Genomic DNA, 113,258 nt, shown 5'->3' with positions numbered 1-113,258 from the left:
CAAAGTCTTTTGGAGCAGAAAGACACTGCTAGCGCTGCAGATTACGAGCTACCGGTTACTCTCACCCTGCAGCAGTGGGCATTGATGGAAAGCGTTACTCTCTCCTTTTGAACAAATAACTAGAGATTAGCAAAGAGGATGCATCTGCTGCTGATATTTTCCCCCTTCTCGAGACTCTAAAAAGGTTGCTCAGCAAAGAAGCTGAGTTAAAACGATGTAAAAAGCTAGATTCAGTGCAAAAACACTTCAAAAACACCACTTCAAACCACATGTGCAGTATCGCAACCATCCTTGACCCACGATATAAGGACAAGTTTTTTGAAACTGACATGAAATGGCAGATGCATGAATTAAGTAGTTGAGGAGATTAAGAAACTTGGACATCCTAGAGACAGTGACGTGGGTGCAGAATCTAGAAGGTAAGTTCAATATAAAAATAATAATAGGCTATAAAATAAGCTTTTTAATCATTCTTGTTTTTAACACACGTCTGATTATTATTTTTTAGATATCATACAACAAAAGAGGGCTCGCATGGAAGCAAAAGAATCTTCAACAGAATCTATCTCTGCCATATTCAACGAAATTGTTCATGAAAATGGGACTGTGGTGGAGAATGTGAGTGTGTCAACGCAAGTTTCCATTTACCTAGCAGAGCCGCTGGTTCCCAGGCATGAGAGCGCGCTAATGTACTGGTCTGCTAATCAGGCCCGTCTGCCAGAAGTTGCACAAGTCGTGTACAAGCGTCGATAGTGAAAGAACCTTTAGCTCAGCATCTAATATCCTAAACGAGAAAAGCAGAAATGCTTTTATTTGTGAAGAACTTAACCAATTTCCTTATTTAAGGGTAAGGAATGAGACGCTGTGAGCAGATGTTCAGAATTGTTAATGTTGATGTCACTTAAGAAGAAAGTAAAAAAATGTAATAAGTTTGCTGTTCTATGATGCAGAGACATTAACTTATTTGAGGGAAATTCTAAATGATTGTGAGAAATGCTTTATGATCCAGTTATTCTTTAGTGAATATCATCAAAAAGGTTCAGATTAAAATGTTTGATAGTTATAAAACTTGCTTGATTGTATAGAACGTTTTATATTTCACATGGATTTGATGGAAATGCTTTGTAAAAACAGCATGCTTTTCATATCTAACTAATATTAATCAGTTAATATCATCAAAACTGTTTATATTTAATATCACCAGCTTGATGTTCAGATTATAAAGCAAATATGTTTTTGACTGTGAGTGAATTTGAGAATAAGTTTTAGAATAAAAATGGCATTGGTTATAATTAGTTATGTTAATATGAATTAAGATAGAAAAAAATTGATAGTCTTTAATTTGACACATTTTTAAATGTGTTAATGCTAATTTGAGCAACGTGTTCTCCGTTTATGAGACCATTCTCTGAAACAACTGTTCAATTAGAGAAAATAAAGTTTTATATGCATTGTGTTCAGAATGATTGAATTATTGCACTTATTATGAGTGATTAATTTAGTTTAAAATGCAGAACCATTAAACTATCGGTATCGGCAGATAGCATTCTAAACAATCGGCTATCGGTTTCGGCTGAGAAATTTACTATCGGTGCATCTTGTTTATTTATTTATTTTTTGCTTAATATTTGTAACTGGTGGTGAGAGCTAGCTGTGGTATATTTTCTTTAAAAGGTATTTTGACAGATATTCTGTCTGGCGCCCAAGATTAATAATTTAAAAACAAGTAACAAAAATATTTTTGTAATGTTTGTTTATTTATTTATTACATTTTTTGGGGATCACCATTCCCACACCACTGTTACATTTCCCTGTTGGGAAGAGATTTGGGATTTTTACTATTGATCATCAGTTACAGTGCAAAAATGTTTCTGTCTTTTATATGGAGTATAGTGTGTGCGTGTGTGTGAGAGAGAGAGAGAGAGAAGGTGGTTTTATACTTTCGCCTGGCGCCACACACCTCCACTTCCTACACTGTTTCTTATCCTTATATTGCAAAAGCAGACACGTTTGTTGTCATTGTTAGTGTACACAGTAAAAACTAGACACTTAACAGATTTGATTAATGTAGTGATCTTATTTGTACGATCAAAACTGAACGTGTAAATTAAGTTCTTTATGTCGTTATAAGAAGAAGACGCATCAAAACGGTATACACGGCATTTATGCTCGCACACTATAATCTGCTGTTTTACTCCACTAAACTATAATATAAAAGACAGAAACTTTTTTGAACAGGCCTGTCTAAAGGGTTAATGCTGCCAACTGATGATCAACAGTAAAAATGACACATTTGACCTCTTCCCAACAGGGAAAACACCAACAATCTAGAATGCGTGATTATTTGGTGTCATGGCTTTGCGGTTAAAAATGTGGTTATAATGGAAGTCACTGGGTAAAAAAAACAGCCAAGAACATAATGAAAGGGTATAGAGCTGCACGATTGACCATATTATTATCACGATAAGGATATTTGTGGCCCACGATCAATAATTAAATATCGTCACGATTTTACAGTATAAACACCAAGCCGTTATTTTAATGAGTGGAGTTTACAGACAAGCATGAGTTGACTGCGTCTAGATTGCAAGTGTTTTTTGAGGAATGTAATGTTGATCAGGTAGCCTTTGTTCCTGTTCAGTTCAAACTTCCCAAGGTAACACAACAAGCCTCATTAACCACCTTAAAAGCCACCACAAGGTGGCTGTCATCAGTGGATTAAGGAGCTCAGGAGAATTCTGCTTTGCAGTTTTCTATGCATTACTAAACCAGACAACATTTGTTTTTATTCAAAAGAGATTCAGCAGTTTTTTTTTCTGACACGTTTGCCAGTCATGTAGACAGAGGACACTATTCAATTGTTTCAATATAAAAAAAGTCATTGTGGCCCTGTTCATGCCGATATTCAGGTTAGTTTTCATCAATCTGATGCAACTTTTATCATTTACAAGAAAAAAAAAATTAAATGAAAAGTTTCAGATCAATTAAACTCAATTTATAAAAAGACTAGCCTATTTTATGCATGAAATAATGAAATAGATAACTAATTACCTTTATTTCCGATTAGACCATGCACTTTATTCTGTTTTACAGTTTTTATAGGTGTATATGCTTATTTTAAATAACATTCATTTAACAAATATTTCAACACATTAAAAGTAATTAAATTATCTTGTCTTTTGATTAAAAAATGTATGCAAAGGATCAGGAATTGATTGCGCGTGCAAAAAAACGCAATCATCCAACACGTGAATCACTCTCATGCCACGTTTTAAAGGATAAATTCGCGTCTGAGTGCTGCTTTGAATAGAATAAAATGATTAAAAAGCACATTAAAGACTAAACACATAAAACAAAACATTCATAAAGGTGTATCTAATGGAAAAACACCAATTGACAGGCGCTGCTTTCGGTTTTTAAAAGAATCAAGCAGATTTATAAAAAAAATCTAATTTGCAGAAGAGAAATTATAAAAATTTAGCAAAAGGAAAAGAGTAAACATATCGGGAATGTTAAAAGAACATTCTACTTTATAAATTCTTTCGACAATACAACAGCTAAGATTATGAATGAGTGTAAAGCAGTCTCTCCTGCGTGCTTCAGCAGCGCATCTCACTGTTTATGAATGACGAGGCGGAGAGAATGCACAGTTTAGTTTCACCTCAAGATATTGAAATAAAAACTAAGACCGAACTGCTCATCACGTTTAAAAAGTAAACTAAAATGCACAACTGTTGTTAGTTACACCCGCGGGAAGCACAATGAACCGAACACGCCATTCTTTTAATTCAATATTCATGAAGTATGTGAACCAATCGCAGATGCTTTGTCATGTTGGTCGTGACACTCTGCTTTATTACTTATTAGTTTATTACAATAATTACACTTAGCTTTGCCATTGTTCTTCACCACATGTAGCCACTCTTTTGAGCACATCTTGCGATCAACCTCTAACTAAATGTTTAGATTATTAATGAAGGTGCTCTCAAGCTGCAAAGTTCCTGGCAGAGTAGCAGGTGAAAAAATGTGCATGCAAAAATGCGTGAGAACTAGTAACAACTACTAGAAACAAGTTTTAATCCATAAAGAAGTTCATGAAAAAAAGGAAATTGTGATCAACGTGACATATGCAAGTGGAAAGTACTAAGCCAGGGGTGTCCAAAATCTGTCCTGGAGGGCCGGTGTCCTGCAAAGTTTAGTTACAACCCCAATCAGACACACCTGGGCTAGCTAAGCAAGCTCTTACTAGTAGTGGTGGGCAAAGCGAGGCTTCATGAACGTTGCGAAACCCCACTCTGCAGTGACACCTAGTGGTCATTTTTATATATTGCACTGAAATAGCTTCAGCAAAGAGTTGAGCAAATTGAGGTATTAAACCCCACTTTGTAAGCTAGGATCTGCAAGCGATTTAGTGGAGCGGTTAGAGTTCCTGACTACTGTGTGGGGATACTGGGTTCGAACCCAGACTGATGAAGCTATTTTGAAATGCTTTAATATCTGTATGAAATGCTCTGTTCTTGTATCGTTTTGTTTCAACATTGGTCTGACATCCGAATAAACACTTTGTGAATAAATATGTCTTGTTTTGGTCATGAAACAGGGTTGTTGCTTGATCAGACATGGTTGTGGCCAGAAGTTAACAAGAATTATTTATATTATTCAATAAATTTCCCATTGTATTTTATTAACATCTACCCAAAACCTAAACCCAACCATCACAGTACTGTTTATTCATTATTGTTTTACAGTTACAAAAATGATGCTAAATTGATGGCGTATCAGCAGCTGTATCCTGTCTAGACTACACTATAAAACAGTAACATTATTAAAATACATATAATCATGAATTCGGAGTATTTGTACAAGTCGGGATTCAAACCCAAAAGTCATTTGAAGCTCAGTAACAACACGCACACGCATGTTCCGCTATGCTATATGAGACAGAAGAAATTTCGGACCCTGCTTGTCAAACGCCGATTTGCCAGGTCTGGAAGCGCTTCTGAACTGATCGATGCTTTAAATTGCTTTAGTCACGTGACCAGGTTTTTCTAAACACTTTAGTCACGTGACCTGAGTGTTTCGGATCATGCTTCGGTGCAGTGTTTCGAAACACTTGCCCTTCGGGATCTCGATACTATGTCGAAACATCAGTTTCACGTCAGCCATCCCTGCTTACTAGGCTTTCTAGAAACATTCATGCAGGTGTGTTGAGGCAAGTTGGAGCTAAAAGCTGCAGGACACCGGCCTTCCAGGACGAAGTTTGGACACCCCTGTACTAATCCAACACGATCACTGTAATAGCAGATATCTTCTACGAGAATACTGTATATCGTCAGCTCAGTTAAACTTGTTTTAATTTATTGTTATTCATTTATTTTATATAGCGCCAGTGCTTAAGGACGCTTTACAAACAGTAGGAGAACAAGAAAAGTAATAAACTTAAGAAGGTAGAGAAAATGGGAGACTAATAATACATAAAACGAAATACAAAAGACATGAGAACAAGTAACAAAAGAAACTGATTCCTGTCTTTCAATGAGTGCTTATGTGCATTTAGGAGAACTAGGCAGCACACTCAGGGCTGCAAGATGGATTTAATTTAGTATTCTTATTATTAAAATATATCTGAATGAGGATCAAATGACTGAGTTGGTCTTGAATGAAAATCAACCTGTTTGTTCCTGCAGATCTTCATGTTTGACTGTGAATGTTTCTTCAATCTTCACATCTTCACTCTCCTCTTTAATAAACGCCATCTTTATAACAGTGTGGAGATCAGTCGCTTCAGCAGGAGTTTTTCTCTGTGTTTGGACACTTTATCCTGTTTAAAATAAATAAAACAATGAACAGAAACAAAATAACTTCTCTTCAACAGTTTCTTTTAATGAGAGTAATTAACAAAAAGATAAAAGAAACAAGAAATCAAAACGAAATCAATGAGTTTATATTCACACATTTGTTCAGTGATAACTTGTGACATGGTCGCTGTATTGTTTACCATGGTACTTTGAGTCTGAACAAATGGTAATTTGACTGTGAACAACGTTGTATTTTGATAAGATGATTTCCCTATTTAAAATTAGCAAATAATTATAAAAAAAATGTTATATTAAGTTAGTTTAGGAGAAAGTCTGAATGTGCGAATATAAAACCAACTTTACCTCTATATAAAGAAATCAGGTAAATCCGAGCAAGAAACAATTGCCACAAGCGAGCTGATTAAAACCAGTACTCCATTTTTGTAAATATAGTGATGTATACATAGAATGAACTGACATTATGCTATCTAATGAATTAAACCTTCGTTAAAACACTTATTACACACATTTCTGTTACTTTATTCAAACAGTAGCCCTCGATTACTGTGAGCAAAATAGTACTACGTTGTATAAAGAGTAAATAATATTGTCAACAACAGGTACATATTTTGAACCGGAGGGAAAACCTGAAACTTTAATCAATCGCTTTATATCTGTAAAAGCTTTAAAACAAACCTTTCTCCACTTGAATCACATCGCGGGAGCAGCGCAGCCTTATGACGTCACACGCCACGCCAAAATAAAAGTCCTTTTTGTTTAGCTTTTTTGCCACTGGCAGTTATGACTTATTGATACATTTCTCCCTCGTTTTCCACTTTACACAACAGATCTACTATCTCTCACACAGACACAGATATTCAGTATTTAAAGTTGATCAAAACCTTTAATCTAAACATTTTTAAGACAATTTTGAAAAACGTTTTTAGAGTCATTATCACTATAAAGTGCCTTTGAGACACCAAAATAAAAAATAAAAATAAAAGGTTTGAGATTTTTGATTTAACCACATAGTTGTTATATTTATTAGACCTTAGGCTGTAAGAAATGAATGTTGGTCAAGCTCCTGCACTTTTTACAAATAATCTGCAAGCAGAAAAACGGGAAACAAACCTCAAATTGTGTCAATCCTGTCATGAACAAATTCAAAGTAGTATAAGTATATTTTCATTGCAGTGTGATTATAAAATGTATATTTTCAGAAAGGTCATGTGTCCCTTTACCAACCCAACTTCATGGAAAAATTCTATTTATAATAATGAAATAATGGACAAAACATTTATTTATTTATTTTTGAAATATGCAATCAGTGCACATACTTTTCTAAATAAAACCCAAGATCTAAAATATTTTGTCAAGATTTCAGACAATATTAACTGGCCCTTATTGGTTGATTAAGAAATCACACAAGATGTTTTGCTAAATAATTTGTTTATATTCATAAAATTTGAACATGACAGTGGAAAACAAGATGACAGGGTGGACATTAGCATGACAGGGTGGACAAAGGCTTTATTTAGTGAACTAAATACGGAAGAACATTTGAAAAACAACAGGAACAACAAGAAACATTAAAGGGTTCATATAAAAGGGTTATAAAGTGTTCAAGAATTCAAACTTCTGTTTTCACTAACACTGCAAACCACTGAGCCACCATGCCGCCCGCCTCTTCTGTTATCATTTAGGTTTTATCAATATGCAAATTAATAGTAAAATAAACAATTATTGTCCTTCAAATTAAACTAAATTGCTAATGAATGTAAATCTTTATATTGTACACTGTATTGGAGGAGTAAATGGAATGTTGGAGACAACTCAAGTTAAACACCTTTTAATGTTTTTTTCTTCTTCAGAATAAGGTAAATAATTAATTACAGATGTTCACATAATTGTACAAATACCTAGGGCTGTAGTTTTATTTCAAACAGTCAGTGAGATCCATTATATGGACGTTAAAATGATGTCCTCAATATAGACTGAGACAGATATTGCCCAAAGGTTTGTATTGTCCATGATTCATATTGCATCTGCTGGTGCAGTATGTGTGTGTATAAGTGTTGTGACATAAAAAAAAAACATTAACTAATTAACAATAAAATATTAAAGAAAATAAAGTGTCAATAACAATGCATATATGTCCACCTTGTCAAGGAAGGATTTGTGACAGGATGGACAATGACAAGGAGGACATTTTTGGCTAAAGACAGCATTTATTCAACACAGGTTATACCTGCAGCTGGTAAAGTGTTTCCCTATTTAAGCTCTTTGTGCACAGTTTAAAAGCTTTATTTTTAATTCTAAATTTATATTAATTAATGTTTCACTCTGACAGGGACATGTTAAGTTTGACAACATTCATTTTCAAACACAATATGAGGAAAAATAGGAAACATAAGTGTAGATATTTACTGTGTGCACAGCAGATGTTTTAACCTCTAAAGCAAAGCAAAATGGGCACGGTGATGCCAATGAGTACATCACAGGGTTTCTTAAAGGAGCATTTACCACATCATGACAGGGTGGACAGCAATTTCAAGGACACGTGCAAACTGATGAATGATATTATTAAAACAGAATAAAAGTTATTAAAATGACTTCTCTTTAAAATAACTTGTTAAAGACAATAGGAATATTTAAAAATCTTTTTTTTAATTTGATATAATTTACCTACTTTTTAGACTCACTGAAGTTGTCTGAGCAGTGTGTGGGACATGGCAAAATCACATCTATTCAATGAAAGAATATAGCAAAAACATATTTCAAAACACTTATAAATCTACCTGCATGTGTGTAAAGGTTTAACCAACTATATCAAAACATCAGAGTTTCATTATTGCGCATTATATTCAAATAGGACTGATTCAATCTTGTGGGACATCAAAGGCACTTTATAGTGATAATGACCCAGCTAGTGAAACTAAAACATGTAGTAGTAATGGGTACTTTTTACTTAAAGGGCACCAATTTTACCCCTTTTCAAGATTTGAGATTCTCCAGAATGTGTCTGTAAAGTTTCAACTCAAAACACCCATCAGATTATTTATTATACATCTTAGAATGTTGAGATTATCTGCTTTAAACACTTAGTCTTAGTGGATTAAAAAGTTTTTTTATTGTCTTAAAAATGTTTAGAGTAAAGGTTTTGATCAACTCCAAATGCTGTATATATAAGCCATGACCAGGAATTTCGCAGATTTTTAGCCCATCATTAATTCTATTTATTTACTTGAGTAAATGTGTGTAAATCTAAATTTATTCATTAATTTTAGTCCCTTGAATTAACCGTCAACTTATCCAGCATGTTTTTACAGTCTATGGTTTTTACGCAACGGATGCCCTTCCAGCCACAACCTATCTCTGGGAAAAATCTAAATTTATTCAGTTTTTAAATTACAGTAATATTGACTAATATGAAAATGTTCATCTGATTTATGTACAATGCAGTTTGTAATGCAATATTTTCTTGTCTTTTAGTAGATATATTGTATGAGAGACTTGCTTTGTTTACCAAATAAAGTGAATCCAATTGGATTTGCATTTTAAACATTAAATACAAGTTAAAAAGATATAATTTTTTTATTTCACATATTAAGGTTTTAGTTATGATACTCCCAAAATAATTTAACAGAAATCCGCAGATTTTTACCAAAATTCTCTGCAGAAATAGCAAAAAACGTCCGCAGATTCCATCTGGCCCTAGCCATGACCTCAACAGTAAGTGGTAAAAAAAAGCTAAACAAAAAAGACTTTTAGTTTGGCGTGGTGTGACGTCATCAGGCGGCGCCGCTTCAGCGCTGTGATTCAACTGGAGAAAGGTTTGTTTTAAAACGTTTACAGATGTAAACCGATTTAATTAAAGGTTCAGGTTTTTTACAACGTAGTATTATTTTACTCCTACGTAAATATTGGCTATTGTTTGAATAAGTTACAGAAATCTGTGTAATAAGTGTTTTAATGGTACCTTTTGCCTGATTTCTTTTTGTTATTTACTCTCATATAAAGAAACTGTTGAAGCAAGTGTTGAAGAGAAGTTATTTTGTTTCTGTTCATTGTTTTATTTATTTTAAACAGGACATTTTTATTGTTTTGTTCATTTTAAACAGGATAAAGTGTCCAAACACAGAGAAAAACTCCTGCTAAAGCGACTGATCTCCACACTGTTATAAAGATGGCGTTTATTAAAGAGGAGAGTGAAGATGTGAAGATTGAAGAAACATTCACAGTCAAACATGAAGATCTGCAGGAACAAACAGGTTGATTTTCATTCTTAAAGACCAACTCAGTCATCTGATCCTCATTCAGATATATTTTAATAAGAATACTAAATTAAATCCATCTTGCAGCCCTGAGTGTGCTGCCTAGTTCTCCTAAATGAACATAAGCACTCATTGAAAGACAGGAATGAGTTTCTTTCGTTACTTGTTCTCATGTCTTTTGTCATTCTTTTATGTATTATTAGTCTCCCATTTCCCATCTCCTTAAGTTTATTGCTTTTCTTGTTTTCCTATAGTTTGTAAAGTGTCCTTGAGCACTGGTGCTATAAAAATAAATAAAAACAATAAATTAAAACAAGTTTAACTGAGCTGACGATATTTGACCTAAAGTATTCTCATAGAAGATATCTGCTATTACAGTGATAGTGTTGGCTTAGTGCTCTCCATTTGCATATGTCATATTGATCACAATCCCCTTTTTTTCATCAACTTCTTCATGTATTTAAACTATTAAAAGTAGTTGTTACTAGTTCTCACAGATAGTATCTGAATTAGAATTACATCATTATTATAATAAATAATTACCAGGGCTCTTGTGTTTAAAGAGGGTTTCCGTGAGTCATAAAATGTCGTAAAAATTTAGGCCTTAAAAATCGTCACTTCCTGATTAACTGGTGCCACATATCAACAGTAAAAACAGAATTTACTGCGGTAGAAGAAGCTGCGTCAATTTTTTCTTTATTTAATAAATGTACTAGCGCCTCAGAAGACAATGTTGACACAATGAACACGTGGGGGCGTTTGAAGCCATGAGACGTGGAGAACAGACTCTCTTAACACTCTGGAGGTCATTAATAATATACATTAAAACTAAAACAGTTAAAGCGATTTAGAATGACCAAAACAACATTTCCGATGTTCTGCAGTGCGCTCAGCCTGCTGGATTGTCTATTCACATTTTCATCCTCGTATGATCTCTTTTAACAAAACTTTTTTAATGCACATACTGTAATTTGTTCAGTAAAAGTGTTCCCAGTTTAGGCGCATCGATTCTATCGAATAAAAGTTTATCCTGCTCAGTTTTGCGCATTTTTTATGTGGATTTTTAAAAAGTTACAGTATGCATCATGATGTTTCCATCAATCGTTTTGAGCATTAAAATAGGTGGGTGGAAAGGTAAGGCTAAGGGGAGAAATACCGCTTTGTCTTTAAAAAAAAGGGAAGGAGACCGACAGAAACTCAGAGTTAAAGAATAAAACCTGCCCCTGACCAGGTTAGGTTCACAGTGTAAGTTACCACGGTAACTGACACTGAGTTAAAGTTACTTTCAGAAACAGGCTTGACTTACCCTGCTTTCTCCAGTTTGACAAACCTGCCATTTTGAAATGGAAAACCCAGAGTTTCTCTCATTTCAGGGTTAAAATACTCTGAGTTTTCACTTAACCTCCTTTCTGAAATGGACCCTGGTCACTGCTATGACATGATTGACAATTGTGGCTGTTTGTCATTGTACTCTGGTTATCCTGAGAGCTGATGCTGAGTATTCTTAGGACTTTTCACACTTCAAATTGTTAACCCTGGGTCATTCTAACCCTGTATATACAGAATCCTGGGTTATCTGTAATCATGTTTCACACTGCTCATGCTTTACCTGGGGTTAAAAAATAATCCTGGGTGTTCATTAACAGACGTTTCACATTTGCAAACCCCTGGTAAACATTATTATTTCTATATTAACGTTGTCACTGTCCCTGATTGGACAAACAGCAGGTCACCTTTTTAAATGGCATTTCTGCATCTTGTCGGGTATATAAAATGTCACCAAGTAGGTCTTCAGCTAAGCCTCAGGACATGCTCAAAGGCAAGAAAACAAATACAAAAGTACAAATGAATGAAAACGAGTAGCAAAGTATGTCATCTCGCCATCTCCTCATCACTCCAGTTTACAGCAAACGTGGCATTAAGCATTTGCACAAGTTTATTCATTCATTTTCTTTCAGCTTAGTCCCTTTATTAATCAGGGGTTACCACAGCGGAATAAACCACCAACTTATCCAGCATATGTTTTAAACGGCGGATGCCCTTCCAGCTGCAACCCAGTACTGGGAAACATTTGCATAAGTTATATACAATAATGCAAACTCACTAATATAAGGTAAATTATGCGCACTTGCTATGAACATGCAGGATTTGTCTCAATCGGGTCTTCCAAGCAAGTAAAATTGTTTAAATTTAGTGGAAGATACACATGAGGGAACACAACACGAGTAATCTAGAGCGAGTGCATTTGATCATTTGCATTTAAAGCCACAGGCACAAAAAGAGCTTGGTTTTCCTCTGACCCTCAAAATTAAATATTCTGCAAGGTATATGATCTGATTTGGAGCCAAAACCTCTTACATCTTGTAAAAAGGTTCATAATAGGAACCCTTTAAAGGGATAGTTGATGCAGAAATGAAAATAGCCTCACCATTTACTCTCCCGCGTGTGGTTTTAAACCTTTATGAGTTTCTTGATCAAAACTGCATAACACAGAGTAAATGGTACGGTCATTTTCATTTGTGGGTGAAACATCCATTTCATGCTTGTTCCTTTGGGCCTTCATACTAAAGTTCACTTATTTTTAAGACGTGGTGGTACTGAAAGAAGAGACTTATCAAATGGAGGAGAAACAGCAGTTTGAGAAACCCCAAGAAATAATGACTGGTGAAAAACCCACACTGACTAAAAAGACTTCATTAAGCAGAAGACCTCGGAAATCCAGTTCTGGGTGTTATTTTAGCTGTCAACAGTGTGGAAAGAGTTTCAGCCAAAAGCCAAAGCTTGATATTCACATGAGAGTTCACACTAAAGAGAAACCTTACACCTGCAAACAGTGTGGAAAGAGTTTTGGTTATACACAAAGCTTTAAAACCCACATGAGAATTCACACTGGAGAGAGGCCGTACACATGCCAACAGTGTGGACAAAGCTTCTATCATGCAGGAAACTTTGCAGCACACATGAGAATTCACACTGGGGAGAAGCCTTACTCTTGCCCTCAGTGTGGAAAGAGTTTTAAGCGAAACATCACCCTTAAAATCCACATGAGAACTCACAATGAAAAGAGAATTTTTATTTGCACAGTGTGGGAAAAGTTTTTCGCAAAAACAAGACCTTGAGATCTATATAAGGATCCACACTGGAGAGAAACCGTACAGTGTGGTAAAAGTTTCATTTGTAAAAATGCACTCTATTACCACATAAGTCACGCCGGAGAGAAGCCGTTTGCATGTGCTTAGTGTGGAAAGAGCTTCACAACCAAAGCTAGCTTCATAAATCACATGAGTGGTCACAATGGAACCCTAGTGTTCACATGTGATCTGTGTGGAAAGACTCTCACATGATCAGACTCCATTAAGCAACACATGAAGACTCACTCAGGAGAAGATCGTTTTAGATGCAGTGAGTGTGGAAAGGACTTTAAACATAAAAGAAGCCTCAGCGCTCACCTGAAGCTTCACAATGGAGAGCAGAGTGCTCAAAATTGAAGCTTTGTCTACACAAACATGGGTATATTCAACACGGCAGCTTTTTCATGTAGTTAGGCTGTTCATTGACATGAGGTTTATTTATAAACTACTTTCGAGAGGATCACATGCTTATGATTGTCCATGGCTGGTCCTGCATTAGTTAACACATGATTCACCAATCAGATGATTCCTAACTCACTATAAATAACCAGAGTTTCTTACCTCAGTTACCTTTGTCTTGAGAAATTCCCCTTCCACCCCTACTCCCCCTCCTTTCTAGATTGGGCAACATGGTGGCCCAGTCGTTAGCAATGTTGCCTCAAAGCAAGAATGTCACAGGTTAAAGTTTGCTGAACCGGTTGACATTTTGTGTGGAGTTTTCTCGTTCACTCCGTGCTTGTGTAGGTTTCCCCCAGGTTTCTCCCACAGTCAAAAAACATGTGACCTAAGTAAACTAAAGACAAGTTAACATCACTGCTGAGGAACTGCACTATTCGTTGTCTTCAATAGTCTTTTCCCCGTAAGTACTTTGGTCAGCTTATTTATTTTATGTATCTACACATTGGGGAGCCACCCTTGAATTGTTTAGCCAAATACAGCAAAATTTAACAATGTGTTTCAACTTGAACCGATAACTATATTTGTGCACATTGCACACTTGCTCAGCACTGAAAAGAAAATTAGAAGAATAGGGAGGAGAAAACGTTTGGGGAGATGCAGGGAACACTGTCCTACACCCCTAGATTGTGTTTCTGATCATTTACATTGTTTAATTGTCACTCCCATGAACAAACAGCCATTTGCCTCCAATTTGGGGCTTTTGTCTGCAATTTCACAAAACTTGCTGGCGAATGAAAGTCCAGCTAAACTCGTGCGGTGTGATTTGTGTCAGATTATGAGATTTTGACTTGATCAAATCTTGAAGTGTTGTGGGTAACAAATGAAGACTTTAGTTCCAAAACACTGCACATTTATTGTGATTGGCTAATTTGAGAAAAGAAACAAGTTTTCTTCATGAAGACGAAACTTTCTGTAGACAACTGGTTGCCTTTAAAGATACGCTCATGTGAAAACTCCCACATTACTACAAATAAATCAGTGTATGGGAAACGCAGTGTCACTATTGTGAATGAGAACATGAGTGATTTGTTAGCTTACATGCTAATTCCAGTACTCAACAGACTACTGAAGCACTTCCGCTATCAGTTCATTCAAATGATTATTTAAATGCAATGCATATTGTACTGATCTTGTGCACTGATATATTATATTGTGTGCTGTCTGTAAGTAGTGTGTGTAGGTTATAGTTTTAGGTTTTGAAAGAATGGGTTTTAAACCACAGCGGTTCGAACTGGAGTTCTGCCGAATGACTAAAGAGTTATCAGTATGTTGGTAAAAAACTGTACATTTCTAGTCAAACCATCCTTCTGCAATCTCATACCAAAAACGGAAATAAGGGCAGTATTAATAGCTATAAATGTAGGAGAGCATTGATATTATGTGGTTGTATTGTATTGCAATATTAAGTGTTGATGTTAAATCAAAAGATGAATAATGAAATGATTTAATGACAATAATTCTCTATGGTTACAACTGAATTAAGTACAAAATAACTGTATAAAATGTTAAAATATGAAATGATAAAACATATGATATAAATTGTACCCAGCTTAAATGTTAAGTTAAAGTTACCAGAGGCAGAAGGAGAGACACAGGGGGAGGGAGAGAGAGACAAAGAGCGCAGGCCCAGAAGTTAGTGTGATTGCAGTAGAGTCAGAGAAGATAGACTCCAGAGGAGGAGAGGAGCAGAGTAGGAAATCAGACCAGGAAAAGACAGGCCAGGAAAAAAGGGAAGAGCCCTAGTTTACCACCTATTTTGTATCTTTAGAAAACGCACATAGTATGAAGCATAAATGATACATTTTAGAAATAGTTTTCATCTACATGAAATAGAAAGACTTTAAACAACAAAATACAAAACTGAATTGCAAATCTTTAAATTACATGAACAATATGATGCACAACTGGACAATTCTTAGAATAATTTGCAGAACTATATGACATTTTAAACAACAAAAATACTAAATGTATTTGCAAATGTTGTATGATTCATAACTGGTAAATTATTAAAATAATCGGCATTTGCAGATAAATAAATATTTTTAACAAAATCAATTTATGAATGTTTCAAGTGATAAATATTTATATAAGTATGATCCATCACTAGTAAATTACATTTAAAAATATGCATTTGCAGAACAACATATTTATAAATATAATAACAAATGTTTCAAATATAGTGAATCACACTAATAATATATCCCATGACTGGTAAATTATTCAAATAATTTTTATTTGCAGAAAAAAAATACATATAAATAAGACATTTTAAACAACAAAATTGATTAGCAAATATTTTAAATGTAATTAATTATATAAATTTTAATGTAATAAAAGAGTTCTTCTAAAAGTAAAAAAAAACAATTGTGGAAAACATGTCGCCACTTGATGTCAGGAAATGTTTAATCTAATGTTGGACGTTTATCTGCATTGTTTACTATGTTTATAATTGTGTGGGGCTCACTTTCAAACCCACTAAAAATAGCTTCCTCAGTCACCTGTTCCAAGTAGTTAGAAAACTTTTGGTTTGGGTTTAATGTATGACAGTTATTATTAGGCAATAATAAAAAACAAAATGGTTGGTAATAGTGAGAGAACATGTCTATTAGGATGTTACAAAGCTCAGTGTTACAAAACATTACACAAACCTGTCCAGTAGAGGTCGCTAACTGACTGCTAATCACATTTGCCTTTCAAAGATGTGCACGTGGGAGAACAATGCAGTCTGAGTGAAGCAACGGGCAGTGAAGTTTGTTTGGTGGATTTGTGCGTGTTATAAACAAATCACATTTCTATTCACCGGTGTGGAATAAAAGCAACTGAAGTTAACTAAACCAGACTCATGCATTTTAACCGATGCATCACTGTGATCATCACCCTGAAACTGGCAACTTGGTTGAATACTTCAACACTCAGATTTCTTGTTAGTTTTTTTTCCATTTTCAATTTTGGGGAACTGCCGTGCATATAGTCCATCGAGCCGAGACCACCTCATTCAGGCGATCTCGGACCGATTGATTTGGCGCGGATCCCACACGATTGCGGGATTCACATATGCCAGACAAACCACGCTCACTGGGCAAACACGACGCAATTGACAAACAGTCGAAGCCAAATTAAACTTAAGTGACAAGGCACCACTGGCCCGATTGGGTCAGTAACCATTCTCTATACTGTCCCGAGCGTCTCGCACGCTGGCCCTGGGTCATCGGGCAGTCCTTATTGTCGAGCCCTGCATGTTAATGGACAGATCAAAATATGATCTGATTCATTTTACATTTAATGTGCATCAAAATTACAGTGTGTGTAGCCAATGTTTCCAGTGTCTTTTCACTTTTCAGCTTTTGAATGAGAGTTTTAAGACTTAATGAAAACTAATGTTGTTTATTATTTTATTTCAGACCTAATTGAAGAGTATGAGGGGAGTAAAGAGGAGGAACATCATGTCAAAATTGAGGAAAAAACTCTTTTACAGACTGATGGTATTTTGAAAAGGAGAGACAAGAATCGTTTCACCTGCACTCAGTGTGGAAAGAGTTTTGGAAAACAAAACAGTCTTCAAATTCACATAAGGATCCACACTGGAGAAAACCCATTCACATGCACTCAATGTGGGAAGAGTTTCAGCCAATCTTCAAACTTTAATAAACACATGAGGATCCACACTGCAGAGAAACCATTCACATGCACTCAATGTGGGAAGAGTTTCAACCAATCATCAAACCTTAATCAACACACGAGGATCCACACTGGAGAGAAACCCTTCACTTGCACTCAGTGTGGGAAGAATTTTAACTGCTCCTCACACCATAATAAACACATGAGGATCCACACTGGAGAGAAACCATTCACTTGCACTCAGTGTGGGAAGATTTTTAACTCCTCCTCACACCTTAATAAACACATGAGGATCCACACTGGAGAGAAACCATTCACTTGCACTCAGTGTGGGAAGAGTTTCAGCCGATCATCATCTCTTAATAAACACATGAGGATCCACAGTGGAGAAAAACCATTCACTTGCACTTAAGCCGCGGTCACACTGGACTTTTCTCCCCATAGACTTCCATTCATACGCGCGCAAATGAATCAGACCGGAAATGCTAGTTTGTGCGTCAAGTTTCGGAGTTGCCTTACAACATTCAAGCTTGGTGAACTGACCTGCGAAATCGCATCACTTGACTGTGTGAGACCAATCGAAGATCAAAACATGACCTCTCAGGACAGAAATTTAAAATATGGACCAATCGCTCACTTTTAATGTCTAATCATCTTGTTTAATCCCGCCCCTTTTCACAGTGCCGTACAATAGAATTTTGCAAAGAAGAGGACTCACGCTGGAGATAATCCGTACAGATCCGTACGAGCGTCGCTCGTTTTAGAGTTTAAGAAACACATGGACAAAAAGTTGCACACGTGACATGAATGCAGCAAAACATTTTCTCATGTGCACAGGATGTTTCATGTTTGAAAAGACTGAGTGATGGTATACTGTTTTCCAACACTCCTACACTGCAGTAGGTGGGGTTGTAAATGTGTTGCGCTCCTCGCGTTTACCGTAAACAATGATAGCGGCTGAGAGAAAAACAGCTTCATAAACATCTGGCAAACAGCACCTCTGCAGCTTAAAATCTCTTTGCAAGTAATTGTACAGGTGTGCATACATCTGTACTCCACTCTCCAGTGTATTCATGTAGCTAGTGTTGTTTGGATGATGTTCTCTGTTACATCCTACACAAGTCTAGGGCAAATACAATGAACGCAACAATATTAGTTTAAAGAGCACTAAACTGGGACCAGTCACAACACATCAACGAGTAAAGTTCCAAAAATGTATTTACAAAAAAAAAAAAATCAAAGGCACACACAATGTAGTGTTAAGGAAGCTCTAGCTTCAGGAGGGGAATAAAGCCAAAATAACAAACAAAAACAGGGTTCTGTCTGGGAGTAAAACCTCTAAATAAGCTACAAGAAAATAATGATGAAAATTAACAGCAAAACTACACTGACTCCCTGACTGACCTCAAAACAGGAGAAAGATTTCAACAAAAAAGGCCGACCACCTCCTTACTGCTTCCTGGGGGGGAAAAGCAAAAGAAAGAAATCAAAGTTTAAATCGTGATACTGCTCTAAGTCACAACAGAGAATAAGTACCAATTGTCAACAAGTAAGATTTTAAATCACCACAATTCAACTTTCCAACAGTTCACAACAGCTTTAATTTAACTGAAACCCAGCTAGTGCTCTGGAGAAAGGTTCCTCTCTAGCTCCTTTCTCATCATCCAAGTGTTTGGCCTGTGTTTTTATCCCCTCTCACTCCTCTATGTTAAGTAAACACAGCTGTGGGAAGCCATCAGCAACCTGCTTGAAACTCAGGAGGGGAGGAGTCAAGGCAAAAAAAAGAACAGGGGGAAAGACATTTGACACAATATAAACACACAATAACTTTAAACAATACATCTCTAAACATAACATCTCTGTCTTACTCCCTGAATGAGAAACAAATCACTGGGAAGACGCCGCACATCAAAGAAGGTGGAGCTCCAGGAAGGTTAGTTTGCAGTATACCAGGGCCTCAAGTTTAGAAAGCCCATTCAATTGTCCTGTGTTGCATCTTTTATTAGTAAAGTTTCTTTACTTTTAAGTTCAAGATTCTTTCTAGTTTACTACATTTACTTTTTTGAGTAGAATATAAACTTGATGAATATTTTATGATTTAGGCAGAGCGACAGGTATTAAGTTTTACAATATTAATACACTGTGATGATCCCAAGACTCCAGATTGGAGTGTGTGGTAAATCCTGATTGGATGCCTGCATTACTCATCATTGGGTATATAAAAGTTGTTGTGGTAGCTACTCCAGTACGCTGTGGCTACTCAGGAGTCCTCATGTCAAGACCTGCCATCTCATTGACTCTTTAACCTTATGGTTTTGTTTTGTATTACTTGTATCATGTAGTTTAAGTGTTGTTGTGATTATATCCTAAGTTCTTTATCTTCATTTTTATCCCTAGACATTTGTTGGTTGCTTTGATTGATTGTTCTATGAGTTACATTTTATAATAAAAAACTTGCATTCAGGCTATTTTGTTAGCTCATCTCTCTTTTATGGTGCGACTCAAACAAGCGGGTCATAACACTTTGCAAAATGTGTCCGGTTGTATCCGAGATCTTGTCCTTTCAGTCATGACCATAGGTGTGAGTAGAAACCTAGATTGAGCGTTTAAATGAGAACATTGCATTTCGTCACAGCTCCTTCACCACAACAATCACATCAACTGCATTACTGCTGCCGCTGCACTGATCCATCTTTAAATCTCACATTCCATTTCTCATGAAAAAAAACCGCAGATTCTTGAACTCCATTTGGGAGATGGCCACCTTTTTCCAGTCAAGCACCTTGGTTTCTGATTTAGAGGTGCTGTTTCTTTCCCTGCCATGTCACACATTTAGCAGCAGACCGTCCATGCTGAAGGTCAACGTTATCTGCAAATGGCAGAGACAGTCCTAGCCTGCACCTAAAATTCTGTCAGTAAAATTGTTATATTTTTGAGATCAGCCTCAAAAATAACACATTTACAAAATAAAATGAATAAATGGATGGATGGATAGACAATGTAGTGGTGGAAGAGGAAGTAGGATGGCTTGTTCAACTATAAACCAAGATGGAGTTCTTTCAGGAGGGATGGAACAGTGCGCGAGATGTCTCAGACTGAAGGCGTAAAAATGAAATAAATGCCCCAACCCTTTTTTTATCAACTGGCTGTTGCAATGTACTCCTATGCAACCTAGGGTGTTGTAGTTAATAACATGGCAGATTTGTAGTTCTATAAGTGTGAATGTTTACCTCTGGTGGTTAGAGATCGCTGGTGATCAGACAAAAGGAGGTGATGCCTAAATTAATTAAAACAAACCAAGCATATGCAATAAAAGGGAGAGACATAGCAGATGTAACAATGAGCATTAAAAGTACTTTAGAATATTTACAAGAAAAGAAGATGCATGGTTATTAAATTACTATTTTTAGTATGAGTGAGCAGGAGGCAACCAGACTAATTGGGTATTAGTTAACCCTGCATCCTCTGACTATCTTCAGAGTGTCCAGATAGTGTCCGTGAGAAGAAACACAATCCCGGGGTGTGGACCTGTAAGTGGCCTTTGGTCCCTAATGAACGTATAACTGAAGAGTATGGGATCCGATACGAATCAAAAACTCTAAATTGAGTCAAAAAAGATGAATGTGATCCATTCTTGTTATTAGAAATACAATCTAAATTTCTTAAAATTTCACTTAAAATTGGAGTCAGATTAAATTCAGAGCTGGAAAACAAAATTCTTTACAGAAGCACTAGAAAAGGCTTACACACATTTAACCTTCACCCATGCTGTTAGTTTCATCATTGGGTTAATGGATGGACTTTTACACTTCTGTCGCAAAGAAAAATATCTTAACTTCACAACCCTGTAGCTACTGTGGCATCTAAAATATGGTTTACAACATCAGTAAAGTGATCACAACTTATAATTACAGACAGTAGAATGTTAAGCGGAATCAGAATTTAAATTCCTCATTCATTCATTTTGTACATTTCATTAAACAGAGACCATCTAAGAGACTAATAGTGTGCTGAACTTTATAATGTGCTGTGTAAAATAATCAGCATCTGACTTGAAGCAGTGTGTGTTGGTTAGAAACTCTAAATAAAATGTGACTGTGATGTAGTACTTTAAAATAATGCAAAAGGAGGCAATATGATATGTTCTCTAACTAGCCTCCATCTATAAAGAGACAGGAAATGATGCATCTCAGGGCTGACTTCAGGGCTGTTCAATCTGCCTCAAGTTTACAAGTCAGATATCCAACTTCAAGTGGCGTCGAGACATTATTTTCAAGTGGGAAATAATCTCATGTTTTCTGTAAATCTGTGTGTGTCAACATTTCCCCAGAGCGGATGCTCTGATGACGCCTTTCATGATTGCTCAGACTCACACACCACAATAATAACCTGTGTTTCTGTGCATATAGGCTTACAGTAAAGTTTATTATCAACTAAAACTTTATTTAAAAAAGTACTTTCAACACCACATGTGAAACTAAAGTACTGAACAGAAAAAAGAAAACAATATAAAAGAAAACAGAAATAACAAGAGGCAAGTTTACAATACATTTGTAAAAGCAACATAAAACAAATGAGTTTTTAGTAATCATGCTTCTTCTGGCTAATCCTGCAGAGCAGAGGATTATGAGGAGATCTCTCTTCAGTCTCTCAGTCTTTAGCACAGTTTTACTGATGATCCATAATGAACCCTAAACCCAGGCCAGAGCGGCTCAGTGAATGTGGTCTGGACTGAGTGGATAAGACTCGTTTTATCTCTATAGATGTTGTAGAAGATCAGAGTTCCTGCATTGTGATCCACAAACACTCCTATTCTACTGCTGATCGGCTCTACAGAGAGACCAGTCTGTGTGTTATCGTGTATGAATGAGAAACTGGAGGAAGAGCAGATCAAACTCCAGGACTGAGCATTACATCCAAACCAACTCTCATAACCTCGTCCCTTCCTTCTAATACTCTTATATGACACTGATATTTCCACACCATCTCCACTCCAGTCAATCTCCCAGTAACAGCGTCCACACACACTCTCTCTGCACAACACCTGAGACACATCGTCAAATCTGTCTGGATGATCAGGATACCACTGTTTCTCCCTCACTCGTGTCACCTTTCTGTTCTCCTCAGACAGAATGAGACGAGTGTTTGTTGTGTTTGGATCCAGTGTGAGAAAACAGGCATCATCTGAACACAAGAGACACATTTATAACACAACAAACACCAAAGCTGTGTGTATATGTGTGTGAGAGTGTCTTTGTGTGTAGAAGTACATTTGCATGTTCCTGTTGTAATCCTCTTCTCTCTTCCATGATCCAGACTGTAAACACACACAGATTCACATTGTCAGTAAACAAACATCAGCTTATAACATGCACGCACACACACACTCACACGCACAGATCTGTAATAAAACAGCAGCACAACACGTGTATTCTCTTGAGTCACTGTTAATAGCAATGTTGATATCTGTGCTCTATAAATTATGTACTTGTGAATGTAGTCGTGTAACAGAAACACAATAAAGCTGTTGTCTCTGAAAGGGTTGTGTTCAAAATAATAGAAATGTGGAGATGTCCTCAAGCCCGGGGCTCCCTCCCGTTTAAAGGGCGAGATGGGAGTTTGAGCTCAGGTAGGTCTCAAGAACTCCCCTGCTTGTGAACGTGTTAGGAATAGCTAAGATATAGCTGGCTAAGAGTTTGTCTTACGATGCTACTTTGGAGTAGTCAATTTACTTATGATGTATGGCTTTGCACGGTAGGAGGAAACCGAGGAACCCACGCGAGCATGGGGAGAACATCCAAACTACGGAAAAGAAACGCCGACTGGCCTGGTGAAGAGTCGAGCCAGTGGTGATCTTGCTATAAGGCAACAGGGCTAACCACTAGGCCGCCGTGCCGCCCTATCAGGAGAAGGGGAGGAGTATAGGTGGTAGGGGGGATTCCTCAAAACAAAGATGACTGAAGTGGAAAACTCTAGTTATTTATAGTGAGTCAGTATTCATTTAATTGGTGCAATATGTGGAGCTGATGCAGGACCAGCGGTGATCAATCATAATCATGTGATCCTCTCAAAAAGAATTTATAAATAAACCACACTTCAAGAGTTCACATTGAGCTGATGATTGATAATAAAGAGTGTTTGGAATGCTGTCCCAGGAGAGAGCCCTGAGGTCAGAATATCCTCAAACCTGGGGCTCCCTCCCGTTTGAATAGTGAGAGGGGAGTTTGAACTCAGGGCCATGACTCCTGTGGGAGTCGAAGCTCTGAAAGACTCTGTGGGAGTCAAAGCTTGGGGAGTGATGGCTTATGTGGAAGGAAGAAAGTGTAGCGGAGGAACTCGATGCTAGGAAAAAGGGAAAGTAGCAGAGAAATTCAACGATGAAAAAAGAAAAGTAGCAGAGGAACTCAATGCTGGAAGGTGTGGGGAGTTAAAGGTGGATGGAGGAGAGGAGCTGGAAGAAGGAGGGGGTGGAGGAAAGAGCAGAAGCATTCAACACTTGAAGGAAGGGAAGAAGATGTGGAGGAACTAGGAGAGTGCTAGGAGAGGGAGAACAGGAGAAGCAGAGGAACTCAATGCTAGGAAAAAGTAAAAAGAGATATTCTTTGGGAGGGGCAGGGGAGTCAAAGCTCAGGGTAACAACTCTGTGGCAGTTAGAGCTGTAGGGTGGGACTCCTACGGCAGAAGGAGAAGTAGAGGAGCAACTCGACGTTGAAAAAAGATATGTAGCGGAGCAACTCGATGCTGAAAGGGTTGGGGAGTTAGAGGTAGGAGGAGGAGAGGAGCTGGAAAAGGGAGGGGGTGGAGGAAAGAGTAGAAACATTCGACACTGAATGGAAGTGAAGGAGATGCGGAGAAACTCGATACTAGAAAAGAGAGGAAAGGAGATGCGGAGGAACTCAAAAGAGTATTTTTGTAACTCATTAGTGCCCTGGGAGGGATGGAGATTGACTCAGAGGCTTCAAGGGAATTGAGTCAAGGCTTGGGGAGCACTCTCGGGCAGTAGAGCCATGAGAAAGGGAGGGGGTAGTGAAGACTCTTGCTGGAAACGTGAAGGGTGTGGCCAGGGTATGGGCTTGGCATGACTACTGTGGGAGTCAGAGATCGGGTAAACTCCATCGGAGTTAGAGATGAAGTGTGTGAGTGAGAGTCGTGGGGGGGGGGGGGTGGGGAGCTTGCGAGAGAGGGCTTATAGCTTTAATAAAAAGAGGGGGAGGGAAGGTAGCGGAGAAACTCAACGCTAGAAGCAACAAAAGTTAGCGGAGGAACTCATCGCTACAATGGAGGGAAAGTAGCGGAGGAACTCAAAGCTAGAAATGAGAGAAAAGTAGCAAAGGAACTCAATGCTAGAAGGATGGAGGGGATAGGGAAATGGACTCTGGATGGAGGGTGTCCTCTGGTGAAAGACAGCTGGGCTTCCTTGAGGTGGTATTGGCTGAGGCGGATGTAGAATTTGAAGGCATCCAAGGACCAGTGGCCTGGATTTGGTGGCCAGAGAGTCTGGATTTGGTTTTGGGAGAGCCCATTGTATGCTGCTGTAGTGGCAGCTCCAATTCTAAAGGAATGGCTGGAGAATGATTCGGAGGGAAAGCTGGATAGGCATTAAACTTCTTTTAGATGATACATTTGGCGATAGGCTTTACTTATACCATATTTAAATAACATTACACTTGGAATCTTAACATTATTAAATTCACAAGAATATCTGGCCAAAGTCATTCACAAAGTCATTTGCAACTGGGTCGATTCATAAATTGTCAAGAGAGAGGGTGGGACTGTCTCATCCTGTGAGCTGCTCGGATGGAGACACTTCTCTTTTCAGCTATTGATTCGATGAAATGTCAATCGAAGGGTCAAAAGGCAGGAGGCCATTTTGATGATGAAATGTTTACATTGACGCTGCTTTACTGAATGAGCTGCAGTGGCTAGTTTTGATGATCTCGTAGATGTCTATTGACGTATAAATGTGTTGTGGACTGATGTTTTGCAGAGTTGGATTGCCTGGACCCTTTGCAGTCAAATTACTCTATGCTGTTGGAATGTAATGGATCTGTGGACAGACGAGAGGCTTGTGAGCTGAGTTTCTTAGTTTTTTATTGTCTTCTTAGGTTGTTAGCAGTTCAATAGAGGACACTAATGTCCGCTTTGTTCGTGTTTTAAAATGGTTGAAATCGCTCTAGGCACACGAGTCTCAGCTTTTGAAAGATATATAAAATGTTTAGTCTATGTTGGACAGTCATTATTTTTGTGAGGTTTCCCCTAAAGCCTGCTATGTACTATGGTTGGAACAGTAAGGTGTGAGAAATCTGTTTTATAGTGATGGCTTAAGGTGTGGATCCCGTCATCTGCATATTCAGGCAGATTTTGTGAACTGTGATATTGCTGGAGATTTTGGTTGAAAACACAGCGGATGTGTAGGGTGAGGCATTTGAAGTGGACAGAGAAGGAGATTATATTGCAGCATTGTGGTTAAATTGTGGAAGAGACAGCAGTGCCTAATGGGTGGCACTGAGCCATGGCTGAAGTCTCGGGGAGAGCGGGGACTTTTGCTGAAGTTGTTGTTGTTTGTTGGTTCTTATACATGTCGATAGGTTGAATGGTGCAATGCTGTAAAAGCTTTTGGAGCTGAAGCGTTTTGTAGCGGGAAGCATTCTTCAAGACAAAGATGACGGCAGTGGAAAACTCTGGCTATTTATAGTGAGTCAGTATTAATCTGATGTGTAATATGCAGAGCTGATGCGGGACCAACCATGATCAATCATAAGCATGTGATCCTCTTAAAATTAGTTTATAAATAAACCTCACTTATTGATGAGGAAGGTCAGCAATGTGTCACACACTGTTATTATAGTAACGTTCGTTGTTGTGGGAAGAAGAAGACAGGGTCGGCGATTCAGGTAAGCACAAATCTTTTATTTTGTTTTGTTTTTACCATACGTGTAGCTGTACGTGTGTGTGAGAGCTCTCTTCTCCGCAGTCTGCTCCTCCCGTTGTCTTTAGGAAGGGAGTATCTCCAGCCCAATCACTAGAAAGACAGGTGTTATTTATAATTTCTGATTGACCTGCTGATTAGCCGCCTGGCTCAGAGCATGCTCTCCCCCCTTATTGGGTGTTCGATCACGCTCACCTCTCCACAGTTATCAAATATATTTCTCTCGGAATTGTGATGTAAAATGGGTCGCCCAGAAGAAGAACAGAAATACAGAATAAATGCTGCTCAATATTTAAACCCCTCAGTGTGGTTTGTGCTGCAATTTCATACTCATACAATCTCAAACTCCATTATCCAAAACCATTGAAGTAAACAGTCATCTTTATGTTACATATTATAAATAACTTTTAAAACACAAATAAAACAATACATTTAGAACTTGAATGAAGTAAATAAACAAGGTAACTGTTTGAAAAACAGCCAATTTGCCAATCCAACAAAATTGCTGGAGAAAAAAAGGACTCCGATATGTGGCGAGTACAGAAAGGGTCTCCTTAAGAAAACATTTTGAGAGGATTTTGGATATGTAATATGGATTTAAGCTATTTGTCAGGTCACACCCATTCTCTCTTGACTGATCAATGGCTTGAGAGGAAAGTTTGCGTGGGAGCTCTAAATTTATAAAAAAAATTTAATATGTCCTAAATCATGGGCTGTTACCATAACATGATCTGTTTAAATGTACATAAAACAAAATTCATGCATTCATATTCAATATACCAATAGTATCTGGATGCAGCCTTTATGATTCAAGCTGAGATTGCATCACTCAACGATGCAATGTCTGACACAATGCACTCAAATGGTGCGAGTGACGTCACTGTGAGGGGTAGGGTTAGGGGTGGGGTTAGTGAGCCCATTCAAAAGCATTGGATGCAGCTCAGATTGCACTGCACCAGGTTTGCATCCAGACCCTTCTCCAATATACAGATTATAAACACATTACATGCACTTTGGAGTGAATTTTGTTTCTAAAAGTCCATTTCAATATTGAAAGTGTTTGTGTTTGTGTGTGTGTGTGTGTGTGTGTGTGTTTGCAAAGAAAGAAGTGATTTCTCCCCCTTTTCATCTGCAATGTTATTTGAAGACCAAGAAGGGATGGGGCAAAAGGAGCCTGTTAAGCATCTTGGTGGATAAGATGTCACAGAGTGATCTTACTTTCAGACTTTTGGAACCGAGACTCATAAAAGTCATTTTAGCAGTGAAACATATCTACTCCAGGGAGTAATTAAACCTTTCACCTACAACCTGTGGGTTACAATATTCCACATTTGAAGAAAAGACCCCAGTTCAGTATGTTACGTAACTGCCCCCTGCTGGTCATGTCTTTTTTTGTGTCAGAGCATTCTGTGCTTGTGTAAAATACACTGGTGTCACGCATGGTCACGTTTCTTCACACATGTATTTTCAGTAGCCACATCTGTACCTCATTAAACCTGAAGGCTCATTTTCTGAAACTGACAAAACCAAATGTCTATGACAAATGCAATATAAACTTTTTATGAGATCAGTGATTCATACGGTGGCCGAGAGAGCTTAACGTGCTGTAATTTAAAGGGCACCTATGGTGAAAAATCTACTTTTCAAGCTGTTTGGACAGACATGTGTGTAGATATAGTGTATAGACCGTAATATTAAGGTGAAATAAACACACCCAGTCCTTTTTTTTCCCAAATTTAACAACATAAAAACGGTGAACTAATTGGAGCGGTTTTCAGATCGACCGCAACTTGACGTAGGAGTGTGGTCCCCCCGTCCACCAATATTGATTGACAACTGTGCATATTAACATGTCCCGGTAGTCACATGTATAATCATATCAATAAGACCAGACGTGCGCAAAGCAACCGGGAATAAAAGGTGTGTTCAGTTTGCTAGGATCATCAATCATCATTAAATGTGATCAAGAGTGAGTTTTACAAGTTTAAAATGTTTTAAAACAGAGCATGTGTGTAATGAATTACAGCGATTTAGCTTAGCTTTACTTCATCAGCACAGCCGGTCAGAACAATTATAAAGGAAGATGCTTCAATCCCGGTTTGTGGACGTTAAATCAGGTTTATTTTGTACATTAAAATAAAAAATATCCATACAGCAGTGGAGATTAACCTGTATCCTGTCACATATGTGTGCAAACAAAGTGCGAAGCTAAACGCGCGCTCTCTCTGTCTCTGTGTGTGCACGTGTCCTCACTGTGTGTGCGCGTAAACTTTGTAATGACATTGTGTGTGACTCATCGTTGCAACTCACAAAAACTGCATCAAATACTGATTGGTAAAGTTCTTACTGTAGTATTTCTCACAAACGCGACGTGAGATCTGCTTCCTGAGGCAGCCGAGGGCGGCGACTGAGGCATGTTGCTGACAAGCACGTGGGAACGGTGGGCGGGGAGGACTAGCCTTAAAGGCCCAGTACAAAAAATCAGCAACCAAGTTTTACCGCCTATAATACAGACACTTCAGACAGCTATCACAAATACTCTGATGGTTGTTTTGAGCTGAAACTTTACAGACACATTCTGGGGACACAAAAGACTTATATTAAATCTGAAAAAAGGGCTAACCTAGGTGCCCTTTAAGAAAGCACATGCAATAAAAAAAAAACACCAGCAAATAAAGAAACGATCTTCATCAATTTGACAGCACATGTGTTGCAAATTGGTCACAAAAAAAACAAAAAACAAAAAACAGAATAAACGTGCAGCAAATTGGTCATATATTTTACAGGGCTACCTGCATCCTGGAGACAAATCCTGATCTCCAGAAGTGTGTTTGTCCTTCATAATAGATGTGACATGTTTGAGAAAGATATCACCAGCAGTAGAAGACTCTAGAAGAAACCACAAATCATATTATTTTTACCTTAAAATAACGCACCAGAGCACTTCAGGGAAACTAAAGAAACTGGTCTCATTGGTGAAACTCTTGAGAAGTTTTTAGCTCATGTATAATTATGTCAAACACAGACTGTGTGTGAATCCACTGTACTGTAAATCACTATTGTGATATAAAGATACTCAGCTTTTCTTCTCCACAAATTTACTAATAAAATCTAAATGCAATCATTGATACTTTTATTGCAGTTTGAGTTTTCTACATTTAGGAGCTTCTGTAAGTCTTTGGTTTTCAAAATTTAAGTGAGCTGAAGAAAATGACAGTTTCTGTCCAAAGTAGAAAAGCTGCTCATTTTACTGAGTGAATGTAGACTGTAGAATGTAGTATTATATCAGAATGAAGCTGTCGAGTGAGTTTCTGTCTCAGCAATACGATTCACAACAATATGATACGACATAGAGTCTTAGTATCACAGACTCATTAATAAACACACAGATCACTAATACATCTAAGATAAATCAGTATCAGAATGAGCAGGTTTCTATAATTCTCTTCCACAGGGTATATTCAGGAATCCTAAAGGTAATTTCAATACTTTAAGCCATTTTAAAGACCTTTTCAGAATATTTTAAGACCTTATCGCCACTTCAAGTTCTAACCAGTATCAAATCTTTAACTTAATAAACAGTTGTTAATAAACGGTTGTTAATAAACAGTTGTAATTAAATAAATCAATGGAGCACGACCATGCAACAGAACTCAGATATGCTCGGAAGAAACAAAGCTTGAAAGAATAAATTATGTGATTGCTTTCAGTGACAGGTTTCAGCCACTGTTTAAACTCGTCTCTATCCAACCAGAAGTACGCAAACTAACATTTTCCCATTTTGCTGTCTGTTTCGCTACATGTGGAGAGCATCACATCACCTTCCCGCGTTTGTCGCAAATTACGTGACATCATCCGGATGGATAAGCTTGGCCAGATGCACCCCAGTCTGAAACAATCGTGTGGATCGAGCACGCTGTTGTTAATATTAGGAGGAAAATAAATATATTTATGCTTTTTTTGGAGTCAAACATTTTGAACAAATGCTTAGACAAAATGTAAGGCCTTGTATAAATGCGATTAATACTTTTTAATACCTTTTAAGGGCCTCAATTTTCTCATAATTGATTTATCAACTTTTTAAGACCTCGCGGACACCCTGTTCCAGAGACACACTTGATCATCTGTTAGATCAAGATTTAAAGAGGTATACATTAAAATGACTTCAGCTCAGCAGTAAAGTCTCAGAAACAAAGAGGTGATTGACAGATTATTAGATGACACTCATAATATAAATATATGTACATATATATATATATATATAATATTAAAAAACTCTCACCTCAAATAAAGACTGTAGATATTTCTATTTGTCCTCTGAACTGTTGAACAACAAGTTGAACAACAAGTCTACAAGTCAAAATATTTTCACTTCTGAAAAACACATCAAACTGGTTTGTGACATGATAATAATAAAAAAAAGAAACTGCATGTGAAAAACACAGACCTGTGTCTGGGCTTTTACTCCACTTTAACCCTAACCCATTTCTTAGATAAGAATTAAAATGCTTAAAACAACCTGTTCAATCTGTTTTTTTTGTTTGTTTGTTTTGTCAATTCAATTCATGTTTATCAAAATAATTAGACAAATTCAATATAATTATTGTTTCAAAGCAGCTTTACAAAAGCCGCACATCATTGCAGGGGTGCTACTTCACATTTATCAGCAACAATGCAGGGGGCTCACCTGCTTCAATGCATTACAATCAAAACCAGAAAGAGTACTGCATAGGGTGGACATTATACATCTTCAATTAAGTGTATTTGTGTATTAGGTGTATGTGTATACACTGCAATATTAACAGGTCAGAGAATGTGAAATCAGACAGGATTGATTAAGTTTGAATAATAGTGCAGCAAACCCTCGCTGATGATCCTGATATCATTCACAGCAGCTCATATTAAGCTGGACTCAATAAAAGACTTTCTCCAGCTGATTTCACTGAATATACTCTATATATACTGTGGTGTTTGTGTCCACCAGTGATGTGTCACTCCTTCAGGAACAAGTATTCAGTGGAAGAAGGAAGCAGCCCTCAAAAAACCTGTTTTGTAAGTGGTGTGCCTTCTTTAAGACATAAACAGGTTTCTTGATGTGTCTCAGCACTTCCTTTAGCAGAACCCTTACAAAAAACCCACATGAATCCTGCAGGAATATTATGCAGATTTCCTACAGGGATTTAGCTCATTTTCCTGTAGGAATACCAGGAGGAAATTTATGCAGGGATTATTCCTGCAGGAATTACAATCCTACAGGTCTAATGAAATATACAGTTCTAGCAGGATTATTGTGCAGGATAGATATGAAGTAAGATAAATTTCACAATAAAACAATGCACTTTCACAAATTATTTATTAAAATAGTCCAAATCAGAATCCAATTCACAGCAGGCTGCGTTTACTCCATTTTCCAAAAAAAGTAAAGAAAGTTTCCTGTAAGTGGTAGAGTTGGTGTAGGGCAGAATACAGTCTGTACAGTATAAAAACCATTACAGCTATGAAGAATCCCCAAAAACAACCAATGGACTATTACACAAGACTGTTATGATGTGTTTAACGGTCATCAGCATCCTAAATACCTTAAAGTTTTTAATATTTCGATTTTTTTAAACTCATGTACATTTATATGTATTTTTGTATAATACAATCTTTGCGTCAAATGACAAAAAACAAATGATCGCTTATGCGAGGAGTATTTAATGAAGTGTCTATGGGGACAGGACAGTGGATCTGACATTATTCCCTCTTCTGGCTGCTGTTATCAGTCTCACACTATTTTACTTTCTTTTTTCTGTAAGTCTTGATAACACCATCCTGGAGTTTTTCTTTTATTATTTCAGCAAATAGAATTGTAAAAAAAAAATTTGTTGTACTCTCCAATTCACAAATGTGATAATACAAGTGTGTGTGTGTGTACAAATTATTACCTTACTTGTAACTTGTGCTCATCATTTAATTTTTCCGAGTGCTGCCCTGATAACTTTTATTGGTACACCTGGAAATTTCTTCTGTGCTGTGTCTGTAAATTCCCCTCTCCTGAACATCCTCCTCCTGAGAGTTTCTTTGTTGTCTAAAGAGAAATAAATACTTTAAAAATACTTAAAGTTGAAAATACATATCTTCAATCATGACTAGGCATGGGCCGGTATAAGTTTCTGGTGGTATGATAACTTTGGATAAAAATATCACGATATTGTGATTACTGCTCTAAAATAAGTTATTTTAAAACATCCGAGTAAAAAAAACAACAACTTAAACACAATATATTTTATTTTAGGAAAGATTTAAAATATTTTGTAACAGTAAACATGTCAGGCGAAATCTTTGACTTCTGCTGTCTTCATTAGTTTCAAAAATACAGATTTCTTTACAACACATAAAAACCTTTACAAATACCTTAGAAACGGTCTAAAATTGTAGCTGGTGAACTTTCAGCCTCATCGGCAACATCCACAACATCTCCAGGTTCAAAGTTATTTTTCAGTAGGTTCTTTTTAGGAACAATGTTATAGGTCGGTGGCTCCTCCCTTCATTCCACTAGGACCCATGTTTTGCCCATTTTCTAAGATAAATAGGTATATAGACAGACAGACGAACCCACACACACACAAACATATATACACACAAATATATATCATTCATTTATCTGGTGGCTTCAGCTGACTGTATCCATGACAACAGTTTTACCTTATGTCAACCTGCCAACAGGTAGTTTGCTGTCCGACCGGCGATCAAAATGATTTCTGAGGTAATAAAAAACGACATTAGCATCAATTATTAGCAGTAAATGATAAAAATATAATTAATATAGCCATTTTTTAAATTAAGTTTTGATAAAGGCGTCGACGGTAGTAGGCCTGGGTATATTACGTTAGCAATATACTAGTATTGTTAACGTGATCTCGGCTTTAAAAGGAAAAAAGCATTTGTTTTGGTGTTACAAAGCAATTTACTGATTTACGTTAAAATAGATCAGTAATTTTAGCATTTTAAGGATAAAATAACTTAAGAAAAGTACTTTACCTTCAGAAGACGGTTGGTGACAGTTGACTGACGTGCATTCGAATCGGCGACGTGAAGCGAGTCATCTCAATGAATCGAATCTTTTCTCTGAATTATTCATTTTACCGGAGTTTATAATGTAAACTACATTGTTACGCCAGTAGGTGGCGAAAACAAGCGTCTTTTTAAGTGTGAAAGACTATCTGTATGAACCTGTAAAGCAGATTTATTAAAAACACTCGTATTCCACAAAGAATTTATTTTCTTAAAGAAAAAATATGTTTATAAATAATGTTTGTTTTAATTTGTTTAACCAAGTCCATTTACCAAATAATACACACACATATTAGTAGTAGTCATTATTAACTTAAAATATTGTAAATATTATACGTTTATAATATAGACCTATACATTATTGGCAGCAATGTATTATCTAATTTCAATTTTGCATTTATATCTTATTTTATTTAAAATGTTTATAATAATTTACTAATTAAATTTACTCTAACACTGCAGAAAATAACAGCAACAAACATTTTAAAAGAAAGAGGGATAGACTCTGTTGATCTCATAAAATGCACAGACATACATTCAACCTGTGTCTAACTCAAGGACCGGTCTTGCAGTTTTTTTTTTTTTGCATCCAACCAAACAGATGGCAGTTAAATTAAAATGGATTGACATTTTAATAAATGAAATAAAAATGAAAAAGTGTAGAGCTTGTTTGTTTGCATAAATGTATAATTCGAATGGTTTAGAGTAATGGTTGATTTTTATAATTGCCTATAATCTATTCGTATACATTTATTTATTTATTTATTCATTTTTTGTTTGTTTGTTGTATTGTTTGTCTGTTAGAACTCATATTAAATTGCTACCAACAGCAAGTGACAGAATTTCTTTCTTTCATTCCAATTACAACAAATAACTCCTGCAAGTCCTGCTGGAATTATAAAATCCTGCAGGATTTGTCACTTGCTTGGATCCACTGTAAAACCTGTAAGAAATTCCTGCACATATCGTCAATGTGTCCTACAGGATTTTATAATTCCTGCAGGACAGCAGCTATCCTGCAGTGGAAAAATTTAAATCCTTCAGGATTCCTGTAAAAAGTACTGCATGATTCTAAAACCTGTAGGATTTCATAATTCCTACAGGATACCAGCAGGTTCCTGCAGAAAAAATGAAAACCCTACAGGATTCCTGTAGGCTATTTTTGTAAGGGAATTTATGATTTCTTAATAACAAGATGAATAGATTAAAACATAAAACAAAAAGGCATTATAAAGTGTATTACGATTTTGTTTTTTTTCTACCCTATTTATTTAATCTATTTTTTACGTTGATGGACTTGAAATCTTAATTTACATTATTTGTTACAATATTTGTAGGAATCTTTTGCTTTATTAACAAATCGACTTATGCTACCTGAAAAGTATTTGCATCATTACATGAAGCAGCAGGGAAAATACTGAAGGAGTTAACAACAGTAACGTCGTAATTTGTTTGGCATAATTTAAATGTAATGGCACTAAACCGCTATCTATATATTTTGCATTCTACATTGGACTGGAAAGAAAGCAATAGATGTAAAACATTTTGTGAGGAACTTTTTGTGAGGTAATTATTTATGTTCAAATCGGATACTGCGCTATATGGACCAAATCCAAAAGGGGAAAACAAAGACCACGTCGATATTTGGTCTATGTTTGGAAATACAGACCAATTTTTGACGTCAATATTTGGGCTGAATGAAGTCTTCGTCGAAATGACGTCTCGTGCTGGGTGGGTTGTACTTTTTATGTGAACTCCCCCTTTAATGCTTCAAGTAAATGTGAAGTTAAATATTATTACAGAAGATATTGCTAAAGAATGGCAGGAAACGAATGCAGATAATAAGAGACGACAATATGAAAAAAGAACCCTAGTGTGTGTGTTTGTGTGTGAGAGAGAAAGCTTTGTGCTTTGTTTTATTTGTTTGCTGGTTACTACACCCGTAGACAGAGGTGAAGTCCAGCATCTTCATGTTGTAACACTGTCTTGACTAGTGCAGTTGAATGACATTTGTCCTGGGAGCACTATACAAATGTGGCGGCGCTATTGACGCATGCTCAGGGTCCGTATGATACCTACTGTATAAATCTATGGAATCACAGCGCAGGAGCGGCGCAGCCTTATGACGTCACACGCCACGCCAGAGTAAAAGTCTTTTGTTTAGCTTTTTTGCCACTTACTGTTGCAGTCATGACTTATTGATACATTTCTCCCTCGTTTTCCACTTTACACTATATATGAAGAGATTGAAAAAGAAGAAAAAGTCATCTTCTGTCCACAAATGTTTCCTTCTGTTGTCTAGAGACTGATTGGGAAACAGACAGCCAATCAGCTTTCGCCGAGCGCCAACAGACAGCAAATCAGCTTTCGCTGAGCCACATACAGGCAGCCAATCAGCTTTCGCTGATCAGCGTGCAGGCAAATGTCCCGCCCATGGCGCTCAGTCTGAGGCGGAGAGTGGAGTGTACAGAGCTTTGTTGTTTGCTCTCTAATTCCTCCTATGTTACGGTTGTTGTGCGTCTATTCAAAGTAAGTGTATTATATCTGACCTTTGTAGCGTTAGCAGATTTGCTGCAATTATCTTGCGTGTTAAACTGCTTTAACACATGTGCTCAATGTTAATATATTTTCTTGTTTTTAGCTCGATGCTACACTGTAAATACTTCTGTAATGCTACTCGCGTTATCTACAGGGTTTCTGCAGGGTCTTAAAAATCTTAAAATCTAAATTTAAGGCTTAAAAAGTCTTAAATTTACTGAAATATTGTGTTGTAGGTATTAAATCTATTTTTAAACGGGTCTTAAATTTCCTTTTTTTGTATTACTACCAAGTCTGGCCAAAACCAGATAAATGTAAGCAATCAGAGACATGATCACGCTGCACACACAAGATGTAAAATCAGGTAGAGGTAAAGTTGGTTTTATATTCGCACATTCTTTCATTTAGAAGTCTCTATATTGTTTACCATGTTACTTTGAACATTCGATCGGAATTAGCATCACTTGAAAACAACATTAACACTGTTTATTTGACTGTGAACAATGTTGTACTTTGATATTCATTGACTGCTGATATGATTTCGCTATTAAGAGTTTGCAAATAATACTTTTATGAAATTATATTAGTAAGGGGAAAGTCTGAATGTGCGAATATAAAACCAACTTTACCTCTATTAAAATCAGCCACTCAAGATTTGCACACATTTATTGAACAGGGAAGAAAAACCTGTGTGTAACTTGTGTGAGAATATTTTGATGGTAAAACATATTTTAATAGAATGTATATTTTTAAATGAGATTAGAGAATGGTTTTATTCAGGAAATATTTTGAATATTTTAAAAATGTGTTTTCTGGAGGAATTCTTATCATTGATCAGACTGAAAGAGCTTATAAGACTTTATCAGTGTTGTTGTTGTTATTTGTGTGTTTTAAAAGAAACAATTAATGATGTTTCACAATCAGTTATGATTGTCAATTATATATTGAATATTTAATAAAAGTGTTGCCATGAATATAGCCAGTGCTGCTGATATGGCATTCAAATATAAATATTTGCAAACAGCATGTAATTTGAATAATTGTCTCCTCTTCTAGTGAAACTCCTCCTCCAGTGAAGCTCCTCCTCCTCCAGTGAAGCTCCTCCTCCTCCAGTTCAACTATAAACACTGGAATATTCCCATCAGGCTCAAGTAAAGAATTTATTGAAGGACAGCGAAAAAATGAGTGATCCGGAACCCTGCAAAATTAAAAATGAAGACTCTGAACAACAAATAGGTCGGTGTTTATGGTGACGGCTATAACTCGCACACCTCTTACCCTAAAAAGATCTAAACTGTTTCCTACAAAAATACAAAGTAGGTTATGTTTCACAGCTGTGCTTTTCTTTTTTTTAGGGATGCACCGATACCAGTATCGGGCCGATACTTGGTTAAAATACTCGTACTCGTATCGGACATGAAAGGCCGATAGAACTCAACAGTAATTCACTAAATGGCGTAATTTGTTGTCTTACCTGACTTCAATGTCTTAATGTATTAATTAGCCTAATGTATTATATATTAATAGTTTAGCCCTTATAAACAATCCATTTATAACATATATTATTAATGAATCTTTAGGCTACTGAAGAATAAACCGAATATGAAATATGATCCTTGCATATGATCACAGCTAAACAAGCTAGCACTCATTTTATATATAAACTATAAATAAAAAAATGAAAGAAATTTTAAGTAATGGAACATTGTGTAAAAAATCTAAAGACTACAGGCTAAATAAAAGCTTCTCGTCAGAGCTGAACATCACTGCCATCACCGTGCGCGTGTCAGTTTACAGATTCTATAAAGATCAGACAGCCTACAGATCACACAATCTCAACAAACACCATGTAAATGTATAAATTTCGATAAGTACAGATAATGGAATATTTATAACGATATGATCTTGCTTTTAGTGCGCGCGCTTTCTCTCTCGCTCACCTGCGGCAGTTGACACGCGCTGATACACACTACGCAGCATAGGTACACTGGCAAGATATAAGTGCTGAAGTCCACGGGACCAGTTTTACTTGTTGCCAATTTGTTCCTTTTTTAAAATGCCTTTTTATTTGTAAAATCTCTCAAGTTGATCTAGGCTATTGGGTAACATAATCACCCTCAGAGATATTGGAGTTCAGTAATGTAGTGCGCAGTATGATATTGACCCGTACATCCCTGTAAGTTTACACACTGCATACACAGGCCTACAGCTCTGGTGTGTTATGAATTGCATGTTTTAAATGACAGCGATGCTACATTTAGTTTTTATTGTAAAACATACATTATAACCCAGTACACAGTAAAACAATAATTTCTGAATGGCTTGCCTATTGACGGCGTATATAACCGTTAAGCTTAAATAGGCTGAGCATATTTTTATTAATATTAAAACACATTAATACAAACTAGCTAGATTTTTTTTTTCAAACTAGATTTTTTTTTTTCTTTTAGTTTCTGTATATTTTCATCAAACGAAAAATACAGTGAATTGTTTATTTTGGTTTCATTTTATTAGAATTAATATAATTATTAGGCAACACAACTTCTACATAACATTGGCTCTCATTGCGTTTTTACAGATATACTACAGATAGACTTTTTGGCTCAAATACTTTATGCCTGTTAATTTCAGTGCTGTATTTTGACAGATTTTTGACAGCAAAGGTTTCCAATAATATCCAGCTGCAGGCCCGCAGAACCACACACGTTCTAGGCACACACAATCTGGCACACACAATCAAGGCATACCATATATGGTTACGACGGATGTTAATGTTAACGTCTTCTGGGACATCGTCATCGATATATTTTGATATATGTGGTTAATAAATATTGTACACAATAAACAATGGTGTTTACTTTATTTCACAAATATTGCGATCGAGACGGGCAAATGGTGAGCGTTGTTTCCGATCGCCATTCAATATAATAGACTGAACAGTTTTCTGTCAGTCATCACGGATGATCAGTCACTATTATCTGACAGAGTAAATATCGCAGATACTTTGCTGGCCTTGCTGAAAGATCTAAATTGGACAGGTTTAATTTATGTAATGCATTCATTCATAATGAAGGAAATAATTGCAAGTTAATATAGGCAATAATACATTTTACATGTAATAAATGTATAACACTATATTAATATTTTACTCAAGCGATTTAATAGAATTTATTTGCTTAATTTTCTAATAACTTTTTAATGAATGATTTCCCACATTAAATACTGTAGTAGGCTTAATTTATAGTAAGCAACATATTGTTTTTAAACCAAAATGTAGCAATAGAAACAAATTAACTATTAATAATTAATCAAAAAAAAAAAAGTAAATATATATATAAGAGCTGTGACAGTTGTAAAATATATTAGTTTATAATCAGATAATCAGTTAAGATAATCAGTTTATAACTATATTATAGTGTCTTCAACCAATTATTTTTATTTACATAATTTGAGTTCAGAAACTGCAGAGATGTTAAAATGATTGTTATGATATAATATTAATGACTGAAATGGGAAACCATTTTTGTGAAATTCAATAGGTGGCGATAATGCTAAGGAGTTAGTTAGTTACCATATATGGTTTGCCTAAATCGTGTGTGCTAGATTGTGTGTGCCTGAAACGTGTGTGGTTCTGCGGTTCTGCAGCTGGATATATCTCAAGGTTTCAGCTATTTTACCTGTCAGCTGGTACCAGCCTCCGTTTTGCGACTTGACTTGTGTGGCGTCTGTATCAATGTCTGGATGATAGCGAGAGAGAGAGATGAGATCAGATCTCAGATTCGATGTGTGGCCGCAAGTCACAGTTACTTTACTGCAATTTTTTAATATTGGCTCATTTACATTAACTTTTCATTCGATTAAAAGCCGAAAGATTGGCAGACAGACGAAGCAACTTTCGGTTTTGGAAGAGAGCGGCTTCAGTGATAAAGGACGCACACGCATACAGGATAGCCTATACTCTTGTCTGCCTATTCATTATTGATTTTTTTACATTAAACGTATAATGATCAAGTGCAAAAAAAGAACAACTGAACTTCGGAAAAAGTGATCACTGCGGTTGCCGCGATGGTTGCTTTGTTTTCTCTGCAGTTGGCTTATTAATGGCGTGGCATCGCTAAATCATCGTTTTAATACAAAATAAAATTATTTATTAATAAACATTGTGAAATGATAGTCGCGTGATTTTTAAAATGAGAGTATGCGTTTGGTAGGCTATTTATGGCTATTGATCTTATCTACCCGCAACCCACCCATAGTTAAACATCAAGTAGCCGACTTTTTGATTACCTGACCTGTGGATCAAAGGCAGGACTCGTGAACGAAAGAATCGCACATAACGGGGTTTTATGTGTCTCCAATGAGAGTGCAATGAGAGTGACTCCATAAGGTAACGCACACTGCACAAACTTTGTGTAATGTGTGAAGTCGTGGACGCATGCAAGCGCTAGGATAACTCATCCTTTAAATGTTCATGCTTAATCATTAATAGATAAGGTCTATGGATTTGCAGGGTTATTAACAATGTGTGTATATTTTTGGCTTGGAACAGCTCTCTTTTAAAGATTTTTGTGTTAATCTTTGCTACAGACAAAAAACATAATGAACAAATAAACTTTATTGAAACCAATCCTATGAAGTATCGGTACTCGGTATTGGCGAGTACACAAATTAAAATACTCGTACTCCTATTGGTTTGTAAAGAAGTGGTATCGGTGCATCCCTATACTTTTGTTCACTCGATAATATGAGCACTGCTCCATTTAAGCCCTTTCCATAGTAGTCACACTAATAGCAGTCATATTTCCATCTGTTTCAAGCTACGAATATTTGAAATGACATATCAACAGAACAAAACAGCGATATGATCTCAATCTGAGCACTTTCGTTCAATATACTTCATCTGCAGCTGTTTTTCAGTAATTTATAAGCCTCGATGTCCATGTCAGAGCTACAATTCACCAATGTTTTCGGCAGTCTTTTGGAGATTTAGTTATTGGTAACAATGTTGTAGCGGGTTAGTGTCTGCTTTCATGTTTGGTGTTGGATTAATATTTGCTGGTGTGGAAAATCTATTTGTTCACTTCTGCTATTTATACTTTAATTTGCATTTCAATTTATTTATTTATTCCACTTAACTGCAAATTAGAATAGAAACGGTATAAAGAGCACACAAACATACGTACAGACAGTGATAGGTGTACATTGTTATGGGTCAATTATGCTAATGTTTGGTACAAATCCCATCAGTTTCTTCTTTCTGGCTGTTCTTTCCATAAAATAATTATGTAGAAGCACTGTTCATGCGTGTTTCCCCGTTGGTTAGTAACGCTATATTTCATTGCACAAAAATAGTCTATCAGGCTTTTTGGCTAAAATAGAGAAATCACAGATTAATTTGTTACTATTAGATTATTTTTAAATTTAACTTCTCCTGCTGTGCATGAACTAAGCTGTTGAATGGTCAGCATATGGGGCGGCTAGGAAAACCTAGCTTCAATTTTGATTCAGTTCTTTTCTAATCGTTTCCTATTATGTGGTGAATATACCCCTGTAATGCATACGGCAGTCCTTTTTTGTCTGGGTTTCTCGGATATCTCACCTGTGTGCCAAAAATAACTAATTGTATTCCTGGCAATGTCGAACACCAGGCCATACACATTTTAATAGACGTTGCAGGCACGAAAGCTTGACAGGCGTAGCAACAGTAACTAAGGAGGACGGGGCTTAGCGAAGGGTCAATTGTACTTCATGTTTGTTACCGGCTTTTGTATTAAAGTAATCTTTTTTGTATTAAAGTAAGCTTGTTGGAAATTTTGAGGACAACGTTGGGTTGCTATTGTAACTACACATGCAAGAGAATCAGGCAGTCTTGTCTTGCTTCATTTAAAATTTACTTCAGATTTTGACTGGCAGTTCCGTATGATCTGACGAGATGCTACACGCACAGGCTGTTTTGATTGATTCATTCAGGTGTATTTATGTGAAAGTGAAGTCTGACAACAATGAATATTCTCATCAGGAATAAAACCACCTGTTTTTATACCCGTGCTGACTCTGCCAAGCTTTAGCTATAAAGTTAGGACTGCTACTGTTATTTTATACTGGGTAGGCTACTTCATTTATTTTATTCTAACAATAATTTGCCAAAAATGATGTCTTAAATGAGCAGGATTTTAAGGGTAATTTAATCCAAATAATTGATTTTGGTTAATAATTGTTTCTTCCATGCAAATTATTAATGCACAGAACATTTGTTCTCAAAAAGGCTCAATTAATCCTTGTGTATTCTTCAAATTGACTACCCTTTCAGGGCTGCACAATAACAGAAAAAATACTAATCATGATTATTTTGATTAGGGATGCACCGATACAGATTTTTTGGCCAATAAAACCGATATATATCATAAACCGATAACTCTTGGGAGGCCGATATGTATAGGGCAATACTTATCATTCAAAATGTTATATTTTTATACAGCAAACTTCAAAAAATCAAACATGTCAATCAGACAACACTTTTGTGTTCGTTCTTGCTATCAATTGCGGGAATAATGTTCGATGAAAGGTTTATGATAAACCACTGAGAGTTTCACTCAGCTGCATGCGCAGATTTGCCCTCGGAGTCAGATTTTGATACAACATCTGAGCATTAGCACAGATGACTTTATGACAAACAGAGCAGAATATAAAGGCAGAAAATTGCATCCCTAATTTTGATCAAAATGTTAATCACGATTAGTGTTGATGATTATTCCTTTTTATGTGTGTGTGTGTGTATATATATATATATATATATATATATATATATATATATATATATATACACACACACACAAACAGAGAGTTTCCTCTAGGATTCTTTGCAGCTGCAGTGGCAGGCCTTTATTACGCGGATCTGCCAACTACCTTTGGCGTTATTTCAATGATAAATAGAGAATTGTCGTGAGCGCAGTATTACAAGTCGAGTTGTTCATGTAATACGAGCATGCAAATCTTTTTGCTTGCGCGGCAATTTCCTCTGTTCATGTACAAAACTTCTTGCATGCCCTCAAACATGCGCTGCTCAAGTGCAGATTTTCTTGTGCGCTTAAATAAACGCTGCTGAAATGTGATTTAGGGTGTTTTTGTAACAAGTATGTCTGCAACATTTATTAGATTGGCTAGGAATATTTATGAATGTCTCCAATAGACCTACAGAGTGGCATTAATGCGTCCTGAAGTAAAAGTGAAAGGGCAATAAACTCCAGCAAGATAAAGTCATTATATGCAGAGCCCTAGACATCATAGTTCATCATATCTGAAAGCTACAGTACGTCGTGTTTGCTGGCCTCACGCACCTGTCAGTCAGTCAGCACGTAACGTTAAAGGGTTAAACAAAGAGCGCACAGTACTACTATGGTTACAGAAAAGTTTGCGCTGTTATAAATCACTTACCTTTTAATACGTTATGGTATGATTATAACCCGCTATTAAAAAAACACGACTGAATATTATGAATGAGAAGCTGTAATGTAGCCGTGGCAGAATGAGAGAATGAGATATATATATATGCATCCTAGCCAAGACATACTTGTTACAAAAACACCCTAAATCACATTTCAGCATATATATATATGCATGCCCTTAAACATTCAACTTTATTAATAATCATAAGACAGGAGAATTTACATGTGTTCCTGTAGTGGACATCTATCAGAAAACCCACACCATCAACTTGCTATGTTTACTGTGTTCTGAGAGCTGAGATGATTATTTTTTAGCGTCCAAATTTTTTTTAAGTGTCCAAAGGTTTCTCTCTCTCTCGTGCGCATGTGTGGACGAATGTAGAGCGAGTGTGACAGACGGAGAGTGGCTGTGGAATCTTTTGTATTTCCTCACCTTAAGGTTTGGTAAATTTTTCACCTTTTCACTTTAATCGTTTTGCTGTGTCACTGTTTCTACCTGGCATATGGTCACAAAGCACTAAAAAGGGAAAAGGGATCTGATCGGAGTCGCCAGTTTGTAACTGGTGGCTTTGGCGGAGAACGCCAATCTTGAACAAGGTTGTTTTGGCGATAGCTGAAATTGTTGGTCATGATGGTATTAGATCGGCGTCTAGGATGAATGGCACGGTTGTGGTGCTCCTAGATAAAGTTAAAAAAGATAACGAAATGGTAGAAAGTAGTTTGGTACTTAACGATAGTTTTGTTAAAATCTTTCCGCTCGTTAATCCAGCGAGGAAAGTTCTGCTCTCTAATTTACCTCCGTTTATCAGTGATGAAGCATTGCAACGCGAGCTGTCAAGATATGGACCGTTCGCGTCTGCAATAAAGAAAATTCCACTAGGTTGCAAGTCTCCATTGGTAAAGCATGTAGTTTCTTTTCGTTGGCAAGTTAACATGATTTTGAGGTCAGACATAGAAGAAATAAACGGTACTTTCAAATTCAGAGTAGACGGGTTTGAATATATGATCTTACCAACGACTGAAAATATGAAGTGTTATGGCCGTGGAAGAGAGGGGCATTTAGTGCGCGTTTGTCCTGAATGAGTAAATGAAGCAAGCATAACAAATGCAAATGTTTCTCTAAATCAAGATGAAAATCAGGACATTACTACAGAAAAACAGAAAGTGATTAACGAAAATCCAGAAAGTGTTGAAAAAGAGGATAAAGGAGAAAATGGAGAAACAGCAGACCCAACAAATAATGAAGTGACGGAAGTTGAGATTGATGAGGTGGAGAATGTTTAGAGAAGAGGAAAATCTTTTTAAAGTGCCAGCAGTGAAAAGAAAATCTAATTCCTGTGAAAAAACAAAGAAGTCAAAGAAAAAGACAAAAAATAAAGAAAATATACAGAGCTCTGAGATGTCCGATTTAGAAAGTGAGCAGGAATTGGTTGGAGCGATGCAAGACGAATGTGGTTATAACCTTGAACGAATGAAAAAATTCTTAAACACAAAATGGATGAGAAATGTTGAGGTGATTTGTTCCTGATATATCTCTGTTTATTGATTTAGCAAAATTTCTAATCAAGCAAATATGGTGAAGAATGCTTGTCAAATCCAGAGGTATATAGGTTAAAAAAATTGTGCAAAAGGTACGTTCGCAAAAATGCACGGAATGACTCACAAGAGTAATTTGTTAATATGCTGCATATTTTTTTGGCTGTTTTTTTTTTCTCCCCATCAGGAGCAGCAGTAAAATTGCATCACTCAATGTTAATGGGATGAGAAACGTAAAAAAGAGGATGCAGATATCTGATTTATTTAAATGAAAACAAATAGACATGTTTTTACAAGCAACTCTCAGTACAAAAGAGGATGAAGTTGATTGGCAAAAGGATTGGGAGGGAAATATTTACTTTAGTCAAAAGACTGCTGTTAGTGCTGGGATAGCTGTTTTCTAAAAGTTTCTTACCAATATCTTGTGGCTCTTGAAATAATAGAAGGTAGCATGCTTAAACTGGTTGTAAAATTTGAAAACATTACTATGGAAGTAATGAATGTTTATGCTCCTGTTAAAACAATAGAAAGGTTGTTGTTTTTAGAGACACTGTCTAACAATCTTAAGCAATGTGAAGTAGGAAATATTGTATTACTTGCGGGAGATTTTAATTGCACAAGTTATGACATTGATAGAAATCACATTGAACCTCATGCAGCGTCAAGACACAAATTGTTACATATAATGAAATCACATCAACTTTGTGATATTTGGAGGAATTTTCATTTGAATGAAAAACAATACACATGGTCTCATATTAAGGAAAATGATGTTTCATTGGCCAGGTTGGATAAATTTTATTGCTTTAAGCATTAACTGCAGTGTTTTAAATCTAGTGATATTTATCCTGTTTGTTGCTCTGATCACTCTATGGTTGAAGTTTGTATGTATATTAAATCTGTAAAGTATAAGAGTGCATATTGGCATTTTAATAGCACATTGACTGAAGATGCTTTTCTTAGAAAATGTTTATTTTTTTTTGGTTAGGGTGGAGAACTCAAATGCATTTACACTTCTATACAGCAATGGTGAGATATTGGAAAATTAAAGATACAAGAACTATGTAAGCAGTATACTTCTAATGTCACTAGGGACATCATACAAAAATTTTTGAAAAAGATATTGCAGAACTTCAGTTTTTGAGTGAAGTTCTTAGAGGTCAAGATCATATGCAGATACTTAAGAATAAAAAAATGCACTAGCTAATCTGTTGGACAATAGAGCTCAAGGAGCCTTGGTTAGGTCGAGATTTCAGAATATGTCTAAAATGGATTCCCCGTCCAAATTCTGATGGCCAAAGAAAAAATATTCAGTGCTTGCGGTCTGTAGATGGAATGGATTTGACTATGGAAAAAGGGCTGTGGGTCTTTATAAAAAACTATATGCCAGTAAATATGTGGAGGACCAGTCAATTAATCAGTTCCTTGTAGATCTCCCACAAAGAAAAAATAGTTTTTGCCAGTTGGAATGAGTTGGTCAAAGAATACATTAAAATATCTGGGCATTTACTTGGGGGATGAAGCAACTAATCAAAAACATTGGGACAATATATGTGATATTGTTGATGTAAGACTAGAAAAATGGAAATGGTTATTGTCAAAAATGTCCTTCAGGGGGAGAGCCTTAATTATAAATAATTTAGTTGCATCCTCTTTATGGCATAAATTATCTGTTTTAGAGCCACCTGCTGGAATTTTAGAAAAAATACAAGCCAAATTGATAGATTTTTTTTTTTTAACTACATTGGATACCTAGGGCTGTGCTATACCTTCCAAAAGAAGAAGGTTGACAAGGTGTTATAGATTTGATGAGTAGAAAAGCAGCTTTTAGGTTACAATTTGTACAAAAATTTCTATATAAACAAGATGTGTGTTGGACTAGCATAGCGAGTTGTCTTTTAGGTAAAGTTGGTGGATGGGGTTTTGGAAAGAACCTTTTTTTTTTTTGTTGGACTGTTCTAAATTTGATTTAAAGTGTATATCTACTTTCTATGAGAGTGTCTAAGAGCCTGGTGTTTAGTGAAGAATAAAAGTATGTTGTCTCATAAATCTTTATATTGGTTTTTGGAAGAACCACTAATAAATGGCCCACGCTTGGACCTTTGTGATGTTAAAACACCTGGTTTAAACCAGTTGCTTTCTAATGCAAAAATGACAGAAATGAAGAACTTAATAGAAGTGGCGGGGGATAATCTGGACTAGGCCGATGCGGTCGCTCAAAGACTAAATATAAGATCAACAAGAAAAGTTCAACTATTGCTCAAAAAACTAAGAGAGACACTGAGTCAAGAAGACTGGAACTTTTTATCATTACAAACCGTGCCAAATATGATGGATTCTTTTCCAAGTTTGGTTATACAACAAAATCCTTCAGGAATGGAGAATTTTTCACAGACTTTAAAGATTTCAAGAAACATTGTTTTTGATTCAATGGGAGGCAAGATTTTGTATAAGATTTGTGTAAAAGTGATAAGCAAAAAAATTGCAATGTGTGGATACCCCATGGAGAGAACATTTAAGTGTTGATAGTGATGTTATGCCTGTTAGGAGTTCAGTTTACAAGCCACCATTGACTATATATGTTGGAGATCTTCTGTGGCGGGTGTTGAAGGGTATTATAGCAGTCAATGCTTTTATTTCAATACTCAATTTAACTATGCATGATAAATGTCCTGTTTGTGATGAAAGAGAGACAATTTTTCATTGTTTTATGCATTGTGAAAGACTGGGGTTTTTATTCAATTTATTGGAGACTATTTTTCTTTCCGTCGATGAGAAGTTTACAAAAATTGTGTTTGGTTTTAAAGAGCCCATATTATACATGAAATAGTGTCATATTTAGGTTGTAAGGGTCTCCAACAACCGTCTAATATGCATGCAAGGTCAAAAAACAGTTTCATGGTCTTATAATCTGCATTTATTTTTACCTAATTAACCCAGCGACTCCCATATGATTCGTTCAGCGATTCATTTGTTCCCAAACCTCTCCTCAGCGCGAAGCTAATCTGCGCTGATTGGACCGATGTCAGCTTGCTGCGATTGGTCGACAGTGACAGCCTTCAGCGCAAGACAGAGTGAAATGCCCAGCAGCTAATCAACAATATAAAAGTAGTCAAAGTGCATACATGCTTCATAGTGTAAGGTGGGGATTTTGGCTGCCAGTGGGTGAATGTAAATACAGACGATGGACTTAAAAAAACAGACGACTAACTATTTTATTGAGCAAAAACTCCAAGAACTGGCGAGGAGCCCGTCACAGTCTACCTGCTTTTTTTTTACACAGACACACACACACACACACATACATACATACATACATACATACATACATACATACATACACACACAAATACCTCCTCCTCCACCTTAGAAGACACAACACCAATAGAGAGGGAGAAGTCCGCGACAACTCCCTCACCACCCGCGTCCTCGGTTATATCTGCGACACCCCCCGTCCTCACTTTGCTAACGGGTCACTTTCGTTTTCACTTTCAGGTTGAGGGCGGCGTGATCGTCCTTAACCTAGAGCGGCAGTTCAGCTTGCTGAACCGGCCCTGCGCAACACACACACACATTACCCTCACCGTTCGCCTAGACTAGAGCGCCAGGTTAGTTTGCTGGGTGCAATTTAGACACCTCCCTTGAACCTGAGCTGAACTATTTTAAAACTTGACCGTTGCATGTGTGTAGGTATAGCTGGCGATCCGTAAACAAAGCAGCACGCGTCGCGTTTTCAACGTGGCTTTACACGCGATATGAGAAAAAAGAGATAACCTGATACAGTACACGCGGTTACAAGTAACAAAACACAACTAAATACATAATTTGCAAGCTAGAGTAACCGAGGCAACAATTTTAATCGCACGTACTTACGCTTGTGAAATGGGGGAAGAAACTGATTCATGATGCACTGATCCATGTTCTGACAGTCTTTACTGATCCTTCCTTTAACAAACTGATGAAGTCTTCTTTTTAAGCATGTAGTTTCCAGAAGCACTCGAACTGCTCAAGGCTAGGCTATATTGCTGAGGTTTCATCTTTGATTAGACTGTCAATAATATCCATCTGCACAGCGTGACTTCATTCGACCGGTGTGTGTGTGTGTGTGTGTGTGTGTGTGTGTGTGTGTGCGCGTGTGTGTGTGTGTGTGTGTGTGTGTGTGTGTGTGTGTGTGTGTGTGTGGGGCTTTTTTTCTGTGTTAGTGGGCGGCGCCGCAGGTTTCAAATCTCCCGTGTTTGCGCGCGCAACTACTTGTGTTTCGTAGCCGCGTCATCACGAAACGCCTAATGACTCGTTATCAAGACGACTCGTTTGAAGCACTATGAGTCGACTCCTTTATAGATGAATCAATAGTTTTAAACACTGTACACTTACAGATTTAAGCCTTAAGCCTGGAGATTTCACTTCACTTAGAGCTGTTACACACTACATGGAAGGGCATTTTCAAAAACCCATAATATGGGCTCTTTAAATATGGAAAGAAAGGAAAAGGAGAAGGGCGTCTGTTAAATTTTATATTAAGGCATGCAAAAATGGCGATATACATGAGTAGGAGGCACAAGATTTTGTATGAGACCAATCATAAAGTTGAACTGATTTTTAAAGAATAAGACATGATTTTAATTTTTATTTGTCAATGAAAGAGTTGGACAAGTTTGAAGGCATGTGGAGTGTAAAAAATATGTGTTGGCTTGAAAATAATGTATTGTTCTTGTGTGATTTGGAAATATGTTTGTTTAAATCAATATAACATATTGTAGTTTAAAATTTTGTATTAAATAAAGGTGTATTAAATTTTTTTTAAATTCTCTCTCAGTATGTTTATCTAGAGTCAATATTCTACCTTCAGAAATTTGAAGACTGTTAACTTAAGGTCCGGAGACCCTTCTCTGGTTATTTGGTCATAGGGGTGGGCGGTACACCGGTGTCATAGTCATCACCGGTGTGACGACATAGCGCCACGACATGGATTTTCTAATACCGTCAATACCGTAATAAATCAATTATGCGCCTTGAACGGCTGCATTTACATCAATAATAGCTCATTCTAAATAATAAGGCATTCAATTTTCTTCAAACGTTCAGTTGTGGTCTGAATACATGTCCTTATACTACAGGGCTCGAAATTGCAACCATTTTGGTCGCATGAGCGCCCGAAATTTAATCTATGCGCCCTCATAATATATTTGGGAGCATTTGTGTGTCTGAATATAATGGTTGTAGTGCAATCTGATTTGATTTTCTCTAAAAACTTGCTGAATCGCTCTACCCTGCTGAAGTATTGGTTATTAGCTGTCAGTCACTCAACGCTTCCCGCTGTCAGATAACAGGGAGCTTTTGTTACTGCAGGAAATGCAAACGGCTGAAGAGTGAAAAGTGCACAGGTTTGCAAACCTCCCCTAAAGTTATAATAATAATAATGGCGCAGATGACAGCGATCATGACATGAGGTAAATGTTGATCCGCCAGCTGAGATCAATCGAGTGTTTTCGGAGAAGGTGCCCGAATCTCGATGCGTTGCATTCACCGCGTGTTCAGCGCAAATGTCCGCTAAATATAAAATCTAACACTGTACACATCATCGCCAAAGAAACTCACCTTTACTAAGTTTACACTGAAACTCCAGCTCATAACAAAGAGCGGAATTGCGCCGGTGGTCATCATGAGAATCCTGCTCTGTCTGCTCATAAATTGGTGCGGCTGACTCGCCTGCTTTATTCCAGAAACACAGAGAAATGAAGATCAGCTCATAACGAGACTGAGCATTTAAAATGACCCAAACCGAAACTTTTAAAGAGTGATAGAAGTGAGACTTTCTTTTGTCCGTTCTTCCTTGAGATGTATATTATTTTGCTATTGAAAGTAATACCATGATATTATACCGTCACCGTTCAAAAGATGAAAAATACCGTGATATTAATTTTAGGTCATATCGCCCACCCCTATTTTGTCATGCTTAAGGGTCAATATCTTACCTCCTGAATTTTGGAGAAAAGTGTTGAGATAACCTTAAGGTCTTGAGAGCCTTCTCTGGTCATTTGGTTGTTTGTTGAGCGCAACAGGAGTAAACACAAAATATATCCCATTTTTTACAGGTGGAGACTAATTAAACAATGTTGACTGTTGTCACAGAAAACACCATCAATCCTAAATGCATGATTATATGCTGTCATAGCTTTGCAATCAAAAATATGTTGTTATAATTGAGGCCAATAGAGAAAAACAGCCATGAATATAATGAAAAGGGAGAACATTTGCCCAGAGTGTATTGAGTTTTTTTTTTCAAAGCATTTTCCCAGAATATGTCCAAAAAAAAAAGGATGTCCTCAAATATCAGTCCATTTGCTAAAACACAGAGAAGGTTTTGGCCAAATTAAGCCTCAAAATCACCCCAGAATGGATGAAAATGATGCAACAGCAAAGCTGAGAAAGGTGGAAAGGTGACAGCAGCCTTTATGCAGATGCTGTACAGGTTTGTCTCATGTCTGCGAGGCAAATATTCAGCAGTTTGTTCAACTGTTACCCCAGAACTTTTTTTTTCTGATGCGTTTACCAGTCAGGCACAGAATGAACAAGTATTCCCATTTGTTGTAATTATGAATATAAATGAATAAAAATAGGCCCTTAACAGCTTTTGTAAAGATGGCTCAATCTCTCCAGAATTTCAGACCCTGAGAACTGTTATGAAATTTCATGAGATGCAATAAAACAATAAACTTTCTGATCTGAGAAGATCAGGAAACCGGCTGTTCAACTGTTCACATCAACCTGATTCAAATCAACCTGTGACAGTTGACAATAGGCTGGAAACACAGAGCTACACCTTACCAGGGGAATGCGAGAAAGTTCACCTTGTGTATCTTGTGGCTCTATATTCATGTTTGGTATCATTTTAAATGTCTCTGTGTGATTGGTAAAGTGGTCTTAATGTCACTGTACTATTTCACTGATATATGTTGATTTGTTTTTGGTTTTGATAAGATCTTTGCCAGATGCTCCCCCTCCATAGAGATTGTTAACTTCTCAAATTCACCAGGCAAGGGTCTTGGTGACGCTTCTATTATCTTGAATTTATGGCTGTTTGCTCTGAGTAGAGTATTTAAAGGAAATGAGGACAAATATCATTGGGATATTGTAGCCAAGACACCTAGTTGCAGCAACACTGAGACTTATGCTGCAATGTACTTCTCTGGTCAGGTATGCATCTCTAAATCTTTGATTTATCTTTGAGTAATGGATGTTGTATTTTAACAGTATCATCTCTAAATTGGCTTTCTGATTGTTTTATTATGTAATTGACATATAATTTTACCTGACAAATAAAATGTTATGTTTTGACTCATTCTGAAATCTTTTTATATCCAGTGGATTAAGTGGAGTCTGCGCTACCTTTATGATTCGACATGATTAGACTTTCGATTTTAAAGGCACATTTGACTGTACAGAGCCGCTTTGGCACGACAGCATGGAGATCTTTAATTATCTTATCGCTAATTGTAGCAAGTTGCATGGGATTGGATAAATCGACTATTCTTTTAGGATGAGTGAGCAGTTTGCAACCAGTCTATTTGAATATTAAGTAATCCTGCACCCTCTGACTAACCTTAGAGTGTCGACACACTGTCCGTGGGAAAACATGCAAACCCAGGGCGTAAAACTGAGCGGCGTTTGGTCCCTAATGAACGTAAAACTGAAGAGTAAAGAATCGGATCTAAATTAAAAATCTCAATGAAGTCCTAAATGATTAAGATTCGTTCTTACAATTAGAAATAGTCAAAATTTTAGGATCACTTAAAATTGGAGTCAGATTAAATTCGGAGCTAAAAAAATGAATATAAATAAATTCTAATAAAATTATTTTCAGAAGCACTAGAAAAGGCTTGCATGCATTTAAACCTTCGACCATGCTGTTAGTTTCGTCATTGGGCTAATAGATGGACTTCTACACTTTCAAATCTGTGTCTTATCAATATGACCAAAATGACTTTTATGATCAATTATGTAAGAAACTCTGAAAACTGGACTGACAGTTTCAATTTACTATAACCTCTATGTTAAGTGTATCTGACACAACTTACATTGTAAAAGCACTAGATAAATAAAGATTAATTCAATTGAATCTGCTTAAATGTGTACACGTTAATGGACCAAACAAAATATGATCTGATTTATTTTACGTTTAATTTGCATCAAAATTACAGTGTGTAGCCAATGTTTCCAGTGTCTTTTTACTTTTCAGCTTTTGATGAGAGTTTTTAAGACTTAATTAAAACGAATGGTTTTTTTAAATATTTTAGACAATATTGAAGAGACTGAGTGGAGTAAAGAGGAGGAACATCATGTCAAAATTGAGGGAAAAAATCATTTACAGACTGATGGTATTTTGAAAAGGAGAGACAAGAGTTGTTTCACCTGCACTCAGTGTGGAAAGAGTTTTGGAAGAAAAGGCGATCTTAAGATTCACATGATGATCCACACTGGAGAGAAACCATTCACATGCACTCAATGTGGGAGGAGTTTCAACAAATCATCAAACCTTAATAAACACATGAGGATCCACACTGGAGAGAAACCGTTCACATGCACCCAGTGTGGGAAGAGTTTCAGCCAATCATCAAGCCTTAATAATCACATGAGGATCCACAATGGAGAGAAACCATTCACATGCACTCAGTGTGGGATGAGTTTCAGCCAAATATCAGCCCTTAGTAAACACAAAAAAATCCACACTGGAGAGAATCCATTCACGTGCACCCAGTGTGGGAAGATTTTCAGCCAATTATCAAACCTTAATCTACACATGAGGATCCATACTGGAGAGAAACCATTCACATGCTCTCAGTGTGGGAAGAGTTTCAACCAATCATCAAACCTTAAAAATCACATGAGGATCCACACTGGAGAGAAACCTTTCACATGTACTCAGTGTGGGAAGAGTTTCATCCGCTCATCATCCCTTAATATACACATGATGAGCCACACTGGAGAGAAACCATTCACATGCACTCAGTGTGGGAAGAGTTTCAGCATATCATCATCCCTTAATCTACACATGAGGATCCACACTGGAGAGAAACCTTTCACATGCACTCAGTGCGGGAAGAGTTTCAGCCAATCATCAAACTTTAATCTACACATGAGGAACCACACTGGAGAGAAACCATTCGCATGCACTCAGTGTGGGAAGAGTTTCAGCAGCTCATCACATTTTAATCAACACATGATGATCCACACTGGAGAGAAACCATTCACATGCACTCAGTGTGGGAAGAGTTTCAGCAGCTCATCAAACCTTAATCAACACATGAGGATCCACACTGGAGAGAGACCATTCACATGCACTCAGTGTGGAAAGAGTTTCAGCCAATCATCATCCCTTAATCTACACGTAAGGATCCACACTGGAGAGAAACCATTCACATGCGCTCAGTGTGGAAAGAGTTTCAGCCAATCATCATCCCTTAATCTACACCTGAGGATCCACACTAGAAAGAAACCATTCAAATGCACTTAAGCCACGGTCACACTGGACTTTTCTCCCCATAGACTTCCATATGCACGCAAATTAGTCAGACCGGAAACACAAGTTCGCAAGTCAAATTTCGCAGTTCTTTGCAAAGTTCTGAGTTCTGACCTGTGAAATCGCATAACTTGACTGTGTGAGACCAATCAAAGATCAAAACATGACCTCTCTGGACAGAAATTTAATGATGGACCAATCGCTCTTGTTTAATCCTGCCCCTTTTCGCAGCACTTTTTTGTATGCTTAAACTCTAGTGTGATCGCAGCTTCGGTGTAGGATGAGTTTCAGCAACTCATCAGACCTTAATAAACACATGAAGACCCACACAGGAGAGAAACCATTCACATGAACTCAGTGTGGGAAAAGTTTCAACCGATCAGCAAACCTTAATGAGCACATAAAGATCCACACTGGTGTGAGAGTATAAGTGCTTGAGTGTGAAAAGACTTTTATTACAGCTCCAAAATTGAAACTGCGCCAGACGATTCACACTGGAGAGACCGTACAAGTGTTCACACTGACACAAGGTTTAATTAGTTAACACATCTGAAAACACAAAAGAGGATTCACACTGGAGAGAAACTGTACAGATCTGATCAGTGTCGTCAGAGTTTCGCTCATTCGGCACAGCTTAAGAAACACATGGGCAAGAAGTTCCACACATGACATGAATGCAGCAAAACATTTTCTCATGTGCAGAGGATGTTTCATGTCTGAATGATTTTCTAAAGGCTGAGTGATGGTACACTGTTTTCCAACACTCCAACACTGCAGTAGGTGGGGTTGTAAATGTGTTGCGCTCATCGCATTTACCGTTAACACAATGATGGTGTCTGAGAAAAGAACATGTTTCATAAACATCTGGCAAACAGCACCTCTGCGGCTTAAAATCTCTTTTCAAGGGATTGTACAGGTGCGGATACATCTGTACTTTACTCTTCAGTGTATTCATGTAGCTAGTGTTGTTTTGGATGATGATCTCTGTCTTACTCCCTGAATGCGAAACAAATCACTGGGAAGACACCGCACATCAAAGAAGGTGGAGTTCCAGAACGGTTAGTTTGCAGTATACCAGGGTCGCGATATATATACCTGTGTTGCATCTTTTGTTAGTAAAAATTCTTTACTTTTAGGTTTAAGATTCTTTCTAGTTTACTACATTTTCTTGTTTAAGTAGAATGCAAACTTAATGAATATTTTATGATTTGGGCAGAGCGACAAGTATCAAGTTTTACAATATTATCACACTGTGATGATCCCAAGACTCCAGATTGGAGTATGTGGTAAATCCTGATTGGATGCCTGCATTACTCATCAATGGGTACATAAAAGTTGTTGTGCTAGCTACCCCAGGACTCTGTGGCTACTCAGGCGTCCTCATGTCAAGACCTGCCATCTCATTGACTCTTTAACCTTATGGTTTTGTTTAGCATTACTTGTATCATGTAGTTAAAGTGTTGTTGTGATTTTATCCTAAGTTCTTTATCTTCATTATTATCCCTAGACATTTGTTAGTTGCTTTGATTGATTGTTCTATTGAGTTACATTTTATAATAAATAATTTGCATTCAGGCTATTTTGTTGGTTCATCTCTATGTTGCGATTCAAACAAGCAGATAAAAACACTTTGGAAAACGTGTTCGGTTTTATCCGAGATCTTGTCGTTTCAGTCATGACCATAGGTGGAGTAGGAACCTGGATTGAGCGGTAAATTGAGAACATTGCCTTTCGTCTCAGCTTCTTCACCACAACAGACAGTCACATCAACTGCATTACTGCTGCCGCTGCACTGATCCATCTTTAAATCTCACATTCCGTTCCTCATGGAAAAAAAAACGCAGATACTTGAACTCCATTTGGGGTAAGGACTCCAAACTGGCGATGGCCACCTTTTTCCAGTCAAGCACCATGGTTTTTAACTTGGAGGTACTGTTTCTTTCCCTGCCATGTCACACTCAGCAGCAAACCGTCTCACTAAATACTGAAGGTCCATGTCCTATGAGGCCAAAGGGACAACATCATCTGCAAATGGCAGAGACAGCCCTAGCCTCTACCTTAAAATTATTATATTTTTAGGTCAAAAATCAACACCTCAAAATCAACTCATTTACAAAATAAATTAAATAAATAGATGGATAGATGGACATTGTAGTGGTGGAAGGGGAAGTTTGATGGCTTGTTCGACTATACACCAAGATTTAGCTCTCTCATGAGGGATGTACCAGTGCGCGAGATGTCTCAGACTGAAGGCGTAATAATGAAATAAATGCTCAGAAAGCCCCAACCCTTTTCTATCAACTGGCTGTTGCAATGTACTCCTACGCAACCTAGGGGGCTTATTGTTCCAGAGAAATGAATTGACTAAATTATCAAACTGTTTTAAATACTGTAAAGAAATATTTACAGGGATATGCTGAAGTAGAGAAGTATCTTTAGGAAGGCAATTTATTTTGAGTATGATAGTTTGTTATTTTGAGTACCTCTGAGCAGTGGTTCTCAATTCTGGTGCTTGTGCAAAATGAGCTGACAACTGTTTCGAATTAATTTTAGTTCTTATTTCTAGATATTAGAATTACACATGAGAAACCACAAAAGCAGAGATTTGGCTTCTTTTTAAAACTGCTTAAGATCAATTTGCACCAGATCAGCATAAGACGAAATTTGTTTGAATTTCCTTCACCTACTGGCCTCGACGAAACACGACGTTACTGATTGGTTAGTGACTCGGTTTCAGTGAATCCTTGGGATTCACTCGCTTGTGAGTGGAAGTTGTCCAAGCTTACTGGGGTGACAGACTCTGCTGAGAGTCGGTTTACAGAAGTTTATTTGCGGTTTTGGCAGTTCCTAAACTTTAAGAGGTTGCATGGAATGTTCTTTGCAACCCGATTCCGTGGCAGTGCAGTGTCCAAAAGCAAGGCGAGAGAGGGCAGAGAGTAGCAGTGAGCATGAGTGGGCTAATGCAAAAAACAAAGTTTTACTGTTGCAGTAGGTTTTTAATTGATCTGGTCTTCCAATGAGCAGTTGCCATGGAGGGCAGGCCCACGCCCTGTAACATCAAATGTTACATGACAAATACTGTTTCTGATACTAGTTTTTTCATTTACACCAATGTATTGCAAATATCACTAGCTTTTGTTTAGTACCAGACATACATTTCAGACACATACAGAAGGATTCATCTGCTATAACGGTTAAAAACCATCAATTAACTTGGTTACAATAAACACATGTAGTATTCAAAGAAAGCCACTGCCCCAGAGGAACAAATTTAGTGATCTTCTTAAGTCTGATGGGACAGATCTCACCTAGGCAGGATGTTAAAGTGGAACAGAGTGTTTCTGCTGCACTATTTACATTAAGAAGTGAGAACTGTGTGTGTGAGGGAACAGAGGATGTAACAGTGGAGAAGTGTGTGGAGGACAAACCAATTTTTACTAGTAGCAATTTAGTTGTTAAAATCAACAACTGAATTCTTGATATCAACAATTAAGTCTGAATGGAAACCTACATTTAGTGAAGTTTCAGAGAGGAGCATGTGATATGGTTGACCACAGCTGGTCTCTCATCTACAATCATTAGTTAGCCAATGAGATTATCCAAACTCACTATAAGAAGCCTAGCAAAAAATGACTCCCTTATTATTGTTTTCCGAAGAAAGCTCTTGACAGGACTGCTCCAGCTCCTTCACAAGCTTCTAAAATTCAACATCTCTCTACAACTCATCAGCAATTCTACTACCATCATCTGACTACGACAAACCCAACAACAACAACAACAGCGGAAATAATAAAACAGCAGTATCAAATTTACTCTCACATCAACAAACAGCAACATGGACAGGAACGAAATCTTCGCTCTTCCAGAAACACCAGCCCTGGCTCAACAACACCAAGCTCAGCCTGGAAGCCGACTCGATACCGAAGGCCTATTCGCTCTACTTCAGCAAGGACCCAATGCCGCACACAATCCCCATCCCCCGTCACTCCAAATTGCCACCCACCTTCTCCAGCTTCTTCATACGCCTCCGCAAGATCACCATCCCTCACTTTCAACAAGATGACAGTGACCCAACTCCGCCAGACCCTCATGAACGCTGGAATCTCCATCCCAGCCGCTGCAATAAGACGGAACTACCAAAACTCTATGAATCCCTCTCGTCACCAACTCCGCCCCCTCAGAACAGCAGAACTGCTCGCTCCCGCCACACCCCCTATCCTCAACCCACCACAGTCCCGCATGCATGAAATCTCCCAGGACCATCAAAGAAAGCAACTAAGAAAAGCAATAAAAAGCAATCCCACGGAACTGTACAAACTGCACCTACTATAATTCCATAATATATAATTCCAAAACATGGACAATCCACCGGATAATGACTCCACTCTCGTCTTCCCACCCCCCTCCCTTGGCCTCCAGCTCCACATTCCAGTTGAAACTCCAACCCTACTCTTCCAGCCATCCCTTCCACTCTCAACCCTCGTCAATTCTCTCTCCCTTCCAACCTTCCTCACTCTTCAATACAGCTTATTTCTACCCAGTCTTTCTCTACAAGTCCTAACACTCTTCCTCTCCCTATTAATTTCCCCTATTCCAGTATCCCCAACGTTTTCCTCCTCTACATCCCTTCACCAAGCACCCACCTCCATTATTAACCCTCCTCAACAGTCTACCCTCCCTACTCACATTTCTTCCGCACGGCCCCCCTTCACCCTAACCACAGCCACGCCCCCTTCTCATTCCTCATATTGCTCCAGTCCTGGAACCACCCCCAATCTCCAATGCCATCAAGAACCTCATCCTATCAGGTGCTGACATCGACCTTTCACTTAAATTACTCACTAGCTTCCAACTCCGCAGACTTTCATTAGCTGAATTCCACGTAGCATTCACACGTTATACAGAAACCATTTGTTCAGTCTTTCCCCATAGGAGGCCATCTCCTATGGGGGAACACATTTTTACACATACCACAAACCAGAGATGTATAAAGTACTAGAGACCCAGACTTAAGTAAAAGTACAAGTACTCTATCAAAAAGTGACTTGAGTAGAAGTAAAAGTGCTCTTTAAGCACCATACTTAAGTGGAAGTACTAAAGTATTCAACATTTTTTGTACTTAAGTATTGCAAGTAGTTTATTTCAAAATTTACTACTCAAGTACTGAAAGTAAAAGTACAAGTATTGCGTAATGTAGTTATTAAAGAATGCAGCCAAAGACATCATATTGTTTTGTTTATTTTAAATCTCTTTTTGGGGGGCACGTCATTAAGCAGAACGAAATGAAACATGACTTACAATACTGTTTTTCTCTCACGCTTGAACCACAGATCTGACAGATTATAACAGCTTTAACACACACCTTTCAAAGTTGTGTGTCACAAAAACAGTCCATAATCCACTCAAAACGCTATTGAAACCCATTTTCGGAGCACAATTTACTGGTTGTAAACGCTGTAAACGAACGTTCTAATTCACTTGATTTTGATTTTATTGTAAAAAAAAGAAAACGTGTATATTACTGTGTTAAATGAAAATCTGAAATATTTTATGGCTTATGGCTATGATTTAGTATTCAAAAATGTTTCATTTTGATTGTTTTAATTAAATTGGTCTTAAACTTCATATTTTTCATATTTTTATAGTATATTTTTTCATTCTGGTACTTTTACCATAAACCAACATCTCAACCATTTGGTAGAGGCTGATATTTTAGAAATTATGGGATGTGTTGGGGGAAAATGTATTGATTGTGTTAACTAGCGACATTAGGAGTTAAGAAATGCAATAAATAAAAAAATTCTATTGGTTTTTTTCTTGGTGTGACAGTTAAATGGTTACTTGTAATAAAATTGTGTCCTTTAATACAGCAGTAATATATATGAACTGTACACTTAATTTGACCCGCTCAAAGAAAACACTCTTTCTGAATGTATCAAACAAAACTCATGCACAGAAGACAGCATGAGCATTTATAGCAAATAAACTAATGTAAATATTCTCCCGCCTGCTTTTTAAACGCTGACAGGCGAGGTCTTACACCCCTTTGATTGGTTATTGTCTTCACCTTCTCAACAGAAAGGGCTGCTATCGGCTTTAGAAATGAAAGCGTTGTTCACTGATGGCGGGAAGAACAGCCGCGGTTACAGTCTATGTATGTATAATACGCGGTTATCACAGGTAATCTATAATAGACACAGTGGAGAAAACTTGCACCTCATACACGCCCAGGTCTGGATCCACAAGTATCGCTTTAACAGCCAAGAGGAGATGAAAAGTTACCTCACAAACAGGCCAGCGGGTCAAATGTCCAAAGTGAGAGAGGCAGAGATGGAGTCTCACAACATTTCTCTGTAGTAGTGAAATAGCGGCTCGTGTGCTGTGCCGCCTTCACTCGCCCTCGCGCCTCCGTCCTTCGCCATAGTATTGCGACACCGCACATAGGAGATGAATGACGTCAGTACATAATAACCCGTTATGATCTATTACTGAAGCGATATCGACCATTTTGACACCTCTAGTAACGAGTAACGATGCAGCTCATAAAAAAATCTATCGGAGTAAAAGTATTAAACTCATCGAAAACATGTACTTAAGTAAAGGTGGAAGTAGGAGAAAAAAAACAATACTCCAGTAAAGATACTGCCTTTTAGTACTTAAGTACAGTAGTGAAGTAGTTCTACTTCGTTACTATACATCTCTGGACGGCACTGAGGGGGCTGGGCTAGGAAGCTGTCCTTCTCCACCAGCTGATGTGGACGGCTCAGCCAGTGATGCTGGGGACTGAGGCAGAGGCGAAGATGAGGGGCTGTTTCTGAGATCACGGCAGGGGTCATCCTCATACAGCACTGAAACTGTGATATCCTCCATGATCTCCTCCTCAAACCCCTCATCTTGTAGATCCTCGTCATCTACTTCCTCCACCAGCCTGTCTTCCTCCTCTGGGTTCTGGAGCACCGGAGTCAGGGTTTTGCCGGTCTGGCTGTATAGGTTCTCCATTCCCAGCAATTCACCTTAAAGAATAAAACAATAAAAAAAACATATATTAAATAAAACTAATAATAAAGTAAATATTTAGATAAAAATTTTGTGTAGTACATTAAAGCTTAATAAATCACTTATATAACAACTAGTTAATGAATTTATTGCCTGTATATGCTCGAGGAGGGTGATAACGGTTATCCCAGGGCTTCCCTAAGACTGCTCGGCTAAGCCTGTCCACAGCCTCTCTCATGGCACTGCCATATGACCGTATGGAGGATGCTCCTTTTATGGTGCTTTCCATCCGGTCATCATTCCAGCGCATCAAGCCCTCAAGGAGATAGGCCTGAAAATGCGTATCACTGGCACTGGTCCCTGGAAATTAAAATAGTTAAAAATATATGAAGAATTAAGTAACATGTTATTAGGTTATGTACTAACATTAAAATTATTGTCATTATAAACAGAGTTACTTGTCAGGCAAGACAGCTTTGTCAATGCTGATAACATCACAAATGTTATTTAAATGTTTAATAATGTTACATTAAAGCAATGGAAGTAATCACAGTGCTTATATGTTTTACAAAATAAAACGATCCAAATGTATGTAATACCTGGAATAAAACGGTTTAGGTGGAGGTGGAAGGACTCCAAAGATGTAGAGCCACGGGCACACCTGTAACAACACAGCTCCACACCGCCTTTCTTCAGTGTCCCTGTCTTCATGTATAATGGAAAGTTCTCTGGGTCTTGAATGCACTGTACATGCTTCTGCTTTTCCTTCCATATCTGCTGGACCCGTTCGTGGTCCAGCAGAGGAACACCCAGAGTGTCCTTCCCATGCTCGCTGTCAAAATGGTCCAACAGCTTTCCAATCAGACAGGTGGTCTCCTCCACACCTCTGGTCCTCCTACGGCAGTGCAGTGCTAGCTCCCTCCGGTTTATGCGAGCACTGAGAGCCGTTTGTGAAATGTGGTCAGTCTTCTTTGCCGCCAGCTCACCTTCCTTTGCCTGGCGAAGAGTGGCCACATCTTCTGGATCCCACTGAAAGATGCACGTGGACAGACGTGCCATGAAGATCCCGTAGAGCGGATGAGCTTCTGTCGTGACACCTGCAGCAAACCGGCGCATAAAATGCCAGATGTCAAGGCGCACTTCAAGCTCATCCCACTGCCGAAACATGATCTTCACCGGAGACTGGCCGTGCTGACTGCAGCAATCTCTGTCCACGTACATTACTTTCGGGGCTGCCTCTCCTGCCTCCTAGTAATGCTTCGTCAGCCCGGCCGCCATTGGGTTTAGTCCATGACCCTCGGCAGCTGACAGCACAGAGACAAGGACTTGGCCGTGTTCATTTCCCACATTAGTGCACCAGGCAGCTGTTCCTGCAGCAGCACCTGCAAGTTTCTTTGTGATCTATTAGGAAAAATAAAACTGTGTTAAATATGTACGCACACATATCCATATCTGGCAAATGTCTGGATATAAACATACCTTTTTTGTGGAGTCCATCTTTAGAACACAGCCAAAGACGGAGGTGATTTTGGCCTTGACCTCGTGCAGTCGCCCCAGAACATCCCTGGCATAGACGGCTAACAGCCACTTAGGTTTGGGTATGGCAGGTAAGAGGGGAGGCTCAGCAAACACAGGAGGTTGCACAAGGGAGGACCTTGTGAATAGTTCACAGGCAGTCAGGTACTGCAAGACTCGCTGTGTCCATGCCTCGCTGTGTTGCTCCATCAGCTTTTTGAAAAGCTGAGTCACACTGTTGCCCAGTGTCCTCTCCCTCATCATCCTAACTACCCGGTTGTCACATGAGTATCTAAGGAAACAACATTATAATCAGGGAAATGCTTTGTTTGCTAAAAATTAACACAAATAAAATATTGGCATTATGAATTACCTGTATGTCAGCAAAGCTGGAAACTGACTACGGTGGCCAATATCCAGCTGTCCTAAGATGTCCTCTGACCAGGCAGGATACTTCTTTTTGCACCGCTTGCACTCCAGATACCCAGTGGCAAGGTCGTACCAGCCGTCGATGTCGAGGACCTTGCGCACCGTGCGGTAAATTCCTGCAGCTGTTAGTCTGTGCTTACCACAGCTTAGGCGAACACAGACAAGTGGAAACAACCACATCTTCAGCGGCATCCACAGAAAAAGTGGTCGGCAGAAGAGAGGCAGGTGGCTGCGTGTTAATTAGAGGGGGCTGGGGAGGATACCACCAAAGCTTCAGCTGGGACACCAGCTCTGGCTTGCCGGTTTTTAAGTTTGTTTTAAATACCGTGTTCCGGATCCACTCATGCTGGTAAGGGGGAAGCTGATCTTTCCAGTGAACTGGAAGCTCAACTGGTGGCAGATGATGTTGAAGATCTGGTGTTTTTGCTGTTTCCGCTGATGGAAACGGATTGGCACAGGCCTCTGAGTGAATAGTAACAAACAATTTATGGTTAACAATATTATGATGACTGTTGCTTTTGATAGTAAGGTGCCACAAATTATGCCCATGAACAGCCAGTGAAGCAATAGTTTTGGATAAGTATTATTATTAATATGACTATACTTAGAACTACAAGTTAAGAGAATGGTACTGTTAGGAAGCAAAGAAATTTGTGTGCACTTTATTGATGAAAGGGATATGGAACACAATTCTCTGCGAATGAGAATCATATGAAATGGAGTAAGTAAAATGAGGCATGATTAGTATAAATTATTGAAGCACAAAGACATGAAGCATGCACACAGATACAGTAAGGAAAAACTGCTCAGCTGATAATGACAGCAATGAATCACTACCATCTAAGAGAGTGAGTGAGAAGAGCAAGCGACGTGGAAAAGTTATCTGATGAATGTTCAATAATGATTAGTTCGGAAACGCAAATAAATACACTGAAACCTTTGAACATCCTTAAGGTTTTGAAGAAGTGCACTCAAAGAATGCATCCCGCTTGAGGCATGATGTGACAACTCTGTACTGTAGATAAAAATTTGATTCATTATTTTTTGTAAAAAAAAAAATACTTAGTGTGTTTTCACAAAATATTCTTACAACATTTTCATTTGTGTCGTGTGCCACACCTGCAAAGAGCTGTGCTTCACATTGTGATGCAGCAAACACCAGTTCTTCATCATCTTCAGCAGTGGATCTGGAAGTGCCTGGAGCATAAATCTTAAAAATATTACTGTGAAAAATACACACAGCCAAATGTACAATACGATGGTGCTTACTTACCAGTAGTAAAAAGCTGCCTTTGGGCCATGCGTTTGGCTGGGGGTTCTGCTGTAGGAGGAGGTACAGTGGACTGCAGTTTTGGATCTGGAAACAGAAAGTTTGACATAACAATAAATAAACACATATATAACTGCTGTTGGGATAATTCTGTATCATGGTCAGTATTCACTCTCCTACTTACAGGGTTTAACAGGTGACATCAGTTTTTTTGCCAGCTGTGAAGGAGACAAGTGCTTGCCCCGTGCCAATTTCACAGCGATTTCACAGTGGCAGTCTGCTGTACACCTGTTTGGATGGCTGCAGGTGGAGGAGCAGGGACACTGGATGCTGCAGGTGGAGGTGCAGAGACACTGGATGCTGCAGGTGGAGGTGCAGAGGCAGCAGAAGAAGCCAGTCTTTTCAGGACATACGTCTTGAAAAGTGCCATGTTGGTTTTTGGCCTGGCATCTGCCTTAACCAGGTACCTGATGAGGGCTTGAGCCTCCTTGCTCTGGTCCTCAAACACATCTTTCATGGACCGGCCCTTAAAGTCACCAAACTCCACCATCAAGCACCCTGTATCTCCTTTTGCCCTGGCTTCTGCTTGCATTTCCTGTTTCCTCTGGTACTTCTCTACTTCTTCTGCAATCTCCCTGATGGAGGAAGTGTACTGAAGAAACAGGTGTTTGTTTTCTGACAAGGGTGTTGTCTGCAGCTTCTCATCAGAAATGCTAAGCACCAGGTACACCGCATACCCCAGAGCATGCTCTAGGAGCCATCTAAATCTTTGGCCCTGGTACTTGCCAAACTGAATCTTGCAGTGAGCCAGAACTAAAAACTGGTCACTGGGGTCTCCACCATTGCTGCTGACAAAAGCAGTGGCCTCTGCCAGCACCTCTTTCTTGGGTTTGGCCCTTCCAGACTCCCTGCTTACAAGGCGCTCTGCCTCTGCAGATGGCCCCAAGAGGAGTCTGCTTGATGTCGCTGATTGGCGGCGGAAAATCGAGTATGCGTACGTTTTTTCTGACAAAATAAAAACATTAGAGAAAACATTACCTAGAGCATTTAGAAAGATACATTTACATTAAGTGTGAAACAATAATTTAACAATGTAGACATAATCCATATTATTGCAGTAGTAAATATACTTCTGGTGAATTTTCTACAGATATGCCTAATATATGCATGGTAGTACAACTTAAAATTCATATAAATAAATGAGAAACAACAGAAATTAAAACATTAAGTTATAAAATACACATTAAACTCTTAAGTCTTTACATTATGACTATTTTATAAATAAAATGTTTGTACTTCAGCTATTTAATATAACTATTCTGTTGTGTAATATATCTGAAAACACAAGTAATAAAATAAACAAAATACAATATATGCTTATAATATTTTTACAATAGATTTATGAAATACAATACAATCTAATTACTAAATATATATCATATATTGTCATGAACAAGTGTTAAACTCAAATGTTTTTAAAGTTTGTGCAGTCGTTTTACTTAAAATAGAATTATTTTAAAAGTATAGAATTATTTGCTAAATTAAATGTTTAAGAAAAAACTCTGTATTTAATGCAATTACATTATAAGTAACTGTAACTGTACATTTAAATACAGTAACGTTAACTTTTTAGAGTGTACACCGCGATAATAGGGCCCAATATTGCTAGGTCGAATGGGGGAATTATTATTCTAAACAAATATCAGAACATTTTGTTTAATCATTTGACCAAATGGCGATGATTCCACCATTTCTGATCACTAGCGACATTTTGCTCTGTATTTATCATGGGAAACATTACCGTTTTACAAGTTATGTAGAAAACATCTGCTATAACGTTACCTTGCTGTCGATTGTAAATTATCATTTAACAGAAATACACACAGTATAATAAACTAATAATAAAGTAGTGTTACATCTGGCTTACCTGATTCAAAGATGACGATTATAATAAAAGCGTCGTGTGATTGGTCAAAAGTAAGCCATCGAGGAAAAACGAGATTGGTCAAAAATACGTCACAGCAAAAAGAAATGCGATTGGTCAAAAGTAAGCCACTGAAGTGAAACGCGATTGGTCGAAATGACGTCAGCACAAAGACAAACGCGATTGGTCAAAAGTAAGCCACAGGGGTTAAACTCTATTGGTCAAAAGTAAGCCACCGAGGTGAGATGTGATTGGCTCATGTGGGTTTACTTTGGGCTTACTTTGGCTCTGTAGACGGGATGCTGCAGGCGCAAGCGATAGGTAGCGGGATCGATACCCGCATTCTCCACTTGTGTTTTCATGCCTTTCACAGTGGCTTTTATTGCAAAGCTGGTTGCACTTGGAGGGTTTAGAGCGAATTTCCTTACGTCAGCTTTGCCGGTTCTGTGTAGTACTAATCATTGCAATCCTTCAGAAGCCCTATCAAGTCACAGTTTTCTTTTATTCGATGGCGCGTCCACAGTGGGAAATCAAAGCACTAAATATATAGCAGAGTGCTGTCGATTAGCCCATAGGAATCATCACCAGAAGCGATGTGACCACCTGGGAGAAAGATAGCGTTTTGGTCAAATGGAAGCAGGTGGACTTGAGGGTGAAGCAGCTGGACTTGAGAGTCCTAGAAAACCCATAGTAACTGTTATTCTCTGGCCTTCAAGGGAATAGAATGCTATTTTAGCTTTTTTGTGCGGTGCTGGCAAAAAAAAAAAAACAGGTCCCATCTAGATTTGAATTTAGATCGCTGGATGCAGAGTGCTATCCATTACATTATGGAACCTCAAGATGGTGTCGAGCTGCTGCCCGAGATGAAGATGATGAATTAAAAAACTGGCCTTGCAGGAAAGTAGCAGAAGGTCCATCCAAGGCAAGACCAATGTGCATTGATTTCTGAGTAACTCGTCATTCGGCATGCAGGGCTCCTCACACATTTACTGGAGCATTACTAGGTAGGGCCTTCAAAAGAAAAGCACGCCATTCTAGGCAATTTGACGACTAAATGGCAGGCAGGGCAAAGAAGCCACCACAGAACAGATGTGATCTTATTTTTTCTTTTTCGACCACGTCTAAAATGTTCAATTTTGATTGTGAAAAGGGGAATTAGCTTAAATGGTAGAACGGTCGCTTAGCATGCATGAGAGAGGTAGCGGGATCGATGCCTGCATTCTCCACTTGTGTTTTCATGCCTTTCACAGTGGCTTTTATTGCAAAGCTGGTTGCACCTGGAGGGTTTAGAGCGAATTTCCTTACGTCAGCTTTGCCGGTTCTGTAAAGTACTTATCATTGCAACCCTTCAGAAGCCCTATCAAGTCACAGTTTTCTTTTATTCGATTGCGCATCTGCAGTGAGAAATGAAAGCACTAAATATATAGCAGAGTGCTGTCGATTAGGCCATAGGAATCATCACCAGAAGACATGTGACCACCTGGGAGAAAGATAGCGTTTTGGTCAAATGGAAGCAGGTGGACTTAAGGGTGAAGCGGCTAGGCTTTTTGGGTGACTTTCATTCAACTGACCCTGTGCCCAAAACAGAACAACAACATGGCTTTGCCGAAACCCGGGATCGAACCAGGGACCTTTAGATCTTCAGTCTAACGCTCTCCCAACTGAGCTATTTCGGCTGCCATGACACAGCTTTCCTGCAGCAGGGATGTCTGTGAGACCAAGCTGAGCCCTTAAGTGCATCTGAGAGTAAAAATTTGGCCAATACGGGTATCAAACCCGCGACCTTGGCGTTATTAGCATCACACTCTAACCAACTGAGCTAACCGGCCGTTTTCTTACCAGTGTGCTGGAAAACCCAGAGTTAGTGTCATTCTTTGGCCTTCAAGGGAACAGGATGCTATTTTAACTTTTTTTGTGCGGTGCTGGCAAAATAAAAACAGGTCCCACCAAGATTTGAACTCGGATCACTGGATTCAGAGTCCAGAGTGCTAACCATTACACCATGGAACCTTAAGATGATATGGAGCTGCTGCCCGACATGAAGATGATGAATTAAAAAAATGGCCTTGCAGGAAAGTAGCAGAAGGTCCATCCAAGGCAAGGCCAATGTGCATTGATTTCTGAGTAACTCGTCATTCGGCATGCAGGGCTCCTCACACATTTACTGGAGCATTACTAGGTAGGGCCTTCAAAAGAAAAGCACGCCATTCTAGGCAATTTGACGACTAAATGGCAGGCAGGGCAAAGAAGCCACCACAGAACAGATGTGATCTTATTTTTTCTTTTTCGACCACGTCTAAAATGTTCAATTTTGATTGTGAAAAGGGGAATTAGCTTAAATGGTAGAACGGTCGCTTAGCATGCATGAAAGAGGTAGTTGGATCGATGCCCGCATTATCCACTTCTGTTTTCATGCCTTTCACACTGGCTTTTATTGCAAATCTGGTTGCACCTGGAGGGTTTAGAGCGAATTTCCTTACGTCAGCTTTGCCGGTTCTGTATAGTACTAATCATTGCAACCCTTCAGAAGCCCTAACAAGTCACAGTTTTCTTTTATACGATGGCGCGTCCGCAGTGGAAAATCAAAGCACTAAATATATAGCAGAGTGCTGTCGATTAGCCCATAGGAATCATCACCAGAATCGATGTGACCACTTGGGAGAAAGATAGCTTTTTGGTCAAATGGAAGCAGGTGGACTTGAGGGTGAAGCAGCTGGACTTGAGGGTCCTAGAAAACCCATAGTAACTGTTATTCTCTGGCCTTCAAGGGAATAGAATGCTATTTTAGCTTTTTTGTGCGGTGCTGGCAAAAAAAAAAAAAAACAGGTCCCATCTAGATTTGAATTTAGATCGCTGGATGCAGAGTGCTATCCATTACATTATGGAACCTCAAGATGGTGTAGAGCTGCTGCCCGAGATGAAGATGATGAATTAAAAGACTGGCCTTGCAGGAAAGTAGCAGAAGGTCCATCCAAGGCAAGGCCAATGTGCATTGATTTCTGAGTAACTCGTCATTCGGCATGCAGGGCTCCTCACACATTTACTGGAGCATTACTAGGTAGGGCCTTCAAAAGAAAAGCACGCCATTCTAGGCAATTTGACGACTAAATGGCAGGCAGGGCAAAGAAGCCACCACAGAACAGATGTGATCTTATTTTTTCTTTTTCGACCACGTCTAAAATGTTCAATTTTGATTGTGAAAAGGGGAATTAGCTTAAATGGTAGAACGGTCGCTTAGCATGCATGAGAGAGGTATCTGGATCGATGCCCGCATTATCCACTTCTGTTTTCATGCCTTTCACACTGGCTTTTATTGCAAAGCTGGTTGCACCTGGAGGGTTTAGAGCGAATTTCCTTACGTCAGCTTTGCCGGTTCTGTATAGTACTAATCATTGCAATCCTTCAGAAGCCCTATCAAGTCACAGTTTTCTTTTATTCGATGGCGCGTCCGCAGTGGGAAATCAAAGCACTAAATATATAGCAGAGTGCTGTCGATTAGGCCATAGGAATCATCACCAGAAGCGATGTGACCACCTGGGAGAAAGATAGCGTTTTGGTCAAATGGAAGCAGGTGGACTTAAGGGTGAAGCGGCTAGGCTTTTTGGGTGACTTTCATTCAACTGACCCTGTGCCCAAAACAGAACAACAACATTGCTTTGCCGAAACCCCGGATCAAACCAGGGACCTTTAGATCTTCAGTCTAACGCTCTCCCAACTGAGCTATTTCGGCTGCCATGACACAGCTTTCCTGCAGCAGGGATGTCTGTGAGACCAAGCTGAGCCCTTAAGTGCATCTGAGGTATAAGAGAGTAAAAATTTAGCCAGTACAAGTATCGAACCCGCGACCTTGGCGTTATTAGCACCACACTCTAACCAACTGAGCTAACCGGCCGTTTTCTTACCAGTGTGCTGGAAAACCCAGAGTTACTGTCATTCTTTGGCCTTCAAGGGAACAGGATGCTATTTTAACTTTTTTTGTGCAGTGCTGGCAAAATGAAACAGGTCCCACCGAGATTTGAACTCGGTTTACTGGATTCAGAGTCCAGAGTGCTAACCATTACACCACGGAACCTTTATATGATATAGAGCTGCTGGCCGACATGAAGAAGATGAATTAAAAAAATGGCCTTGCAGGAAAGTAGCAGAAGGTCCATCCAAGGCAAGGCCAATGTGCATTGATTTCTGAGTAACTCGTCATTCGGCATGCAGGGCTCCTCACACATTTACTGGAGCAGGACTAGGTAGGGCCTTCAAAAGAAAAGCACGCCATTCTAGGCAATTTGACGACTAAATGGCAGGCAGGGCAAAGAAGCCACCACAGAACAGATGTGATCTTATTTTTTCTTTTTCGACCACGTCTAAAATGTTCAATTTTGATTGTAAAAAGGGGAATTAGCTTAAATGGTAGACCGGTCGCTTAGCATGCGAGAAGTAGCGGGATCGATACCCGCATTCTCCACTTGTGTTTTCATGCCTTTCACAGTGGCTTTTATTGCAAAGCTGGTTGCACCTGGAGGGTTTAGAGCGAATTTCCTTACGTCAGCTTTGCCGGTTCTGTGTAGTACTAATCATTGCAATCCTTCAGAAGCCCTATCCAGTCACAGTTTTCTTTTATTTGATGGCGCGTCCGCAGTGGGAAATCAAAGCACTAAATATATAGCAGAGTGCTGTCGATTAGCCCATAGGAATCATCACCAGAAGCGATGTGACCACCTGGGAGAAAGATAGCGTTTTGGTCAAATGGAAGCAGGTGGACTTGAGGGTGAAGCAGCTGGACTTGAGGGTCCTAGAAAACCCATAGTTACTGTTATTCTCTGGCCTTCAAGGGAATAGAATGCTATTTTAGCTTTTTTTGTGCAGTGCTGGCAAAAAAAAAAAAAACAGGTCCCATCTAGATTTGAATTTAGATCGCTGGATGCAGAGTGCTATCCATTACATTATGGAACCTCAAGATGGTGTAGAGCTGCTGCCCGAGATGAAGATGATGAATTAAAAGACTGGCCTTGCAGGAAAGTAGCAGAAGGTCCATCCAAGGCAAGGCCAATGTGCATTGATTTCTGAGTAACTCGTCATTCGCCATGCAGGGCTCCTCACACATTTACTGGAGCATTACTAGGTAGGGCCTTCAAAAGAAAAGCACGCCATTCCAGGCAATTTGACGACTAAATGGCAGGCAGGGCAAAGAAGCCACCACAGAACAGATGTGATCTTATTTTTTCTTTTTCGACCACATCTAAAATGTTCAATTTTGATTGTGAAAAGGGGAATTAGCTTAAATGGTAGAACGGTCGCTTAGCATGCATGAGAGAGGTATCTGGATCGATGCCTGCATTATCCACTTCTGTTTTCATGCCTTTCACACTGGCTTTTATTGCAAAGCTGGTTGCACCTGGAGGGTTTAGAGCGAATTTCCTTACGTCAGCTTTGCCGGTTCTGTATAGTACTAATCATTGCAATCCTTCAGAAGCCCTATCAAGTCACAGTTTTCTTTTATTCGATGGCGCGTCCGCAGTGGGAAATCAAAGCACTAAATATATAGCAGAGTGCTGTCGATTAGGCCATAGGAATCATCACCAGAAGCGATGTGACCACCTGGGAGAAAGATAGCGTTTTGGTCAAATGGAAGCAGGTGGACTTAAGGGTGAAGCGGCTAGGCTTTTTGGGTGACTTTCATTCAACTGACCCTGTGCCCAAAACAGAACAACAACATTGCTTTGCCGAAACCCGGGATCGAACCAGGGACCTTTAGATCTTCAGTCTAACGCTCTCCCAACTGAGCTATTTCGGCTGCCATGACACAGCTTTTCTGCAGCAGCGATGTCTGTGAGACCAAGCTGAGCCCTTAAGTGCATCTGAGAGTAAAAATTTGGCCAGTACGGGTATCGAACCCGCGACCTTGGCGTTATTAGCACCATGCTCTAACCAACTGAGCTAACCGGCCGTTTTCTTACCAGTGTGCTGGAAAACCCAGAGTTACTGTCATTCTTTGGCCTTCAAGGGAACAGGATGCTATTTTAACTTTTTTTGTGCAGTGCTGGCAAAATGAAAACAGGTCCCACCGAGATTTGAACTCGGATCACTGGATTCAGAGTGCTAACCATTACACCATGGAACCTTTAGATGATATAGAGCTGCTGGCCGACATGAAGATGATGAATTAAAAAAAATGGCCTTGCAGGAAAGTAGCAGAAGGTCCATCCAAGGCAAGGCCAATGTGCATTGATTTCTGAGTAACTCGTCATTCGGCATGCAGGGCTCCTCACACATTTACTGGAGCAGGACTAGGTAGGGCCTTCAAAAGAAAAGCACGCCATTCTAGGCAATTTGACGACTAAATGGCAGGCAGGGCAAAGAAGCCACCACAGAACAGATGTGATCTTATTTTTTCTTTTTCGACCACGTCTAAAATGTTCAACTTTGATTGGGTAAAGGGGAATTAGCTTAAATGGTAGACCGGTCGCTTAGCAAGCGAGAAGTAGTGGGATCGATGCCTGCATTCTCCACTTGTGTTTTTATGCCTTTCACAGTGGCTTTTATTGCAAAGTTGGTTGCACCTGGAGGGTTTAGAGCGAATTTCCTTACGTTAGCTTTGCCGGTTCTGTGTAGTACTAATCATTGCAATCCTTTAGAAGCCCTATCCAGTCACAGTTTTCTTTTATTTGATGGCGCGTCCGCAGTGGGAAATCAAAGCACTAAATATATAACAGAGTGCTGTCGATTAGCCCATAGGAATCATCACCAGAAGCGACGTGACCACCTGGGAGAAAGATAGCGTTTTGGTCAAATGGAAGCAGGTGGACTTGAGGGTGAAGCAGCTGGACTTGAGGGTCCTAGAAAACCCATAGTTACTGTTATTCTCTGGCCTTCAAGGGAATAGAATGCTATTTTAGCATTTTTGTGCGGTGCTGGCATAAAAAAAAAAAAAACAGGTCCCATCTAGATTTGAATTTAGATCGCTGGATGCAGAGTGCTATCCATTACATTATGGAACCTCAAGATGGTGTAGAGTTGCTGCCCGAGATGAAGATGATGAATTAAAAAACTGGCCTTGCAGGAAAGTAGCAGAAGGTCCATCCAAGGCAAGGCCAATGTGCATTGATTTCTGAGTAACTTGTCATTCGGCATGCAGGGCTCCTCACACATTTACTGGAGCATTACTAGGTAGGGCCTCCAAAAGAAAAGCACGCCATTCTAGGCAATTTGACGACTAAATGGCAGGCAGGGCAAAGAAGCCACCACAGAACAGATGTGATCTTATTTTTTCTTTTTCGACCACGTCTAAAATGTTCAATTTTGATTGTGAAAAGGGGAATTAGCTTAAATGGTAGAACGGTCGCTTAGCATGCATGAGAGAGGTATCTGGATCGATGCCCGCATTATCCACTTCTGTTTTCATGCCTTTCACACTGGCTTTTATTGCAAAGCTGGTTGCACCTGGAGGGTTTAGAGCGAATTTCCTTACGTCAGCTTGGCCGGTTCTGTATAGTACTAATCATTGCAATCCTTCAGAAGCCCTATCAAGTCACAGTTTTCTTTTATTCGATGGTGCGTCCGCAGTGGGAAATCAAAGCACTAAATATATAGCACAGTGCTGTCGATTAGGCCATAGGAATCATCACCAAAAGCGATCTGACTACCTGGGAGAAAGATAGCGTTTTGGTCAAATGGAAGCAGGTGGACTTAAGGGTGAAGCGGCTAGGCTTTTTGGGTGACTTTCATTCAACTGACCCTGTGCCCAAAACAGAACAACAACATTGCTTTGCCGAAACCCGGGATCGAACCAGGGACCTTTAGATCTTCAGTCTAACGCTCTCCCAACTGAGCTATTTCGGCTGCCTTGATACAGCTTTCCTGCAGCAGGGATGTCTGTGAGACCAAGCTGAGCCCTTAATGGCTCGTTTCCACTGACCGGTACGGTACGGTTTGGTTCGGTTTGGTACGGGTCACCTTTATCAGGCTTGCGTTTCCACTAACAAGGGTACCCTTTTGGTGGGCGTGGTGTATGACAGACAGTTTCAGTCGACGTCATTCTCACTCGAGGAAATGTCTACAATAAAGCTGTACAGGTCACTTACATATCATATGAGAAGCACTTCTCACAAAACAGATGCTTCATACACATAAATGCTTGTGTAGAAATGTTTATTAGTAATTTTTCTATGAACATGAGTTGATTATAACTGCAGACCAATGATAGTGCGAAACAGCCTGCTGTAACGTCTGTAATTATATTAAATAACTAAATAAATGAACATATATAAACACAAACAGCCCCTTACAGTCTCCGAAATGTTACCAACTACAGAAGAAATACACACAGCAGACATTTTCGTCCGTATTTAGGTTCAAAACAATACAAATTATAGCCTAGTCAGTGAAAACCTCTCATCTGTGTCTGTAATCTTCCGCAGCACACGTAGCCTCTGTTAGTCAGTAATTCCGTCAATCTGAGTTCATAATAGTCCAAAATGTGAAGATAATAAGTTAGTTATACATGGCATTTTGTTCATGTTTGCTGAAAAAATAATGTGCTCCTTTTTTCCGGCTTCTCCTTTGTTTCTTCACGCTTCACTCTCGCGTTTGTCAGTGTCTGACAGGATCGGGTTTTAAAAGCACATCAATAATCAAGCGCAGGTTATTATCATCAGCTCAAGAAGTTTGTTATTTCAGTTATAATGTTAGAGACGCGCGCGAACGCTAGCAAGAAAGCGAAACCGCTCGCGCCTCAGACTGCCTCGTAAAAAACTACGGGGCTCAGGGTAAATCTGCTCTTCTTCTTGCCTTTGTGGCTGTTTATCAAGACGACGACAAGGTTTGTTTGAGCCCAGGTCGACCATGGCTCGTTATTATATGTATAAATCATTCCGCTGTAATGTCTCGGCTCGTCGGCTGTGTATTTCAAACATGGCGGGTTTTTTGTTTTCATTCTGGCTTGTTGCGTAGGCGAATGACGTATCTCTGTAAACCAATAGCGTTCAGCTGCGCGTCTAGCTCCGCCTTTTGGTACCCTTTCTCGTCTTTGGTACCCTTTCGAAAGGGTGCCGAAAAAGTGGTACGGTACGGTTCGGTTCGGTACGCTTTTTGACAGTGGAAACGGCCACAAAAGCGTACCAAACCAAACCGAACCGTACCATACCACTCAGTGGAAACGGGCCATAAGTGCATCTGAGGCATAAGAGAGTAAAAATTTGGCCAGTACGGGTATCGAACCCGCGACCTTGGCGTTATTAGCACCACGCTCTAACCAACTGAGCTAACCGGCCATTTTCTTACCAGTGTGCTGGAAAACCCAGAGTTACTGTCATTCTTTGGCCTTCAAGGGAACAGGATGCTATTTTAACTTTTTTTGTGCAGTGCTGGCAAAATAAAAACAGGTCCCACCGAGATTTGAACTCGGATCACTGGATTCAGAGTCCAGAGTGCTAACCATTACACCATGGAACCTTTAGATGATGTAGAGCTGCTGGCCGACATGAAGATGATGAATTAAAAAAAATGGCCTTGCAGGAAAGTAGCAGAAGGTCCATCCAAGGCAAGGCCAATGTGCATTGATTTCTGAGTAACTCGTCATTCGGCATGCAGGGCTCCTCACACATTTACTGGAGCAGGACTAGGTAGGGCCTTCAAAAGAAAAGCACGCCATTCTAGGCAATTTGACGACTAAATGGCAGGCAGGGCAAAGAAGCCACCACAGAACAGATGTGATCTTATTTTTTCTTTTTCGACCACGTCTAAAATGTTCAATTCTGATTGTGAAAAGGGGAATTAGCTTAAATGGTAGACCGGTCGCTTAGCATGCGAGAAGTAGCCGGATCGATGCCCGCATTCTCCACTTGTGTTTTCATGCCTTTCACAGTGGCTTTTATTGCAAAGCTGGTTGCACCTGGAGGGTTTAGAGCGAATTTCCTTACGTCAGCTTTGCCGGTTCTGTGTAGTACTAATCATTGCAATCCTTCAGAAGCCCTATCAAGTCACAGTTTTCTTTTATTCGATGGCGCGTCCGCAGTGGGAAATCAAAGCACTAAATATATATCAGAGTGCTGTCGATTAGCCCATAGGAATCATCACCAGAAGCGATGTGACCACCTGGGAGAAAGATAGCGTTTTGGTCAAATGGAAGCAGGTGGACTTGAGGGTGAAGCAGCTGGACTTGAGGGTCCTAGAAAACCCATAGTAACTGTTATTCTCTGGCCTTCAAGGGAACAGAATGCTATTTTAGCTTTTTTGTGAGGTGCTGGCAAAAAAAAAAAAAAAAAACAGGTCCCATCTAGATTTTAATTTAGATCGCTGGATGCAGAGTGCTATCCATTACATTATGGAACCTCAAGATGGTGTAGAGCTGCTGCCCGAGATGAAGATGATGAATTAAAAGACTGACCTTGCAGGAAAGTAGCAGAAGGTCCATCCAAGGCAAGGCCAATGTGCATTGATTTCTGAGTAACTCGTCATTAGCAGCAGGGCCCCTCACACATTTACTGGAGCATTACTAGGTAGGGCCTTCCAAAGAAAAGCACGCCATTCTAGGCAATTTGACGACTAAATGGCAGGCAGGGCAAAGAAGCCACCACAGAACAGATGTGATCTAATTTTTCTTTTTCGACCACGTCTAAAATGTTCAATTTTGATTGTGAAAAGGGGAATTAGCTTAAATGGTAGAACGGTCGCTTAGCATGCATGAGAGAGGTATCTGGATCGATGCCCGCATTATCCACTTCTGTTTTCATGCCTTTCACACTGGCTTTTATTGCAAAGCTGGTTGCACCTGGAGGGTTTAGAGCGAATTTCCTTACGTCAGCTTGGCCGGTTCTGTATAGTGCTAATCATTGCAATCCTTCAGAAGCCCTATCAAGTCACAGTTTTCTTTTATTCGATGGTGCGTCCGCAGTGGGAAATCAAAGCACTAAATATAAAGCAGAGTGCTGTCGATTAGGCCATAGGAATCATCACCAAAAGCGATCTGACCACCTGGGAGAAAGATAGCGTTTTGGTCAAATGGAAGCAGGTGGACTTAAGGGTGAAGCGGCTAGGCTTTTTGGGTGACTTTCATTCAACTGACCCTGTGCCCAAAACAGAACAACAACATCGCTTTGCCGAAACCCCAGATCAAAGCAGGGACCTTTAGATCTTCAGTCTAACGCTCTCCCAACTGAGCTATTTCGGCTGCCATGACACAGCTTTCCTGCAGCAGGGATGTCTGTGAGACCAAGCTGAGCCCTTAAGTGCATCTGAGGCATAAGAGAGTAAAAATGTGGCCAGAACGGGTATCGAACCCGCGACCTTGGCGTTATTAGCACCACGCTCTAACCAACTGAGCTAACCGGCCGTTTTTTTACCAGTGTGCTGGAAAACCCAGAGTTACTGTCATTCTTTGGCCTTCAAGGGAACAGGATGCTGTTTTAACTTTTTTTGTGCAGTGCTGGAAAAATAAAAACAGGTCCCACCGAGATTTGAACTCGGATCACTGGATTCAGAGTCCAGAGTGCTAACCATTACACCATGGAACCTTTAGATGATATAGAGCTGCTGGCCGACATGAAGATGATGAATTAAAAAAAATGGCCTTGCAGGAAAGTAGCAGAAGGTCCATCCAAGGCAAGGCCAATGTGCATTGATTTCTGAGTAACTCGTCATTCGGCATGCAGGGCTCCTCACACATTTACTGGAGCAGGACTAGGTAGGGCCTTCAAAAGAAAAGCACGCCATTCTAGGCAATTTGACGACTAAATGGCAGGCAGGGCAAAGAAGCCACCACAGAACAGATGTGATCTTATTTTTTCTTTTTCGACCACGTCTAAAATGTTCAATTCTGATTGTGAAAAGGGGAATTAGCTTGAATGGTAGACCGGTCGCTTAGCATGCGAGAAGTAGCGGGATCGATGCCCGCATTCTCCACTTGTGTTTTCATGCCTTTCACAGTGGCTTTTATTGCAAAGCTGGTTGCACCTGGAGGGTTTAGAGCGAATTTCCTTACGTCAGCTTTGCCGGTTCTGTGTAGTACTAAACATTGCAATCCTTCAGAAGCCCTATCAAGTCACAGTTTTCTTTTATTCGATGGCGCGTCCGCAGTGGGAAATCAAAGCACTAAATATATATCAGAGTGCTGTCGATTAGCCCATAGGAATCATCACCAGAAGCGATGTGACCACCTGGGAGAAAGATAGCGTTTTGGTCAAATGGAAGCAGGTGGACTTGAGGGTGAAGCAGCTGGACTTGAGGGTCCTAGAAAACCCATAGTAACTGTTATTCTCTGGCCTTTAAGGGAACAGAATGCTATTTTAGCTTTTTTGTGCGGTGCTGGCAAAAAAAAAAAAAAACAGGTCCCATCTAGATTTGAATTTAGATCGCTGGATGCAGAGTGCTAACCATTACACCATGGAACCTTTAGATGATATAGAGCTGCTGGCCGACATGAAGATGATGAATTTAAAAAAATGGCCTTGCAGGAAAGTAGCAGAAGGTCCATCCAAGGCAAGGCCAATGTGCATTGATTTCTGAGTAACTCGTCATTCGGCATGCAGGGCTCCTCACACATTTACTGGAGCATTACTAGGTAGGGCCTTCAAAAGAAAAGCACGCCATTCTAGGCAATTTGACGACTAAATGGCAGGCAGGGCAAAGAAGCCACCACAGAACAGATGTGATCTTATTTTTTCTTTTTCGACCACGTCTAAAATGTTCAATTTTGATTGTGAAAAGGGGAATTAGCTTAAATGGTAGAACGGTCGCTTAGCATGCATGAGAGAGGTATCTGGATCGATGCCCGCATTATCCACTTCTGTTTTCATGCCTTTCACAGTGGCTTTTATTGCAAAGCTGGTTGCACCTGGAGGGTTTAGAGCGAATTTCCTTACGTCAGCTTTGCCGGTTCTGTATAGTACTAATCATTGCAATCCTTCAGAAGCCCTATCAAGTCACAGTTTTCTTTTATTCGATGGCGCGTCCGCAGTGGGAATCAAAGCACTAAATATATAGCAGAGTGCTGTCGATTAGGCCATAGGAATCATCACCAAAAGCGATCTGACCACCTGGGAGAAAGATAGCGTTTTGGTCAAATGGAAGCAGGTGGACTTGAGGGTGAAGCAGCTGGACTTGAGGGTCCTAGAAAACCCATAGTAACTGTTATTCTCTGGCCTTCAAGGGAACAGAATGCTATTTTAGCATTTTTGTGCGGTGCTGGCAAAAAAAAAAAAAAACAGGTCCCATCTAGATTTGAATTTAGATCGCTGGATGCAGAGTGCTATCCATTACATTATGGAACCTCAAGATGGTGTAGAGCTGCTGCCCGAGATGAAGATGATGAATTAAAAGACTGGCCTTGCAGGAAAGTAGCAGAAGGTCCATCCAAGGCAAGGCCAATGTGCATTGATTTCTGAGTAACTCGTCATTAGCAGCAGGGCTCCTCACACATTTACTGGAGCATTACTAGGTAGGGCCTTCCAAAGAAAAGCACGCCATTCTAGGCAATTTGACGACTAAATGGCAGGCAGGGCAAAGAAGCCACCACAGAACAGATGTGATCTTATTTTTTCTTTTTCGACCACGTCTAAAATGTTCATGTGATTTTGAATTTTGATTGTGAAAAGGGGAATTAGCTTAAATGGTAGAACGGTCGCTTAGCATGCATGAGAGAGGTATCTGGATCGATGCCCGCATTATCCACTTCTGTTTTCATGCCTTTCACACTGGCTTTTATTGCAAAGCTGGTTGCACCTGGAGGGTTTAGAGCGAATTTCCTTACGTCAGCTTGGCCGGTTCTGTATAGTACTAATCATTGCAATCCTTCAGAAGCCCTATCAAGTCACAGTTTTCTTTTATTCGATGGTGCGTCCGCAGTGGGAAATCAAAGCACTAAATATATAGCAGAGTGCTGTCGATTAGGCCATAGGAATCATCACCAAAAGCGATCTGACCACCTGGGAGAAAGATAGCGTTTTGGTCAAATGGAAGCAGGTGGACTTAAGGGTGAAGCGGCTAGGCTTTTTGGGTGACTTTCATTCAACTGACCCTGTGCCCAAAACAGAACAACAACATTGCTTTGCCGAAACCCGGGATCGAACCAGGGACCTTTAGATCTTCAGTCTAACGCTCTCCCAACTGAGCTATTTCGGCTGCCATGATACAGCTTTCCTGCAGCAGGGATGTCTGTGAGACCAAGCTGAGCCCTTAAGTGCATCTGAGGCATAAGAGAGTAAAAGTTTGGCCAGTACGGGTATCGAACCCGCAACCTTGGCGTTATTAGCACCACGCTCTAATCAACTGAGCTAACCGGCCGTTTTCTTACCAGTGTGCTGGAAAACCCAGAGTTACTGTCATTCTTTGGCCTTCAAGGGAACAGGATGCTATTTTAACTTTTTTTGTGCAGTGCATTTTAAGTCAAGGGAAGGTTTTATTTTTTAAGAAATGGATAGAAGTTGGGATTTTAAAAGTAAGGGACATTTTATATGAATTTAAAGAAGGCTTTTTAACTGAACAATATGTTATAGACACAATGGATGAGGCGAAAGAGGAATACAACAGAAGGGAAATTGAGAAAAATCTTGACATAATTAAACAGGCAATTCCGAAAGAATGGATACGAAGCATAGATAATTTTGAAAAAGAAAAAGAAACAAATGAAGTGTATGTGAAAATAGGAGAAAAAACACATGATTTTAAAGAATGTACTGTGAAGAATATTTATTGTTTTTTTAGAGTGAAAGTTTTTAAAGAACCAACAGCAAACAAATACTGGATGGAAAATACAATGTAAAAGCAAATGAAATATGGGGAAACATGAAAGGAAGGTATGTAGAAACAAAAGTCGAATGTCTAGAATTTTTAATAAGGCACAAAGCAATCTTTTCAGATGTCATTTTAAACAAGATAGGGATGGAACAAAGTGGAATATGTAAAGTATGTCAAAAAGAGGAAGAGGGTTTTTTACACATGTTTTTATATTGTCAAGAATTGGAAAGTTTTTTAAAAGATTGTAAAGTTTTAATTAAAGGACTACTTGGAGACTGGGATGAAAATGAAACAGAATGGAGCAGAGTATTGATGTTGGGATGGAATAAGAAAAATGAAAATAAGAAAATTGTCAACCTATGTATCATGCTGATGAAGAATGCAATGTGGGAAAGAAGAATTGTGGCAAAAAAAGGAGAAAATTGTGATGGATGTATGGACAATTTTAAGGAGGAAAATGGAAGGATATGTGGAAAAACTGTATATATATTATAAAAACGAGAAAACATTAGGAGAACTGCACAAAATTTTGACGGACAAAGCATGTCAAGTTTTTAAGAAAATGAACTGGAATTTACCACAGTTTTAATGTTTTGATTCCACATGATATTTTAATGTGTACTGTATTGTGCTTTACGGTGTGGAATTGTAATTGAAATTATTTTAATTGAAAAAAAAAAAAGGCAATGCCTGATCTCATCTGAACTCGGAAGCAAAGCAGGCTTGGGCCTGGTTAGTACTTGGATGGGAGACCGCCTGGGAATACCAGGTGCTGTAAGCTTTTTGAATTCCTTCATTTGGCAGCGAATAAACTTCCCGTGTCACAGCTCTGCTGCTGGTGTCTTTTCTGCTGCTGGTGCCCCGGAGCAGAAACGGGAAGAAAAAAAAAACAAAAAAAAAAAAAACAGGTAAACATTTGAGGTGATAAGGGCGTTGTTTCTGTAATAGAAAATTTTTTTTAAAACGCCTGTCATAGAAAAAGAGGCGGAGCTGTGCTATTTATGGTGTTTCTATGTTAATTGTAGCAGCTTTTGCTGTGACTTTAGTGAATGAACAGTTAGTGGACTTCTGATCTAAATCAGTCTAACATGTACAATTATACAGACAAAAAAAGGAGCGGCAATGATTCGGTTGTTAGATTTGTTTATGGATCTTGAACAACCCACCAGCTTTATATGTAAGCATCATTTTTGTCTTTGTACACAGTCTCTTTTCTGTAGGCACCATGCAGGATTCAAAATGGCCTTTCGCGTTAGGTATTTCGTTACCCTTTTAGTCATAACAGGTAATATGCATGGCAATGCAGGAAGTTGATGACATGCAAACACATCTCAAGAAGGTTTTCACAGCTACCGTGTTTCATCCACCAAAAATTGCTCCCAAACTGAAGTGAGACCTTCAAAGGCAACCCAGATGGGACTTGAATCCACAATCCCAAGCCCCGGAGGCTGATGTCTTATCCCTTAGGCCAATCATTTGACATGGATCTTTTGTATGCCTTCAATAAGATGCCAACGCATGGAAAACTGCACTTTAGGATCTCGATGCCAGTGTGCAGCAAGTCTGAGAATTCAAAGCTAACTATTGTCCTCAGATCATCACACCTAAGTTTTGAGAGGACCAGTCGGAATTGTTTCACACAGCTTAAATGTAACCCAACAAAGACAACCCAGATGGGACTTGAACCAACAATCCCCAGCTTTAAAGGCTGATGCCTTATCCATTAAGCCAATACTAGCCTTTGTCGTATCGGATGTATGGCTCAGGAAGTTCTTGTTACTCAGAAAACAGTACTTTAGGATCCCTATGCAATATTACATTCAGATGATCTGATGTGTACACCTAATGACAAAACAGCTTCTCTGAGGAGTTTTCCATTGTCATGTCTTTTTGACCTAAGGGTATGAACCTAGCTTTTTAAAGGTAACACTGGATTGTCTTGCACAGTCAACTTAAAAGGAACTGCATCAAAGACAACCCAGTTGGTACTTTAAACCCACAATCCCCAGCTTCGAAGGCTGGTGCCTTATCCATTAGGCCACTGGACTGTTTCATACTTACTGTGAACTGTAATATGCCTCCAGGGAGTTGCTGACACACATAACAAAAACAACATGAACAAAGAGTAGATTGGATTGGTCTGACAGAATTTTTTGTGGCACTCCAGACTGCTTCTTCAGGGCTCGTTGGTCTAGGGGTATGATTCTCGCTTTGAGTGCGAGAGGTCCCGGGTTCAAATCCCGGACGAGCCCTGCGACAGTCATAGAAAAAGCAGCGGTGCTGTGCTATCCATGGTGTTTCTATGTTTATTGTAGCAGCTTTTGCTGTGACTTTAGTGAATGAACAGTTAGTGGACTTCTGATCTAAATCAGTCTAACATGTACAATTATACAGACAAAAAAAGGAGCGGCAATGATTCGGTTGTTAGATTTGTTTATGGATCTTGAACAACCCACCAGCTTTATATGTAAGCACCATTTTTGTCTTTGTACACAGTCTCTTCTCTGTAGGCACCATGCAGGATTCAAAATGGCCTTTCGCGTTAGGTATCTCGTTACCACTCGGCCACGACTACAGACGTCTACTTTCTCTCTCCTGCTGAGGTGGCAACCAAGCACAGGGTCAACAGGGGTAGAGGAAGGTGCACTAGCTCTAGTGCAACTTTTCCGTACAATCTCTGGGAAGCAGGGACAGTATAGCTCTCTAATCCAACAAACTCAGCTAACTTCATGGGCACTCTTTCCACACAAGCTGATGATCTGAATTCAGAGCAACGTGCTCTCGCAGGCCACACCACAATGGACAGCCACCAAGTGATATGAAAAGAACAACGAGATCTCTGACAAATAGACAGGCCTTCGCCTGAACAGGGACTTGAACCCTGGACCCTCAGATTAAAAGTCTGATGCTCTACCGACTGAACTATCCGGGCTCCTGTCTGCTGAAGCACCTGTTTGCGGAGTTGGACCTCTGCAAGCCCCTTGCCGGCTAACAACACTTTCTCATCACAGCACAGACCTGCGTCCTCTTAAAAAAAACAGATGCAGGCGTCCTCCAGGAAACGGCGTTTCAGAGCTGTGCCATGCCACTGCTGAGCTGCACCGTGAAAGACCTTGAAGTCATTAGGTGTTACCAAAGCCATGGTCCAAAAGCATGGCCAAAAGCACATTTCGCCTGGGCCTTTTAGAACTGTGCTAGCATCAGTCTTGAAAAGAGCTGTGCATAAAGCAACTCTCCAGAAGCAGATGGAGTGGGGAAAATGTGCCACAAAGGGACAGCCAAAAAGGACTGGGCGACTTGGAAAAAAACTATCAAATCCCAATCTTGATGAGCCGTACAAGATGTTGCTGTCGATTTATTGAACGTTTCTCTAGGCAACATCAGAGTGTAGGGACTACAAAAAAAGCTAAATTGCGAATAGTCGCTGGACTTGAATTATTCAATATGGGATTAAACACGCAGGCCCGCAACCAAACGTCGCAAAAGCCACAGTTCCTCTCACAGAGAGAAAAAGCAAAAGCAGCTGGCTGTTCCGTAGTCGGCAGGGTTCGAACCTGCGCGGGGAGACCCCAATGGATTTCAAGTCCATCGCCTTAACCTCTCGGCCACGACTACGCAAGGTGGCAGCTCCTTGACTTTTTCTGCTCAATGTGGGCAACATTGAACGCAGCACAGTTGGGGCATAAATGGCCTGAGGTTGTAAAAGCGGCACAAGCATTGCTCGCAGTTAACAGGAACACGCTGCCGTGACCCGGATTCGAACCGGGGTTGCTGCGGCCACAACACGGAGTACTGACCATTATACGATCACGGCACACCGCTCGCTCACCGATAGGTTTTGCAGCTGCCTGGACACTAAGGGACACTGGTTTGTGACCGTGATTCAAACTGGGATTTCTCTGGCCACAACACAGAGTACGGATGACTGTACGGTCGCGGCAACCACTGTCGCTCACCCACAGCTGCCTGGTCACTAAGTGACAGGGCTTGTTTGTGAGGTGCAGTGGAGGATTCCAATTACATATAGGAGGCTTGAAAGAAAAGAGAACAACAACATAAGTGGACGTGCAAAACAACGTAGTCGGCATGATTCGAACCTGCGCGGGGAAACCCCAATGGATTTCTAGTCTATCGCCTTAACCACTCGGCCACGACTACAGACGTCTACTTTCTCTCTCCTGCTGAGGTGGCAACCAAGCACAGGGTCAACAGGGGTAGAGGAAGGTGCACTAGCTCTAGTGCAACTTTTCCGTACAATCTCTGGGAAGCAGGGACAGCATAGCTCTCTAATCCAACAAACTCAGCTAACTTCATGGGCACTCTTTCCACACAAGCTGGATGAATTTGAATTCAGAGCAACGTGCTCTCGCAGGCCACACCACAATGGACAGCCACCAAGTGATATGAAAAGAACAACGAGGTCTCTGACAAATAGACAGGACTTCGCCCGAACAGGGACTTGAACCCTGGACCCTCAGATTAAAAGTCTGATGCTCTACCGACTGAGCTATCCGGGCTCCTATATGCTGAAGCAACCTGTTTGCGGAGTTGGACCTCTGCAAGCCCCTTGCCGGCTAACAACACTTTCTCATCACAGCACAGACCTGCGTCCTCTTAAAAAAACAGATGCAGGCGTCCTCCAGGAAACGGCGTTTCATAGCTGTGCCATGCCACTGCTGAGCTGCACCGTGAAAGACCTTGAAGTCATTAGGTGTTACCAAAGCCATGGTCCAAAAGCATGGCCAAAAGCACATTTCGCCTGGGCCTTTTAGAACTGTGCTAGCATCAGTCTTGAAAAGAGCTGTGCATAAAGCAACTCTCCAGAAGCAGATGGAGTGGGGAAAATGTTGCCACAAAGGGACAGCCAAAAAGGACTGGGCGACTTGGAAAAAAACTATCAAATCCCAATCTTGATGAGCCGTACAAGATGTTGCTGTCGATTTATTGAACGTTTCTCTAGGCAACATCAGAGTGTAGGGACTACAAAAAAAGCTAAATTGCGACTAGTCGCTGGACTTGAATTATTCAATATGGGATTAAACACGCAGGCCCGCAACCAAGACGTCGCAAAAGCCACAGTTCCTCTCACAGAGAGAAAAAGCAAAAGCAGCTGGCTGTTCCGTAGTCCGGCAGGGTTCGAACCTGCGCGGGGAGAACCCCAATGGATTTCAAGTCCATCGCCTTAACCTCTCGGCCACGACTACGCAAGGTGGCAGCTCCTTGACTTTTTCTGCTCAATGTGGGCAACATTGAACGCAGCACAGTTTGGGGCATAAATGGCCTGAGGTTGTAAAAAGCGGCACAAGCATTGCTCGCAGTTAACAGGAACACGCTGCCGTGACCCGGATTCCGAACCGGGGTTGCTGCGGCCACAACACGGAGTACTGACCACTATACGATCACGGCACACCGCTCGCTCACCTGTAAGGCTCTGCAGCGCCTGGGACACTAAGGGACACTGGTTTGTGGACCGTGATTCAAACTGGGATTTCTCTGGCCACAACACAGAGTACGGATGACTGTACGTCGCAGCAACCACTGTCGCTCACCACAGCTGCCTGGTCACTAAGTGACAGGGGCTTGTTTGTGAGTTGCGAGTGGAGGATTCCAATTACATATAGGAGGCTTGAAAAGAAAAGAGAAACAACAACATAAGTGGACGTGCAAAACAACGTAGTCGGCAGGATTCGAACCTACGCGGGGAAACCCAAATGGATTTCTAGTCCATCGCCTTAACCACTCGGCCACGACTACAGACGTTTACTTTCTCTCTCCTGCTGAGGTGGCAACCAAGCACAGGGTCAACAGGGGTAGAGGAAGGTGCACTAGCTCTAGTGCAACTTTTCCGTACAATCTCTGGGAAGCAGGGACAGCATAGCTCTCTCTAATCCAACAAACTCAGCTAACTTCATGGGCACTCTTTCCACACAAGCTGATGATTTGAATTCAGAGCAACGTGCTCTCGCAGGCCACACCACATGGACAGCCACCAAGTGATATGAAAAGAACAACGAGGTCTCTGACAAATAGACAGGACTTTCGCCCGAACAGGGACTTGAACCCTGGACCCTCAGATTAAAAGTCTGATGCCTCTACCGACTGAGCTATCCTGGCTCCTATATGCTGAAGCACCTGTTTGCGGAGTTGGACCTCTGCAAGCCCCTTGCCGGCTAACAACACTTTCTCATCACAGCACAGACCTGCATCCTCTTAAAAAAACAGATGCAGGCGTCCTCCAGGAAACGGCGTTTCAGAGCTGTGCCATGCCACTGCTGAGCTGCACCGTGAAAGACCTTGAAGTCATTAGGTGTTACCAAAGCCATGGTCCAAAAGCATGGCCAAAAAGCACATTTCGCCTGGGCCTTTTGAACTGTGCTAGCATCAGTCTGAAAAGAGCTGTGCATAAAGCAACTCTCCAGAAGCAGATGGAGTGGGGAAAATGTGCCACAAAGGGACAGCCAAAACGGACTGGGCGACTTGGAAAAAAACTATCAATCCCAATCTTGATGAGCCGTACAAGATTTTGCTGTCGATTTATTGAACGTTTCTCTAGGCACATCAGAGTGTAGGACTACAAAAAAGCTAAATTGCGACTAGTCGCTGGACTTGAATTATTCAATATGGGATTAAACACGCAGGCCCGCAACCAAACGTCGCAAAAGCCACAGTTCCTCTCACAGAGAGAAAAAGCAAAAGCAGCTGGCTGTTCCGTAGTCAGCGGTTCGAACCTGCGCGGGGAGACCCCAATGGATTTCAAGTCCATCGCCTTAACCTCTCGGCCACGACTACGCAAGGTGGCAGCTTGTTGACTTTTTCTGCTGAATGTGGGCAACATTGAACGCAGCACAGTTGGGGCATAAATGGCCTGAGGTTGTAAAAAGCGGCACAAGCATTGCTCGCAGTTAACAGGAACACGCTGCGTGACCCGGATTCGAACGGGGTTGCTGCGGCCACAACACAGAGTACTGACCACTATACGATCACGGCACACCGCTTGCTCACCAATAAGTTTTGCAGCTGCCTGGACACTAAGGGACACTGGTTTGTGACCGTGATTCAAACTGGGATTTCTCTGGCCACAACACAGAGTACGGATGACTGTACGGTCGCGGCAAACCACTGTCGCTCACCCACACAGCTGCCTGGTCACTAAGTGACAGGGGCTTGTTTGTGAGTTGCAGAGGAGGATTCCAATTACGTATAGGAGGCTGAAAGAAAAGAGAACAACAACATAAGTGGACGTGCAAAACAACGTAGTCGGCAGGATTCTAACCTGCGCGGGGAAACCCCAATGGATTTCTAGTCCATCGCCCTTAAACCACTCGGCCACGACTACAGACGTCTACTTTCTCTCTCCTGCTGAGGTGGCAACCAAGCACAGGGTCAACAGGGGTAGAGGAAGGTGCACTAGCTCTAGTGCAACTTTTCCGTACAATCTCTGGGAAGCAGGGACAGTATAGCTCTCTAATCCAACAAACTCAGCTAACTTCATGGGCACTCTTTCCACACAAGCTGATGATCTGAATTCAGAGCAACGTGCTCTCGCAGGCCACACCACAATGGACAGCCACCAAGTGATATGAAAAGAACAACGAGATCTCTGACAAATAGACAGGCCTTCGCCCTGAACAGGGACTTGAACCCTGGACCCTCAGATTAAAAGTCTGATGCTCTACCGACTGAACTATCCGGGCTCCTGTCTGCTGAAGCACCTGTTTGCGGAGTTGGACCTCTGCAAGCCCCTTGCCGGCTAACAACACTTTCTCATCACAGCACAGACCTGCGTCCTCTTAAAAAAAACAGATGCAGGCGTCCTCCAGGAAACGGCGTTTCAGAGCTGTGCCATGCCACTGCTGAGCTGCACCGTGAAAGACCTTGAAGTCATTAGGTGTTACCAAAGCCATGGTCCAAAAGCATGGCCAAAAGCACATTTCGCCTGGGCCTTTTAGAACTGTGCTAGCATCAGTCTTGAAAAGAGCTGTGCATAAAGCAACTCTCCAGAAGCAGATGGAGTGGGGAAAATGTGCCACAAAGGGACAGCCAAAAAGGACTGGGCGACTTGGAAAAAAACTATCAAATCCCAATCTTGATGAGCCGTACAAGATGTTGCTGTCGATTTATTGAACGTTTCTCTAGGCAACATCAGAGTGTAGGGACTACAAAAAAAGCTAAATTGCGACTAGTCGCTGGACTTGAATTATTCAATATGGGATTAAACACGCAGGCCCGCAACCAAACGTCGCAAAAGCCACAGTTCCTCTCACAGAGAGAAAAAGCAAAAGCAGCTGGCTGTTCCGTAGTCGGCAGGGTTCGAACTTGCGCGGGGAGACCCCAATGGATTTCAAGTCCATCGCCTTAACCTCTCGGCCACGACTACGCAAGGTGGCAGCTCGTTGACTTTTTCTGCTGAGTTGCAGAGGAGGATTCCAATTACGTATAGGAGGCTTGAAAGAAAAGAGAACAACAACATAAGTGGACGTGCAAAACAACGTAGTCGGCAGGATTCGAACCTGCGCAGGGAAACCCTAATGGATTTCTAACAACACTTTCTCATCACAGCACAGACCTGCGTCCTCTTAAAAAAAACAGATCCAGGCGTCCTCCAGGAAATGGCTTTCAGAGCTGTGCCATGCCACTGCTGAGCTGGACCGTGAAAGACCTTGAAGTCATTAGGTGTTACCAAAGCCATGGTCCAAAAGCGTGGCCAAAAGCACATTTCGCCTGGGCCTTTTGGAACTGTGCTAGCATCAGTCTTGAAAAGAGCTGTGCATAAAGCAACTCTCCAGAAGCAGATGGAGTGGGGAAAATGTGCCACAAAGGAACAGCCAAAAAGGACTGGGCAACTTGGAAAAAAAACTATCAAATCCCAATCTTGATGAGCCGTACAAGATGTTGCTGTCGATTTATTGAACGTTTCTCTAAGCAACATCAGAGTGTAGGGACTACAAAAAAGCTAAATTGCGACTAGTCGCTGGACTTGAATTATTCAATATGGGATTAAACACGCAGGCCCACAACCAAACGTCGCAAAAGCCACAGTTCCTCTCACAGAGAGAAAAAGCAAAAGCAGCTGGCTGTTCCGTAGTCGGCAGGGTTCGAACCTGCGCGGGGAGACCCCAATGGATTTCAAGTCCATCGCCTTAACCTCTCGGCCACGACTACGCATGGTGGTAGTCTTTGACTTTTTCTGCTGAATGTGGGCAACATTGAACGCAGCACAGTTGGGGCATAAATGGCCTGAGGTTGTAAAAAGCGGCACAAGCATTGCTTGAAAGCCACGGGGTACTTGAAGTCAAGATCTCCATTACCAAAGCTTAGCGGAACCATTTAGGTTTGTAACGTGACAGTGAGATTCAAGCAAGATTGGATGAATCTTATTTGAAGTGTGCAGCAAGTCTGAGAATTCGAAGCTAACTATTGTCCTCAGATCATCACGCCTAAGTTTTGAGAAGACCAGTCGGAATTGTTTCACACAACTTAAATGTAACCCAACAAAGACAACCCAGATGGGACTTGAACCCACAATCCCCAGCTTCGAAGGCTGATGCCTTATCCATTAGGCCACTGGGTCAACATTAACCTTTGTCATATCTGATGTATGGCTCAGGAAGTTCTTGTTACTCACAAAACAGTTCTTTAGGATCCCTATGCCATATTGCATTCAGACAATGTGATGTGTACACCTAATGACAAAACAGCTTCTCTGAGGAGTTTTCCATTGTCATGTCTTTTTGACCTAAGGGTATGAACCTAGCTTTTTAAAGGTAATACTGGATTGTCTTGCACAGTCAACTTAAAAGGAACTGCATCAAAGACAACCCAGTTGGTACTTTAAACCCACAATCCCCAGCTTCGAAGGCTGGTGCCTTATCCATTAGGCCACTGGACTGTTTTATACTTACTGTGAACTGTAATATGCCTCCAGGGAGTTGCTGACACACGTAACAAAAACAACATGAACAAAAAGTAGATTGGATCGGTCTCACAGAATTTTTTGTGGCACTGAAGACTGCTTCTACTGGGCTCGTTGGTCTAGGGGTATGATTCTCGCTTTGGGTGCGAGAGGTCCCGGGTTCAAATCCCGGACGAGCCCTACGACAGTCATAGAAAAAGCAGCGGTGCTGTGCTATCCATGGTGTTTCTATGTTAATTGTAGCAGCTTTTGCTGTGACTTTACTTAATGAACATTTAGTGGACTTCTGATCTAAATCAGTCTAACATGTACAACTATACAGACAAAAAAAGGAGCGGCAATGATTCGGTTGTTAGATTTGTTTACGGATCTTGAACAACCCACCAGCTTTATATGTAAGCACCATTTTGTCTTTTTACACAGTCTCCTCTCTGTAGGCACCATGCAGGATTCGAAATGGCCTTTCGCGTTAGGTGTCTCGTTACCCTTTTAGTCATAAGAGGTAATATGCATGGCAATGCAGGAAGTTAATGACATGCAAACACATCTCAAGAAGGTTTTTACAGCTACCGTGTTTCATCCACCAAACAATGCTCCCAAATTGAAGTGAGACCTTAAAAGACAACCTAGATGGGATTTGAACCAACAATCCCAAGCCCAAGTTGATGCCTTATCCCTTGGCCACTGGGCCATTTCGGCAATCATTTGTCATGGATTTTTTGTATGCCTCCAACAAAATGCCAACGAAAAGGAACCGGGTAACACTTTATTTTGATGGTCCCCCTTTAGATAGTCTGCTGACCGTAAGTTACTTTTCAAGTTCTTATCTGTTTACTTTCATCTGGATAGTATCTGTAGATTGTCTTTAAATGTTCTTAGGCAATCAATACAATGTCTACAGCATGTAAACATTTATTAAACTTTCGGTAAGATAAGTGTTACCAATTTAGGTTCTAGATGTTCAACAGTGTATCAGTAGATATGCAACAAATCTTCAACAGATGTTCAACAATGTATTAGTAGATATGCAACAAATCCTCAACAAGTTTTCAGAACATTGACCACCAAGATGTTTGTTGTTATTGTCTGCATGTAGTTGTTATCCAGTTTATGAATAGACTTTGAGTAAACATTCAGATGCCTATAAGTAGCAACGCAACATATTTTAACATGAACTTTAATCAAATATAAAATTAGGGTTAGGTACAATCTAAGAGTGTTCAATTAACTATTTGTTGCATTTAACCTAACTTTCAGTAGTTATTTTACTTTAAAGGGCACATAGTTTACCTCTTTTTTAAGATTTAATATTAATATTATGGTTCTTCTGAGTGTGCCAGTTTAGGTTCAGTTTAAAACACAATTCAGATTTTTTTATTATAATGTGTTAAAAAGTGTCATGTTGGCGGCGTGTCCACAGTTCGCTGATTTATGGATGTGTTGCTTTACATGTAAATTAGTTTCGGCTTCCCACCAACGTAACAAGGGGAGGGGCCATGAACTCACCCGCTCTGCATTTGCAACAGAGTCTGACAGGCAGACAGAGAAGGAGCAGGAGTGAGAGGTTCAGCAATCAGTCGTACATGTACGACTCGGACACAGACCAAGCAGAGAGTACAAAATCATATGTGTCTTTGTACAGTTTTACAGCCAACTGTGTGCTAGTTTCAAGTGCCGAGCTTGTACACAGAAACTAATAACCACGCACACTGAATGAACTTTTACTGAGGCACCGGATGCGCCGCTCGAAGCCGCGACATGGCACACCAGACACTCTCTGTGGCAGGGCAGAAACATGAAGTGTTCCGAATCATCGCGCCACGCATTTTTTAATTCTAAACATAGGTTTCTATTAGGGTACACACAACGGCAATTCAAGTCTGCAGCGGTCCGAGGCGCCCAGCCGTCGACTTGAGTGAACCCTGATAGAAACCGATGTTTAGAATTCTAAAACGCATGCTATTTAAGATCACAGGGAGCTTCTGGGATCAATATTGGTGGGCGGGGGGACCGCACTCCTACGTAAAGTTGCGGTCGGTTTGAAAACCGCTCCAATTGCTCCATCGTTTTTATGTTGTTAAATTGAAAAAAAAGCACTGGGTGTGCTTATATCACCCCAATATGATAGTCTATACTCCATACATGCACATATGTCTGTCCAAACAGCTTGAAAAGTAGATTTTTTACCATAGGTGCCTTTTAAGGTACATTTATCAGCTCATCTGTTGTCACACTGGGCCCATCAAAATGAAGTGAAAACCTAAGAAATGCTGTTGAATGACTGTAAGGAGCCAACATCACAGACAGCATGGCTACTAATCTGTAAATGTTCAGCAGATAGTCAACAGACAGGTAGTAGTGACACTGATGCAAGTATTTGAAGACAAAAACACAACAGCGCCACACGTACAAGAACATACAAATAAATACCAGAGTCATTAGTTCGTCCAACTGCTTTTAATTTATTGCTGTCAAAACAAAAATAAAATAAAAAAATTAACAGCCCAGGTAATTAAGCTGAAGAAAACATTCGGTTCAGGACAATTAAGAACAATTGTTGTTACATCCACAGTGGAATGAACCGCCAACTTATCCAGCATATGTTTTTATGCAACGGATGCCCTTACAGCTGCAACCCATCACTGGGAAACATCCATACACAATCATTCACACACATGAACTAAGGACAATTTAGCCAACTCAATTCACCTCTTCCACATGTTTTTGGACTTGTGGGGGGAGGCGGAGCACCCAGAGGAAACCAATGCGAACACTGGGAGAACATGCAAACTCCACACAGAAACACCAACTGACCCAGCCGAGGCTCGAACCAGTGACCTTCTTCCTGTGAGGCGAACGTGCTACCCACTGAGAATGTTTTTTTTCATTGTCTTTATCATAGTAGGCTGAAAAATAACTAATTTTAGAAATACAATTTAGATGACGAGGTGACATGGTGGTGCAGTGGGTAACACGTTTGCCTCACAGCAAGAAGGTTGATGGTTTGAGCCTCGGCTGGTTCAGGTGGCATTTCTGTGGCATACCATGTGGGCTTCCTTCGAGTGCTCCAGTTTCCCCCACAAGTCCAAAGACATGTGGTACACTGTAAAAAGTGCTACACTCACAAAGTTGGTTTTATATACTTTAAATAATTATATTTGTTTTATACCAAAAAATATCAATTTGCTTCTTCTTAAAATATATCAGTTTTTATATAACAGTATATTTTGAATAAAACTAATGCAATTGATTTGAGTAGATTTTTGTATGTGGTTATTGTGTAGAATAAATGTTATAAAAGTGAGTTGACACAGACAATTTATTAGAGCAGCTGTCGATGTGTGCAGGTCTGTTCATTAAACGTGATTTTAATAATTCTGCGTGACCCCATTTTCACTGCCCGCCACTTTGCAGCCAGACAGCATCTTCAATGGTCGACATAAACTGCTCGCAGCAGCGGATCTGATTAACACGGCAAGTTGCAAATGTAGCCGAATGATAATGGCAAAGTCATGCTAAACTGCCGACTTCACTAGGCAGGTGAGGTTTTAGCTTGTAAATTGTACTGTAACGTCAGGTAACAGACTGCTCTCACATGGAAAGCTAAGTTGGCTAACGCTAACCAACGCTAGTTCATGCTAACGATTAAAAGTGATAGTCCTGAGAAAAAAAAGTTAAAGTAGTTTTAAAACACTTAGTAGGTATAACTAACGTTACAGAACGGATTAACAAGGTCTCTGGTGGGCGGTCGGGGTGTGGGTGCAGTTTGCTAGCGCTAACTTGGCTAGCTCACCTAAATAGTTATCAGCACATTTAGGATGCATATTAAATGCAGAAACGTATGGAACAGTAGTTCGTGTTTAGCGTAACATTAAGTAGCTTAAGGTTTGGGTTTTAGAGATTTAGTCCATAAGTTTTTTGTTAATACTGCAAAGTGAATAAATTACAGATTTACAATTTATTTTAACTTAAATTACATTTATGTTTACAGAACCATTTAAAATGTACGCACCTCATTCTAAAATGCATTTTCTTGGTCTTTAGATACCAAAGTGATTTTGTTTATTTTGTTAAGAAAAACATTAGATACAATTACAGCTATAATTATTTGCAGGTAAGTAAAACATGGGTAAAATTGCAAACAATAGTGGGCTCCATAGAATTACATTTGATACCTGAAGATTTTTTGTAAGTGTGCAATGAACAAACAGTAAAAAATATCCTAATGCAGTTTCTTATTATCTGTCAGTCTTTCACTAAAGCTAACTGAAAACACTGATTCACTGAACTGTCAGTTGCCAGTAACATTAAATTTGGAGAAAAAGTAAATTAAATGTAGCTTCAGCAAAAATGTAATGTAAACTTTAATGTAATATGTAAAATGGCAATGTATTTATTTAATTTTGTATTATGACTTATGCAAAGTTTGGTGCAAAATGAAGATGACAGTTAAATTATAGATTTTATATTCGCCATTTTCAAACTGTTTAATATGTAAGTTACATGCATATTTTTATGCTTTATAAGTTGCAAAAATAAACTGAACATGTAATACCTAAATTTAAATAATTCCTTGATTGACAGGCAACCAAAATACCATACACTGTTACACTGAATAAAATCACAGTTTTCTTTAGAATTTGATTCTTAAAAATACCTGGAATAATGAAAGTACACAATAACCTATATAACCTTTTTTTTAATACAGAAGTTTAACTAAGGTAAATTTTAACTGATAATCTAAGGTGTTTCATCCATGTATCATTCTTACTGCACTTTTGTAACTTCACTTGTAGTTTATCTAAGATATTTGCTATTCAGTATTTAGCTATTTAATATTATTTAGTATCAACCACCTGAACTCCTGTTTCTTTTTCTCTCCACCAATGGAGTTGTGTGGAATCAGAGGTGCATGCGGCTGCCCATGGGAAAAATTTGCCATCAACCCAACACAGTTTGAATAATCATAGGACTGTCAGAGGTTTACCAAACCTGTCAAATGCACGATGGCTCCTGTTTGGACTTACCGATGTCCTCGACTTCCATCAAAACTGTATACATTATTTGAGATATATCAGAGACTCTTTGTGGGACTGGACCCAATGCATCCTAAATCTTCATCAAAGTATGCAGATCTCCTCACTGAGTTGTCTTAGATGATTTCTCAATAGGATCTGGCATTATTAATGTTTTTATTTGTGTATGTGCAGCCACATTAATGGCCTGTTTTGTAGTCACTATTAAAAGGGACACTGATTGACATTGAATAAATGTTATGGTCTTTAATCCATCATCCCATTCTTATTTAGTTGTCATTAACCGTAAAGTCTGTTTATCTGTTTTTACTTAATCACTGTATATTGTGCTTAGAATATAGAAATGAAGATTCATTTTCTGAGGTTACAGCCAGAAGTCAATTGAATTCATTTTAAATGACATATGCATGGTTAATTTTATTTAGATAATAAAGTTCTTAATACCTAATTAAAATAAGTACAGGCAACATATAGCAATGTATAAATCAGTTAGGTTTAACAAAAAAAGTAAGTTTATCTGACTTGAGTAATTTTAGAAATATTAGTTGGCTCAACTTAATTTTGTTACATTTGTTTTAAGCAATGTCTTAGTGTTTAATATACTTAAAAAAGGCTGGAAGTTGATTCAATCTAAAACGTCCGATGCAGCCACTTGCCTCACTTTTTATAAGTTAGATCTAGGTCATACTTTTAAACAAGCACATTAATACTATGATTAACAAACAAAACCTACCTCACTGTATGATTGCATTTAAAACAAAGTAGTTGAAATTCTTACCACCTTTACCACTTTGATGTACATTTATCATAAGCTAGCAATATCTCACACCCTGGTGTCACACTTTCCACTGTCTGTGCCCTCCAATCACCCCCATTAGACAGGGTGTCCATGAGCACCTATTGTGTCTTTCTTTTGATCTGACAGCCTATTGATGACAGTGAATAGTGGCTCATGTGGCTCTCCATGAACTATATGGGTGATTTTATAGTTGCAGGTACATTTAGTGACCAAAGCTATCCTTTTTTCAGCTTTTAAAAATTGTTACATTACATTGTTACATACATAGTTACATTTTGATTATGTATAAAATGTGTTCTCCATTTTCAAAGACCATATTACCAAAAATCATGATATCTTGATGTTCGAATTAGTCAGTGTATTTTTCCATCATTTATCATTGTGCAATCAAAAGTATTTTATTTTGCTTAAATTGCTTAGATTCACCAATATTTTAAGTTTAAATGTTTAAACTGTAAACTGTCAATACTATTACCACAATTATAAAAGGAAAACTGAATATTTCATTATTCACATTGGACAAATTAAAAATATTAATTTCATTAGTATCATGAGATCTTTGCAGTTATAGAAACTGAAAAAGTGTTGCATGCAAAACTGTTGCAAACAATTTATTTGTGTTGAATTTAAACAAACAAATTAAATTGAGCAATGTTCAACTTAATTTGTTTGTTTAAATTCAGCCCAAATAAATTGTTTAAAACCACTTAAAAATATTGAGTAAATCCAAGGAATCATCTTTGAATAATTTTTTTCAGAGAATGTTTGGCTAAAAAGTTGTAAAACTGTAAATTGTTACTGTCAATTCAGTTCCAATTTAGTAACTGTCCATTAGGATTTTTCTTACTATGATTTATTAGTATTTCTAAACATTAGTAAAATCATCCATGACAGAGTTGACAAACAATAAAAAAACTTTTTATTCCCTAAAATTAAAAACATTTAATCATTATGTTCAGCAAAAGCATAATTATAATTCAAAACAGCAAAGTATAATTCATTATACAAAAATAAATGTTTTCTATAAGATACTGGAAATAATTTATGTTTTTAAAGAGTTCATTCCGTAACTTTTTTTTAATGTAAAATATACATGGAATAGAATCACCCATATTCATTTTAATGCAAATAATAATCTTTACAATAACAGTAGTGTTGTCACTATGCTGGAATTTACAACATTGAGATGATACCTTCAAAAAATATCAACATTCCATACCATTTTCTATATTTTGTGATTTAAAAAAAATCTTAATGTTATTATGAATTATTATTTAATGCACGAGAATCAAAATGAACATTGGTATTTTTTATAACTAACAAACACATTTTTTAATAGCAGCTTTTCTTTGCATATTAGCCTACTTGTTAGTGGTTGATAGCTAATACGTTATCATTTATAGCTTATCAAAAAAAATTTTTTCTGAGTTATTTTGCATATAACATGTTTTAATCAACACACCACATGGCGTTTCGCGTGCTTTATCATACCGCTCTCTGTGTGTGCATCGGCCTGCTCCCTGAACATCTTGAATTATGAATATTTATTCTATCATATTGAATTCTGAATTTTTTATATTGTATTGCACAATTGTCAAGCACAACAGTGAACAGTAACAGTTTACAGATATCTTGTGTATGATTTTGACGTTTTTCCCTTATCAGTTATAAAGTCCAATAACAGAGATCACATATGATATTTAGAAATTTAAAGGGAAAAAAGGACAACACGTCAATCGACAGCACGTTACCACGGCTTTCGTATTTAATTAATCGAGTCAGTAATATTAAAATGAGTTCAGTTACTAACCTCTCGATATTGTTTACACAGATGAGGGACACGCAGCAGCGCGCGTCCAGAGAAGAGCGCGTTTAGAAAGAGCAAAGCAAAAGCAACATTATATGTGGATATGTGTCGAAATATTGATATTTTTGTCACAAACTGCAACAAAGTGCTTTTACACTCGTGTTTGAATTTGTATGTTGCACTTTGCACGAATTTTACTACTGAAAACTGCCTGTGATTTGTCGTTTCTGTGCGTCCATTAACAGATAGTAAACTTAATATTTGCTCTTTCCGTGAGAAAAATGCTTTATGTTTATAAGCGGGCCCAATACAATCTCCCGATTATCCCACTCGGTGCTGCTGAACTGTTTGTGTTCTTTAAGACTTTCTATTGTATATGAATTGCGACTGCATAAAGTGAAGTTTTCAAACTCATTTTCGAAGAGGAGCACGTGATATGATGACTGCAGCTGGCCACTCATCTACATTCACTAGTTAGCCAATCAGATTAACCCCAACTCACTATAAGTAGCCTAGCTAGAACTACTCTCTTATCTTCGTTTTCCGAAGAAACTTACGACAAGTCCGCTCCAGCTCTTCCCGAAAGCTACTCACGGACAACCAACCTCCAACTATTTCACCATCTCCATCATCATCATCATCATAATCATCATATCGTCGTCAACTACAACGAAAATGACAACGGAGGCGGCGGAGATCACAACAGCACAGCAACGGACAAGAAAGAAAGCTCCGCGCTCCCTGAAACATCAGCCCCATCTCAACAACACCCAGCCCAGCATGAAAGTCTGCCCGAGGCTGAGGCTCCAGTAAGAGGCCAAAGGCCTAGCTACTCCAGCCAGAGCACAATGAATCCTCATCTCCCGCTACTTCAAAACCGCCACGTACCTTCTCCAGCGTCATCATACGGTCTCTCGTATCCAACAAACGACAGTCAACAGAACTCCTCCCAAACTCCTAGACGCCGGAACCACATATTCCATACCGCTGCAATAAACCTGAAAAGACCTTACGAATCCACGTCTTCACTGACTCCGCCCCCCCTAGGACATTATAACCACACGCTCCTGCTACGCCCCCTAAACACTACGTACTACAGCCCACAAACACTGCGCCACCCCAGGCCACCAAAGAAAGCCCTAAAGCAATCTCGGAATCTCTCGGGACAATAACGCAACTCTTCTAGCCTGCAGCTCCCCAATCCAGTGCAAACTCCAGCCCTCCTCTTCCAGCAAACCTTACCACTCTAACCCCTCTTCAATATTCTCTTCAAAACCTCCTATGTTAACCAGCTCATAAGAATTTTCCATCCCAAGATCCACCGGCTACGTACCCGCCCATCTACCCTGCTTTAGACACCATCCCAGCTCTCCCTCCTCTCAAGTCTACACACTTGCTGCTACTACTGCGGCGACACGCACGCCGTCAGCCAAGTCTAAAGAAACAAATTACTTGTCAACTTCTGTCAACATTTTTACATTTTTAATCTTTATACTGAATTACGTTTGCACCCTGATCTAATTTTTCTGAATTTCTCATTCCAGGTCTGTATAACGGATCCAAGGCCGGTATCTTGGCGCTCCCTTCCCAGCCCTCCACCAACGCTGAACCAGAAATCACAGAGCTATTATAGAAAGAGATCGACAATAAATTCATGTTCGATCCCCTCATATTTGCTGCTTCGTCAATCACATTCACATTAGCCTACTGAAATGGGATTTAGAACGTTTCTAAAACGTCTAATAACGGATCTTTCATCTTCTCATAATTCCGCCTTTTAAGCATTATTCATTATGCCGAACGAAGATGCCTTAAATTACCACGCCATAAACCAAGCAATCTCTTAATTAATCTAGTCTGCTGCAAAGCTTGGCTCGCAGTCGACATCACCCCCGCACTTTTAAGTCATTCCTGATCTCTGGTATCTCCGATTCTGGCATTAACAGACATTACAATTCTACTTCGCCAGTCTGTCTAACATTCGGACGCAGAAGTAACCACATTTATACTTCAGAAACTATTTGCGGGATTCTCGCAATAACTATGGCGTTCGCACGTAGTTCATCTAGTAGATGTTTACATGTATCTCTTAGTGACAGAGATATAAGTTCTGAAGATATATCTATCTGAAGATATAAGAACTTAGTGACAAGTCTTTCTAATATTGGCATTTCCATCGTGGAAGAACCTCCGGCTCAAGCACTTCTATAAAATTCCTAAGCATCAATTTGGATTCGCAGAATTGCATACATCCATACCTAAATAAATCGACTGAAATTTAGTTCCCTTCTATATTCTTGAAGAGAAAGATTGCGCTAAGCACAAACTGTCCATCTTAGGACATCAAAACTCACACGCGCATTATCCTGCAGAGACGCCTTTTCGTCACTCACCTCCTTCATCTCGCAGCATCAATCCCCGGATTAGATGAGAATATATCTCTATCCGATCTCGGCCATTACAACTCGGCCTGAAGGGCGTCCTGCACCGGTGGCACCGCTCAGCGCGGCGACGGGGTGCGCACGAATACAGGGGTTATGCTAATGCACACCAGACACGCAAATTCATATGTTATTAAACTAAAACTATCCACATAGCGCTCCGCGGCGCGGCAGAATACAAATAGAGTCCTGAATTGTGACTAGCACTGCGGACACTGATAGAACATATGTTTAGAATTCCAAACGCATGGCGCAACGCTGCACGTCACCGAACAGCGCTTAGGCGTGCGACCGGCTTATGCTTTCCTTCATAAGCGCTGGAATTGCTGCCCACTCATTTATAAACCATCCAATTTCATCTTTAATACACAGACGCCGCCCCCGGCGTAGGCTTAGAGGGATGTTATCAGGAACTGCTGGACGTGCTACCAACGGACCATATCACGGAGAAATTAATCCTCCAAGATTCTCATTTACTGTTACAATGAAGCCGCTGTCCACTGCACTAAACAAAGGCGTTATCATTATCATGCTTTAAGGCTGCTTCTCCATCTCTTTATTTGGACTTCAGCAAAAAAAAAAAAATAAATAAATAAATAAATAAATAAAAATAAATAAATAAATAAATAAATAATAATAATTTATAACTGTTGTACATGTTCCTATAAGGAAATTGCTGATCCCCTTTCTTGCCTTTTGTTTCTAGAAACTGGTACCAGAAGCAGAGCCGCACCTGACCTCATCCCTCCCTTTGAAGATGACATTCCCACAAATGCTGCATATACGATTTGCACTAACACCCATAAATATATTTTAGAAAGTAACCCCAGAACATCTCAATAGTTCCTCACTACAGAACACATCCAAACATTTTAATTCCCCACACAACACCTCATTCCCGTTTGCCCCCGCAAACAATCAGTCTATTCATCACATACTTGCATTCACACAGACAATTTAAGCCAACTCTATCAAGAGTTATTTAAATGGAATAAAAAAAATAAAAAAATAAAAAAATAATTCACAACGCTTTGTATGGCCTCCATTTATGACTCTATTGCTAATTCACAACCGACCTTATTAAAGGCATCCCACCCTCCCAGACATTAGACTGCCCATCTCGCCCTACATACTGTCCAATGCATTTCCACACTCAGAAAGGATACCTATCCTTGCATACAGACCACACTCTAGATGCTATGTTTATTCTAGCCTTTTTCGGGTTTTCAGATGTTCCGAATTTACAGTACTTCTAACTTCGATCCCTTTATTCACCCCACCATCGCAGATCTGACATTCATTGACGAGGAAACAATTTCCTTCCTCATCAAGCAAAGTATAACAGATCAATACAGAAAGGGACACTGCATCTACATATTTAATATACCCCTCCCCCACAAGCCCATTCCAAACACTCCTAGCTTACATACAATATAGGAAAACACTAGCTTAAGTCCCCTAGCCCCCCTTTTCATAGACGACGCACACCACTCAGTGACATGTTTTTTTGGTTCCAAAAAAAAAAAAAACACCTCAAAGCAGTCCTCCACCATTCAGGCTTCCCACCAGGATCATACCCCAGTCACTCATTCAGAATAGGAGCCGCCACCACAGCTGCACACAAAGGGCTATCTCAACAACACATACAAACACTAGGAAGGTGGTCTTCGGACGCCTTCAAATCTTACATTCGACTCAGCCACAGCTATCTAAAGGAAGCCCAAAGGACCCTCACCAGCAAACCACTTAAACCCAGTGTCCAAGAGCACGAGCCCAATCCAGGGATAAGACAAGACACAGCCATCCCGGCTTCCAGAGGCGGAGAAGCTACTCAGCCACCCAAGGGCGCGGGCACGACCCAGCCACCCTAACCCTTCTTTCTTCCTTCTGGCTCTGAGTCGTACTCAGCTTTCTCTCCCTATTCACTCACCTAACTCCAGCAGGAGTTTTTTCCCGCCCAGGCCCCCCTGTCACCCCCGCCCCCCCTGGCCGCTGCCACAGAAGTCTTCACCACCCCTCCACCTTTCCCTGACTTCTGTAGGATCCTGCCCCCCCCATGGCTCTGACTTCCGCAGAAGGTGTACCCGAGCTTCGGTTTCCCGCAGGAATCATCCTCACAGCCCCTCCCCCAACCCTAGCTTTTACATATTATAAGTCATTTTAACAATGACATATAATATAGCTTTATTTTTCTCTCTGTTTGATTTTATTTATATAAATTCATATCTATATGCACCCACGCATATAAATATTAATTTATATATAGCGCTGCCACCACCACGCTCTGTTCCCGCAGGAACACCCCCAGAGCACCAATTCTGCCCGTCACCCTCCAGCAGGAGTCTTCACCTCCCCCTCATCTCTCCCGACTCCTACTGGAGCTGGCCAAAATAGCTCAACCAACCCCGAGCTGTGACACGAGCACGAGTCACGTTACCGACCCTCCCCGGCCCTAGCTTATTTTATTTCTTATACATTTATTTTACACATTTACCTTTCATTTATTTTATTTCATTTATATATATGTATATATATATATATATATATATATATATATATATAAGCACCCACGCATATAAATAATACATTTATATATAGTGCAGTCACCCTCAAGCTCTAACTCCCGCAGGAGTGGTCCCGAGCATCGACCCCCCGCAGGGGTCATCGCCCAACTGCCATTCACCCTTCAGCTGGGGCCTTCACCTGCCCTTCCTCTTCCCGACTCCAGCTGGAGATGGCACATACAGCTCTATCTCCCCGCAGGAGTGTCCAGGAGCTTCGACTCCCGCAGGAGTCCAAAAAATCGCCCCCCCCCCCAAGGCACTAGATTACCCCATTATATATTTATATATCTATATATTTTCATATGTACATATATATTTATATATAGCGCTGCCACCTCCCAGCTCTATCTCCGCAAGGAGTGTTCCTTGAGCAATCCACTTCTTTGGAGTCCATGCCCCACCCCAGCCCCTTCACCCCCCCTTATCCAGCTGGAGTCCTCACTTCCCCTTCCCATTTTTACTACTCCAGCAGGATTCCTGTCCATCCCATGGCTCTAACCCCGCAGGGGTCTCCCCGAGTCTCTACTCCCGCAGGAGTATTCATAGCCCACGCCAACCCTGCTCGGGCTCCCGCAGGAGTCTGTATCACCCTTTGCTCCCACAGGAGCCCCCTTTACCTTTCTTTCTGTAAAACCACTATATCCAGCAGCCGGATATAGCCTTCCAAGCCTTTGGGGAGTTTCTTCTTCGAATACACGGCTGCTGTCCCGAGTCTCCTGCATTTGGGGAGCTCTCGAGAACCACCTGATCTCGTACTCCCCTCATATTGCTCTATGGACCAGGCGGGAGCCCTGGGCTCACCTATCTCCGAGCTCAGGGTTCTCTCCCGGGACAGCATGCCAAACTTGCTAACAATTGTCAAACAATATCTAAGTGTGAACTCTTGAAAGTGAAGTTTTCAAACTAATTTCGAGAGGAGCACGTGATATGATTGACTGCAGCTGGCCACTCATCTACATTCACTAGTTAGCCAATCAGATTAACCCCAACTCACTATAAGTAGCCTAGCTAGAACTACTCTCTTATCTTCGTTTTCCGAGGAAACCCCCCATCCACCCCTTCTCCTCCTTTTTTTTCTTTTACCACGGGGAGCTCTCGAGAACCACCTGATCTCGTACTCCCCTCATATGCTCTATGGACCAGGCGGGAGCCCTGGGCTCACCTATCTCCGAGCTCAGGGTTCTCTCCCAGGACAGCATGCCAAACTTGCTACAGTTGTCAAACAATATCTAAGTGTGAACTCTTGAAAAGGAAATAAAACAGTCTCATTAAAATATGGAATATAGCTTTTCTATTGAAGATCTAAAATTAGATATGAATTGTTTATTTATATCATAAAGTAATATGTTAAATGTGTCAGTAATCAATACACATGTAAGAACAGTCTCCATCTGAAAATGCAAGAGTGCAATTATTCAGCAAACCCTTTATTAACAAGGTAAACTACTAGTATTTTTGACCAGTCTGTTGAACAGTTTCAAGCCATTAAATCTTTGAAAGGGCTTAAAATAGTTTATGTCCTCTTTGCAATGTCACTGTACAGCAATAGTTTATAGCAGTGTATAGATTTACTGTTGGTGCTGCAGGCATGGTGCTCAGCTATAGCACTGATTAAATAAGTAGAGTAATGACCAAGCAGCAACCTCCCACTCTCCCTCATGAAGCCAATACAGAAGTAACTGAAACTGCAATTCATGGAAATCCCGCTAGTCCTGGCTCCATATAGAGCAGATTTCTATTGAGCTCACTGTTAAAATGGCTGACTTTACAGCAGGAAAAAAAGGTGTTTACAAGAACAAATACAAAGAACCATTTTGGTTCATCTGGCTAATATTACCCTTCATGGCAACTGTGAGGGGGTGAATTTTTTTATAACTCATCCGTTTCGTTTATATTAAGTCTGCATATGAAGGGCGTGGCCACTTGAGTGACAGCTAGGTCTCCCTGGTCGCTGTCTTTTCACCTCAGCTGATTCTTTTTCATGTGCGCATGCTCGAGTGACGTCACTGTCGCTGTCAACCGGACGGTAGCTTCGCTTGGTTTGTTTGGAGGTTAGAGTCGCAATTTACATTTTTATCATAAAATACCTCCTCATTCACTAAATATTTATCTCTCCTACTTGGGGTGAACAATCCCTTAACACACTCATACAAACAAATCTACTTTTAAATGTTCTGTCCTCTCGAGCATTCCGCCTGGTGTTTGTAGCTTTAGCCTGCTAACACCCGCTGGTCAGCTAAAGCTACCGACCTCTTTCATTCACTTATTTTCTCACTTACTGGGCTTTGCTTCTTCACATTGTACAATGTCGCTTGCGTGTCTGTCCTTGAGTGCAGGAGAAGCATCGATGGAGGCGCTGAAGCTGGAAGTAGTGGAGTCCCAGATTCGCTCGCTGGACACGAAGCGAGGAGGGCATCAGGGCTAAGCTCTTAACCCGTACTCGCTCGTCTGAGGTAAGTGTTCGATACAACGACAATTCTCCTGCTTCATCAACCCCGCGTGCTTCTCTGTCCAGGCCCACGCGCACCGAGGACGCAGTTCACCCAGGCGTCGTTCAATGCCGACACCCAGCTACCACGGCCCCTGGGTGCAGCCGCGTAAGGTGCTTACCAGGTCCCGGGGCAACGTTCTCCTCCTCCGTTGTTCGAGATCCCCACAGAGAACCGCTTCACCCCTCTCCGCGAGACGGGTCGCAATGTGGCCATCATTGGCAACTCAATCGTGCGCCACGTCCGCTCCACTTCCTACAAAGGTAACAAAGTACGCACTTTCTGCTTCCCTGGTGCCCGAGTTAAGAATATTTCTGCACAGATACCTACTATCCTGAGCGCTGCCGAGAGCCTCGGGCCGTCGTCCTCCACGTGGGGACGAACGACACCGGGCTCCGGCAGACGGAGATCCTGAAGAAGGACTTCAGGAGCCTGATCGAGACGGTTCGACGCACCTCGCCCGCCACGCAGATCATCGTTTCTGGACCGCTTCCTACCTACCGCCGAGGAAATGAAAGGTTCAGTAGACTTTTTGCTCTGAATGAATGGCTATTAACATGGTGTGAAGAACAGAAATTGCTCTTTGCCAATAACTGGACTCTTTTCTGGGAGCGTCCTAGGCTTTTTCGCGCTGACGGGCTGCACCCCAGTCGAGCTGGAGCTGAACTCCTGTCGAACAACATCTCCAGAATACTTCGCTCTACCTGACTAGTAAGTAAAAACTCACAAAATTCACAATTTAGCCATACCAGAGTCCTATTCGTCCCACATAAATAACAGTAATGCATACCTAGTTAACCCCATAGAGACTGTGTCTGTTCCTCGCATTATTAGATCAAGAAACAAACGTACTGTGTGCTCCAGAAAATAATCTATTAAGAATTATTACCAGAAAAACAATGAAGTGAAAACACAAATTTCATGAAGCTTGGTCTCCTAAACATCAGGTCACTAGCACCTAAAGCACTTCTCATAAATGAAATAATAACAGATAACAATCTAATGCACTCTGTCTCACTGAAACCTGGCTGAAACAAAAATGACTATATTAGTTTAAATGAAGCAACTCCTCCAGGATTCTTATATAAACATGAGGCTCGTCAACTGGTCGTGGTGGTGGAGTCGCGTCATCTTTAGTGATATTCTTAATGTTAATCAGAGAAACGGACTTATGTTTAGCTCCTTTGAAGTATTAGCGCTTAATGTTGTCCTTCCAAACACTATGCAAAAACCTATGTTATCTCTCGCTCTAATCACCATATATAGACCTCCAGGACCCTATGTCAATTTTCTAAAAGAGTTTCTGATTTTATCTCTGACTTACTAGTTAAACTGATAAAATACTAATTGTAGGAGACTTTAACATCCACATAGATGACGCTAACGACACATTAGGGCTCGCGTTTATGTACTTAATACTTTCACTAGGGATAAAGCAAAACGTTATTGGTCCAACCCATCGCCTAAAGCATACACTCGATCTAATTCTGTCTTATAGAATTGAGGTCATTGATGTAGACATTATACCACAAAGGGATGATATTACAGACCACTACCTCTTACTATATAAGCTGTGTTTACCTGAAATTAGCAGATCCGCTCCAATATAATCGCCCTAGTAGAACTATTGTTCCATCCACTAAAGATGAATTTATAAATAACTTACCTGATCTTTCTCTACTTCTAAAGGCACCCGTAAACGCAAATGACCTTGATGTAGTAACCAGCAGTATGGATGCCATCTTTACTAGCACTCTAAATACTGTGGCACCCATCAAACTAAAAAAGGCTAGAGAGAATAAAACTACACCATGGTATAATAGTCATACCCGCGCTCTCAAAACAGCAAACCCGTGCCCTGGAACGTATGGAAAAAACTAATTTAGAAGTCTTTAGAACTGCGTACAAAGACAGTATGTCCAGCTATAGGAGGGCTTTAAAATCTGCCAGGGCTGAGCACCTCCGCAAACTGATAGAAAATAATCATAACAATCCTAGATTCTTATTAACATCATTGCTAAATTAACAAATAATCGGTCATCTTTGGAACAAAACGTTCCACCGCCAAATTAGTAGTGATGACTTCATGAATTTTTTCAGTGATAAAATAGAAGGCTTTAGACAGAAAATAGGAGATATTAAACTTTCTGCACCGCCTTATACTTCAGATCCAGTAAACACGCCACTGAATCTAAATAACCTACAGTGCTTTAAAATCATAGAACAGGAAGAGCTAGACAAAATTATAAATAGCTCTAAACCAGCTACGTGTTTATTGGACCCAATTCCAACAAAGTTACTGAAAAAATTGCTACCTGTTGTAGGAGAACCTCTTCCTAACGTTATCAACTCTTCTTTATCTTTAGGCCATGTTCCCAAATCCTTACAAGTTAGCTGTTATTAAACCTATTATAAAGAAACCACAACTGGACCCCAGCAACTTAGCTAATTATAGGCCTATTTCAAATCTTCCATTTATATCTAAAATACTAGAAAAAGTTGTTTCTGCTCAAATATGCTCCTTTCTGCAGACGAAGTGTTTCAGTCAGGTTTCAGAGCTCATCACAGTACAGTAACTGCATTAGTGAAAATAACCAACGATTTACTCTTAGCTGCTGACCAATGGGTGCATCTCGCTATTAGTTCTACTCGATCTTAGTGCGGCATTTGACACCATTGACCATGGTATCCTATTAATCGTTTAAAGTCTACAGGTGTCCAGGGAAAGGCCCTACAATGGTTTAAGTCATACTTAGCTGACCGTTACCAGTTTGTGAATATTAAAGAGCCCATATTATACATGAAATAGGGTCATATTTAGGTTGTAAGGGTCTCCAACAACAGTCTAATATGCATGCAAGGTCAAAAAACACTTTGATGGTCTTATAATCTGCATTTATTTTTACCTAATTATCCCAGCGACTCCCATATGAATCGTTCAGCGATTCATTTGTTCCCAAACCCCTCCTCAGCGCGAAGCTAATCTGCGCTGATTGGACGATGACAGCCTGCTGCGATTGGTCGACATGGACAAGGCTTCAGCGTGAGACAGAGTGAAATGCCCAGCAGCTAATCATCAATATAAAAGTAGTCACAGTGCATACACGCTTCATAGTGGATTTGGCTGCCAGTGGGTGAATGTAAACACAGACGATGGACTAGAAAATACTGACGACTAACTATTTTATTGAGCAAAAAGTCCAAGAACTGGCGAGGAGATCTAGGCTGTCACAGTCTTCTTGCTCTTTTCACACACACACACACACACACAGGGCCGGCGCGTCCATAGAGGAGCGGCTGAATAGAGAGGGCGCGGCGCTCAGTTATATCCGCGAATACCCGTGCGTTACACACACACGAGGAGACACACCAACACACACACAGGGCCGGCGCGTCCATAGAGGAGCGGCTGAATTGAGAGGGCGCGGCGCTCAGTTATATCCGCGAATACCCGTGCGTTACACACACGAGGAGACAAGACACACACCACACAGGGCCGGCGTGTCCATAGAGGAGCGGCTGAATTGAGAGGGCGCGGCGCGGCGCTCAGTTATATCCGCGAATACCCGTGCGTTACACACACGAGGAGACACAGACACACACACACACATTACTCCTACCCGAGGACACGACACACACGCCTAGAGCGCTAGTTCAGCTTGCTGAGTGCAATTTAGACACCTCACCTCGAACCTGAGCTGAAATATTTTGAAACTTGACCGTTGCATGCGTGTAAACAGCTAACGATCCGTAATCAAAGCGGCACGCGTCACGTTTTCAACGTGGCTTTACACGCGATATGAGAATATAAAGAGTTACCTGATACAGCACACGCGGTTACAAGTAACAAAACACAACTAAATACATAATTTGCAAGCTAGAGTAAACGAGGCAATAATTTTAATCGCACGTACTTACACTGGTGAAATGGGGGTAAAAACTGATTCATGATCCACTGATCCATGTTCTGACAGTCTTTACTGATCCTTCCTTTACCAAACTGAAGAAGTCTTCTTTGAAAGCATATAGTTTTCAGAAGCACTGAACTGCTTGTTAAGTTTCGTAATGAATTTAAAATATTGCTTCTTACATATAAGCTTTAAATAATCTAGCTCCTGTTTATCTAACCAATCTTCTGTCTCGCTACAATCCAACTCGCTCTTTAAGGTCTCAAAACTTAGGGCTTCTGGTAGTACCTAGAATAGCAAAGTCGAGTAAAGGAGGTCGAGCCTTCTCATTTATAGCTCCTAAACTCTGGAATAGCCTTCCTGATAACGTCCGAGGCTCAGACACACTCTCCCAATTCAAAACTAGATTAAAGACCTATCTGTTCAGTAAAGCATACACTTAGTGCACCACTTAGCAGGCTTCCACAGAGGTTCTGCATCTTGTTGATATACACTAATGAACAGCAGCTACGCTAATTATTTTCTTTATTCTCCATTCCACCTGGGGATACTCTTCCCGAGGTCCTCAGACTATGCAGAGTCACTGATTCGATCCAAGACCAACGACGAGATAATCCCAAGGTTTCCATATCCTGGACCAGGCCGTATCCTGAGCAGCTACTGTGGTGGTCATGAAGGAGTGGAGAACATGAGACTGATTCCTGTGACGCTCCAGAGACAGACGAGTCTTCGCTGAGGCCAGCTTCCAGCCTCCGCCACGGAGACTGCAGCTCTGTACAAAACGTTTGGCCAGCGGAGAAATTAAAATGGTCGTGCCCAACTGAGCCTGGTTTCTCTCAAGGTTTTTTTCCTTCACTTCCGCCATTTAGTGAAGTTTTTTTTCCCTCTCCGCAGTCATCACTGGCTTGCATGGTTCAGGATCTATAGAGCTGCGCATCGTTGGATTTGCTCTTCAATATTTGGACTCTCAGTAGTGATTATTAAACCACACTGAACTGAGCTAAACTGAACTGAACTTAAACACTACAAACTGAACTACACTGTTCCAATTTACTGTGACCTTTTATGTGAAGCTGCTTTGACACAATCTACATTGTATAAGCGCTATACAAATAAAGGTGAATTGAATTGAATTGAATTCCGGCTGATTATCCGCTGAACTCGATGTATTTTTGTGTTGTTTATGTGGCTTTACACAGTCAGTCGCCTTTTGGAATTATTTCCTACAAGTATCAGATGATATGGCATGCTGTGTGCACTTCACAAACCGTTCACGTGGCCTCCGTTTCCCAGGTGGGTGAAATTATATACGTGTATACCATCTCTATAAATGTGTTTGTTTTATTTAAGATCATTCATCATTTATAATGTTCTTTAGAGCTGTAAAGCACTCCAGAATCTGACAGATTAATTAGCTGTAGGCTCTAGAACAGTCATCTGAAGCGTTGTCATACAGTGTTATGCTGGAGTTCATCAATAGTCTTGCATTTACTAACACAGACTATATCTGAGAGGTTTGGAGGAAATTCACACTTTCCCCCTGTAGAAAAAACGTCTTAAGAGCAATGTTCAGTGGCTCAATGTGTTACAGCGGTGTTTTTTAAAAGACTAAACCCTTCATTGATATAGTGTACAGCCAAGCACATGTGGTCAGAACACAAACCAGTTTGTAAAAATTTGCCTCTACATGTTAGAGTTTTAACTCGTTCTGTTTTAAAATCTAGTCTGAAAACTCATTTCACTCTTTGACATTAAACCATATGAGAGTCTTGTGTCCTTTATTATGTGTTGATCAGAGTTTGCTGTATGCGTGTATGTTTCTCTTGTCTGGGCTTTCTGCTCTTCAGCTCTGTCATTTTCTTTGTGTATGGATTTTATTTAACATTAGAACTGCACCTAGATCCACCTCTTGCATTTGCTTTGCCTGCCTGCATGATTAGAGGAAAATATGATAAAGAAGAGGGCGGCACTGGGGTTCAGTGGTTAGCACTTTCGCCTAACAACAAGAAGGTAGCTGGTTTGAGTCCCAGCTCCAGTTTCCCCCACAGTGTGAATACATAAGGTATAGGTGAATTGGGTAAACAAAACTGACCATAGTGTATGAGTGTATATGTGTATGAGTGAGTGCGTTTACATGGACACAGAGTTGGGCAAGCTACTAGAAAAATGTAGTGAGCTAAGCTATTAGCTACTCTACTTAAAATGTAGCTAACTACACTAAAAGCTACCCCCTGGGAACTGTAGCAAGCTAAGCTAAAAGTACTTGGCAAAAGAGGCTTAGCTACATCTAAACTATTTTCGCAATTTTCATTTTTAAATCAAAGCAACTTAAATCCAAGTCAGTCACATCTTAGTGATCAATGAAACATATGAGGCAGAATAGTTTAGTTTAGTTATTTACTGTAAATAATATGCTGTACTAAACAGAAACACATTATAGTATATAACAGCTAAAACAATCCAATAACACCAGGTGTTACACATTTAAAATACTATAGTCTTTAATAGTAAAGGGAAATATATTGGAATAAGCATTATATATATATATATATATATATATATATATATATATATATATATATATATATATATATATATATATATATATATACTAAGTATTTTTTTTTTGAGCACAGCATCAGGAATTAAGATATTGCATCTTAACATGTACTCTTGGAGGTATGGTCATGAGGAAATAACTCCTCTCCCTCAGTCATCTTTCCATCAAGCAAGTTTCACCAGAGGTGGCAGTAATGCACCAAAACCTTTGTTGTCGAACACCATAAACAGGAAGAAGAAGAAGAAATCATCATTCTCGCCATCAAATGGATTTACTGTCATCGGCTAGACACCCGGCCTCACAGCTCCGTGAGAGTCGGTGCCATCACTTATTGATCTGCGATCGGTAAATGTACTATTACCGTCATGTAGGACTTACTGGCACGTTTCGAACAGGATAGTCTATACACACACACACAAACGGCTGTTTGACACTCTTTGCACCTACCGAGTCAGTGCAGACCACAGACGGCTGCATCGTCAAATGCGGAGGTTTTTTTTTTCCGTTCAGCATGCGGTATGAACTTCCATTAAAACAACACTCTTCCAGCAGTTCATAGATGCATCTAATATCTCGTTT

The 113,258-nt window shown here is 39.8% G+C and overlaps 1 protein-coding gene, 1 long non-coding RNA gene, 23 other non-coding genes and 1 pseudogene across 27 annotated transcripts; 3 read left to right on the top strand and 23 right to left on the bottom strand.

The window, feature by feature from the left end:
- The first annotated feature begins 9,859 nt into the window (after positions 1-9,859).
- Positions 9,860-54,454, top strand: LOC130222072 (gastrula zinc finger protein XlCGF57.1-like; annotated as a pseudogene).
- Positions 21,750-30,572, bottom strand: LOC130222183 (stonustoxin subunit alpha-like). 3 transcript variants are annotated; one of them, XM_056454817.1, is made up of 6 exons: positions 30,247-30,331; positions 30,031-30,125; positions 29,002-29,098; positions 26,210-26,302; positions 22,551-22,597; positions 21,750-22,464 (listed from the first exon to the last, which is right to left on the bottom strand). In XM_056454817.1, the coding sequence occupies exons 2-6, from the start codon at positions 30,062-30,064 to the stop codon at positions 21,938-21,940; spliced, it is 798 nt and encodes a 265-aa protein (XP_056310792.1). In that variant the 5' UTR covers positions 30,065-30,125; positions 30,247-30,331; the 3' UTR covers positions 21,750-21,937. The 3 variants fall into 3 exon arrangements, with proteins under 3 accessions (XP_056310792.1, XP_056310793.1, XP_056310794.1); XM_056454818.1 differs by lacking the exons at positions 30,031-30,125; positions 30,247-30,331 and adding an exon at positions 30,492-30,572; XM_056454819.1 differs by lacking the exon at positions 26,210-26,302.
- Positions 32,720-33,293, bottom strand: LOC130222265 (uncharacterized). Its single transcript, XR_008836395.1, has 3 exons — positions 33,233-33,293; positions 32,897-32,952; positions 32,720-32,771 (listed from the first exon to the last, which is right to left on the bottom strand). It is a non-coding gene; the product is annotated as an uncharacterized LOC130222265 (long non-coding RNA).
- A 13,587-nt stretch (positions 54,455-68,041) lies between the features above and the next one.
- On the bottom strand, positions 68,042-68,114 carry trnaf-gaa (transfer RNA phenylalanine (anticodon GAA)). Its single transcript has one exon. It is a non-coding gene; the product is annotated as a tRNA-Phe (tRNA).
- Positions 68,115-68,193: 79 nt separating this feature from the next.
- On the bottom strand, positions 68,194-68,267 carry trnai-aau (transfer RNA isoleucine (anticodon AAU)). Its single transcript has one exon. It is a non-coding gene; the product is annotated as a tRNA-Ile (tRNA).
- A 109-nt stretch (positions 68,268-68,376) lies between these two features.
- trnaq-cug (transfer RNA glutamine (anticodon CUG)) lies at positions 68,377-68,448 on the bottom strand. The gene has a single exon. It is a non-coding gene; the product is annotated as a tRNA-Gln (tRNA).
- Positions 68,449-70,095: 1,647 nt separating this feature from the next.
- trnaf-gaa (transfer RNA phenylalanine (anticodon GAA)) lies at positions 70,096-70,168 on the bottom strand. Its single transcript has one exon. It is a non-coding gene; the product is annotated as a tRNA-Phe (tRNA).
- Positions 70,169-70,256: 88 nt separating this feature from the next.
- Positions 70,257-70,330, bottom strand: trnai-aau (transfer RNA isoleucine (anticodon AAU)). Its single transcript has one exon. It is a non-coding gene; the product is annotated as a tRNA-Ile (tRNA).
- A 108-nt stretch (positions 70,331-70,438) lies between these two features.
- On the bottom strand, positions 70,439-70,510 carry trnaq-cug (transfer RNA glutamine (anticodon CUG)). Its single transcript has one exon. It is a non-coding gene; the product is annotated as a tRNA-Gln (tRNA).
- A 1,643-nt stretch (positions 70,511-72,153) lies between these two features.
- trnaf-gaa (transfer RNA phenylalanine (anticodon GAA)) lies at positions 72,154-72,226 on the bottom strand. Its single transcript has one exon. It is a non-coding gene; the product is annotated as a tRNA-Phe (tRNA).
- Positions 72,227-72,305: 79 nt separating this feature from the next.
- Positions 72,306-72,379, bottom strand: trnai-aau (transfer RNA isoleucine (anticodon AAU)). The gene has a single exon. It is a non-coding gene; the product is annotated as a tRNA-Ile (tRNA).
- Positions 72,380-74,198: 1,819 nt separating this feature from the next.
- On the bottom strand, positions 74,199-74,271 carry trnaf-gaa (transfer RNA phenylalanine (anticodon GAA)). Its single transcript has one exon. It is a non-coding gene; the product is annotated as a tRNA-Phe (tRNA).
- A 1,356-nt stretch (positions 74,272-75,627) lies between these two features.
- On the bottom strand, positions 75,628-75,701 carry trnai-aau (transfer RNA isoleucine (anticodon AAU)). Its single transcript has one exon. It is a non-coding gene; the product is annotated as a tRNA-Ile (tRNA).
- A 109-nt stretch (positions 75,702-75,810) lies between these two features.
- On the bottom strand, positions 75,811-75,882 carry trnaq-cug (transfer RNA glutamine (anticodon CUG)). Its single transcript has one exon. It is a non-coding gene; the product is annotated as a tRNA-Gln (tRNA).
- Positions 75,883-77,687: 1,805 nt separating this feature from the next.
- trnai-aau (transfer RNA isoleucine (anticodon AAU)) lies at positions 77,688-77,761 on the bottom strand. The gene has a single exon. It is a non-coding gene; the product is annotated as a tRNA-Ile (tRNA).
- A 109-nt stretch (positions 77,762-77,870) lies between these two features.
- On the bottom strand, positions 77,871-77,942 carry trnaq-cug (transfer RNA glutamine (anticodon CUG)). The gene has a single exon. It is a non-coding gene; the product is annotated as a tRNA-Gln (tRNA).
- Positions 77,943-80,474: 2,532 nt separating this feature from the next.
- trnaf-gaa (transfer RNA phenylalanine (anticodon GAA)) lies at positions 80,475-80,547 on the bottom strand. The gene has a single exon. It is a non-coding gene; the product is annotated as a tRNA-Phe (tRNA).
- An 88-nt stretch (positions 80,548-80,635) lies between these two features.
- trnai-aau (transfer RNA isoleucine (anticodon AAU)) lies at positions 80,636-80,709 on the bottom strand. Its single transcript has one exon. It is a non-coding gene; the product is annotated as a tRNA-Ile (tRNA).
- A 2,633-nt stretch (positions 80,710-83,342) lies between these two features.
- Positions 83,343-83,414, top strand: trnas-uga (transfer RNA serine (anticodon UGA)). Its single transcript has one exon. It is a non-coding gene; the product is annotated as a tRNA-Ser (tRNA).
- Positions 83,415-84,695: 1,281 nt separating this feature from the next.
- trnas-uga (transfer RNA serine (anticodon UGA)) lies at positions 84,696-84,777 on the bottom strand. The gene has a single exon. It is a non-coding gene; the product is annotated as a tRNA-Ser (tRNA).
- An 829-nt stretch (positions 84,778-85,606) lies between these two features.
- Positions 85,607-85,679, bottom strand: trnak-uuu (transfer RNA lysine (anticodon UUU)). Its single transcript has one exon. It is a non-coding gene; the product is annotated as a tRNA-Lys (tRNA).
- A 603-nt stretch (positions 85,680-86,282) lies between these two features.
- On the bottom strand, positions 86,283-86,366 carry trnas-uga (transfer RNA serine (anticodon UGA)). The gene has a single exon. It is a non-coding gene; the product is annotated as a tRNA-Ser (tRNA).
- A 3,091-nt stretch (positions 86,367-89,457) lies between these two features.
- trnas-uga (transfer RNA serine (anticodon UGA)) lies at positions 89,458-89,539 on the bottom strand. Its single transcript has one exon. It is a non-coding gene; the product is annotated as a tRNA-Ser (tRNA).
- Positions 89,540-90,242: 703 nt separating this feature from the next.
- On the bottom strand, positions 90,243-90,324 carry trnas-uga (transfer RNA serine (anticodon UGA)). Its single transcript has one exon. It is a non-coding gene; the product is annotated as a tRNA-Ser (tRNA).
- A 336-nt stretch (positions 90,325-90,660) lies between these two features.
- On the bottom strand, positions 90,661-90,733 carry trnar-ucg (transfer RNA arginine (anticodon UCG)). Its single transcript has one exon. It is a non-coding gene; the product is annotated as a tRNA-Arg (tRNA).
- A 450-nt stretch (positions 90,734-91,183) lies between these two features.
- On the top strand, positions 91,184-91,255 carry trnap-ugg (transfer RNA proline (anticodon UGG)). Its single transcript has one exon. It is a non-coding gene; the product is annotated as a tRNA-Pro (tRNA).
- Positions 91,256-113,258: the final 22,003 nt, after the last annotated feature.

Source organism: Danio aesculapii, chromosome 4 (assembly GCF_903798145.1).
Source record: "Danio aesculapii chromosome 4, fDanAes4.1, whole genome shotgun sequence".
NCBI classification, from domain to species: Eukaryota; Metazoa; Chordata; class Actinopteri; order Cypriniformes; family Danionidae; genus Danio; species Danio aesculapii.
Note: the sequence above shows the minus strand (reverse complement) of the source record. Positions and strands in the feature narration are given on the sequence as shown.

Bases quoted from the DNA above. Each gene is read 5' to 3' on its own strand.
- LOC130222183 (XM_056454817.1), bottom strand. From the start codon at position 30,064: ATGATGTCACGTAATTTGCGACAAACGCGGGAAG. The intron at 26,303-29,001 runs GTAGCCCTGTAA...CTGTCTTTCTAG, and splicing joins GATTTGTCTCCAGGATGCAG to TGATTGGGCTGGAGATACTC. The intron at 22,598-26,209 runs GTAAAAACAAAA...GTGTGTTTACAG, and splicing joins CACGTACAGCTACACGTATG to TCTGGATCATGGAAGAGAGA.